The 144,179-nt window shown below is 38.2% G+C and overlaps 2 protein-coding genes and 1 long non-coding RNA gene across 4 annotated transcripts; 1 reads left to right on the forward strand and 2 right to left on the reverse strand.

Annotated features, from left to right (window-relative positions):
• Window positions 1–14,466: 14,466 nt before the first annotated feature.
• Window positions 14,467–48,359, reverse strand: WTAP (WT1 associated protein). 2 transcript variants are annotated; one of them, XM_020986724.2, is made up of 8 exons: window positions 48,278–48,359; window positions 36,834–36,871; window positions 34,683–34,738; window positions 30,673–30,731; window positions 28,846–28,973; window positions 21,980–22,158; window positions 17,030–17,184; window positions 14,467–15,728 (listed from the first exon to the last, which is right to left on the reverse strand). In XM_020986724.2, the coding sequence occupies exons 2-8, from the start codon at window positions 36,861–36,863 to the stop codon at window positions 15,148–15,150; spliced, it is 1,188 nt and encodes a 395-aa protein (XP_020842383.1). In that variant the 5' UTR covers window positions 36,864–36,871; window positions 48,278–48,359; the 3' UTR covers window positions 14,467–15,147. The 2 variants fall into 2 exon arrangements, with proteins under 2 accessions (XP_020842383.1, XP_020842382.1); XM_020986723.2 differs by lacking the exon at window positions 48,278–48,359 and adding an exon at window positions 47,895–48,081.
• Window positions 48,360–62,618: 14,259 nt separating this feature from the next.
• LOC110208605 (uncharacterized) lies at window positions 62,619–75,102 on the reverse strand. Its single transcript, XR_002324572.2, has 3 exons — window positions 74,813–75,102; window positions 73,034–73,140; window positions 62,619–62,960 (listed from the first exon to the last, which is right to left on the reverse strand). It is a non-coding gene; the product is annotated as an uncharacterized LOC110208605 (long non-coding RNA).
• Window positions 75,103–75,192: 90 nt separating this feature from the next.
• Window positions 75,193–87,199, forward strand: SOD2 (superoxide dismutase 2). Its single transcript, XM_020986725.2, has 5 exons — window positions 75,193–75,311; window positions 76,445–76,647; window positions 81,401–81,517; window positions 84,102–84,281; window positions 86,471–87,199. The coding sequence occupies exons 1-5, from the start codon at window positions 75,289–75,291 to the stop codon at window positions 86,614–86,616; spliced, it is 669 nt and encodes a 222-aa protein (XP_020842384.1). The 5' UTR covers window positions 75,193–75,288; the 3' UTR covers window positions 86,617–87,199.
• Window positions 87,200–144,179: the final 56,980 nt, after the last annotated feature.

Here is a 144,179-nt window from a genome sequence, read left to right on the forward strand (position 1 = left end):
ATACAGTGTTCCATATGTTGAGTCTGAAATGACTACAGGACTTTCAGTTTGAGATGCAAAAGGCAGTGGTTGTGTGACAGGAGCTCAGGAGAGACTGGACTGGGGCTGGATATATAAACCTGGAAATTATACACATAGAGACAATAATTGAACCCACAGAGCTAATGAGGTTGTCAAGAGAGTTGGTAGAAGGAAGGAAGAAGGAAATAAGAATTTATGAAGTGTCTAGTATGTGCCAGGCACTATGCTAAGCACTTTACAGATATTATCCTATTATTTCTTTTAATTCAACTTCTAGCCTATGTGAAGCTTTCAGAGGAATAGCTAGGATAGAAATCCCAGATAATATATACAATGATAACAATTTTGTAAAGACAAATAACAGGCTGAATACAAAACCCTGGGGTACACCCACAGTTAAGGGATGTGAACTAGACAATGAACCGGCAAAGGAGACTGAGAAGGAGCAGTTACATAGGTAGGAAGCGAGCTACGAGAAAGTAGTATCATGAAAAGCTAGAAAGGAGAGAATATCTGGGAACAGAGAATAACAGCACTTTCAAATCTTGCCAGTTAGGTCAAGAAGGATCAGAATTGAAAAGTGGCCGTCAGATTTGGCAACTTTGCTAACTTGAATGACGGCAGTTTCAGCAGAATGAAGTCAGAAGCAGTTTGTGGAGGCTTTAGAAGATAGTTAAGAGGAAAGGCAAGGTGTTGGAGTAATAGGAAGTACAGCAAGCTCCTTCCATCGACACCCCCCAAACCTCCTCCAAACAAATCTAGAAAATGTACCAGATCAAATCCTGATTGGGAAATCAAGGGAAAAAAAGATCTAGTTCTTTCCCTAGTCCAGGTCAGCACGGGGAGATAGAAAGGTCTGGGGATGTTGCAAAGTCTGGCCAAGTGTGTGCTTGGAGCATTTCAGTATGGGGAGAGGCTGTGTATTGGGACGAGAAGAGGTCCCAGATCCAGCACGGAGGGGCCTGACTGTGTGTAAAGTGCAGGAACAAGTGACAACTGAGAGTTGTGTCATTTACTGCCCTGTTTTGGGTCATAGATACAGGGCCAACTGAGGAGGGGACCTGTAGCTAGAGGTAGCATGCCAGGGTGAGGAATGGTTTCAGGCCTTAAAAGCTGTGTACTGAGTAAGGAGCAAGTTGGTGTCAGCAGCTGTGTGCCTCAGAGCTCAGGAGCAGATCAGGGTCTCAGTTCCAGCTTCTAACCCATTTGGACGCTTTCAAAGGAATAGCTAGGCTAGGAATCCCAGGTAAGTTATCCAATGATAACAATATTGTAAAGACAAAGAACTTTGAAAGACTTGGGCACTGATGACCAGCCAAGATTCCAGAGAACTAATGAAGAAATGATCCACCTGCTAATAGGGCAATAAAAGATTCAGAGTGCAGAATGAGACTTTTTAGGGGTAGAGAATGGCCAATGCGGAGATTTGTTTTGCTCCATTATAGATGTTTGTAACAGGGGCTTTGATCTTTCTTTCTTAATGGAGAGGGGGGAGGAAAGCAGAGAGGCAGAGATGTCAGATTTCTGCTGATTGAAAACAAATAACATTGAATTTAAAACACACAGTTATTTCTGTAGCCTCTGCAGTGACAAATAGTATAATTCAAAAACTGAAGACGGCCTTAGACAGTAGCTTATGCCATACTTTTTGATAGTCTACAATACTCTGTACCTGGAGAATTTTCATTGACAAATTACAGTTATCAATTTGTATTAAGAACTATGAGACTTTTTATGGTAAATGAGGGAAACCACTATCTTTTTGTTGTTCATTAGAATAAGGCACCATGTCAGGAAATTGTAATTTTTTTTGATGCTATTCAGTCATATCCAACTCTTCATGACCCAATTTGGAGTTTTCTTGGCAGAGATACTGGAGTGGCTTGCCATTTCCTTCTCCAGCTCATTTTACAGATGAGGAAACTGAGGCAAACAGGGTTAAGTGACTTGCCCAGGGTCATATAGCTAGTAAGTATCTGAGGCAAGTTTTGAAATCAGAAAGATGAATCTTCCTGACTCCAGACCTGGCACTCTATCCACAGTGCCACCTAGCTGACCCTATAATATTTTACCTAATTTAAAGTAGTATATAACATTTACCTACTTTAATAAAAATGGAAAGTAAGAGGAGAAAAAGTAAATGCACTAAATTCAGAGCAATCAAGCATTTATTAAGCTCTTATTATGTGTTTACTGTGCACTAGGTGTGAGGGATACAAATACAAAAGTGCAACAGTCCTAGCCCTCAAGGAATTTACTGATTACTGGGTGATAAAATGTGTTCATAAAAAAAGTAAAAACAGAATATATACACACACACACACACACACACACACATATACATATATATATAGTTATTGAAGGGAGGGAATCTTAATTGAGATTATTTAGGTTTGTTTTTTTTTAATTGACTTCTCGAGTGCAGAAACCAAAGGCATTATGTGAAAAAAGAGCAGCTAAAGCTAAAATTATTCAACTGAAAGGAAAAAGATCAATTTTCACTGCCTTGAGTGCTTTGCTCTGTATTGCCTTGCTAATCTTTTATCATCTGTAATCATTAGGAAAAGAAATAACTGTGATTTATATTAAGAATGTAGTCCCAAGTTAAAAAAACAAAACAAAACTTGTGTGTAACCAAACTATGATGTAGTCCCATGGAAATTTCTGTTAGTTTACTTTAGAAGTGTAACTAAATCATTAGAAAGTATCTTAAGTATGTGACCGTAATAATCATATCTATATATTAGTATTTATATTAAAATGATAAAGTAAGAAAGCCCCAGGATAATTGAGATATTGTGGAAAGAACAAAGTTAGGATGTCATCAAGTTAGGACCTGCACGGTCAGGCAATGACCTGCAAAATGTAATCTTGCATGAATCAGCTTCTAGAGGACTTTATTGTGTCATACGTGAATCAAGAGACCTATAAATAACTGAATTTTGTATCTCAGGGTCTCAAACTATACTGGAATGACTGTAGACCCCACCTTTGTTTCTTTTAATAAAGGTTGGCTTATTTGGCTAGAGAGGCTTCCTAGTTTCTATTTTACACAATCCAAGGAAAGGCAAATTAGGTCTATAAAATTCACTTCAATCAATACATGTTCTTAATTATTTCACTCAATTTATGTAACAGAGAAGGGAAAAGTCTCTACTCTGATTCCTACAGCACACAAGGAAAATTACCCAAGTTTTCTGAGATGTACAATAGGAAATACTGATCTCAACATGATATTCAAATTTCCTAAAATAATCTTACCACCTCAAATCAGTGGAAATGGAAATGGTGGTTTTGAGGTTGAAAGGTGAAGGGCACAGGGAGTTGGATCTGAAAGAATAGAACTGGTGGCTGCAGTGCATATGCATAGAGTAAACAAGCTCATTACATTTCAAGATGGAGTCACTTATGTCAAGAGAGCTCCTACAACAGAGGGCACTTATTAACTTTGTACATGTAATATCCTCTTAGCAGAAGTAAGCTTTTTGAGGGTCTGGGACTTTTATTTTTGTCATTTTATCCCCATGTCCAAACACAGTGCCTAGCATATAATAAGCACTTAATAAATTATCATTGAATTGGATTGAAATGAACTATGGACTATGGATTGTCTGTGAGTATCAAGAATGTCATTAGAGAGAGACTTCCACATCAGAGTCTTACTCTAGGGTTATATTAATAATAGAAATAAGGTATACAAAGACAATTTAATATAATATTCATAAGCTGCTAAGTGCAAGGCACTGTGCTGGGGACTAAGGATACAAAACCAAAAATCTTCCTGCCCTCAAGGAGCTTACATTCTCCTAAAGCCTAGAAGAATACAACATATACACAGGTAAGTATAACATAATTTGAGGAGGGAGAGAACTAACTAACAAATTAGGGAATCTTGAAGAAGGTAATACCCAGTGTGTCTATGAGAAAGAAGTACTTCTTAAGCACAGTAGATAACTTGAATAAATGAAGACTGTTAACAAGACATGGAATGCTGATGTTAGGAAATAAGCTAATGGTCCAGTTTGAATGGTATTTAGATTATATATAGTCAAAGAATGAAAAATTAAACTAGAAGGGTAGGTTAGGCCATGTGAAATGAAGAGGAGGGGAGAAGAAGGAACTTTATTGGAAAATGGCCTCAATTGTTTCGTTGAAGACAAGGTTCTCAGCTGAGAGTGTGAGACAAGAAGGTGTGAAGAGAAGTTTGAGGAGACTTGGAAAAGTTTGGAATAGCCCCATAGTTGAGTGGAGTAGTGACTTGATTAGGGATGTATAAATGAGGTGATACAAAAACAAAATATATTTTGTTTTGTAGAGGACTTTATTGTACAACATTGATTTTTAATGATTCCAGCAGCAAAATTTATTTTTAAAATAAGGAAAGGAAACCACTCCCACAGAGGGGAAAAAGCTCATGGAGTGGCTGGAAAGACGTGTCCCAAAGGAGGAGTAGCCTGGCCCACAAAAAGTTGGGGAAAGTGAATTACTGGGAACTCTGCCTGCCAGCTTACTATTTCAGAAGTAAGAAGCACTGTTATAGTATACTTTGAAAAGAAGGTGAACTGGTCATATATCAAGATCAAAGGATAACATGGAGACAACCAGAGTGTTGTACAGGTACTCATGAAATGGGAAAAGATGTGGAAAGGTGGCTTCCTCCATACTGAATAAATAAGGATTTATGGAAGGATATGAACAAGAATCACACAGATTGAGGCAGTATAAATAAGAGGTCACCTGAAATGGTGAAGGAGCTACCCACATCAATGATATTAACCATCTTTTATAATAATAACAACAATGGATTGCTTATCTTTAAAGGGTTATTATGTTTATAATAAGTGTTACTTCAAAAAAAATTCTCTTTGAAGTCTAAGGTTCTGACTATTTTTAAAGCCTATGCTCCTATGAATTCAAGCCAAAGTAAAGAATTCATAGACAATCAAAGGCAGCTAGGTGGTGCAGTGGATAGAGCTCCAGGCCTGGAGTCAGGAAGACCTCAGTTCAAATCCAGCCTCAGACATTGACTAGTTGGGTGTCCCTGGGCAAGTCATTTCATCCTGTGTGCCTGCTTCCTCATCTGTCAAATGAGCTGGAGAAGGAAATGGCAAACCACTCCAGTATCTTTGCCAAGAAAACCCCAAATAGAGTTACAAAGAATCAGACAGGCCTGAAACAGCTGAAGAATAATAGAAGGAAGAGAGGAGTAGAAGGGAGGTTCTTTGACATCATGGACAGGGCAAAGGAGAGCAGAGTGGATGAAGCATAGGGTAGGTATATAATGTGAGTAAGAAAGAAAGAGGAAGATAGAAGCCCAGGCTTCTCCACTCTTTTGATATTTTGAACCAAGCGTGTTTCATCTTCCTTTTTGATTCAGACTCACTCAGTTCAATGCTAAAGAAACTGCTGCAACTGACAAATGGCTCCAAGGAAGAGGGGCTTGCCACCAGCCATACCAGGGTATTCCCAGATTCTATCCAATGACCAATGAAAGCCAGGCTCATGTGGCCAGCAACTGAGCAATTCTTAGACACATAAAGACAAACATAAACTAGTTATGTAGGGCATCATTTTCAGTGGGAGTACATATCTCTTTTCCTGAAAGCAGTCCTGATTCATGTGTGGTGCTCCTTTAGTAGGGTGGCAGATCAGATTGCGGAGATGAGAGGAAATCTATAATTCTGAGAAAGTGATGCCTCAGTATTTTCTTTCTTTCTTTCCTTTTTTTTTGTGGTAGCAAATAACTGTCAACAAAGTGGTTGCCCATTGATTGGGGAGTTTTTATAAATTGTGGTAAATAAACATAATGCAAAACAGCTTTGCAAGACACGAATATGAGGGATTTAGAGAAATATGGGAAGACTTATACGGGCTGAAGTAGAATTAAGAAAGCAGAACCCCAACAATGTACAAAGTGTACAACCACATAAATTAAAAGAACCATTAAAAAAAATTTTTTTTGGTGAGGCAGTAGGGGTTAAGTGCCTTGCCCCAGAGTCACACAGCTAGTAAGTGTCAAGTGAGGCCACATTTGAACTCAGGTCCTCCTGATTCCAAGGCCAGAGCTTTATCCACTGCACCACCTAGCTGCCCCCGAGAACCATTTTTTTAAAAAGGGCATCTGAACTCCAATTAAACACAGTTAATTGGAAGATAGACATGATAAAACACTCACTTCTCCCTCTTTTAGGTGGGGATGGGAGATATTCAAATGCTAAATGTGTCATGTAGTTCCTGCATTGATTTGTTTTCCTCCACTCTTTTTAGTTCCCTCATTTTACAGATGGGGAAACTGAGATGTTAAGTGACTTGCCCTGGGTTAAACAGGTACTAAATATCTGAAGTGGGATTTAATCCAGGTCTTCCTGACTCCAAATCCAATAATCCATACGTCACAGTGCCTTTAGAAATACATTTATGTTGAAACTGAATGCTGCTATATGATAATGACCAAGCTTAGCTTCAAAGATGAGATGAGAAGGCAACTCCTCCCACTTCTTTTCAGAGGGAGGGGGACTACAGGTATGGAATACTGCATTTAATCACAAACATTTTTTGGTCTGTTGGTTAGTTTTGCTCTTAATTCTCACCCTAGCTCTTAACTCCCTTTTCTGTTTATTATGGCCAGTGGCTCTCTGGGAAGGGATACATTTGGGAAATGTATATGTAAAACCAAAAAATATCAAAATTTGGGGAAGGGATACATTTGGGAAATGTATATGTAAAACCAAAAAATATCAAAATTTTATTTTAAAAATACATTTATGATGCCAGGGACTCTTCTCTCTGTAACCCCAATTATAACCATTTCCTAGGTAGGTGTGAGTTTATTCCATTCATCCTCCCATTAACATCCTTGAAACTTGGTAAACTGAATAGGCCCTGTTCTTGCCATGGATGCTTAGCAAATTATCTCTTACTCTGACTTTGAAATTTAATATTTTATGTTGTATTCCCAAGTTCCCCAGAAAACATGTGAAATCAAAAATTTCGAATAGTAGAACTGGTACTCTGGGTCATTTTTATTTAATCTCACTTGAACCCACAGAACTTAATCCTTTTTACTAGATGCTGTTGAGGGAGCTAGATAGCAAAGTGGATAGGCCACTGGGTCTAGTCAGGGCAAGTCACTTAACTGCTGTCTGCCTCAGTTTCCTTAACTGTAAAATGGGGATCATAATAGCACCTACCTTTAAAAGGTTGTTTGTGAGAATTAAATGAAATATTTTTAAAGTGCTTAGCACAGTGCCTGCCATATAGAGTAGGTGCTTAATAAATGCTTCTTCCCTTCCCCTTGTGAAATTGTCCCTTTTTGTTGGGTCACTTCTCAGTCGAGTCTGTTTTAGGTTATAGTGGCAGCTGTAGCACTCTCAAAATCTCTAGACCCTGAAGAAATCATTGCTCCAAAATACAAAGGATGTCTGTGAGGATTAACCCATTGCTAGGCCCTGGTTAACAGAAGTGACTCCATATTTGGCCACCTATGTACCAGGAAGTTCCTATGTTCCCAATATTGGTTGAGCCAGTTACATTTAGACAAAGAATGCAAGATTCTACTGATTATAATCAGTTTAGTCAACAACCTTAATCCATGTAAGGTTAGCAAATTTACCTAATTGCAATGTCCTTATCACCCCCCACCTCCCATTATCATGGGGGATTGGGAGGTCATAGTCCAGATCACCTATGATTGACTGTCCCTCAGGGTCTCTCTCTTGTGAATCTGCTCAGTAACAACAATTGGAGTTAAGGGCAGAGATCCAGAGACCTAGGCTTGTAATTGAGGTACCTATCCCATTGTATGAGCCACCATTTTTGTGCCCATGTGACCGTAGGACTGGGACGTCCCATGCTTACATACTTGTGAGAAATAAATTGCTTGACTTGTGATCCTGTGAGCATTCTCTCTGTACCTCACCCACCATCTCCTCACAGTAGCCCGGGCCATAGGAAGGTTATCATGTCTTAGTTATATCAGTATACCTGATAAGGGCAAGGGCAGAGAAGGTGTCGGCTTTAAGTGAATGGCAACCTGGAGTGGGGGTGGAGGGTGGGAAAGGGAAGGGAAGGGAAGAGAAGTAAAGGGGAGGGAAATTATGCTTAAGGGTCATAGCCTATGATTTGTGAGCCTTTAGAGAGTGGATGAATGTACTGTTCTAGTAATGTTTTGAATTAAAATGTCTCAATTAAAAAAAAAGACACTGCTTTGAACTATAGGCTTCTTCATTATTCTCCCAATTCCTTCCTCATACCCCAGTTGCACTGGTTCCTTGGAAAGCTGTTTGTATTTATATATTTATGATGCTTTCTTAGACCTTGGAGTATAGTATTTTTTTTAAAAAATTTTTTTAGGCAGTTGGGGTTAAGTGACTTGCCCAGGGTCACACAGTTAGCACCTGAGGCTGCATTTGAACTCGAGTCCTCCTGACTCCAGGCCTGCCACTCTATTCGTCGCATCACCAGTTGGCAGATGTGGTATAACAGCAAGGAAGCCACCATCATTGGATCAGTAGGAAGGAAATCAGGTCATGAAGGACTTTGAAAGACAGAAAGGTTTTATATTTGATCCAGGAGATGATGACACACTGGAGTTTACTAAATACAAGGAAGACATGGTTGGACCTGTCTTGCAGGAAGATCAATTTTTCAATTGAGTGAAGGATGCACTGGAGTCAGGAGGAGACTTGAGGGAGACCAACCAACAGGTTATTGAAGTGGTCCAGGTATGAAGTGATTGATAATGGCCTGCACCAGGGTGGTGGTACTGTTAGAAGAGGGAGTATCTGAGAAGTGCTATGAAGAAAAAGCGGACAGGCCTTGGCAGCAGACTGAGCCTGGAAAGATGGCCTGGAGGGACTGTGAAGAGCTTTAAACGTCAAAATGAGTTTTATATTTTAACCTCAAACCAACAGGGAGTCACTCAACCTTTTTGAGCAGAAATAACAGGGTCAGACTTGCATTTTAGGAATATGAATTTGACAGCTGTGTGGAGAATGAGTTGGAGAAAGGAGGAAAAATTGGAGGCAGTGAGACCAATTAGAAAGCTATTACAGTTGTCCAAGGAAAGGCGATGAGGACCTGGATTGTGGTCATTGTTTTGTGAGTTAAGACAAAGAGATGACTAAGAGATGTTGTGTACATGGAACTGAGAAGACTTGGCCACTGACTGCACATGTGAGGTAAGACTGAAATAGAGGATAACTTTTAGGTTGAGGGACCTGGGTGACTTCAAGAATGGTGGTACCCTCATCACAAAAAGGAAAATTAGGATAAAGAGTGGATTTTCGGGGAAAGATAACGAGTTGTTTTGGACACATTATGCTTGAGAAGACTATGGGGCACCTAGGTAGGGGTGTCAAGCAGGCAGTTAGGGATGCAGAATTGACACTCAGGAGAGAAATGAAGATGGGATATGAGCTATCTGCATAAAGGATCATTTCATCCATAGGGGCTGGTGAGATCACCGAGGGAGTACATATAGAGAAGGGGCTCGGGATGGAACTTCAGGATACAGTCATAGAGAGGGAAGGGTATTTATGAATCACCTGTAAAAGAGGCAGAATATTCAGACAGGTAGAAAGAGACCCATGACAGAGCATCGTCTCAAAAAGCCATCAGGGAGAAAGTATCCAGAAAGAGTAAGTAGTTAACAACAGTAAATGCTAGAGAGGAGAGACAAAGAAATATTATTTTAGATAGTAACTACCATTGAGTGAAGTCAAATAGAAATCTATGGCATAGGATCACAGATCACAAGTTCTGAGCTGAAGGGGACCTCAGAGGTCATCTCCAACAACTGGGGTCCAAACAGGTTGACTTGCCCAAGTGTCATCACACAGGCACTAGGTGAAAGGTGGTATACGAATGCAGGTCTTTTGAATCCAGATCTAGTGTCCTTTCCACTCTGCCTTCATAGTCTCTCAAGGGGTGGAACAATAAAATGGAAGCAAGTAGAAGCAATCAGGATAGAAAGTTTTTTCTAGGAGTTTAGGCCACCAAAGGAAAGAAGATAAAGGATAGTGTGAGGGTATGGTAGGAGGCACTTTTATTTCTCCCAAATCCCTACTCTCATTCTGGATATTCTACCTCCAATTCCTTCTACACATTCATTGCACTCTGCTGCCTTACTCAATTCTCTTAGCTTTCTTTCTCCTTTCCTCTGCCCCTGTCCTGCTAACTCTCCCCCTATGTTCTATCTTCTGGAGACTTTGTTTTTGTCCTCATAGATTTTTATTTGGAAAAAAATATAATGGTGTCCACTTTCAAACAGATTTTGTTCTTTGGTCCACTATGTACTGAAAGCACAAGAAAAAGCATAAGTGACTCAGACAATCCAAGACACAGATATATTATTCCCCAACATTTACTTAGGACTAAAAATATTATGATATGGTCATGTCCACACGGGAAAAATAGCAGTACTTTTCAGTTTAGTCTTTTACACGTTTCTTGCAACAATCCCTGAAGGCAGATAATGCAAGGATTATCCCCATTTTACAGATGAGAAAATTGAGGCCGAGACATTTAAGTGGTTTACCTGGGGTTACAGTTTCATTGCACATATTCCCATTAGAAATAAGCCTACTTTCTGATTGATCTTCATTGCAGAAACTAACTCCCCGGATGCTACTTTCTTTTTTGTCACTGATTTAATGGGACTGAAAACACGCTCCCCACTTTTACTTCAGCATCAATCCCATTCTTCAGCTTCTCCGTTTGAGAATTAGCCTCTTCATCTCAACCATGCAACAAATCCTGGTTACTGCTATTTAATATTTTCTATTAACCACACCAAAAGATCAGGTACTTATCACCACTTGAATGAAACTTCCTTCAACCAACAGCACTTTTCCCTACATTCCCACTAAATATGAAATCTCTCTGAGCCTGTTTACTCGGATGTAAAATGAGAGAAACAGCACCCACTTCAGAGGGTTTAGTGAGGATTGGCAATGTATGTAAAATAATTTGTAAGCCTTAGAATGACAAATACCAATTGTTATGATGTTATTAATAATGTCAACATTTGACTTAAGCATCTTAATTCACCCTCCCAATCTTCAGCTATTTCTAAAAATCCAGTCTCTTGATGTATGGATCACCATTCTCTCATTTTCCTGCTTCTGTGTGATACATGGCACTACTAAGTGCCAAAGAAGATCTGTTCTACGACACATTTCACAATCTCTAGATGAACTCTACCGTAACAGGGCCCTGGCTCACTCTGTTGTCTGTCAAAAATCTTGACTCTACTAAGGTCATTCTAGTCCCTCACAGCTAAGAGCTTGCTTATTTTTTCTCAATTGCTGGAAAAGATTTCACCCACTTACTCCTTAATTTTTAGTCTTTCCCTTTTATCTCAGATGAAACATCCTCATTCTGTATTGTTACCCTCCCATGCCATAAAAGACCAGTTTTTCTGACTCATTCCTTCTCTTTCTAGCATCTTTAATCTTTCTTTTATCTACTGACTTATTTTTCATTGGCTTTACTCTGTCTTCTAAAAACATATATGTGTATGTATATATATATATATATACACACACACACACACACACACACACACACACATATATATAGGCTATACTGTTTTATCATCTTACTTTTGTACTTTTTATAACTAGTATTCTTTTTTTTTTTTTTGCTGAGGCAATCAGGGTTAAGTGACTTGCCCAGGTATAACTAACATTCTTAGAGAGGTGTTCTATTCCAAAGGTCTTATTTTGTGCCTCCCTCTACAACTTTTTGCAAAAGTGACTTTTCCACTACTTTACTGTTCCAAGATAAAATGTAGCCTTTCTACTCTTCTTGACCACCACACTCCCATTTTCTTCCCTCCCTTGACTTCTATGACATTCTACTTTCCTAGTAATTGTCTCTTTGGCAATTTTTCACGTTCCTGCTCATACAGTAACCATGAGTATTCTCAGGGTTCTACACCTGGCATCCTGGTCCCATTCTATCTCTTGTCAAGGAAGTTCATCAAGTCCAATGGTTTCATCTTCTACCTTCTCCATGATCCTTTAACCTACATTTCCAGCATCTACCATTCTTGTTTGTATTTGCTTGGCTTACAGGTCAGATCTTTACTTGTATTGTTGCTGCTGGAAAAACTAAAATCATGATTCTCCTCTAAACATCCTGTTCTTTTATCAGTTCAGCTTACTCTCCCCATTGAGTTTCCAAGTCCTGCCACTGGACTGAGTTTTCCTTTCTATTGTACCATCCATATCCAAGCCCCAATCAGCTCATGCACTATTGGTCTTTTAAGTCTCCTGTACTTCCAATCCTTCCAATTAAAGAATTGTTCCTAAAGTACAATAAATTGGAAAAAAATACAGATACCAGAATTATCTCTTGTAAATGAAATTTCCATGTAATTCTCCTGCAGTGCCCTGTCATATTTAAACCCAGCCTCATGAGGGCTCCCTTAAATCTCTTCTTCTCCAACTCAGGACCTCTAGTCAAGCATAAAGCATAAGAAAAATCCACTTACTCTTCAGAGATTTGCTAATTTCCATGACCAAAGCACACCATAGAGAGACAGACAAAAGAGGAATCTACCTTTGGTGACAACTATTTTACACAAAGCGTTCTTTTTTATTAACCACTTCCAAGATACCTTGCCTATTTAATCTCATACCATGTTACTCATTTTTATGCTAGTACTTATGCAATACCATTTGGTAAAGGTATCTTCTTTCCTTCCTTTATTCAAAATATTTTACAAAAGATATTTAAAGTAAAAAAATAAGCATGCTTGTCTCTGGCATATTTGTAAGGGAGACAAGAGATCATAGATTACTAAAGCAAAATAGAGTATAATGATTAGAAAGCCTACTAAGTCCTCAACTATATTACTGAAATTTTCTTGGTATTTAAACTGATCATAAATGCTCATTTGTAATTCAGTTCCCAGTACAGAATTTATATAATACATCACAAGAGGAAAATATGCTTCTAAGGCACACATAAAAGATACACATGCCCTCTAAGAAACTTTTCAGTATTTTTTTCTTTCTACTTCAATGATTTACAGTGTATATGTGTTGAATTAACCTTGCTGAGGCTTCAATAAAATTAGTGCTATCACTAATTTCCAAAGGAAATTCAACAAAATAATTCTACAGAATACTTTCATTTGTCCTCCATCATCCTCAGAGAGAAGCAAAGCATAAACTTGAAAAAAAATTAAAAGAAAGCCAAAGCATCCTTTTTGCTTATTTTTAAAAACTTACTTGAAGACTATTAATGTAAGCTTTAAAATTAAGGCTATGATTAAAAAAATATATAAATCCGGGCAATAAGGAATACTGTAGAAGCTGATGACCCTTTTTGATAATCCTGGGTTATGTGTAGGAAATTCATATGATGAAATTAATTATATTTTGATGTACTTACATGGGAAAAGTTCTACATTCAAGAATTTTAATCTACATTTGATACTACTCATTACCATAGACATACAACCCTAGTAAAAACAAATTATCAATATTTGCTATGTCCAGTATAACTAGTACATTTACTATGCTTTAACTACTGATATTAGGGGACCAGTGATTTCAAGAACAGGTAATAATTATTTTTAAAAACAGTATTCTGATGGATATTTTGAGGGAACCAATCATTACTTTTAAGTATTAAAACATGAACAAAATTACAAATCCATTTATAATAGTGCAGGATACTAATAATTCATTTTGACATCTTACATATACCAAGATTTCAAGACAGTCTAGTGGAACATTTTACACACCACTTAAGACTTAAAATTTACTCAAACACCAGTTAAAAAAAGTGGTTTTTTTTTTAAATGGGCTTACACTGTGTTATCCATGTCAGGTATTAATATTTCTATCAGGCTTAAATGTTTCCCGACAACTTCTATGCTTCTTTAGTTAGCCTTATTTAATAATAATGACTAAATCAAATATTGTTTTTGGCAATGCATTTTTTTTAACTTCTTAAAAGAGTATACATTTTAAAATACCCTAAATGAAATCATCCCAACATAACTAAATTCTTAAGAGACAATGTTTCATTCCCATTACATAAGAGAAAACTTCCAAAATCATTTGTTTACCTGTGACAAGAGATGGCTAGCCACTACATAAAAAATTATTTAGGCTTGATCTTATGATCAGAAAATGTATTTTTTCCTATCATATTACACAATTACAAATTTCTAATACACCAAAGTATTAATGATGTAGAAATATAATTGAAATAGCATTGATTCAATATTCAAAACAAGCATCAACAACATAATTTACTGGATTGAATTTAAATTACACCATAAACACTAATTACCCCTCTTTAAAAGCAGCCTAGACTTAGCATAAACTTAGGTCTCAGTCTTGCAACTGGTTGAAGTATGATGAACTGGAATGCAGATATTCATGGAAAACAGTGCTACTTAATACTAAAAAACAACTAATGAAGAAGTTACATTATTAAAAATCTTTATTTAGGTTTGGTCAGTACAGGTAAGATATAGTGGAGTCACAGAGCAATCTGCATTAACAGGATACAACAGTTCATAAAAACTGAGTAACTATGCACACAAAATTCTTAAACATTCAGTCACCTAAAGAGAAAATGCACAGATGTATGGTGGAAAAAACTGTAATTAACACTGAAACTACTACGGGACTCCATCAACAATCCAACTTTTAGTGATAAAACTACTGTACTGGGCAAACTTGGCAGTCATAAACCCACAACTACTATGACAAGTCTGAATGTTGCATAAGGATAAGAACAGTATGAGTAAGAATGCCCTTACACAGCACGGGTTCTAGATATACATGGATTTGTACAGACATCATTGTGTTATACTTTGTGGAAATTATTTTCATTTTCAACTTCACATTAACTCATATAAAAATAACTTGAGCCTACACAAATGTCCTTTTAGCAATGTTCAACGTAATTAACTGTTAACAATTTCCAAAGTGGCAGAGGTATTGAAGCAAGGAAAAAAAAACAAAAACAAACAAAAAAAACCCCCCCACACTGCACAAAAAGGCAAATTGTGACAAAAAGTATGCACTAATTAAAATTGTTTCTGGACAGTATCCTCTCCCAAATTAAATGACACTGTATAAAAATGTTGCTGGAAAAATGTTACAAAACTGAACCCTGTACATTTACACTTGAGTCCAAACCATTCTGAACATGACGGGAACCCACAGTTCGGTTACCTTTCCCAGTCACTGCTTTCTCCTCTTGAGGATCATGATTGGAGTCTGTGTCATTTGAGTGGTGTGTGAGAGAGTTTTCACTGCCCGTGGGAGAGTCTACACTTTCATACCCCGTACTGAGTTGGTTTATGTAACTACTACCTCCTCTGCCAGTTCTCTCTTCAGAGTTGTTGGAGACCTTATTACCATTCCCTGGAGATGTAGGAAAATCATCTTCTGTTGTGTTACCCTCCCTAAAAAATCCAGGCCCAGACGTCCTCTGATGGGAGGAGCTGCCGTTACTTGGTCCATTAGCCAGACGGCTGCAGTCTTTACCCACGACCTCTCCCTGGTCTAACGGCTCAGAAGATGGAGTCCTGCTGGTACCTGGGACTGAGGCCTGGGACTGCTGCTGGTACTGAGCCAACTGCTGACGGGTCTCCTTCAGTTGTTGCTGAAGAACTAGAATGGTACTCTGCATACCCTCTACTTCTTCGTCAAGCTGAATAATGAAGTCATTGAGTTCTGTACAAAGAAAAAGTCAAACCTGTTTTTATCATCACTTAAAAACAAGTTCCATATAATAGGATAGTAATACTATTACCTAGAATTCAAACAAGGGTATTCAAGTAAAATACTGACAAACGAGGTCTGAAATTTATCTGGGGTTAACTTTCAGATCAGTTTCACATATTTTATATATACTACAGATGTTCTATTTGATGTCTTCTTCCTAAACCTTCTTATAGAAAGTTGCTTAAAACAGAAGTTAAAAGAAAAAAAGTAAAACAGACCACTCTATCAAGACGTATGAATTCTGAGTACTAGGACAACTCATGAAAATTCATTTCTACTTGTAGGCACAGCTAATTAAGAAACCCACTGACTGCACTAATTTTATTTAATTGCAAAATAGTTACAAAACACATTTTCAGGATTTAGTAAAAAGGAGGAGGGAAGACTCTAAGAAGGGAAAAGGTATACTTCCCTAAAAACCTCTAAGGCACTTAAAAAAACCAGCAAATATGTGGCAACTTTTAGTAGGCTATACAGATAAATCAATTTTTGTAAAACTTACAGATTATGCTTACTAGAAGTAAAAGGACCAGATAATTTAAGATGTTATCTGAGCGATTTATTCCAATTAAGCCCATATATTACTTCAAATATGAATTCTAGTTTGCAGAATCAATTCTTAGATATTTCCCCTCCATGTATTTCTACTGTCTCCATCCATAACTGTTAAAAAAAAAAAAAAGGAGAAACAGGATGGCTGCAACTATGCAAACTGGTCAGAGTATAGATATGCTGCCTGGCCTCCATTAAACACAACATATATGCATGTATAGATATGCTGCCTGGCCTCCATTAAACATTTAACATACATGCATGTATAGATATGCTGCCTGGCCTCCATTAAACACTTAACATATATGCATGTATAGATATGCTGCCTGGCCTCCATTAAACACTTAACATATATGCATGTATAGATATGCTGCCTGGCCTCCATTAAACATTTAACATACATGCATGTATAGATATGCTGCCTGGCCTCCATTAAACACTTAACATACATGCATATTCACTTAATAGTTTGGACAACAAAAGAATGGCCTTTGTACTCATAAGATATCTACAGTTTAAATGTCCTTTTGCTTCTCCTGCCACTCTTTCCCATCCTTCAGATACCTCTTTCTCTGCACTGTGATTATGTAAAGAAGGTAATCCTATACTACAACTTGAACTACTACATTCGAGCTGGCAGATTTTTAAAGTCAGTGCAAAATTTTCAAGGAAACACTGTTCAGAAAGTAAGCCCTTACCATCCTGACTGCTCTTAAGTTCTTCACTATATTTCTTCTGTAAAGCCAACTCTGCTTCAAGTTGTGCAATACGTCCCTGGGACAGTTGCCTTCCAAGCTCTTGATTCTCCTGAATAAGCATTCGACACTTCGCCATTAACTTTTTGCCTGTTTGGCTGCAAAGGAAAGAGCCATCCATCACAAAATGAAGACAAAATCTTTTGTAATCTTCCTTGATTATAATTTTAATAGCAATAGTAAATGTTTTCCAGACATCACAGTTTACACATTATAGCTCAAAACAGCTATGTCACAACAGTAAATCTCTCTACAATTACCACTTTTTCCTCTTGTGCATGTTGATCTTCAGCATTTCAGTTACTTGATGTCAGAAGTAAAAAAGCAAAACTTAAATATAAATGGCTAAAGTGGCCAGTTCTTGCTTTTATATCAACAGCAATAAATTCAATCTGGAATCCATTCTTCCTTACCCCAATTTGCTAACAAAAATAATATGCACCTGGAAATCTAAATGCAGAGCAAACTACCAAGAAATTTATCAAATATTCTGCTTAGGAAATAATAATTAAGTAGTAAAGGATGAAAACTTTATATTCAAAATAGGCTTATGTCAGGAATGCCCTGTTTTAAAGAAAATACCACGTAAAAATCTGTCTCAGCACACACATACTGAAGTGTATGTTTGCAGGAAGGGTTATGCTAGTAGTGTTGGTAAAAAAAAAATCATTTCATATAAATAGCCACTTATTTTAGACTAATTTACACCTGACTTTTTAGGAACAAACACACCTTTGTGCATCATATCCACTTCATAAAGATGTTTATTAAACAGAACTTGATATTTAAAGAAATTCATTAGACTCTTTTCTAAAGCAAAGAATCTATTAGTAGTAGAAGTACATGGTCCTTAATTTACCAGTTTTTAAAACTTTTTTTTTGGTATATTAGTTCTTCATAAACTTGGACTCATCTATAGGTCAATTTTGGATTTGTGAAACACTTTATTTTTAGATATTTACAATTCTAGGTACAAAATGAGGCATCTGGGGATAGAATAGGACTAGGGGATATATTTTTCAAACAACAATGCAAAAATGGATATCTACCAAATTGGGCTATTTATACTTTCTGAAAACCATTATAGGGAACTATGTGCAAAATACAGCAATAAAAAATGTAAATCTAAAACCCTCTTCATTTCAGTTTGTCCACAAAACTGGGAGAAAAAAAAATCTTGTTCAGCAACAAATAATATGAAACTGTTTTTCATCATATACATTCAAAGTCTCTTAAAAAAAAAGACATAATTAAATTTTAAAAATCTTTCAGAACTTGAATTTCTGTAGAAGGATATTGCTGTCACCAAGTTTCAAACTCACAGAGATCTTAGGTGAAGGGAAAAAAAAATACTAAGTTAAACTATTATAAATAATTCAATCAAAGCTTTCCCTTACAAAATTAAATCAGATGTTTCAATTTGTGTTTTTTTTTCCTGAAAAGTAACTTAAAACAGGTTATATATTCCAAAAAAATCAGTGCCAACACTGTGTTTTCTTTAATCTTTCCTTTAGGCTTCCCATACTTTCCAGATGTGTTGCTCCCAATGGCATCTGGTCCAGTCAAATCTTGAAAACTTAACAACTAAAACATATACAACCACTTGTTCTCTGTCCTTGATGCGATGTCCAATGCCAGGTCTTATAGTTAATTCCAGTAAATATTCAGTTTCAAATGCAAAATATGAATTAACTGAATTTTCTTATGAAATAGGAACTATGGCTAAACCTAGACAACTGGGGCTTAGGCAAAACAAACACAATTACAAAGATACAAACGTTTATTTGGCCAAGCTATAAGTCAACACCTACTAGGGGAATTATTCTGTTGCATTAAAAAAAAATATATCAGATTTATATTTAGTATCCTTGCTCACTTCACTGCCACTAAGAACTCCAAATTTTGTGGAATGCTTCCCCAGCATTTTGTAATATTGTAATATTATAATCTGTAATACTATGGTTTCCAAATTTTTACTACTAATTAAGAATCAATTAGGAAACATATGTAGTAAAGATGCAGTTTGAAATGGATATTACGGCCACAAACAGAAATAAAGAATATAAAATTTTTCTTCATAAATACTTTCTGGTAACTTTCTTTCCTTGTAGTATTTGTAGAAATCAGCAAAATCAGTGTTTTTTACTACAATATGAATTATTCCTGAGATGCCAACTTATGCAAGGACATAAATGGATATTAATTATAAAATCAATCGAACTGTTTATTTCTCCTTTAGTTTTAAGCATGACATCTAGCTCCCTATATTACAAATATAATATGGAATTAATTGTTTTGTATACACAGAGATTTAGATCTTTCTATGAATGTTTTAATGCTGTTTCCTTCTATTTCCATGATGCAACTACTCTATTTATAAGATGGTTATCGTATTCTATTTCAGTTATTCATCATGGGGTAGTAACTACACCAAAACTATTAAATGACATCTCACTTAGCAAATTCAGAAGAATTACTTAAGTTACTATATGGTAAAAAAGACCCTATCTCTAGAATAATTTTAAAATTCAGAACTAACCTTTTCAACCCACAAATCAAACATAGTAATTCAACAAGTATTTTGAAAAGGGACATAATGTTGTACAATGCCGTTTCCCTGGTTTCTCTCTCTCTCTCTCTCAAAGGGAATTTGGCCACTCGAGAGATACAGCTTCTCAAATATTTAAATGCACATAGGTAATTCAAAAGCACTGGTATTTATTAGTAGTTGAGATGTTACTAAAATGTATCTTCACACGAATATGCTGCAAATATTTCTCTAAGTTCTTCTCCCCCTCAAAATTAAGAATTAAATTGCATGTATGAAAAAAAAAATTATCAATTTCTATCTGGACTATACAAGACAAAATATTATTAAACCAATGATAATATGTTTAAAAGCAATCATATAATTAAGAAAACCTGGGATAATCTCTTCTATATTCCGTACTTTTTAAAAAATGTAGACCTCAAAGTATTCTTTCTAGTTACCTGTGTAGCAAGTTTAAAAAATGTCATATATTGCCTTGAGTAAATACATATCAATAAAATTTCCTATGATATTGAAATAATTCTCTTTTACCTTCAATGGCAAAAAGTTCATACAATCTCCATGCTGTCACAATTGGCTAATTTCAAACACAGATTTCATTATTTGTTTAAAAAGTTTGGAACCATGTTTTGTTTTATGCTGAAAATTACACAAACAACCCCCCCTTCACCAGCCCTCCCACTGCCCCACATAACAGTTCCCTAAATCATACATATTCAAGATACTTACAATTGATTTGAATGATTAAGAGAGAACTTAAGTCACCTTTCATAAAAATTACATTTAAACGCTGAGACATGCTGGAACATTTATCTTCCACTCATCTTAGAATCCAACATCACCTTATGAAAACTTGGAATTGGTGATTTATAGAATGATCTGAAGAAAAAAATTCACCTCCAGGATAGTCGGATGGAGACATGAAGAAGTAATGCCTTATTTATCTAAGTGAGCAAATGGATTTGCTAGCAACAAACACTAGACCTTTGCCAATCCACAAAACATCAAAATTCTGCCAGCCCACATTTCCAAGACTGACACCCCAATCTTCAGGCAGGCATTCTGTGAAGTTGTCCCACAATATTACTGCAACGTCTTGGGACAAAATGACAAAAAGTACCAAGAATGACAAAGCTCCTTGACTGATATCAGCTGGATAAATGCAGGTCTTTAAGAAGTGAGAAATAAAGCCTTTTCCCTTCATTTTGAAGAGCACAACAATACTCTTCCAACTGCCCTTAATAGCCCCCAATGATTCAAAATACAACAGAATAAATCAATAGAATTCCTTGAGCTATTACAACTATTTCAAGGCATATTTTAAGTCAAGAAAATAATTACAAAAGGCCCCAATACAATATGAAATAAAAACACACCCCCATTAACACTGAAGAACGGTTGCCATTATAACGTGCCTAATTAATGTGGAGATGTAATAATTTTCATAATACTGCAAAAAATAATGCAGTGAGGCTCATCACAACCAATATCCTTAAACAGTTTAGTTGTGAAATGATTGCTTATATATAATTAGCTTCAGACAATTTAAATCTATAGATACTACACCTTCATTTTTGTACAGTCCCGAATCAATTATCTACATCATTTGCAACCAAAGAACAAACCATTGCTTAAAACCACAAAAGAGCCCCAAACTAGATGGGCCCAAAGGTAAGCATAAGAACTATGATTGGTAGGTGTTATTTGATCCTGTCATCACTATTGAAGCAAATAAACCCTTTATATATATAGATATATATAGATATAGCAAAATTCACCTCATTTGAGTTTTGACCAAGAAGTTCAAAGAATAAGCAGGAAGTCCACAGTCTTATTGGCAAAACTGACTTCTAGTGTCTCTAAGTCACTAGGCTCAACGTTAAGAGCGAAGCATATTCCATTTTTACATTTTACTGGAATTTTACATGTTCAATTCATGATTTAAAAATCTCTAGGTTTTCTTTCCTCCAAACTGTCTGTAGACACAGTGTGCCACAGACTTAAGACTTCTGTTTCTCCCTCTATTTTCTTCAAACAGAAACACTTGTCAAGTGTCTACATGTTCTAGAAAGGGAATTTTTTCGAAGCTGGCCACTTCTTCGGAATAGTCCGACGCTGTCAGGCCTCTGAAGCAAGGGGGGGGAGGAGAGAAAAAGCTGAAACACAAGGTTCATCTGGTAAGTTTTACATTAAGCATTACAAGCTGGACAGTATAAGAATGTGGCTTTTTGGCTCAAAACGTCTGAGTCTTGGTGTGGAAACGAGTACTTGGCTGTCCCACCATAGCATTCTCGTAGTGGGACTGTCAGGGAAGTCTTGACTGGGGAGTATGTTTTGTTTACCTATCAGGCGTAAATTTCCAGGCACTCAGTTCATTTTGGGCTTGTTCCAGTTTGTCTTTAGTCTGTTCCAGTTCACCTTTCATTTTTAGGAAAAACAAGTTGATTGCTGGGTCCACCATCGTTGATCTCAGTTGGGCAACACTAGGCTGCTGAACTTGTTTGAGGTACTGGATTTGAGTCTGTGCAAAATAAAAAATAAATTATTACTACCACATCGAAGAAGGAGCTCATGTTAGTTTCAGAGAATACAGTTCAAATTACGTACAAATAACAATGGGGGAAAAAAAAGTAGCCCCAAATAGAGAAAATATTTGGTTAAACTGATTAAATAAAACCTGTTAAAAGCCTTTTCAAGTGCTTTCAAATCAACAAAAAATAGCTATAATCTTTGTTAGGCTGCTTGACTTTACCATTTAAATTGTAAGTCTGAATTCGAAGACCCTGTCTTTGTGACTCCAAAAGCACCTATACCAGTGCCACTTGGGAATGGAACTAAAATTTCAACTATTTTATATGCCTACAGGGCAGAAATCATATAGTTCCAGAAGGAGTAAGCAATTTTTGTTTTCAAAACATTATTACCATGGAAAGAAAAATGGATTTGACTTAGAAAAAATAATGTAAAGAATGAATTCATAGGTCTGAAAAAACAAAAAAGCATCTTTCATTCATGTGTGTGTGTGTGTGTGTGTGTGTGTGTACATATATATATAAAAATGTATACATATATAATATATATGCATACCTGTGCAAACTACTAAATATAAAATGCACCACAAAAATATAACTAAAAACAAGATTAATATTAAACTAAAACTTTTGAGGCAGGATCTAGATACCAATGTGATTTTACTCGTAAACATAACTCCTATTGAGGAAATTCTTCCCTACTAATCCTGTCTAGCAACTTATAACACTGAGTCACCTGGGCCACCGAGAAGTTAAGTAATTTGCCCTGAGTCACATCACCAGCATATGACAGAAGCAGGACTTGAATTCAGCTTGTCCTGACCCCCAGGTTGGCCTTCTACCCACCATGTTATACTGTCTCTCACAAACATAAATGCAGAAAAACAGATTAAAAAGTGAAAAGTTTTGGTCTTAGTTTGGTATTGTAATTTGATTTTTAACAAAAATGTGTATGACAAATTTAAAAAACAAAACTGTAATATAAGTAGCAACTTAAAATATACAGTCAACACATGTGCTGTCCCCAGTAGAGTACACCCTGTTCACAACCCCCACCCCAGCATACTTGTACACAAAGTTCCAAAATCATCCATTTCATTATTATTTATTGGCATAATAAAACTCCCATCATGCAGGGTGTCCCTAAAGTCCTAATGAAGTATAAATGCTACGAACTACCGAAAGCATCACCTGAAAGTTTAATTATTTAAATTTCACTTATACTTAGTTTTATGAATTTAAAGTAAATTTTAAATAAGATGTGGAATCATGTCATTTACACATTATGTGTGCATGCAACAATTTGTCAATGATACTTTCTTAGACTGGGGGATCAGGGGAAGGTCCTCTTGCTTGGCCACCCCAGTCATTTGAGCTATCTCCATTAGATTTTTTTTCTTGTGGGGTGATGTCAAAACTGTCAAATATAAATCAAAACTTTATTCTCTGGATGGTCTTAGGGCTAAGATTACAAATGCAGTCCTTTCATTCACTAACCAGCAGCTGATGAAAGGTTTTACAAAGCTTGAAAATTAATAGAGTTGTATGGCACAAGATGGTGGCTGTGTTGAATTTTATTAAGAAACATCAACATTTAAAAATTTTAAATACTTTCAATTCTTTTTGGTAAGTTTGTAGTATTCATACCTCTGAAATTACTAAAGCTTAAAACTGCACTAAGACTCATAGGGCACATTGTATAAATTTATATTTAGCAATTTATAAAATACAACTGTACTAACATTAATCCTCTTACCCCAAAGTGGATTTAGTTCAGGTGACCTGTCCCAAAGCTAAAAAAAGATTATAGCTGATGATTTAAAAAATACCTTTACTATCTTCTTTAAGTGGCACACTGGAGGGATCATTTAACTTTACTTCATTGCACATTTATTTTGAGGATATCTATAAAAGCCTGTGTGCACTACCTAAAACCAAGACTTTAAAAATGCTTACAGGGAATTTGTTTATCCCATTGGCCACACATTTAAGACTGTATAACACATAGAGACAGGATAGGACAGGGTGGACTTGTGATTTCATTGGTGTAGGGAGCTCCAGAAGAGGAACTTTTGTCTATCAATGCAGGTTGGCAACTTCTCTTACACTTATGACCTTAGTGTTGCTTAGACCACATAAAGGTTAAATGAGTTCCTCAGGGTCACATGTCCAGGATGTGTCTGAGGTGGGACTTGAACAGAGTTTTCCTCGCTCAGAGGCTAACTCTCCATCCCCTGCCATGATGCTTCCAAACATATGACCACTTAAAATATCAATGGCAATTCACATACAACCATGTCACAATAACTACAATTCATAAAAGGTTCCAAGAGTGTTGATGTAAATTTAGTTGCTTATGTGAATGTTTACATTTTAAAAGGCAAGTCTCATTTCAAAGACATTTTAAAAAATCAGTTTAGGCAAAAACAGTGAGGAAGATACAATGAACTCTTGCCTTATTTGGAAATATAAAGATAAAATTAGGGCAAAAATACCTGAATATATTGGGCCAATGCCTCTAAAATACTGAAATCAATCAAGAAATTATTCAAAACATAAAATCATTCAATTCATCCGTAACTTTTTCGACATTTTAACGGTATCAACAATTACCATCCCTCCTTACTAACACTGAAGGTAATTTATAACATATCCTAGTCAAATCTATCTTTACAAGAACCTAGAAGCTAAACACCTCGTCCACTTCATTTAATGACAGTATCAACCACTGAATGACTATAGTGAAGCAGGGGAAAGTCTCTGAAAGTAATACACTTAATTAATAATTCTCTTGGTAGCACAAAGGGAAGTTTTTGACAGTGTCCTGTCATAAGTTCTTCCCCTCACTTCCCAGGTGACTTGGCCTGGAATGGGATGTTATCTATCTTCGACTAATATGATATTGGAAACAAGGAAGATTTAGAACAGTTCCTTTTGAGGTCAGGTTTTCAATACTCTTATTCAATAAACACAAAAAATATATCCCACCAAATATACATTTTTGGATTACTGTCAATGCATATCATTAGCATAGCATCATTGAGAGTTGAAAGTAGCTCTCTGAAGACTTCTGTATTAAAAAAAACTCATTTATTACTCAATTTCCCATAAAAAAAGCTAAATAAATATCTTACAGATGAAGAAAATCAGATGCATTAAATGCTTTGCTTAGAATGACAGGAAACATAAGAGATAGGTGTATTGCTCCTATTTCTTAGCCCACAATTATATCTATAGCTAGAAATTTAGGCTTCTCATCAAACCAACAGAGAACAGGGATGGGCTAAGATGGGGAACTAGAAATCCTCTTATACACAAAACCTCTGAGTCTAACAAAAATACTTTTAATGTTTTCCAAGGTCTCAATCAGAATTGAGAAAATACTAAGTATTTATGGAATTCTGACAAAAGTTCAACTTCAAGACATGCATTATACTGTAGGTTAATTTGGATTATTTGGTAGGGTCTCATTTCTATATTCAGAAAATTTCAGTCAATGAAAAGATACTGATAATCCAATCCATCTTCCACAGATCTGCCAAAAATGTTGATCTGACCACAGGACTAACTCTGCTGAAAACCTGGAGTGGTTCACTATTATCTTTAGGATAAAACACAAATTCCTAAGGGCACTTTAAAGCCCTTTACAGATTGGCTCTGGATTTTTTTCCCACATTATTCCCTTTACACACTACCTATTCAACAAAAGTAGCCTATTTGCTGTTAGACAGATGGGGTATTCTATCGCTTTCCTCCTCTATGCCTTTCTTTGCACTGACTGTTTTCATTATGCCTAGAATGTACTCTCCCCTCACTTCTACCATTTAACATCATTTGCTCAGGGCCATCTCATATTGGAAACATTTCTTTCTTTCTTTCTTTTTTTTTTTTGGCAAGGCAACTGGGGTTAAGTGACTTGCCCAGAGTCACTCAGCTAGTAAGTGTTATGTGTCTAAGGCCACATTTGAATCCAAGTCCTCCTGACTCCAGGGCCGGTGCTCTATCCACTGCACCACCTAGCTGCCCCCCACTGGAAACTTTTCTAAGCCTGTCAGTGTTCTCTACCTCTTTAGAGTTATCATATATGGCTTTCCCATCCACCATGCAAATGCAGATAAATTCCTATATATGTTGTCTTCCCAATTTATCGTGTAAGCTCCTTAAAAGCAGGGACTCTTGCTTTCTCTACTTATATCCCCAATAAATGACCTTTCATTCATTCAAGTGCAGTGCTAATCTCAGAAGGACTGACAGTTGTTGGTATATATTAGGAGATGGTTTAAGTTAATTTTGTTAAGCATTACATTGAGTAACAAAGAACTAGTACTCAGCATTCAAGTCCTCAGACACCTACAATATGCTAGGTACTATAGAGTATAAACCAAATTTTATCCCTGAACTCCAGGAGTTTATAATCTTGTTAAATAGGCCAACTGTATTTTATCATAAATTTAAAAAACTGACTCTATTTGGAGGGTGGGCAGAGATTATATATTCTGTCCAGACATTACCATCAATTTTCCACATATAAAACCCACTTAAGAAGAGGTAGGTTTTGAATTAACAACAATAATTTGGCTGACAGGTCCTATGCTATTAAGAAAAATATGGTTTTTAAAAAGGCATAAAGACCTAGTGGGAAATTATACTGCCTGAAATGAAATGAGGCTTTTGGGCAGGATTATACAATGAAAACCAGCAAACCTCATTCCCAAAGCCATTCTGAACTAGTTTTAAAAAATGCTATGGTGATGGAGTATCATTGAAGGTAAGGAGAATAAGGATTAAATAACTTTATGGAGAAAGCTGCAGCAAGATTTAAGAAAACAAGAACAGGAACTGGAGAAAAAAAAAACTCATGGTGTTTTCCTTGAAAGCAAAATGTATTCTTAAATAAAGTGACTAATGACTGATATGGTAACATAATAACAAGGAAGAATCATGTGGGGACACGTAGGTATAGCCCAGAGTGTACAGGAAAGCTCCAAGGAGCAAAATAACTTTCCTAGGTTTTGTTTAAAGGAGTACAACAATAAGGCTGTTAATAGCTCACAGGTATGGATAGAAGGGAAGAGGGCCAGAGTCTAGGACTACACACTGAAGAATAAATCTGAGGATCCTAGAAATTTAAAGAGTTGGAAGGGATTCCAGAAATCATCTAATGTAACTCCTACCCAAAGCACAGATAATCTACAACTTCCTAGAGTGCCAATGCAGCCTCTAATTTAAGAACTTGCAGATCTCCAAAGACAAGGGGCTAACTATTCGACAAAGTAGCTCTAGAATTAAAATTTAATGAACTTTTATTAAGTATCTTTTGTACATAAAGGTCACAAGGATAAAAAGTGAAAAAACAAAACTGTTTCCCTTATGAATCTCACATTGTGGGGTGTGTGGATCAGGAATCAGGAGACATAAATAAATTAAATCATATGATACAATTAACTACATCATACATGAGAAAAATTAGAACATTCTAAAAAATTTAATGATCTGGGGGTGAGGGTGGGGGGAGGGAGAAGAGAACGACACTCAGGCTGGAGAACTTTTGTAGAACAGGAGACAATGCTCAATTTGGGTCTTGAAGGCAAGGAAGTGATCCATATACTTAGGGGGGGAAGTAGGGGTGGGGGACTGAAAGTCTAGGGCTGGGAAAGAACATGATTGGGATATAGTAACTAGTCCATTTAGCCTAGACACAGGAAGTACAGAAATAGACAAAAGCCTATAAACAAATATATGATTATCACAGTTGAAAGTCACAGAAAATTTAAGGAGAATTAGAAAGAGGACACTAGATTTGATACTGCTAATGACTAGTTACGGAAATGCTAGAATTTAAAGCATCAATGGGTATACAGATAGCAAACTCCATAAACCTGGATCATAAGAAAAGAGAAACAAAGAGGTAAGTCAATGGAGAGGCTAGGTATCATCAACATTGTCTATGGCTGACAGAACTCTCACTTGTATTTATAATAAGTAGCTCTAGTCACTCCATGTTATTTTGAGAATCAATGAGTTCTTTGACTTCTGGCTCCTTATCGCCACTGATAAGTTAGTAAAGAAATGAAGAAGTATAGCATACAGAACGACACTTCTCACCTAGTTTAGAGTAAGGCAAAGTTAAAATACACATAATTTGTTGGAACGCTAAGTGAAGTGTGAAAAAAGATTTTATTTAAGTTGGTTTAAATTCAGATAAAGGAAACTGAATAAAGAAAAAGAAATGTTTCTTAAAAAAAGATTAAAAGGACCATGAGGATACAGATGAGAAATTAGTGATATGGTTGGCTCAGAGAATGAAAGAAAAAGAGGAAATTTAATTTAATACCTTCTCCTGAGATAAGGTTGTTGACAGAAAGAAACAAAACAAGGTAGGAACTCTTTAAGGTTGGGAATTCAGGGATCCCTACTTAAAAAAAAATATAATCCCCAACCAACAACCCCAAAATTAACCAAAAAACCAATCACAAAGTGTTAAAAGGTTAATCTTAGACTGGAGGAAATCTAAATTTAGCCTAACATTTTAAGGTCAAAGTTTATCTATTCCAATGCTGAAACATGCTCAATATTAATATGCTGTATTAAGAACACAGCATAAAACAGATAATACACTTACATAAAAATTTTTTGCAAACGATTTTTAAAAGACATGTGAAGCTTTAAATACTTACAGTACACTCTTGCATCTCTTGTTCCTTGGTTGCCAGTCTCATCACAAGAATATTTTCTCTTCTTGCAGACTCTTGCTGTTGCTGCTTTAGCTTTTCTTCAGACTCTCTCAAGCCAGTTACATCATTAGCTAATGTTTTTGATAAAAAACGGAGAGGGAAAATGAAAACCATATTGAGATTACTTGAAGCATTATTTGAATACTACATAGAAATATCTGCTTCAAATCCACTGAATACCAGAGCTAAAAATCCCAAATCATAGTTCAGGATGCTAGTGTCATTTACAAAAAGGATATGTGTGCTCTAAATCACAAAGTCTACTTCAGAAAGATATAATATAGTTTTATAAAGTAAACAAAAAAAGGCGCCTGCTAATAATTAGTTTAAAAGAACAAAATTCCACAATCTAATCCCAGCTCCACCCCATCTTCTCTAAAAAAACTTTTGCAAGAACCTTCATCCTACATAATAAATGTTCATATTTATTGTTTATTATTATTTATAAAGTAACCTTATTACAAGAACTGTATGAGGTTGGTAGTTATTAAATATTATCCTCATTTTAGATACGAGGAATCAAGGATCGGGGGGAGAGGGGACTCACAGAAGCTAAGTGAAGTTGGAAAAAAAATTTATTTAGGTTGGTTTAAATTCAGATAAGGAAGGTGAGAAAATGAAATGATAAAAAAAGTTTTGCTTTTTTAAGACTAAAAGGATCATGAGTCACAGAGATTTAAAACAACAGATCCTTCCAACTCCAATTCTAATGCTCTTTTCACATCAGTTGCCTTTTCCTAAGAAGTATCAAAATCTGTAAATTTGTCGTTTCTAAAAATTTTAGCAATAAATCATTATAATTTTTTATTAGCATGAAAAGCTTAAAAGACTATTACTGTGTAGGCATTAAAAATGATGTTTTTTTTAAACTAAGGTATAAAAAAGTTTTTTTGATTTTTTTTTGACTTTTTTAAAGTCCAGAAAAAATACAATATGTATGTACGTACGTGTGTACACACACACACACACACACACACACACCCCTCGATATTCTATATTATATACTGGAACTCTACAACTTATAAATGTCAGGATATAACTTCATGAGCTAGGGACAAATACTATCTATACAATAAACTATAAAGACTATTACTCTGACTTGTTTAAAGTGACCAATTAATTAAGTTAAAGGACCTCTTCTCAGAATAAGGTTTTCAAGTAACTGAAGAAAATGCTAGATTTCAGTTAGAAGTTAGTGAAAATAAAGACATAATGTTTTTCTGATGCAAGTTCAGTGATCCCCTGAAATCCATTCAACGACCTGTTGGAGGTCTGTGAACTCCTAGAAAGAACTATTCTATACTTAAGTTGAATTCTGATATCTAATACTGGCATGGGAATGATTCCATTTTTGAAGGCTATGCCAATGATGAAAAAGCTTTGGCAGCTCTCACTAAGTTGCAAAGACTTTTCAAGCTTCGACTTGGAGACAGAATTGTATTATGTTATATGATGACCAGTCCAGGTAGGTCTGCACAGAATGAAGATCACCAGTGTTGGCCACTAGGGGATGAATGATTCAGGGCATAGTAACTCATGAAAACATACAAGGGGAGGAAGGTCTGTTAGTAGAGAAAATACATATACTGATGACATCACAGATCTTGTGAAATACTAAAACTTGTTTAAATATATAATATTACAATTAAAGTCACTTTGGAAACGTTGCCTTTGCATACTCACACTGATATCTGTACTGCCATTTGCAAAATTTTATTTTTCAAGTTATAGCAATCTATTCTCAGAGAGGTTGAAACTCAGGTTACTTACAGTTTAAGTCTGTGTACTTGCCCTCCAAAGCTTGTACATATGCTTCATACTGCTTCCATCTATTACAAAAACAAATACTTCAGTTTATTAAACACGTTGAAGAAGCTTATATAACAGCAGCTTACATTTACATGACACTTGAAAGTTTACAAGATACTTTCCTCAAAACAATCCTAAAACAAAACTAGCACAAATAGTATTCTCATATTAAAGTTTAAGTTCAATTCCAAGAACCTAGTAGGCAATTAATAAATGTTTGCTGGATCAACTATTCAATACCTATTAGACTCAAGGCAAATGAGGAAACTGAAGTTCAGGGAGGTTAAATAAATGGTCTAAAGTCACAATAAGTGTCAGAGTTGGGACTTAAATCCTTTATACTAGACAGGTACCATTAAATATACTAGAGAAGATGAAGTTATTTCATAAATCCAAAAAATTTACTGTTCAATTAAATTCATCTAAAATGAGAGCTACTTCACTATCACAATGGTAATTCACAGGAGCCTTGGTTTGGAAGAACTAAAGATGTAGTAAGGAATTTATGCTAAGTATATACTATATATTTATGAATAGATAGGTGGTGCAGTGGATAAAGCGCTGGGCCTGGAGTCAGGAAGACTTCTTCCCGAGTTCAAATCTGGCCGTAAACACTTATTAAGTATGTGACCCTGGGCAAGTCATTTATCATTTTTAGCCTCAATTCCTCAACTGTTAAATAAGCTAAAGAAAGAAATGACAAACCACTCTATTATTTTTGACAAGAAAATCCCACTGAGGTCACAAAGCATCAGACAATAAACAACTGAACAAGAACAAAAATATACCTATCAATAAATGACAATCCCTTCAGTAACAAAATAGGCCAGACCAGCAAGACAAACTGAGGGAAGCTTGTATATTACTCTTTAAAAAGTACTCAGGCAATGTGTACTGTAAGTAGTACTAATAAATGTTACTTATTCTTGGATTGTCTCAAACAACATCTTATTTAGTTAAAAAAAAAAAGAGAGCATGGAGGTGGAATGATGCACTGGAAAGAATACTGGATTTAGAGCTGGAAAGAATACTGGATTTGAAATCGGGGAACCTGGGGTTCCAATCCCAATCCTGATCCTTATATTTGTGTGATGATGGATAATTCACCAATTCCCCTTTCTGGGCTTCAGTCTTTGTAAATGAAAGGATTGGATCACCTGTAAGGCACACCTCCCACCCCCAATGATCCTGTGGGTCCAGCAAGCTATAAATTATAGAGCTAATGATTCTTATTCTTGGCTCACAATTCTAGAAGTTTTTGGCAACTCATTTGAACATAAGATACTATTTACTTGTATGTGAATAACATAATTCAATAGTATACAAGTTGGTATTTAGTAACTCACTGTACATGTTAGCTCAATAGCAATGTTACCATTGTCCTGATGTTGCTACAGATGTTGAACAGCTACAGCAGATGGGCAGGAGAGATCTCTTTGTTGCTAAGATGTTGAACAGCTACAGCAGATGGGCAGGAGAGATCTCTTTGTTGCTAATAGTGAAAACTCCACCTCTTGCCCCTTGATACTAAACAACCAGCAGCTGCTTTAGTAGCAGACTACCAAGAAAACTGCATTTCCAAAGTTACTGTTAGTGAGAAACTGCATCACAGACACATAAATTAAGCCCAATTTTGGGGGGAAAAAATGTTCTTCCCCTCTCCCCCAAATTTTTTTTAAAAATGTTAAGATGTTAATAGTGAGACATCTTAATTAAGAATTTTAGAGCTGGAAAAGCTCTAAGGAGTCATTCTATCCAATTCTCTAATTTTACAGATACAGAAACTGGTCTTTAGAAAGGTTAAATGGCCTGTCCAAAGACACAGGAGGAAGAAAAACAACATATCTCACACAGAGAGATTGCACATAGACATACATCTCATTATCATTCTTCATTAAAACATGATATTAATGAATTCTTTACAGACACTAGGGTGCAAAAACCTGGTTGACCTCAGCTTTGGCTTTAACACTGTTTACAATGCATGGTCTTAAACAGTCTTAAACAATCTGTCTTTACAAGCACTTTCATAAAACTCATCTAGACCCTTTAGGAAAACGGAAGGCCACCACCTAGAGAAGGGCACAAATAGCTGTCTTTGCGGGAAGCAAAATTAAGGCTTTGTCTAGATCACTGGAGGAAAAGGAAATACAGGATCTCAACCAAACTACACATCAAATGGGTTCAAATTTCAACTAAAGAAGATCTTAAATACATGACTCTTAATTTAAAAGTGTCTTTAAGGGGTATAAGTGGTACAAGAATCATGAGCCATAAGGTGTGCTTTCTTGTAAATCAGTCTTTAATTCTCCATACCTCCTGGGACAAACTCAAGAGAAGGCCAGGACAGAAGCAAGGATGTACCTAAAAAGAGCTATAGCAAAGGGTATTTCCTTGCATAAGGACAAGTGGACCTACTGAATGGTGGTGTTCTAGGATGCTGCTAATCACAAATTACAGTCAAGAAGGTAAATATGCAAAATAAGGCAAATTGTCATAGGCATGTAAAAGGGATGGAAGAAGGGTGGCTAAGGGAGATGATTAGACATAAAAATGGGACATGTTTCTAAGTACCCTTCCAGTTTACAAACCTTCTCATGCTCTCTCTCTCTCTCTCTCTCGCTCTCTCTCTCTCTCTCTCCCCCTCTCTCCCTCCCCCACTTTTAACATTCAGCCTTTTTAACTTGCTTAGTTCTTCACAATTGAGAGATTCCTTGTAATCTCTAGAGATGAGAAAACAGGGACGTTAAAATACTTTCCTCCTAAGTTATTGAGAAAAACTCTATTTATTAATACCAAGTCACCATGAAAGCCCATCAAAAATAATTAAATCTAGAAAGAGTTCAACTGATTTCTTAGATACATAGGTATACAGCAGTTTCAATACAGTTCCAAACTTTAAATTAAAGCAAGCCACCATCCAATTTTTGGCTTAACTGTGGTGAAATTTAAAATTTTAGAGTTGAACGAGACCTAGAACATCACCTAATCCAACTAGTTCATTTTTTAAAAAAAGGAAACTGACAGAGAAGTTAAATGACTTGCCCAAGGTTACATGCCAGTTAGAGGCAAAGCTATATCTAAAATCTAGGTTTCCATTTGATTAACTTTTCATTAATGAATAATGCATAATTTATTTGTTACAAATATAAGTACTCTTTAAGGTTTTCAAGTGTTAAGAACAAAAAAATGGGGGAAAGGCCCAAATAATATCATAGTATACAGGTAGTCTAGCCCATCCATCATTAGTTGTAGGGTTTGGTTTTATCTTCCCCTTTGGAGTAAAGAGGAGAGGCAGAGAAAAAAATAAAGGCAAATAAACCCAGTGCATTACTAAGGAATTACTATCTTGGAGGGCACTGAAATAGCCTTAGATTACCCATAATAGTTTTATTCATCTCTGAGTAAGTTTAAAAGTCTTTACTTTTAAAAAAATTATTTTTATATCCAGCATATCTATTAATCTAAAATAAAACAAAGGCTTCATGGTACAGTTGATAGAGTTGGGAAAACTTGGGTTCAGGCTCTGCCTCTGTCACATACTAGATATGTGATTACAGGCACTTCACTTGTCCTAGGCCAATTTTCTAAAACTAAGTTATAGACACTCTGAATTGCTAATCTGCATTAATGGACTCACAGATTTGTATTCTTCCCCACTAAATACTGTTAAAAACAAAGCCCAGTTTTTGTGGCAAAGATACTGTATGACTTTAGGCAAGTCTCTGAGCCTCAGTTTCCTCATTTATATAATGGGGCTATCCATTATATAATACCCAATAATGTATTCACAAGGTGTCATGAGGAAAGCATTTTGTGAATTATTATACAATTGCACATAAACTCAAGCTATTACCAGTCCTGGTTGTAGTCATAGTACAAAATAAAAATATTAGAGAACAGTTTAGAGGGAGGTACTATTCTACAGGAAGAGTTGCACATTTTTAGTTAAACAGTATCAATTACTTTACCTTAGGATTAATTCATCTCTTGCCATAACTTTGAAGTCTGTTTCACTGAGTCGAACCTTTAAACAAAAGTCAAGTTAAAAAACGTGAACTGGATGCACGTTAATTTTTTTTAAATCTAACAACACTGTGTTAGCTACATTTAGGCATTTATTTTTGATAATGTAGAAGATGAGGCTAGCCAATCTTACAAAAAGGGCAAACTACCCATTTATTCTTCAGATCTTTAATTACTGGATCCAAAACTCATTCAGGCAGTCAATAAGCATTAAGCCCTTACTATGTGCCAAGCACTGTGCTAAGTACTAGGGATACAAAGAATGGCAAAAACAGTCCCTGTTCTCAAGGATCTTACATTTTAATAGAAGTGATATACTGTTATCCCTTCCACATCGAACAGGTTAGGGGCAAGGTGCCCTTTCAATTTGGAAAATGTTTTGGGCCTCCCTTTCTACCAGAGAAGAAGTCAGAATTTTTTCTTTTTCTTTTATGGGGTATTTATGGTATGTTATTCTAAAATTTGCATTGATATTATATAATACTATACACATATTTTATGCATTTCTGAGTTTCTAAACCTTTTCTGTGTTGTCTGCTGGCCTTCATGTGTCCTCTGCGGCTTCCACAAAGCTCCCCCCAAATTCCCATTTAATATCTTTTGCCAACCTGTGATATATCACAACTGAGATGGAGAAAATCGTGATGTGTAAGGGATAACTGTAAAAATAACCAGGTATATATAAGATATATACAGAATACATAGAAAGTAATCTCAAGAGGGAAAGGTCCTAGCAGCTGGGGGAACTAGGAAAGTGAGATTTAACCCCTATCTGCCAAAGACAAGTCAAATATCCCTCTGAAGGCCATAGCACTTGAGATATGTGAAGCATAAATTAGTTGAATTACTTAATGCTGCTTATTACAAATTATTTCTTTATTCACATTTAATCTTCTATTTTGCTGAAGAGGTTTTGAAAAAGCTGAAAAGTCTGGTGTCTCCTGGCATCTGTATGATGTCCTAGGGTCACTAAAATTTCTCTCAGCAAAATTATAGGGCAAAGTATTTTGAGATATCCTCTGAGGATAAAAAATGAAAAGATGGTTTCTACAACTCTCTTCCCTTGATGGAAATACAATAGTTAATCTGTCTCAAGAGATCGACTTTCTTGAATCTTCCCATAATACAATCATTTCAAGTGAACATGAATCTAAGGGAGTAAGAAGGAACAAAAAGATTACAAGGAAATGCTAAAATGTTAAGAAATTTAAAATGACACAGATTTATACCAAACATGTATGTAAGTCCCAGGGCTAGTTTATGGCTCAAAAAACTTATAACACAGAAGACATCTTGTTTATATTACTTAATTTGGAACAGGAAAAAATGCCTTGTATCATTAGCCTTTTGTGGAATATATGTTTTATTTCTTTACTTCTACTTTAAGCTCCTTGAAAGCGGATATAATTCATATGCTACTGTAGCTAAAGCTGAGCAACTATGCTATCTAAAATACTTGCTTAAATGAACTAAGTTTGGAGAGAGTTTAATGGAGGAATGGAGCCTCTGAGGGAGGTGAGGAAAAACCCCAGACACAGGAAGAAGTTCTATTTCATTGCAACTGGGATTTAAATAAGAAAAACAAAAAACTTCCTTACCCAAGGGCATAGGTAAGCTATTAGAGTTTTATTTCCCATCTTGTCAATATTTAAAATATAGCTGCAAAGTACCAATGCTCAAGTTTGAGAACAATAATATTTCCTGCTAATTTCACTATATGTATAATTTTATGGGGTTGGAAATTCTCAAACTCTATAAACTTTAAAGCATTATTTGCAGGTGAGTTTTATTGTTCCTCTAGAGAGAAGTATGTGAACCAACTAATTCCTCTCCCCTTCTCCTTAACAGGAGTTCTTAAACTGAGGAAGGGTCCATGATTTAAAAAAAAAAAGTTTAATTACTGCATTTCAATATAGTTAGTGTCCTTTGTAATTCTAGATTTTTGTGCAGTTAGAACCATTATGTTGAGAAGAGATCAACAGACTTTATCAGACTGCCAAAGGGTTCTACGGCAGAAAAAAAAATGAAGAAGACTTTCCTCTATAGCATCACAAAACAAACAGCACTGTTGTAGCCTAAAATTATTTCAAACTTACCTTTTTGGGGAGAGGTTCTTCGTTCGTCATTTTGTTTCCTAGGAAAGAAAAAAAAGGGTATATGAGAAAAGAAACATACCATTTTAATTGTTAAAACTAGATTTATAGTCATTTTTCATTATTGTGTATTTTATCATTCTTAAACTCCAGGAATCATCATCCCATTCATTTTACTTCAAACCCCTCGAACAAAGACCAGCTGCTTTATCTTTCAAGATCTCACTCACCTTGGCACGTTCCTCCCTAACATTGTTTATTAACTTATCCATTCTCAACACTTCAGTCTTCTAGCAATGGGAAAAAGATGATTTCCCAGTATATTCCTATAAGCCCCTTAGGAATAGTTCCATTAGGCTTATTGAAAGCCATAAGCAGCATAGGAGCTAGGAAACAGGTGTGTAATTATCTAGGTTTCTTACTAGCAGAAGAGAGATAATGGGAGCAGTAACAATCCCAACACCCTTTCCTGTCATGTATTATACATTTTTTGGTTGATAGCAAAACACAGTTTTCCATAGCAGTATTACAACTTTCTTCTATGACATACATTAAGTAACTTTTAATAAATTCTACAGACTGGTAGCTCTCTCAAACACTATATCCCAATCACACAAATTCAACCAACATATGCTACAAAAGATAGTTTAACGTATGGAATTAGAAAGAAACTTTTATAGCAGCTCTAGGTAATTTATGAACTTGTATACATAGTCTTTTTCTGCTTTCGGTTACCTCCAAACATGGTAACATAAAGCCAATAAAGTAATGGAACTATGTTAACAGGTTCTATTTTCCAAAACCGACTACACTGTTTTACATATAAGTTAATAAACTTTGTATTATGACACTACAGGTCAAAAAGAATATTTCCACCAACTACTTTGAGTTACATGAGACACGAAAAACCTGAACCTGCAGTTCTTAAATAGAAGTCATAAATGAGGAAATATAGGAGAACATATAACTCCACTGGTGGGCCAAGATAAACTTTTAAAAAGGTCACAAAAAGTGAGGTATACCAAGTATCTTAGAGAGTATTGTTACTTTTTTAAATGCACCTAATTTTGTTTTGGAATCATGAAGTCCATTTATACATACTTGGAAGTTATTTCTAAACCTTAGATTTTTCAGGTAATTACTGACACCTACATTTAATGCTACACTGGAACAAAAGAAATAATGACTAAACCAAAGTAACCTTTCCAGAGCATAATTCTTTTTCAAATACACAACTCTGGGCATTCTCTTGAGAGCTGCATGCTTACTGTTATTTTTCTAGCTTTACTTTTTTACGACCCTAATTTCAGATCATTAGAAATGTGATTTTAAGAACTCAGGCTTTTTTGGCTAGGCAATGGAGTTAAGTCACTTGCCCAGGGTCACACAGCTAGTACCAAGTGTCTGAGGTCGCATTTGAACTCAGGTCCTCCTGACTCCAGGGCTGGAACTCTATCCATTGCGCCACCTAGCTGCCCTGCTTTTAAGAATTGGGAGCAGTTAACTATGACTTCCAAAAGGAATTTTTCCTCCTTATATATTAAACAATCCTTGTGGTTCTTTTCATAGAAAATCCATCTTCACTTTTGCCAGCATACCATCACACATCACAGTACAGATAAATATAATCCCAGTGCCACTTTAGTCAGAAATTAGTTGAAAATTGTCTTTAAATCTGAAGACTTTGCTAGCATGCTGACTCACCTAGACTTAGATTTTAACATTTTCCAACAGGATTATTGGTGGACAAAATAATTTATAAATAGGCCATTTGATGAAATTTCCAGCTTAACTCTTAGTTAACAATTTAGACACTGGGTATACCAAGCAAATTGTTCTATCTCAGTTATTTGTTACTTGATTAAGCTGAGCTTCTGTATGAGTAGTATTCAAGACTACATTTCTGTAATATCCACAGATCAGGGGAAGCTAGGTGGCGCCAGGGATAGAGCTCTGGCCCCGGAGTACGGAGGACCTGAATTCAAATCTGTCCTCAGACACTTGACACTTAGTAGCTCTAGCTGTGTGACCCTGGGCAAGTCACTTAAACCCAACAGCCTCACCAAAAAACAAAACAAAACCAAAAGCTATACATCAGCATGCTTATCAATTTTTTCTTTTGAATTGTTTCTTGGCTATTAACATTCTGAAAGCTAAATGGCCTTCTGCTAAACTAGAAGCTGTTAACAAAACCTATTTAGAACTGAGAAAAAAGCAGATTTGAACTTGATGTACAGAAACTACCATACAAATTACAGTGTTCAAACAGGCCAAATTCCATTGTAAGTTGGCCTGCCAAAATGCTTTAAGAGAATTCATCAACAGAAGGCAAAGAAAGAAAACTGGGGCGGGGGGAACTCAAATGGAAAAAAATCTTATTATCAGCCTGGAAACTTATTACCACTATGACTGTCCTTTGCCCCATCACCCTCTACTGTGCTTTATATTTCTGTATATGATGTATCCCTCCTAGTAGAATGCTGGGCCTGGAATCAGGAAGACTCAGCCTCCCAAGTTCAAATCTGGCCTTAGACACTAGTTGGGTGACCCTGGGCAAGTCACTTAACACTGTTTGCCTCAGTTTCCTCATCTGTCAAAAAAGCTGGAGAAGGAAATAGCAAACCACTCTAGTATCTTTGCCAAGAAAACTCCCAATGGGACAAAGAATTGGACACAACTGAAATGAATGAACAATAAATGCTTGCTGAATTTAATTTTGGTCAAGTAAACTATAAAAATTTAGTCCTACCCCTTTATTAACCACAATAAACCAAAAGGAAGTCATTTTTGTTTCAAAATGACTTCCTTCTTATTTATTTTTAGGTTGCATAGGTGAAAGTACAAATATCACAGGCAATGAAAACAAAGCTTTCTTTTAGTTAATCATAATAAATTGGGTCAAAATGAGACTGTTGCCAACAGACATACCACATGGTGTGGGAGATAGACTGGAGTCAGGAAGACCCAGATTAAATCCTCCCTTAGATACTTATTAGCTATGCAATCTTGGGAGAGTCACTTAACCCCTAGTTGCCTCAGTTTCTGTAAAATTAAGGAAGGGGCTTAACCCAATATAATCCTATGTAAACATATAAGAAATGTACAAGAAATACAACATGTGAAGAAATTTCCTCAAAATTATGGTGAAAATTTTCTACCATTGCCTCATTGATGCTGAGTGCTTAAAGATGTAAAATGTTGATTCATAAGGTAAAGGTAACAATTCCAATCTTCTTCCATCCCATTCCCAGTCCAGGTACTTCCAGGTATCTAGTATTTTCAATACTTTCATTGTTAATATTGCTATTTTAGCTAAACTTTCCCCTTTCCCTTTATATTACTTAGCTTGTTTCAGTAAAGCTATTTTTTTTATGTTGAATTTTCAACCTTTTCCCATGAGAAACTTATTTAAATTTATATATACTGGGGGAAAAGGGAATTTGGTTGGAGTGTAACGTGCTGGACAGGGACTAATATGAGATAAGGTGGCACAGCACCATATTGTGGAGAGAAGGCATCTCAATGCCAGGCAAGAGTGCAGGAACTTTACTGAGTACCTATGTGGACACTCAAGATTTTTGAGCAATAGAGTGACACAAACAAATCCATGTGCTTAAAAAAAAAGATTATTCTGGCAGTATAAAGAATGAGGACAGGAAGAGAGAAAAAGACTTTTATGAGATCAATTGTGACAAACTGTACACAGGGATCTTTGTGGACTCTATAATGCATTACAGAAAGGCTACTTTATTAGATCATAAATTTCTTGGGAGGAGGGACTGTCTTCTGCCTTTTTTGTATTCTCAGCACTTAGCCTAATACCTAGAATACAGCAGGTGCTCAATAAAAGATTACTGATCAATTGACCCTGCTTAGAAAACTACATATTAACATTATTTATTTCTATTGCATTTTAAATTACTTTGTTAAGTATTCCCCAGTTGTATTTTAATCTGGTTTAGGCCAGAGTAGAGCACTAAATTGGGAATACTGAAGGCTTTGTGTTTGACACCTCAGGTTTAGATGCTTATAAAGTAGGCTTGTACTAGGGTGTTGCCAGGGGAAAGAGAGAAGGGACAAATAGTTGCTAGAGATACTGGCCAGGTAGAAACAACCGGATGAAAAGACAAGTAAAAAGAAGAAATGGAGATAATACCAAGATTTTGACTGTGGAAAACTTTGTGAATGTTAGTACTGTTGACAGAAATAGTTAAGTCTGAAGGATGAGCAATTTTTGGGGGAAATGTGATGAGCTCAGTTTTGTATATGTTGAGTTTGAGGTCCTGGTAGGACATCCAGGTGATACAAGATGCCCTATAGGCAGCTTGAGATCTAGGTCTAGAGACAGAAATCACGATTGGTAATCACCTGACTTGAATTCACAGTAGAAGCTATGGAAGTGAATGAGATTCCCAAAGTAAAGAGTACAGAATGAAAAAAGGTCAAGAATAACCTTAAATAACACTCGATCTAAGGGGACAAGAAGGAAGCAATGGAAACATAAGGGAGTGTCAATAAAAGAGTTATGTCATATCTTGGCCAAAAAGTTGAGTATCCAGAAAAGAGAATGGTCAAGTATCAAATAGTGCAAAGAGGATGGGGGAGGGTAAAACCATTGGATGTAGTGATGAAGAAGTAACTTATAACCTGAGAGAGCACCTTTAGGACAGTTGCACAAAAGCCTAACTACAAGGGACTAAAGATATAGTAAGGCATGGTAAGGATGCAGAGGCATTAGGTACAGATTACCCTTTCAAGAAGTTTAGGGAAAATAGAAATGGTAGAGTAGCTGGATGAGATAGAATCAATGAATTAACAAATGTTCATTAAACATCTACTACTAACCAGGTACCATACTAACTAGGTACTGGAGGTAAGAAGAGCATGTATATAAAGTACATTCACACAAAACTGGCAGATGAGAAGGAGCCTATGAACAAAAAAGATGAAGCAGCTAAAAAAAAATCAGTCAATTTTCCTAGTTGCTAGCCTTCTGATAATGCCTTAGGGTAGGTTTGCCTATCAGTTAAAAGGGATCTTTTTGAATTATCAGTGAATTTCAATCATTTAATCCTACCTAAGTTTCTTCTTCATATGGATAATTAAGGGCTGGCTTGGGCTAACAAGAAAAATGGCTCCTTAGCCTTGGTTTTGAGAATAGGATCACAGTTTTATAACTCAAGGGACCTTTAGAGAGAGATGCAATAAGTTCAGGTTTGGCCAGCATGGAGTCAAACATCCTTTATCCCAAAGTTTACTCTATATTATAAAGTCATGGTCTCTATATTTTTCTGCTTCTCAGTCCCCTCTTCTGGCTCATCCATCCACATATTACTGCCACTCCTTCCTAACCCTTAATGTAGGTATACCTCCAAAAGAGGCTCTCTCTTGGCCCTCTTCTGTTCTCTAACTTCATGGCTTCATGGACTCCCATTAGTTTTGCTATCATCTCTAGGCAGAGGACTTCCCAGATCTATATATCTAGTCCTATAGCAACTGCTTACAGGACATTTCAAATTGGATGCCCAGTAAGCAACTCAAATACATGTCAAAAACAGAACTCAATGTGTTTTCCCCTAAAGAATTTGTGAACTTTCCTAAATCTGTCAAGTGCACCACCACCTTTCTTTTAATTTCAAAGGTTCACAACTTTAGCACTATCCCAGAGTCAGACTCTTCACTATTCCTCACCCCACAGAGCCAATCAATGATCAAACCTTGCCATTTCTACCTCCACAGCATCTTTCACAGCTGTCACTTTTCTCCACTCAGAGTCATCACTTTAGATATTCTTTAACTCTCACTTGGACAGCCATAGTGACCTCCTAATTGGTCTTCCTGCCTTGTCACTCCTACTCCAATATATCTTCTACGAAGCTTCCAATGATTTGCTAAAGTACAAATCTGACCTTGTCACTTCCTTACTTTTAATAAACTCCAGTGGCTTCCTATTGCCTCTAGGATCAAATATAAGCTCTTCTGTTTGGCATTTAAAAGCCTTTTACAAGTTAGCTACAAACTTTCCAGCCTCCATACAATATTCCTTCTCACTCTTAGTTCAATTGGCTTTGCTGTTTCTCATACACAGCACAAAAGTTCTTCCATTTCAAGACTTAGCTCAAATGCCACTTTCTACATGAAGCTCTTCCTGACTCTCCCCCTCACCAAATTCCTAATGCCCTTCCTCCTCTCTAAATTACTTTGTATATATACTTATATGTTTCATTTGAAGGAAGGTCTTTTTAATTTTTGTCTCAGTATTCCTATCACCTAGTATAGTACCTCACAGAGTAGGTGCTTAATAAATGTTTGTTGATTATATAGAATCTCAGATTTTGAGAGCTGGAAGGTACTTTGGTGGTTCTCACCAAGTCCAATTTATAATAGCAATTCCCACTATAACATAGCTGACAAGCAGCTGTTCAACTCAATTGAATCTGAGCAAGAAGGGAGGCAAAGACCCAAGGCAAATGAATTAATAAAGGATGCATGATTGAGGCCGATCCTGTATCTGAAGAACCTTAGAAAGTAATCCACTGTAATTTCCATTTTTCAAAAAAAAAAATCACTAATAAAAGGTAATTAAAATATACTACAGATATATTTATATCACCATTAGAGTAAATTTCATACAAGTAGACTTAAGGGCAAATAAGTAACTTTTAGAACCTTTTTCAATTCTGAAAAATGTTATTACTACTTTTAATAACAAATAAATAGTGTTGGAAGTACTTTACAACAGAGCACTACAGGTCAAGTGAGGGACCTGCCTAGAATGCAAAGTTGAAGGGCGAAAAAATACAAAATATGCACCTGTTATCACAACCATGACTTTAAGACAAGCAAAACTTATATTCGTCCTCTGGGTGCAAAATTAGATAATTATAGCGCTGATTCACGTTGAAAACTTACTTTAACATAGACAAAAAGAGTTAGATAAACTTAAATTTAGTTAGAAAGTTATTCTTTAAGGCCCATTATTAAAACTGAGATTGCATTTCAGAGAAATTGTTGAAAATAGTACCTCCTATTTTCTTAAGGCTTTTTTGTAGACTACTCTAAAGTGAAATCTAAGAGGAAAGGAAATCTGAATATTTAGCTTATTTTAAGACAGTTTCAGTTGGACGAAGGCGAGGTGACAGAGTGGATGGAGGTCAGATCTAAAGTTGGGAAGAATCCAGCCCCAGATTTTTCCTAGCTATGTGATCCCAGTTAATTCACCCAACCTTTGTCTCAGTTTTCTCAATTGTAAAATGGGGAGAATAAATGTGACATTCAAGTGAAATAATATTTGTAAAGCTCTTAGCATAATGCCTGGGACATAGGAGGTGCTTAACTGGAAATATTATTGCTTTAATACAGTACTGGGTTTTTCTAAGCAAGAACCACAAAAATCCCATTTGGTACACCAAAAATCATAGGCAAAATGAGGAAGTGGAAAGATGGAATGGAAAGAACACTGACCACTGCATTCATTTAGAGTCAGAGGACCTAAAACCTCATTCTGTTACTACCATGCCCAAGTGGTCTTAGGCAAGTCACAATCCATATGGGCCTCCATTTCCTGATCTGTAAAATGAGGGGGTTGGGAATACATTACCTCAAAGACTCCTTTTAGCTCAATCTATGAATCTATAGACCTTTTCTCATTCAACTTGTAAATAAAAGGTTTTTGTTAAATATAAATACTAAGACTGACTAAGGAACCCTAATATTGGCCAAATAACATTAATGTGATTTTATACCACATATTCAATTCAACAGCATTTAAGCACTACACATACAAAAGGCACTCCAGAATACAAAGACAAAAGTAAAAGTGGTTCTCTGCACAAGAATTAGTACAGTGTAGTACACAGAAGTGCCAGACTTGATGCCAGGAAGACCTGGGTTCAAAACCTACTTCTGATAGTTATTAACTGTGACCTTTACATTTGATTCATTCCTCAGTTTCCGTATGTGTAAAACGGGGATACACTTGTATCTACTTTATAGGGCTTTGGTAAGGATCAAATTAGATAAACGTTCATAAAGGTCTTTCCAAATTTTAAAGATGCTATGTAAATCTTGTTATTAAGGACCTTACTATTTTCCAGAAGGACACATGTACCCAAATACAACATAAGTCAAGGAAGGAGAGAATAAAAACAATTAGGGGGTTATCAGAAAAGGTTTTCTATAAGAGGTAGCACTTGAGGTTTGCCTAGAAGGAAGTTAAGGATTCTCAGAGAAGTAAGGAGGGAATGCATTCCAGGAACATGGGACAGTTTGTGCAAAGGCCCGGAGGCAGGGAATGGAATGCTACGTTCAGGGAACAGCGAAGGCCAGTCTGGCTGGAACAAACAGCCTACGAAAGGGAGTCATGTGAATTCCGCAAAGGTAAGCTAGAGCCAGACTGCAAAGTGTTTTAAATGCCAAGCTGTGAAGAACGAATTTTAGGCAAAAGGGATTCTTAAGCAGGTTACTGACAAGCTCAATTCTTTGCTTTAGGAAGACTATTTTGGTAGCTGTGTAAGGCAGATTGGAAAAGGAACTGCCTGGTTGCAGGGATTCTTATTGAGAGGCTACCAGCAATATCTAGTAGAAAAGTGATGGAGGTCTGAACTAGGATGATCTTTTAATCCCAAAGCTGGTAGACACAAGTGTATCAACAAATGGCTGCAAAGATAATGGGAGTAGGCATGGTTTAAATATTAGATAGATGTGAAAATCCTATGGATTTCAATCCAAGAGCTATGGCTTGCCTATGATATGGCTGTGAATCTATGATGACTAGCTGGCACAGTGGCCACAGCACTAGAGTTGGGCAGACCTGAGTTCAAAACTCAGACACTAAATGTATGACCTGTTTATCTCAGTTTTTTTTCAACTTTAAAATGGGGATAATAATAGCATCTACTTCACAAGGTTGTTGTGAGGATCAGATATTTGCCAAGTGCTCAGCACTGTGCCTGGTATGCAGTAGGTGCTTTTAAAAAACTTGTCCCCCAGACTTCCCCAGTTTCTCCATCAGTGAATTGGGTGAGCACTGCTTATTCAGTTACCTACTTCATACTAATAAAACATAGAATGATGAAAGTAATCTGTAAACATACACTTATTCTAAAATAAGTAATATACCCTCATAAATCCTTAAACTTTAACCTTTATGTTATAGCAACAACAGAAGGCCTGGGTTCTGAACTGAAGTTACTAATTTGCTTTTTTAATCTTGGCCTCAGTTTTCCAAATGAAGTTTGATTAATCTTTCACATAGCTCTCAACTGTAAAAAAAAAACCCCAAAAAAACAACTTAGTAACTTCATCTGTGGAATGGACCCAATGTTGGAAGTATGCTGGAACAATGGAAAAAATACTGAACTAGGGAGTCAGAACACACAGATTATAGTTCTGGCTCCACTATTATCACAATTATGCAACCCTGGATAAAATCAGTAGCCAAACCCTCTTGTAAGCTTTAGTTTCTTCATTTGGGGAAAATGGGGATAAATTATTTGCTCTGCCTAGGGATCAATGGGTTGGGTATAAAACTAAAATTATGAAAATGCTCTGCAAAAAGTACATGAAACTAGTTTCTTCCTCTCTCCTCAGTCAAAATATGACATATAATACTCGATAAATATCGTTTCAAAAAAGTGAAAGGAGATGGAACAGGTCTCTCCTATTACTTAAAATGGGACCATACCTGCACTACTCGGAACTAAAAGAAAAATTAGAGAACTAGCATGATACTCTTTCAAGAAACTAAAAGCCCAGAGAAATTAAGTGGCTTGCTCAATGACAAGTATCCAAGTCATGGTTCAAACTCAGGTCTTTCAAAACCAAATTCAAATATTATTTCCTATAACAGTCACTTAAAGGCATAGTAACTACAGAAAACACAATCAAAAGAACATTTTTCTAAAAACTGTTCATATGTTGCCAATAAAAACTTTACCACTCAGAAAATGCTTAATTTATCACTAAGAAAAAAATTAAGTGGCTGGAAGTTTAAGACAGGAGAAAAGAGGCTGGTGGGTGGAGGTGGGGTTCCTATGATTTTCATTTATCCTCTACAGTAGCTAGGTAATTTAAACAACACTCAATCAGTTTAAGAGCAAGATGTAATACACAGGACTCTAAGAACTCAAACCACAATGCACTATTTAAAATATTTGCTACCCGAGGAGAAAAGCCATATTAACCCCCTACAACTAATATTACCTGCAAGTTTAATAGATTTTTATAAGACCAAGTATCAAATTAAAGAGTGTCAAAAATTCAAGACACTCTGACACCTACTTTTTCCTTCCCCCAAACTATTTATACAAAACGATCCTCATCTAAAAATGAGCGGGGTGAGGGAGGAGGCATGGGATCCCGAAGAAGTTTCAAGATGTAAACAAATTAATACTTCTTCAAAGCTACTTTGTTTTCCGTGCCCATGGATTAAAGCTCATTCTAGCTCTTAAGTATGTGAAAACTCCTGGGGGGTGGGGGTGGGCAAAGAGAAGTCCATTAGCGTTCCCAAAGGCTATTTTTTTGTTAGGATAAATTTGAATTCAGTCTCCCCAGGAAAAACAAACAAAGCCAAACGTTTACTTTTTTTGCGTAGTTACATTTTTTTAAACCCCAGACGGCCCAGAATTCGGCCCAACGTGGCGGGAGCGGAGAGGACAGAAGCTGGGATTTTCGAGCACCGGCCAGTGGGGCAGCGGGAGCTCCGTGCGACCGGCCGCGGCTGCAGCGACCCAGCTCCCGCACCCACGGGCCGGCCATCGGTCCGCCCGCCCGCCTTCCACCGCAGACACCGAGCGGGGAGGGAGGACAGGCTAAAATGGCCTCGGGCAGCAGCGTCCGCGTCCCCGCATCAAAGGAGGCGAAGCAGTTAACGGAGTCGGCGGCCCCGCAGGCCCCGGCTCCTCCAAGCCCTCCCGGGGCTGGCCCCCACGCCGGAGGGAGCGGCCTGACCGGCCGGGCGAGGCCCGGGTGGGGCGGAAGGGGGGGCGTCGAGAGGGACGCGGTCGCTCCGGGCCCGAGGTGGGCGAGGTCTGTTCCGGCGACCGCCCCGCGTCCCGCACTTACCTCTCCACGCCGTAGCCGCCGCGGCCGCCGCCGGCTTGTCACATAGACCGGCCCGGGCGCCGACCCCCTCGCGTACGGACAGACGGACGGAGCGGCGGGCGGCCGGGCTCGGGCGACCGCACCACCCCAAGCCGCCTGGGTGCCCTCGGCCCCAGCGACGGCTCCCCCTCCCCCTCCCGCCGCAGAGACAGGCTCTCCCCTTTATTTGCGGGTCTCGCTGCTACAAAATGGCGCTGGAGGAGGAAATGAGGCTCCGTCACCCCCCCCCACCCCCTTCCCTTCCTCGTCTTCCCGCTCCTCCCGCCGGGCGGCTCCGCCCCCAGCCCCTCGGCCCCGCCCCCTCCCTCCTCTAGTCTCCTCTGGTCCGGGCCGGGCTAACTCACCGGGAGGTCGAGGCTGCCGACGAGTCGCCTTCGCTTCCAGCCGCAGTTCGCGGCGGCTACAAGCGGGTGGGCCGCCCGCCCTCGCCACGCCGCTCCCGGGGGCGGGGGAAGGAGGCGGCAAGCGGCGGCAGCAGCCTCAACGGGAGCTAGTTCGGGCGGCGGTGGAGGCTTCGCTCCCGCCCCCCGCCACGGAGCCCAAGCTGAGGAGCCTGGAGCGGCCACCCAGCCGGCCCAGTGACGGGTGGGGGGGGATGTCGCGGACGTGGAGGGATGGGGTCAAGGAGGGAGGCGGGCGGAGAGTGAGGGAGGAGAGAAGGTTGGAGTTCAGCCGCAAAGCATCCTGGGAGAAGCGGCGGGGGGGTGGGGTGGGTTTCGCCTACCCCGTGGGGCGGGCCGGCGCGGGGAAGGAACGTTCCCCGGGGTCGCCACCTGCGGCTGCTGGAGGGCGCCCGACCGCGGAGGAATCCTCAGAAACTCGGTGATTGGCTGTCTTTTCGAAAGCTCGCGAGGAACCATTAGTCCGTGGTGTTCGTTCGCGCGCTTGTGTTCTGGCCGCAGGCAAGCTTGCTCACTGGTCGGAGCAGCCCTTGTGGGGCTGCTGCCGTGGCTTGTGATGTTTTGAGGAACTTTGAGACTTGTATCACTCCTATATGACATTGTCGTGAGAGTGGAACTGCTCCTCGGGCTGCCCCCGACCGCCTGCCTCGACCGCCTGCCTCGGGAGCCGGGGAAGGCGGACGGGCCATTGTTCTCACACAGACTTGGTTGCAGAAGCGGGTTATCGAGCTCACACCCACCGTCGAGGAAATAAATGCTAACAAGGGGCTATGACTGACCGCCCGTCCCCCAGGAACTACAGGCTTTGGGTGTAATTGTATTCTATCGTTCCAAATTTACTGAAATAAAGTTCACTACGAAGAAGCCAACCAAGTTAGACTCAGCGAAATCCCTTTGTTTTATTTTTATTCTTTTTCTTTCCAGAATAGAACCTAGAAAGGGCTTTAAATAAATATGTACCTTAATCTGTACTAAGTACTTATCAAATCATTCCTCTAGTAGATGTCTCTGCACAAAAACTCAGTGAGCTGACAAAAAAGCTGGTCTGAGTTGATTCATTAGGATAAAATTAAAGGTCAGATATGCTTTGTCGAAGGAAATGGAGGAAGTTCCTATTAACAGCACAAAGGAGTGATAAAATTAACAGTCGTTGCTGAAAAGTAATGATCATACTGAAAAACATTTATTTAGCTTTCATATACGGTTTTCCCCAACTTAATACGAAAATGAAATTGCTTTTCTAATAATCCTGGGAAACCTTTTAGGGTACTATCTTTTTAGCAACCTCGAATTAGTGGAATCATGAAGTTTTAAAGCTGTGAAGGGAACTTCAGTATTGTATAGCCCTTTGCAACTTGGCTCCAGTCTATCTTTCTAGGCTCTTTGGACATAACTAACCCACCTTACGCTGTGTGATCAAACTAAACTGGCCCCCTCTCTGTTCCTCACACATCTCTGCTTTTGTGCTGGCTGTTCCCCATGAACGGAATTCACACCATTCTCAGCTCCACTTTATGGAATTCCTTTCTTCCAGATGCAGTTCAAATACATAAAGCATTTACTAATCCCCCAACTGCTAGTGCCCTCTCAAACTATCTTGTATTTATTTGCATTTTCTTTATACTTATTCAGTATGTATTTGTTGTCTCCCCGTTAGAATGTAAATCTCTTTTGAGCATCGTTAGTTTCATTGTATTTGTATCCCCACGGATACTCTGCCCAGGAGTATATTCGGTATTCTGGGAGGACTAGCACCTCAGGTGTGAGGGCTTTCAGAGCTCTTTTCAGGCTGCTCATTCACCTTTGCTGTCCCACTCTCACTTGTGGCTCCAAGAAGCTGTAGCAAGGACAGCTGCCATACCCTGGTTAAAAAAAAAAAAAGGTCTTGGCAGACTGGCTAAACCAAGTTGAGAGTAACTGACAGGGTTAGTGGGTTAGGGGGATGATGGTCTACCCCAAGCATGTGAAAATTCCCCCGTGAAATGAGCAGATGAGAACACTTTGTTCCAAAGGCTATGAAGGTGCTGTGGAGTGCTTAGACCTTGATGAGACATCGAAAATGCCAAAATCATCCACTGTATCCAGGGTCATGGCAAGATTCATCCTGACTGGTTTTGTCACTGGGCTTTGATTACTGTGGGAGAGTCTGACAACTTTGTGCAACCTTGCCTCACTGAAATCCAATTCACAGGTTAGTCAAGACATCATGTGATGTCACTGATCTCCTTCAAAAAAAAGAAAGATGAACCATAGCAATATCTGTGAGGGCAGCTAGATAGTGAAGCAGAGAGGAAGATCTGAGTTCAAATCCAGCCTCAAACACTAGTAGTGTGATGCTGGGCAAGTCACTTAACCCTGTTTGCCTCAGTTCCTCATCCGTAAAATGAGCTAGAGAAAGAAATGGCAAACCATTCCAGTATCTGCCAAAAACTAAAACCAAATGGGGTCACAATACAACTGAAACAACTGAACAACAAAATCCCCAAGGCCTACTTCAGTGCCCCCCAACATAGGAAGCAGTAAATACATGTTTGCTCTGTATGTTTGATTTTTTTCAGTCATGTCCAGTTCTTCATGACCCTATTTTGGGACTTTCTTGGCAAAGATACTGTAGTGGTTGCCACTTCCTTCTCCCACTCATTTTACAGATGAGGAAACTGAGGCAAATAGGGTTAAATAACCTATCCAGGGTCACACAATAACTGTCATCCAGATTTGAACTCTGGAAGGAGTCTTTCTGATTCCAGGCCTGGTGCTCTATTCTCCACCTAGCTGCCCTTAAATACTTTAAAGTGTTTTTTAAAAAAGACCCTTTAAAATGTTTTATATTAATCTAGTTAGAATTTTTTCATCAAAATTCCTTCTGCTCCCACACTTAACTATTGCTTAACATGTACTTTTTAAAATTTCACTTTGTAAAGGTTTGATTTGGAGTCCTCTTATCACCTTGGTGAGATTATAGGGAGGTTAGCCCATCAAACAAATCATATCTTCTCATTGAAGGTGAACAAAAGGATTCACTGGCACCTCCTGAAGGGCAGGTCTTATTGACAAGGACTGTTTCTATATGTACTTGTTGGCTTGGACTCCTGTTCCCTGAGCTTAGGGGGAAGAGCTCTGTGTGGACAGGAAATGAGTTGAAGCCCACTGCCATGGAGCAGGTTGTTCAGAATAACCAGCTTTTGAAAGCGAGTTTTCATCAAGGACTTGACCAGAGCTTTCCCTTTTCTCCCTTCTGGAGAAACCCTAAGAGTATAGCAGAACTAAGAGTGCTTAAGATGTTAGTGGATGCTTTGGGAAAGAGGCATTAGGCACATTATGAAATGCATGCGCTCAGGCACACAGGCATGAGAAGAAAAATCCTGGACACCAGAGACTTGATTTACCTCAGCCCCAGAGATATAAGCCTTTATGAAAAGAAACTGAGTAGCAGTTGGAATTTGGGCAGTGTGTCATGGTATCAGAGCATCATAGCTCTAAAGTTAAAAGGGACTTTAGAGAGTATGGAGTCAATCCACCTTCACTTTATAGATGAAGAAACTGAGCCCAGAGAGGTTTAGCTACTTGCCACAACTGCACAGCTGGTGTTCAGAATTCAAACTCAGGTCCTGTGATTTCAAGTTCAGTGCTCTTTCCACTGTACCATGCAGCCTTAAGAATTGCTGGAGAGACATATAACAAAGGTAGACCGTGTGCTTTCCCTTGTGGGCCAAGAGAAAAGTTCTTTGGCAGTATTCAGTTGTTGGCCCCACCCTTAAAGAGGCAAAAGCCTTTCAACCACTGGGCAGCCATGCTGGGGCAATTACTAAGCTAAGTGGTGAGAGTCCTTGAGGAATGCCTCCCAAGTAGTAATGTAACAGGAAAGGGATTCCTTGGGCAGAAACCCCCCTCAGGGGTTGCCTTACAGATAACCCCAGGTTCAAGAGTTTGGGGATCTATCTAGCCTTCTATTGAGAGAAGGGAAATTTCCTAAGAAGCATGCTTCAGAGAAAGATTCCAGTATCTGTGGCCCCAGTCCTGGGACAAACAGTATAAGGGACTAGAATTATAATGTGGAAGTTTCAGGTGATATGATTAAGGGCAAGGTGTTTACTCCTTTCCGGGCCTGTGCTGTGTATGAGTGAACACAAGCACTCTTTTCTGCCTTGGAACTCTGAGGAAGACTGTGTCTGAAAAAAGAATTCGGATTTCTGGGTTTTGGCTTATAATATAAGAATGATATGTTCCTGACCAGGGATGTAGTTTTACAAACCTAATCAAAAGGTCTTTACCCCTATAAAAAAGTGGAGAGGAAAAAATGGCTTGTGTTATCTATCCAGATACTAGTAGATACAATGTAAGAAACAGAATAGCAATAGATATGCCCAGATATTCACAGGAGAAAAATTCAAGAAAGGAGGTAGCAGTTAAACCTATAGCCTCAGATATCTGTTCTCAAATGCACAAAGCATGAGTAATAGGCAAAGTGAACTAGAGATAATGACTTAGGGATGTAAACGACCCCATTGATATGGTGGGATGAGATTCATGACTAGAATATGACTGTGAAAAGGTAAACCTCATTCAAAAGGACCAGAACAGGTAAAGGAAAGGATAATGGAATTTTATTATATATTATCCATTATTTTCCAATAAAATCAGAGGCGAAACAAGAATGTCCACTGTCACCACTCTTGATGTAATACTAGAAATGCTAGCTATAGCAACAAGATAAGAAAAAGAAATTGAGAGAATAATCACAAGTAAAGAAGGAATAAAATGATGTTGTAAGGAAGAATTAGAACCAATAGAAGGAACCACAAGAAAGACAAAACAAAACAAAATGAAGAAAAAAGCGGCAAATAGTATGCTTCGATCTGCATTCAAACTCCATAGTTCTCTCTTATTTGTGAAAGATCATATCATAAACAAATTAGAGAAACATGGTAGAAAATTCTTTATAAGATCTATGGATAGAAGAAAGGTTCAAAGAGGATCATAGAAGATAAAAATGAATAATTTTGATGACATAAAATCAAAATGCTTTTGTACAAACAAATCCAATAAAGCTAAGATGAAAAGGGAAAGAAGTAAGAGGAAATCATTGCAGCAAGTTTCTCTGATAAGATTGTCATTTCTAAGATATATAAGGAATTTATTTAAATTTATCAGAATAAGAGCTGTTCCTCAATTGATAAATGTTTTATGGATATAAACAGGTTAGTTTCAAGAGAAGAAACCCAGGCCATCTATAGCCATTAGGGAAAAAATGCTCCAAATCATTACTGATTAGAGAAATACTAAAGCAATTTTGAGTTTATACTTCATACCTATCAGAGTGGCAAAGATGACAAAAAAGGAAAATGATAAATGTTGGAGGGATTATGGGAAAACAGCCACATTGATGTACTGTTGGTAGAGCTATACATGAGTACAACTAGTCTGGAAAGCAATTTGGAATTATACATAAAAAGTAACCAAGCAGTGCATGCCCTTTGATCCAGTTATATCACTACTAGGCCTATATCCAAAAAAGATCAAAGAAAGAGGAAAAGTTCCTATGATGTACAAAAATATTTATAGCAGCTCTTTTTGTGGTGTCAAAAAAAATGGAAATGAGAAGGATACCAACTAACTGAGGCATAGCTGAGTAAATCATGGTATATTAATGTGATAAATACCACTGTGCTGTAAGAAATGAGATGATTTCAAACACTGTAAAGACAAATAATTTTGAAAGCTGTAAGAATTATGATCAATACAATGACCAACCCTGATTTCAGAGGACTGATGATGGAACATGTTACTTACTTCCTGATAGATAACAGATTTAGAGTACAGAATGAAACATATTGACTATATATATTTGTTACAAGGAAAGTGGTTTTTTTTCCCCCTCTTTTTGGAGCGCTTTGAAATAGGGAATTTGGGGGATGATACAGATATGGAATACTGCATACACATTCAGATAAGGTCATTGTATTGTTAGTTTTGCTTAAATATGTGACCTGTTACAGGAAAACTCACAGAATAGGGGTGATCTGGAAATGTTTGTAATATAAAAATAAAATGAGTCAACGAACCTTAAAAAATAAGATATGCTCATTCAAAGAAATCCAGGGAGCATTGAAAAAGTATGTTGGAGATCATCTAGGTGGAGAACAAGAGAGAGAAATAAAAGCAATATTATAATCAGACCAATTGAATATAAATAGGAAAGAGATGAGAAGTTCCAGGAACAGATCATTTAGTCCAATGCCATGAAATTACAGATGAGAAAATTAAAGCCCAGAGAGGTTAAGTTACTTGGTCAGACAGGTAATAAGAGCTGAGATCTGAACTTGGGTCTTCTAAGTCCAGATTTATCATTCTTCCCACTGTGCCACACTGCCTCAAGCCTATGGCCTAAAATTCTATAGAAGAATTCAGCTAAGGAGGTATGGGAAGCTCCAAAGAATAAAAATCTGAAGGTACAAAAGGAAATAATTCCAATGAGGAGAAAAAGAGATGATTATCTAGAAAGACTGATACAGATTCATGGGGACCTAGCTCATCAACTCTGATTTTAAAAAGACATGCAGAAGATGGAAGCAAAGAATTTTTAAAGCTATTTGGAAGAAAAGAGGAGGATCAAAGAAGAGAAAGAATGAAATAAATGGGATCATGATGATGGATGATAGAAGCCAGTGGAAATGGATTTTGTTTCTGCTTTCCTTGCCAAGAAGAAGCACAGAACAAAAGTAGTTAATAAGGAGTTAATGCCCAAGTTAGGTAGGGAGATAGAAAAAGAGAATTTAGCTGCCCATTTGATATAATTAAATCATGGGTTTAGGCCCAAAGGAGCTATATCATAAGGAAATGAAAGTCCTGGTGGATGTGGTTTCTGAGCCACTGTTAATGATCTTTGGAACTATCATAGAGAATGGAAGAACCTCACAGGATTTGGAGATGGGCAAACGTTTTAGTGTTCAAAAAAGTGGAGAGAATGAAATCTACAAACTATAGGCAAGTGAGATAAATTTAGTATGCTGCCAAAATTCTAGAAAGGGATATTAAAGGGATAGCTAGTGAATGCCCAGGAGAGGAAGCAGTAATGACAAGGTATCATTGTGGTTTCAACAAGAACAGGTTGTGCTGGACTAATCTCATTCCTTTTTTTTTGGTTAGGGTTACTCGGAGGATAAATCAGGGGACTGTATAGACAGAGATTTTATCGAAGCTTTTGGCATAATCTCTCGTGGACAAATGTGGACTAGATGACAGTATAGTTAAGTAGCTTCAGACCTGGTTGAATGGCAGCCCTGAAGAAAATAGCAACATACAGGAAAGTCTCTAGTGAAGTGTCCCAAACATCTGTACTTGGCTCTGAACTATTAATAAAAGGTTCATAGATTTGGAGCTGCAAGAGACCTTAGAAGCCATATAGTCCAAACCCCTAATTTTTTTTCGTGGATGAAGAAACTACAGTCTAGAGAGGTTAAGTGACTGTCTCAAAGAGGATCAGACCATACAATCCAACTTAATCATTTTACAGATGAGGAAACTGAGACCCAGGGAGGTAAAGTAGTTTACTCAAGTCCATCCAGATTGTGACAGAACAGGGATATGAACCAAGGATTTCTCACTCTATAGACAATGCTCTTCCATTACACTGCCCTGGTTCCCAACATTTTCGTAAATGACTTAAATAATGTTATGCTTATCAAATTTGCGGATTGTGCAAAAGTAGGAAGAATAACTAACATATTGGATGACAGAATGGAGATTTTAAAAGTCTTTCTTGACCAAAATTTAATAAGATGAAATGTAAAAGGATAAATGTAAAGTTTTGTGCTTCAACCTCACAAATACAAGTCTGGGCAGGCATGGTTAGACAATTGTTGTTCAGTTATTTCACACTCTCCATGATCCCATTTGGGGTTTTCTTGTCAAAGATATTAGAGTGGTTTGCCATTTTCTTCTCCAGCTCATTTTACAGCTAAGGAAACTAAGGTAAACAGGGTTAAGTGACTTGCTTAAGTGTCTGGGGTCAGATTTGAACTCAGGAAGATAAGTCTTCCTGATTTCAGGCCTGGTACTCTCTCTACATTGCTGCCCATCTGCCCCTAGATAGACACAACAGTTTAGTGGTTTTAGTGGATTACAGGTTCAATATGAGTTAAAAGTGTGATGCAGTAGCCCCCAAAATCCAATGCAACTCTAGGCTAGTATAAGACAGGAGATACTAGAGAGTTGATATTCCTGCTGTTTGTGCCCTAGTCAGACTGTATCTGTAACAGTGGAGTTAGACATCATTTAATCTCTATTTTAAGATCTATCTTGAGATAACAATTTTCAAAAGATTTTATAAAATGAAAAAAAAATTCATTAAAATATATGTGTAGGGACATGGCCAACAGAGCACCATCCTCAGAGAATACGAGATGTTCCTCCTACTGCCCTCTCTAGCATAAGGGCTGGGCCACTAGCTTCTGAGAAGGCATAATGACATACGTGGAAGGGCCTAGCTTCTGGATTCACCACAAATACAGGTATTCTGACTGTTTCTGGTCTACTTACCACAGGAAAAAGATGAACCTTTTTTATTAGCTGCTGAGCTATAACTAAAAATGCATTCAAAGAACACTAATCACCTAGGGCATTTACTCTTTCCGGCCTGTATTTGATTGGGGAATAAAGTACTGTTTTAAGTCTAAGGTGTGGATGGAAGCCTCAGGCCTTTATCACCTTGTACCTCTGTCATTACTTCTGTCTCTGCTGTATCTTAGGGGAAGCATTAGAGATATCAATGACTTCGTGAACTTTTAAAGGCTGCAATAGTGAGCATTAGAAGTCCAGTTGCAGGAGTCCCTGCTGGGATTTTCTGAAGGCTAAGCAAGGGTGAGACTACAGCAGAGGCCCTGAAGAACAAACTGCTTGACCCAGCCCAGCAATTAACTGAGATGCTGTTATGCTAAATCAGCAATCTTTTGAGGGCAAATGCTTTGTGGAAACTACTTTAACTTTGAGCCCACTCTCCCTAGGGACCAAGGTAGCATAAGGGAACATGTTCCCTAGGCATTAAGAAGAAATGTTTGTACTTCTGTTCTCATTAACTATCCCATTGTAAAAGCAAATTGATGTTAATTAGTTAAATGATATGGGGGTACTGACAGTGTTGATTGCAATGTTAATGACACTGGCAGCTAACGTTAGAGAGAATACGCCAGATTTGATGGAGGGGGAGGAGAGTTGAAGTGACAGCACTAGTGAAAGACCCCACTCCCCCAAACTCTGTAGGAGAATCTCTCTAGGATTCTGAAGGAGAGATGTTAGCTAGCCTTACTCTGGAGGACCTGATTCATCATTGTGAGTCTGAGTTGGGAGGAGGATCCCTACAATTCTATAAAAGCTACATATATATTTTAATGTATGTATGCACACATATATAGATGCACAACCAATGCTATACATACATACATACATACATACATACATCTAATATATGTATATTCCACAGTTGGAAAAGTTATAACCCCCTCCAAGAAATGGAAAGAGACACATGGAATTCTGGGAGTTAATTGATTAGATCTGAAATGGGACATTCAGGAGTTAAATCATCTGATACTCCTTCTTTTAAAGTCTGGATGAGTAGGGAAACCAATGGGATGGTGGTTTTGAAGTGGTAATTTTAGTAATTTTTAAAACATCAAAAATTGTTTCTCTGTTCCCTAGAACAGCTAAGTACAACAATTAATCAAACATGATGGCCATTGTTATGAACAGGACTGATAAGGCAAGGCCTTTGTAAGTTAACTACCTGTATAAAGTATTTAACATCTTGTTGAAGTACTTAACTAAACTCATCATTTAATGAGACTCAAACTGGGCACTAGTGCTGAATTGGCTTAGGATAGGTTAAAACAGTAGTGTCAAACTCAAATAGAAATGAGGGCTACCACAAATATAAAGATCCCTGTGGGCCACATACCAACTTAGAAAAAAAACACATATTAATATTATCTATGACTTATTGTATTTTTAAAAATTTTGTTAAATATTTCCCAATTACATTTTCATCTGTTTGGAGGGGTCGGTGACACTTTGGAGTGTTATACAGTCTCTGGCTTTGTGTTTGATGCCTCTGGGCTAGAGGATGATACTTTTTATGGAGTGTGGACACAGTTCACTGGAAAGTTATTTAACCTCTGAGTCTCTTCCTTCATCTGCAAAATGGGACTACTAATACCTACTATATCTACCTCACAGGGTTGTTGTGAAAGTCAAATGAGAATCTGTAAAGCACTTTGCAAACCCCTGGAGTGATACACACCCACACCCACACACCCATACACCCACCCATGCACAGTTATTATTATCTTTTCAATGCATTTGGGCTACTGAATGTAGTCTCTATTCAGGCATATGCCCAGAAATATTATAAATGAAATGTCCTAAGAAATTGTTTTCCTTACCTCTTCTGATTTTCTAACATAAAACAAATGTTTTGTCCATTAATAGGAGGAGGTATGGAATGCTGGAATCAAAATTCTGTTATAGTTAAGGGCTGCCAGTTTCAATTGTCACTTAAGTGGATTTCTCTAATATATCATTTTTTTTTCTCCTCAAAATGTCAGTTGCTGATCAAATCCTAGAAAAGCTACTGATTTAAATTTTAGTAGCAACAAAGTAGAACAGTATCCAAGTTTTATATGAGGGGAATTTACTTGCTATTCTGTTAGGACTTTATACAAAAAAGATGGCTTATCACCTCATCAAGGCTTTAATATGATTTAATTTATATTTACTTCAAGTAATGGAAAAAAATTAATTGTAAAAGTCTTCTAGCTTTGGTGGTCTCTGTCTCTTAAGTTCCTCCTTCACACCAAGCTTCTGCTTCCTTAAATACATTATTTTGCTTCTCTGGTCAAGAACTTGCAGCGACTATAGCTCTTTGTGGCCTATACCATTAATCTAAGAGCTTTTGCCTAGCTTTGGAGGCCTTCTACTGATAAAATGGAGACCAAGTCAGTTTAAGTGACTTGTGTAAAGTCACACAGCTATTATTTCAGAACCTGTGTGAAACACTAGAATTTTGTTTCTAGTGAGAACAATGCAATCAATCTTCCTGTAACAAAAAGGAACATTTCCTTCTCAACGGGACTATTTAGCTGCTTGTTACTCTATGTCCTGCTTTATTTAAATAATATTAGTAAGCATTAATAATAACACTATAGCAAGCTTTAGACATTTAACTCTCCCCTGCTAGTGCCATTAATAATGTCTCTTAACACAAAAGTAGATACAAATTGCTTTAGCAAAAATGTTCTTTGAAACTGACTTCTAAGAGATTGTATCCTTGTCCTGGAACATTTAAACAGCAAATTTAAGGTTTTTCCAGAGACAACATGGAAATAGTGCTGCCTTGACCACCAAAAGATAGTATGACCGGGGATGAGCTGAATCTACAAAATAGGACTGGGAAATTTTTTGATGCCAAGATGTCTCCAGAGCAGAGTTGTCAAACACACCAAAGATTCCACTTGCAGCCCATGGTACTCCAGAGTGTGGCCCAAACCAGATTAAAATGTAATTGGGAAATATTTAACAAATTAAACAAAAAGACAATAAAACAAAGATAATATCAATATGTGGTTTCTAAGTCAGTATGTGCCACAGGGATGCTTATGTGCAGTTTAGTGGTAGCAGTTTCTATCTCTTTGATGCCACTGCTGGAGAGGAAGCAGGCCCCTGACATTCCTTCCCTAAATTGAAAACCTGCAAAAAATGTGGGTTACTTGGTAACCTATTGGGCGGACACCCATTTGCTTTTCTGGTAGTCCAATCTTAGTTGTAACAATAGCCAACTTTTACATAATAATAATGTCACATTCGTAAAGTATTTTTCTAGCTTCTAAAGTATTTTCCTCAAAATAAACATGATTTAGTGCATCTATGATTATTCCTATTTTGTAAATAAGGAAACTGGGACTAAGAGATATTAAAAGACTTCCCTGGAAGTGGCAAAGACTTGAGTTTACTTCTGATTGAGGATGGCAATTCTTTCTCATGTCCACATTTGGACACACATTCTCTGCCTGTGTCTGCCTACTGCCCTTTTGAAATCTAGCAACTGCTGGATGATGGGCATCTAGATGGCTCCAGCTGTGTGACCCTGAGCAAGTCACTTAATCCTGTTTATCTCCATTTCCTCATCTGTAAAATGAGCTAGAGAAGGAAATTGCATACTACTCCAGTATCTTTGCCAAGAAAACCCCAAATAGGGGTCACAAAGAGTCAGACATGATTGAAAAATGACACAACAATAATAACTGCTGAATGATTCTCTGCTTCATTCAAGTGAAAGGAGGAAGGTAGAAAGCCACTTTTTCCCCTATTATTGGACTTTCTTGATTTTGTAGAGGGAAAACTGAGCTGTGTTTGGTTTGTTTCTCTTGACAAAATCAAGATAAAAGGTAGACCTGCATGGGCAGCAGCAGGAGAACGAGTCTGATAGAGAATACTATTTCCTGTGGCTTATTGGACAATCATGAAAATTATGTGAATTACATCTACCAAATGATTTATTTTCATTGATTCCTGCTATGGTGTGTAAATCTTTTCATAAAAAGATTAAGGTACCATAGTTAAAGGTATTCCTCTCTAGGATACTGACTAACTATATTTGTCATTTTAAGCCTGTTCAGGTTTACTTAAAGGTCCCATTCATCTGTTTATTACATATTGACTTATTGAGAACTTATTATGGGTGAGACACCATATACTAGAGTGTCAAAGATGAATGGTCATGGTGGTTACCTTAAAGAAACTTATAACTTAGTAGAGAAGATAATAAATACACAAATATTTATGATACAAAATATTGTATAAGTGCCACAAGAGTAAATCAAAGTACAGGAGATGACCAGAGGAAGGAGAACTATGGCCAAGATGATCACAGAAGAATTTATGAATAAGGCAATATTTGAATTGGGACTTGAAGGATGGATAAGATTTTGGCAGGTGGGATGGGGAAGGCATAGTGGGTAGAAAAAAATGGCATGAACTGAGGCACAGAAGTAGGAAAGAATTTTATATGTGTGATTCATGGCCCATTGACAGAACTCTGGACTCACAGAGATTGGGTTTGTTTTGTGGAGCTTTGCATATAATTAATTCACTTTGGTTCATGCTCCCACAGAACACTCCTTCTGGAGGTTAGAATTTGACTGGCAGGGTATTTGTCTTACCTGCTAGCAGTCGATCTACAATATGAGCATAAACATATTTATTACAAAAACTTTAGGACAAAAATAAGTCTAAACCAGGGTGATACATTTTAAAAACTGGTTTTCTGGGGGGGAAATGTAAGCAGGACACACTTTTAAATTTAAACTGCATTATTAACATTCTCTCCATCACTTTTAGAAGTCTAGAGTGATAATCAACAAAACAATAAATCAAGCTCTGATTTGTAGTATTTGCCAATTTCCAAGGTTTTAAATACTCATACTGAAATTTTAACAACTGATTCCCAAATTCAAGCTGGTTCCAGCACAGGACACCCCTGGACTCAACCCGCAGTTCAAAGCAAGGAACAAACTTACAACAACAGCAAAATCCCATCAATGTGAGTGACATTGGAGTTTTTTCCTTATGTCCAGTCAGCATTGGTCACCATACTACTCATTGGCACATCCTAGCCAGGTCACCACAGCTCCTACAGATCCTGCCTGATCTCAGAAAGCCTCTGTCACTTCTGTCTACTGCCATTGCTACAGCTGTCATCATAGCCCAGGCTCTGCATACCCTGATTTAGTGTAGGAACTCTTTGTCCTGGAGACAGACAGCCACTACCTACACCTGCCAATCTTCCAGAGATTTCATTCCCCCTTCCTTGTTTTTTTTTTCTTTCTTCTTTTCCTTGACACTCCTGTTTGATGCATTTGTCTATATGTCTTTGGTCCACAGCACTTGAGAAAGTGTAGGCTTTGCTATTGTCATCACAGCCATTACGTATTTGGAAAATGGCTAGTTATAATATGATAAAACTTGAAAAGTATTTTGCATTGTGGAGGGATTTGACTACATGGCTAAAAGTTTGACCTTTATTTGATAGGCAATGGCATATTATTGTAGGTTTCTCAGTAAGGGAGAAAAAGGATCAATGGGGGATTTAAGGAAGAATAATGTGGCAGTCACTTGCACAATGAATTGGAAGAGAGACTCAGCATTTATTGCATCCCCCTCCTCCCTAATTCCTGGCAGTGTGACTTTTGGTGCCACCATTCCACTGAAATTGCTTTTTCTGAGGATATCAACAATCTTTAACCTGCTAAGGCAATCAATAAATAAACATTTATTAAAGACCAGCCTTGTGCCAAATACTCTGGAGGTGCCAGAGATACAAAGACAGAAATGAAACAGAGCCAACTCTTGAGGCCTTTACATTCTACTATGGAATACAATTTATACAAAAATAAGTAAATACAAACTATATAAAAAATAAAACATTGTAAAAGTTTTTGGAGGGTGGGGGAATTCACCAGCTACTAGCTGAAGGAATCAGTAGATGGGGGAGATTTCAGATGACGTAGGAATAGTTGTGGAACCAATCTGCTGAAGAAGATGGGAAAGGATGGGATCGAGTCCATGCAGAAAAGTTGACCTTGGTGAGAAAAGGAGAGTGGAGATAAAAATGCAATAATGCCATTAATACTAATAACACATAATAAATTATGCTATTATTTACTATCAGAGATTGGAGTAAAGGAAAAAAGAATGAGGGATAATATTAGGGGTTTTTGACATGTAGGGAAAAGGGATCTTAGAGTGAATGCTCTCTATTTTCTCACTAAAATATGAGGAGAGGCCTTCAACTGGCTTGACGAATGAAAAGAAAACTTATATTTGAAGGTGCTTTCTGTGCTCATTCTCCTTGTTCCATCAGTTGCTTCTGATGCTGTTAACCACTCTTGTTTCCAATATAGTGTCTCCTGTCTTTGCTCAGACTGGTTATGTTAAAGCTTTGTCCAAACTCTGTAATAAGGCTTCATGAAGTAACCCCTCTCATTTGTTAGCTCTTCTAGTTACCTTACTTAGTTATCTTACTACTAAGTTATCTTATTTTCTCCATCTCCTTTGTTAGATGAAGGCCAACTGCCTACTAGACACATATACGTACCTTAGACTCAGCATGTCCAAAGCAGAACATCTTAGATTCAACATGTCTAAAACAGAATTCATTGTGTACTTCTCTAGACCTGCCATATCTCCATATTTCCATATATCTTATGAAGGCACCACTATTCTTTCAGTTGCCAGGTTCATAATCTGGTTATTGTTCTTGACAATTTTTTCCCTCATTCTTCATACTCAATAAGTTTCTGAGTCTTGTCAATTCTACTGCCACAAAATCTCTTGAATCTGTCCCCTTTTCTCCACTTAGATGGCCACCATTCTGTTTCATATCTTGATCACTTTTTTTGTATTAGACTTTTGTAATCACTTATAACATTACTATAGCTCTTGAAACTCATGAAATGCAAAGACATTTGCTCAAACAGTATAGCAAGAACAGTAGTTAAAAACCATTCCTCCCAAGAACCTGGGTATTACTTTTCCACAGACACTCATGGTATAGTGGGTTGGGGAAGGAAAGTGGGAAGGAATTTAAAGTACAAGAGTGAGACACAAGTATGAAGAGTACATGTGGCCAAGGCAACTCTCAGCCTTGGGACTGCAGGGTCTCCATGCCTTCTCTCTGAAGAGTCCTCACAAAGTTCACTTCAGGGTAGGGCACTGATGCTGGATAGGTTGTTCTCATGCTAGGCTGGGCTGGCTCCTCCCAGGAAAGGATTGGTCTATCCACTAGGCTCCCTGGGCTTGCTCTTGCTTCTCTCAATCTGCTGAATACATACTCAACTTCTAAAGGCCAACTTAAATTCCATACCCTCTATAAAGCCTTTTATCTCACATAGCACTTTGTTTGCAGTTTTCTTAGGTATTTACCATAGTCTGTTTGCAGTAGAGTTATTTGTGTATGTGCTATATTTTTTATTAGACCTCAAATTTCATGAGTTCAGAGACCATGTCTTATTTAAACTTTGACTCTCCTCCAGCACCTAATACAGTGTTCCACAGAAATGAGAAGATTAATAAATATTAATTGGGTTTGAGTTCAAATTTGTATCATACTAGTCTTCCAGTGATTACTAAGTAATGGTATTTTCTTGAGTTAAGTATTAAAACAATATAATGTAAATATATCAAAACTCTTAAGCCTCCCATAGTCCTTAGTATGAATTTCTTTCTATACAGCCACAGAATTAGAGTTCAGAGTTGGGCTGGACCTCTGAGGCCATTCCACCCATCCTATGGCTGAATAAGAACTTCTTCTACAATATTCCTGACAGGTGTTTGTCAAGTCTTTGCTGGAAGATCTCCAATAAGGGGAAACTTAGTTCTTGCCAAAACAATTCATTTCATTTTGGAATAACCCTAATCTTTAAGAAAATTTTCTTTATTTTTGTAACTTCCATTCCTTGTTCCTACTTCTGTCTTCTGGGTCCAGCAGAACAAACCTAATCCATTTTCCTTAATCCTAATTCATTTCCTTCAAATAGTTGAAGACAGCAGTGATACACCCTATAAGTCTTTTCTCCAGGTTAAAAATCTGCATTTCCTTTAACTATTTCTAATATTATGGGACCTTAAGTCCCTTCACCATCCTAGTCACCCTCATCTAGCTTGTCAATATTATTTCTAAAAAGTGGCACCAGAATTAATTGAACACTAAACTCCAGGTAGTCTAACCAGGATAAAGTACACCAATACCACTGACAAGATTCAAAATTGAATAAGGCATTATCTTCTTATTCCTTAGCTTTTGATCTTAGAAGTAAAATAATCAGGGAAATGGCTAGGAGGTACATAATGGGAGGAGGCTAGAATAATCCACAAACTGGATAATCTATCCTGAATAATTAAACAGTTGTTTTAAATATTTTTAAAAGGTATTATATGAAAATATATTGGGAAACAGCACCATCTGTTGATGAAACAAGAACCAAAAAAAATCAAAAATGTGAAGAAAAATGGGGAGAAAAAGAGGGTACTGAAATCCTCAGGTACTTTTTTCTGAAAATGCTAACAATAACCAAGTCAATTTATATTCTGAGCATAGTAGTCATTCAGTCAATAACCATTTATTAAGTATACTTAGTAAAACAATGCAACTCGAGTGAGATTTGTTGGTAAAGGCCCAAATTCCAACCTGTGACTGTAAGGCTGTAAGAGTTGGTCAGTCACAGAAACGAATGATATGACACATGCTAGAGCAATCCAATTCAATCCAATAAACATTAGGAAAAAATTAAAAGCACCTACTAACATGCCAGGCACTGTGCTAAGCACTGGGGATACAAAGAAACAGTTCTTGTCATCAAGGAGCTCACAGTCTAAGTGGGGAAGGGAGGAAAGGGCTGAAGGCAGGGGAGATCAGGGGATATCCAGTGCTGGGGTGAGGGGGCATCTTGTTCAGTAGGGTGAAACCAGGAAGATGCAGAATGGAAGAGAGAATAGATTGAATCTTTCTTGGACAATGAATTGAGGCTGTTCTTTAGGGAAAGGCAAATTAGGCTGAGACATATAATGCTAAGCAAAGGTAAGGAAGTAAACATTTAGAAAATTAGTGCAACAAAAGGTGGAAAATGGTTTTAATGAGTGCTTTGCTGAGAATGGCATAGTTGTTAGTATATTGTATTTCATCAGAATAAAAGTGATGTAACTTCTAACAATGAAAGTGAAATAATCTGGATAAAAGGTTAAATCTACCCAGAAGATAAAGAAATGGAAGTTTAAGCAAGGGAGTGGCATGCCCCTTATCCACAACTCTTTCTCACTAAGGGCATAGGGAGATGAAGAGTGACTTGGAGCCATGAAACTGAACAATGAATATGCTAAGTGTGTCAATTCAGCTCTAAACAGTAAATGAGCCGAGTTGAACCTGGCGAAGTAAAAGCCTTTATCTAGACTATATAACGCAGCTAAGTGGCACAGTGGATAGAATGCCAGGCCTGAAGTTAGGAAGACTTCTCTTCCTGAGATCAAATCTGCTCTCAGACACTTACTGGCTGTGTGAAAATGACTGAACAAATTGTACGATGGAGCTTAACGAAGCATCTGTATCTGGTGGACTGAAATGCTGCCCCGGAACCATTGAAAGAAATGGTCTGCCTAGAAAATAAAGGTTCTGCTCCAGGTCAGGTAGCCTGAATTACCCTTTTTTGGCTTTCCACCAAATAAGGGTTCAAAAAACTGTTAACATTTTCAAAATTCTGATATATGTTTAAGTTTAGAGGTGCTAGTATTTAGTTGGTTCAATTCTGAATTCTTATTTTGTTTATAGACTTTTCTAACATTAAAACAAATTATTAACAGATCCAGAAAAACAGGAAACAGCTGAGGCTATGCACTACAGAGGAGGTGAATTTCAGAGGTGCCACCAGAATTTAGTTTAAGAAAAAAGCAAGTTTTTAAGATAGCTTCACACGTCTTCAGTGCTAATATACTATTGTATGACCAACCCATCTTTTGAGTTTCACAATCAATATATGAAAGAGTTTATGAGAAGTTTATAGAGGCTTGACAGCAGTACTCTAGGTTTCCTTTTGTCTACTCCAGTATTGATATGTGTATATGGCTCTGAATGCTCATACCTCTGGGGAAATCAGTTAGGATGTTATGTGACCTTTGGGGATGTGTGATGGAGGGGTCCTTCCTCTTCTTTCCTCTTACTCCCAACTTCAGAGAAGGTGCAGACGTCCTCCAACTACTTTCTTTTGTTCATGATGACTCTTTTGATGGCTATTGAGCCAATTAAATTAGTATATCTATGGATATATTAAAGGGTTGATCCCTGACCCTCAAACCTCTTCTTCCTGCTGACCTTGAAATATTAGGATGACCCTTTGAACTCTGAAAGGTCAGTACAGGGAGGGATTCCTTTGCTATCATTAGGCCCAAGCCATGAGCTCATGGCCTCTTAGGGAAGCCTGTGTCTGGTTTGGGACTGTCTCCTGTTTGTGTCTCCTTTCCTTTGCTATATGATCTTGTGAGATCTCAGAAGAAAACTGGCATCTTCCCCCTTCTTGGACACCCAAGTAGTAGGGGTATCAGATACCAGAGCAGTGGCAGCTGAAACAGCACCAGAGGTAGATCATCCAAGAGGGAAAGAGTCACTCAGAGAGAGAAAATGAGATAGAGATGGCATTGATCAGGCTGTCTAAAATAGCTGATGAGCAGCCTTGTTGGAAATACCCCAATGAGGCTTGTAGTTTCTCAATAGATTGTCCTCATTCTCTGATTTTTTAATAGCTTAGCATTTCCCTTTTCTACGTGAGAATAAAACTATTCCACACTTAATTTGTGTTTGTTTTCTAGATACCTTCTTACTTCTAATATTAAGGAAGACTTCTTAGACTAGAGCCAAAAATAAAATTGTTCTAGAGTAATCTGAGGTAGGGGTGGAATTGCAACACAGGGAGCCTGTTGAGGAGATGGGAAACTTCAGAGTTATAAACCCAGGGAAAACCATGAAGGCAATTAAAGGTCAGAAGCCAGCTCCTGTCACATCAGCATAGGGGTACCTGGCTAGCTGCAGTGTTAGATATGGTTTTCTTGCTTCTGCTTCCTTTATTTTGCATTAGCCTTTATTTTGCATAAGTCTTTCCATGAGTCTCTCTATTCATCTCACCCATCATTTTTTACAGTTCACTAATATTCACTCTACCTCAGCCACACATAGAGATGATAGAGAAGACACTGGATCTCACCACAATTTTTTTCAATTAACAAGCATCCTTTCTACCTCCTCCAGACCAGTTGAAGAATAAAAAAAAATAAGCAAAGTCCCTGCAACAAGAATGCATCAAAGCAAAAATACTTTCCCACATTGGCCATAGACAAGAACATGTTTTTCCCTCTGCATATGTAATATGTAATCTATGTCTCTGTCAGGAGACGTCACATACTAAAATTTATCAGTCCTCTGGAATCATGGTTGACCACTCCATTGGGTAGAGTTTTTAAGTCTTTCAAACTTGCTTGTTTTGACAATGAATTTGTTGTAGTATAAATTGTTCTCTTGGTACTGCTCACTTCACTGTATAAATTCAAAGTGAGGTTCAAGTGACTCCTACTCCCTCAACTGCTTACTCCTTTGTATAGACTTTTACTCGTGCCTTTTGATTATGTGAGATATTAAGTCCTCACCATTCTTTTTCTTCCTTGGCATATCCTTTTCCTCTTCCTTTTCCTTTCTCCTTTTAAGATAATCAAAACATGACAACAATCACTCTCAAGTTCTAAGTCTGACTTGATGCTATGTCCCTTGCTGACATCATGGTTCTTAGGAGATATTTGTATCTTGTCCTTATAGAACCTTTTCTGATTTCCTCACTTCATGCTAGATGGCAATAATTTGCAGTGAACCTACTCGTTAGGGATTCATGATTTTCTGCAGGAATGTTTGGTATCTTAGCAGTAGAAAAAACTGATAGTTGAGGTTATTCCGGGTTGAGATTTGCAAAGTAGATGGCAGAAGATCAAGATGGGGCACAGAGTCCTAGATTGTTAAGGACATTATTGGATCATGGAATCTAGGCTTGATAGGGAGACAAGTGGTAGTGGAAGGGAGGGAAATAGGAATTAGGAGGAGCTGGGGGACTGGATGTCATGGTGAAATGTGGGTTCTGGAGGAGTAAAGGAGTGGGATAAGTGGAAGATAAGGAGATTTTAGGCAGAGAAGGGAGTTTGAGAACTCTTGCAGGTATAAGAATGGTAACAAGGTCCCAGGTGTAGCTGAAGTGAAGTGGATATGTAATTATATTGTGTATCAATTTTATGATAGCTAATAAAGACATGCCATGAATGATCCCTGAGCGATAATAATTCTTTGTGACAATTGTTAGCAGGGAAGGGGAAAGAGGAGCAGAGGGAAGAGAATAGCACCTACTGTGTGCCAAGCACTTTTTGACGAAAATTATTACCTTATTTGACCCTTACAACAACCTCGCACGGTAGGTGCTATTACTATTCCAGTTTTATACATGAAGAAATTGAGGTTCTGTAACTTGCCCAGGGTCACACAGCTAGTAAGTTTCTGAGGTTGGATTTAAATTCACATCCCCCTTGACCCCAGGCCAGTGCTTTATACACTGTACCACCAGCTGTCTCTGACCTCTGACATGTACTCGCTATGTGAATTTGAGCAAATGACTTAAACTCTTAGTGGCCTAGGCAACTTTCTAAGACTATAAGTTTTATAACATTCTCAGATCTGTGTTGGTAGAGATTTTTGTCAAACAGGAATTCCCATTATCAATAAAATCACAGGTAGAGATAAAGAAAAACAAAAGAAGTCTTTGCATTCCTATTTGTCTTAAGGCCCAATATTCTATTTATGAAATGATTAAATAAAAATTAAGAAATTATAAATGACAGAAGAAAAATTTTAATTGTAACTTTCCAATGACTTCCTAGACAGCTATTTCAATATTAAATTATATCTTACAGGTTCCTTCATAACTCAGAAGAACATAACATAATTAGCAATGCAAATTAATATATTTAATAAGGTCCTCAGGCTCACCCAGGGTTTAAAAAAATTAGGCTGGGAGTAAAAGATGGTGAGGATGATGGAAAGCTAGAATTAGAACAAAAAGAAGATGGAGCCCAAAGGACAGGTACTCTCTTCTTCAGGTCTTTGTTTTTAGGATCCTCAGATATATTGTCTCTATGGCCTAGAATTTGTGAGAATGGCTGATAAAAAGCTTTTGTAAGTGGATAATCCTTTGCAGAGTTGCTGTCTTTAGTTACTAGGCCACCTTGACTTTTGTCTTGCCACCGGACTCAGATGACTCTGGAGGAGAGAGTGAAGCTGATGACTTTGCTCAGCTCTGCCTTACTTCAATCCGATTCACCCACAAGTCAAGACATCACCCTCATGATGTCATTGGTTCTCTACAATAGTCAAGGTTGAACAACAACAATAACTACCATCTTTAATCACTATAGCTAAGTTCCTCTTCTGGTCCCTCTTAGTTAATTTTTGTGTCCGGCCTTTGGAACTTACTTACTTTCCCAATAATTAACAATAAGCTACTTGAGGGCACATAAAAAGTCATATGCAACTTTGTACACAGTGCCTAGCACAGTGCCTTACATGCAATGGGAGCTCAGTAAATCCTTATTGTTGTTTAGTCATATTACGGTCCTGTCTGACTCTTCATGACCCCTTTTTGAGGTCTTCTTGGCAAAGTTACTGGAGTGGTTTGCCATTTCCTTCTCCAGTTCATTTTACAGATGAACAAACTGAGGCAAACAGAGTTAAGTGACTTGCCCAGGGGCACACAGCTAGTAAGTACCTGAGGCTAGATTTGAACTCAGGTATTCTTGACTCCAGGTCAGGAGTTCTATTCATTGCGCCCAAATCCTTAATAGATAATTTTTTCTATCACCATGTAACTGGTACATTCATTAAACCTGACTAATGCAAGGGGGAAAGGAATGGAAAGGTATGGGAGACTTGCGGAGGGAAGAGAAGGTATGGCATAGTTTCCATGGGACGTGAGATAGGGAATCAAAGAGGGAGGAATAAAAGGATTTCTTACTGCAATGAGGGCCCAGGTGAAGTTGGATAACATAAATTTATAATGTATCCATTAAACACAGTTGTGTGATTTATTCCAGCTCTATTTAGCATCAAGTGAGTAGGAGGGGGAAGGCAAGTGGTGGGAGAAATCTAGGTCCGAGGTTTGGTAAAATATTGAGCAGTGATAGGATACAAGCTTGTGGGATTTGAGAGTAGGGTACAGAATAGAATTTAAATGGCTTGTGATTAGAAAGGGAGCAGAGATAGTGACCTGAGAAAGTATGGAAGAGTAGAAGAACTAGAGATCACGATGAGGGTAAAGGATAGTTTTAGGAGGGCTGAGGCATAGGCAGAGATGGATTTACAGTAGGTTATGGTCAGATAGAAGAATATCAGAGTTTCTAATTAAGGCAGGGAATCCTTGTGGGCAATGGTGAGATCCAGTGTCTTCTCTATCATCTCTATGTGTGGCTGAGGTAGAGTGAAGCATTAGGTCATGGTTTTTAAGGAAGCTGAAGAGTTTGAAGGAATATCAGTGGGAATATTAAAGTCTTCTAGTATAAGGGCAAGAGGTGAGGAGGAAAGGAAGATGGTGTTAAACTTCTTGGGAAAGGAGGGAGAATGACTTGGGAAATGGTATAAAACAGCCATCATGATTTGGATTAAGTGGAAAATCTCAATTAAGTGAAGTTCAAAGGGAAGAGCTTAGGGAGTGAAGGGGTGAAGGGAGAGTTTGGACATGGCAGTGGGGAGTAAGGAATAGCATGACTCTTCATACGAGATTAGGGTGTCAGGCATGGTGAAAGAAGGTACAGCTAAGCCTAGAGAGGATAGCCAGGGAAGCAGTGTCATCAATCTTTTTATATTCTTTCCATTTATATTGTCAGTTCATATATCTATATCTATATATACACATACATATATATCGCCATATATATTATACACATATACACATACGTGTGTAAGTATGTGTACATATGTATGTGTACACATATCTATCTCTCTCACCTTTAAAGCACTAATCAATCAACACACATTTTCTGGTGTCTACGTTACAAATAATAGCAGCTGACACATAGCACCTACTATGTACCAAATTGTACTAAGTGCTTCACATTTATTATCTCACTTGACCTTCACAGCAGCCCTAAGAGGCAGGCACTACTATTATCCTCATTTTACAGATGAGGAAACTGAGGCAAATGGAAGTTGAGTGGCTTGCCCACGGTCACATAGCTAGCACATATCTGAAGCTGAATTTGGACTTAGGTTTTCCTGACTCCAGCACCCAGAGCTCTGTCCAGTGCACCACCTATGCCATATATAATATAGATGGTCTAAAACCTGTGAAATTCTTAGCATCTTTGCTTCTTTTTCCATCATTCTGCTACCATCACTGCAGAAGAGAAATAAGACTACACACAACTGAAAACCGTTTTGGTTTTCTTTGTTTCACGGATTGCCATGGTCAAGGACTTTCTAGCTACTGGCCAACCTGGCGGTGAGGAGCTTCTACATCTTCAGCAAGGTTAGTCATTTCATTAGCACATACAACATCACTGAGACCACATTGTCAGCATTTACAATCTAGAAAAACCTATCGGAGTCAGCCTAATGTTTCAGAAAGCTCCCAATGACCCATTGGAATGGGACCTCAGGTTTAATCTTCTTATTCAATCTCACCTGGACATCACTGCCAGACAAATAGCACATCATATGACTCCCCTATACAAAACCTGTTAGTGACTCCTCATTGTCTACATAAAATTTTAACTCTTCTGCCACACCTAAAGAAGTGAAATAATTTGACTTTAACCTTCCCAGGGTTTTCTACTAATCTCTGTCACTCACTCTCCCTTCTAGGTTCACTGTCCTGCAAACAAGCCACACTAAATGTTACTTCAGCGTTTTATAGGACTAAAGGTTTAGAACTGGAAGGGACCTCAGAAGTCTAGACTAACCCTTTTATTTTACAGATATGAGGGGAATGAGTCATGGAGAGGCTGATTTAACCAAGGTAGTAGTAACAGAGCTATGATTTGAACTCAGCTCCTCTAAGTCCAGGCTTCTTTCTTCAGGATACTTACTCTTGTCCTTTCTTTTCCTGGAGTCATTCAGCTTTTTTCTTATTCAAAGTTTATTCATCTTCTAATTTATGTTAATTTCTCTTTACTACCAGTGGTATGCAGGCTGTCTGAAAAAAAGTGTATGCAGAACACACTTTTAAATTTAATCTGAATTATTAATATTTTCTCCTTCACTTTCTTAATTCTACACTATCAACAAAACAGTGAATCAAGCCCTGGTTGGTAGTGCTTGCTAATTTGCAAATTGTAAATGCTCACACTGAAAATTAAACAAAGATGGCTCTCACAGTGGCTTAAGCCACTTCCAGCATACTTTTGCCCATATCCTGTTAAGAGGCATCTTGATGTAGTGGTTGGTGTAGAGAGCTGGGGTCAAGCCCCACCTGTGACACATACTAGCCCTTAGACCTCAGGCAAGTCACTGGAACAGAATTGTTACAGTTGCAGAGAAGGTCCTGACCTTATTGGTAGAGGTAGTTTCCTCAGCTGAAAATTCACTGTAAGAATGAAATCACAGAGCCAATCCCTATCCCTACACTCTATGCCTCCTTCACCTAGTTCTTCTTTCTCAGAACCTTTCTTAGTAGTAGTGTCTATCACTGAATTTAGCACTCAATTGAATTCCATCTTTCATTGTTCACTAATTGTTTAGTGAACCATCTATCATATAGACTGTAAGCCTACCTGAAGGCAGGGACTTTATTTATACAAAAAGGCAGCTAGATAGCACTCTGGATGGAGTTTTGGACTCGAGTCAGGAAAATCACTTAGACCTGAGTTCAAATCCAACTTCAGACACTAGCTGCATGACTTTAGGCAAGTCACTTAACCTCTCTCAGCCTCAATGTCCTCATCTGCAAAATGATAATAGAACCTACCTCAAAGGGTTTTTATGAGGATCATTAAACCAGAGGCTAGGTTTTGAGAAGGGGGAGCTAGTTGGGCAATCGATGGGACTGTGGGGGTAAGACTTGTGATTTTATTCTTAGAAGTCATCATCGAGCTCGGTATTGAAGAGGGTAGCAAGTGGTCAGTAAAGTGAATATTTTATTGACCGACCTGGCTTTCTGGGGATGAAGTTTTACTCTTCCAGATTTCCATGGGTGGTTTTGGATTAGAAATCATCCCGCTTTGTATGAGCCTTTCCTGATCCCCCTTAAGGCCAATGCCTTTCTCCTGTTGATTATCTCCAATTTATCCTGAATATATCTTGTTTGTCCCCTGCTGTTTGCATATTAGCACAGGGGCCTGCACACAGTGGGTGCTTAGTAAGTATTTACTTATTGATAGTTGATTTCTTCTCCATTAGACCATGAGCTCCGAGAGAGCAGGTACATCCTTTCGCTTTTTTTTTTCTGTCTCCATCACTCAGCACAAGAGCTGGTACAGAGTAGGGGATCAATGAATGCTTATTAACTTACTGATCAGAAAATTAAAAAAAAGATAATAGCATTACTGTACATTTGCATAGCGATTTGGTTTTCAAATTTTTTTTTTTATGTATACACATATGTATTCAGCTAAGTAGCGATGGATAGAGTGCTGGGCCTGCAGTGAGGAAGGCCTTAGTTTTAAAATGTAATTTGGCCCACGTTTTATTGCACCGTAATTTGTTTGGTTAAACACTTCAGGCGCAGGCCCCACTTAACACCTCCGAGGGGTAAGGGCTCTCCCACGCTCAAGGTCACGCTGATCACGTGCCTGCAGACATCCGCGCGAGAAGCGGACGGGGAGTGTTAACGGCGGGAGGGGGACGCGGATTATTAACTCCTTTCTTACCAGGGACCGCTGTCCAAACCCCAAGAGAGAGGTCACAGAGCGTGTGACCAGCGTGGAGGACTCCTATCTGGCGTAATTCAGAGAGGGCTGTACCAGCTCACGTGGACAGGGGAGACCAGCTTCTTTCTTCAGCACTCTACAGGAGCCACGACCACGACACGAGGCCGTTTACTTCAACTCATTCAGACGTTCCTTTATTTTTTTGTTCCCTAACATGACGGGACGGATACGTGCCCCGAACCTCAGACTACAGAAGTGCTATGCGTCGGTTCCCCCGTGCTATGCGGGGTTGGTAGCGGCGGGCAGCGGGAGGGGAGGGGCAAAGGGAGGGAAGGGGGCGGAACCGGAAGGGGCGGAAGCCGCCGACCTTGATGTTGTGATCACCGAATCTCCGGGCCGCTTTGCGCGTGGTTGCTGTTCGGTGCTCTGGGAAGCGGCGGCGGGCGCTGCCTTGGCTGCTGCTGGCGGTGGCGACCATGTTGTGCAGGGTGATGTGCAGGTGAGGGGGGATCCAGGGTCCGGGGTCGGCTCCTGCCGGCGCCCCTCTCACCGCGCCGGACTGCCAGGGACGGGGTCACCAATGGCCCAAGGGCACCCTCGGGCCCGGGGCCCAGGCAGGCAGGGAGCCCGACCCGAAAGTGGAGTCGGGTCCTGCAGTGGGTGTGGTGCTTTCCTTGCTGCCATCGCTGCCAGAGTGGGTAGCGGCCCTTTAACCCGCTTTCTGTGTTGTCTGCCATCGTTAGAATGTGAGCTTTTTGAGGGTAGGGACCGTCTGTTTATATTTGTGTCCTCGGGGTTTAGTACATTGCCTGACAATGAATGCTGCTGATTTAACGAAACATTGTGGCAAATATCTTACCTCCTCTCTTCCTCCCTTTTTCCTCCTCCTTTCTTCCTCCCCCCCTCCCTTCTTCCCTCCCCCTGACCTCCAGTCTGGAGGCCATCCGTTTTGCTGAATTAGAGTGGTGTTTGAAGATAACCTTCGCCTTTTGCTATTAGAGCTGTGTTGCTTGGCAGTAACCTTTTCCTTGTTCTAGATTTGCAGCCAGAAGAGAAGAAGAGATAAAAAAAGGACTTGTTACTGGTCCGACCGAACTTACTGGAAAATTTCCTCGTGCATTTTAAAAATAATAAATTTATGACTTTAAGACATGGTAAGTGAGACATGCTCCAGGGGCGGGGAACCTTCGGCCTTGAGGCCTTTTTATTAAGGGGATTTGTTCTGTGAAGTTTGGAGTCAGTCAAAGGGCCTCACTTGAGGAGCTAGAGGGCCACATGTAGTCTTGAGGCCGAAGGTTCCCCCTTCCTGCTAGAAGAATTCAATCGGTCAGCATTCATTTAGCACTTACTATGTGCCGGGCACTGTACTAAAATGAGAATACAAAAAAAAAGGCAAAAAAACCAGATTCCACTGTAAGAATAGCCAAGTTTGATCTTACTGCTTCTGAAACCAGTGTGAACAAGGAATAAACAATTAAATGTATAAAATTACTTGTCTTTCTCTAAGCTTAAGGGAAATTAGATATGTTGGTTATTTTCCAACCTCCTTTATAGCTGTGTGGACAAACACCACAGTTTAATGGAAAATTTTGCTTATGTAATGTAACTTTTTTAAAAAAAATATCTTTGCAGGAGACCCAGTAAGTTAGTACCAGCTTTGGGATGCTTGGGCTCCAGGCAAAAGCACGGTCTTCCTGACTTGCCTTATGATTATGGTGCATTGGAGCCTCACATCAGTGCACAGATCATGCAGTTGCATCACAGCAAACATCATGCCACTTATGTGAATAACTTGAATGCTGCAGAAGAGAAATACAAAGAGGCCTTGGAAAAGGGTATGTGAAGCCATAATTAATATTACATTAAGAAACTGACTAAATGGTAAATGTTAAAGTGAAAACATTTATTGACATATTAAAAATGCTCATATGTTCAGATAAATCACTATGATATTTTTTCCTTCAAGTGATTATACAATTGTGAAAACCTTTTTTCTAATGATATGGTCAATTCCAGAATAGGACTTTAGCTTGATATAAACCACTAAGCTGTTTTCTCAGTCCAGAAAAATTTAAGCTTGAGTTTCTGAAATCTATTCATATTAAGAATTGACTTAGGACCTGAGTTAAGCGTGGTTATTCTTTTTTTTTTTTTTGGGCAATGAGGGTTAAGTGACTTGCCTAGGGTCACACAGCTAGGAAGTGTCAAGTGTTTGGTGTGAGGCCAGATTTGAACTCAGGTCCCCCTGACTTCAGGGCTGGTGTGCTCTCCACTGCACCACCTCACTGCCTCCAAGCATGGTTATTCTTATGACATTTTGGCTAGATATTGCTGGTGTGTTTAACAATCATCTCATAATTTTTTGAAGTCTAATAAAGAACCACTTTGGTCTTTATTTATGTTGGTATTTAAGAATCACATCATCCTGTTGGAACTATTCCAGACAGCTCCAATCATGTGTAGAATGTTGAGGTGCTATTTTGTTTATCTAGCTAAGGTAGAGACAGATGTGTCCCTGTTCCTTGTACACAGTTTTACCTTGCTCATGTGGATTCCTCTCCAAAACAATCCTATTTCTGTTCTCTAAAGAGGCCTTTTTTCTGTTGAGTTTAGGTTTCTTAATCAGAAATCCATTTTTGAGCATACTAGACAGGATTCTTGTACTCCAGGGGAGTTTGTCTATAAGTACTGATTGCCCCAGTCATCTGAGAAGGTGGTTTTGGCAATTTCTAGTTCCTACCAAATACATTTGTAGGGAAGTTTTAAATGTGAGCATCAGCCTCCAGTGTTGGGAGAAGAGACCTTTTTAGTTCCTCTTTTTTGTGGGGAGAAGTGATGGCTAGCTGTCTTAAAGCATGTGATCATTACAGCCAGGATTAATTTGATACCTTCAGATTTTGTATTGCTGGGCTAACTTTACTAAAATAGAGATTAAAATTCATGTTGAAGATGTGTATTTTGTTGTATGTTGAAGTGAGCAAGCAAATTTATTTGACGTTAGTCACTAAAAAACTCTGGTCTTTAACTTAGACAAAAATTTATAATTTTTGAAAAATTATTCTTACTAGTTATTCTAACTTATGCTTTAGTAGTTTTCTGTTCGAAGTAGTAAAAAGTTCTTTTACCTCTGTGTTTATCAATGATTTGCATGTTATATTTAATGTCGGATTTTACTTAGATTGATAAGATACGTGGTTTAAAAATTAAGATATCCCATTTACGTAAGAATTTCATATTTGCCAATTTGTCTAGTTCTCATTTTTCTGAATTTGAATCCTGAACTTTTTTCCAGAGCTGAATTTTTATCTTATTAGCTGGTGGCACCTGCTGGCAAAATGTGGTATTGAAAACTAACTTTAATAGTGTAGATTCTCATTGGATTGATTACTTTTAAGAAATTGTGGAGAGGATTCTCAGTTGTGGGAGGAACTGATTTAGGGAAGAGCTGATGAAATGGTATAAGTGGAAGGGGATTCCACAATTGCAAATGTGCTGCAAAATTACTTCTCGTACTAGTGTATCTGGCTTTCATCTTAACCCTTTGCAGAGTTTTAAAAGTTCACCTGTTGAGATGTTCTCTGCGGGGAGAAAAAGTTTCAGTTTTTGAATTTAGTAAAGGAAATCACCGGGAAAATGAGCTGTGCTTTATAACCACGATTACTGGAATATAATTTTTTTAGTGTCAAAAATAACAGTCACTTAGTTTCTGGGCCTTAGTTTTCTCTGCTATAAAATGAGAAGGTTTGACTAGGTGATCTTTGAAGATCTTTCCAATTATAGATCTAGAATCTTTAAGTCACAGCCTCCCATGACCCATTGCTTTCTTCATCTGTGAGATGGGGGTTGGACTGGATAGCCTCTGAGATTTCTTCTAGCTCTCCATTTGTGATCCTATCCTCTCATGATCTTACATATTTTAGATAGAGGCATAATAATAGAAATTATGGTAGCATTGTTAAACACCTCTTATACTCATAAAACCCATCCCTATATAATAAAAATATGTAAGAAGCAGGATAGCTTCTTATATATTTTCGCGTTAATTGATGCCTTTTGTTTTTACATGTAACTGTTCCTTTAACAAAGATTTAAAAAAGAGGGGGAAATAGTTCAACAAAACTGTCACTGACCATGTCCCGTACAATATGCATTATTGTATTAATTCAGTATTCAGTATCTTAATCCTCCTCTGCAATCATGAGGGGGAGGTGCATTTTCTCTACTGTTTTCTAGGGCCAAGCTTAGTCATTATAATTATGCAACATTTAGTTGTTGTTTTTCTTTATGTTGTAGTCTTTTGAATGTTTTTTCTCTGGTTTTGCTTACTTTGCTTTGCATCAATTCACGTAAATCTTTTCATGTTTCTCTGAATTCTTCATATTCATTGTTTCTTACTTAACAGAGCTATAATGTGTCATTACAATTATGTACTACAATTTGTTTAGTCATTCTCTAGTGAATATCTACTTTATTTCCAGTTCTTTGCTGCCATGAATATTTTAGTGTATATAGGACCTTTCTATCTTTCATAGACTGCCTTTATTTATTTATTTATTTATTTTAGTGGCCGCTAGACTATTACTTTTATTCTACACATTGGCCCAGCTTAAAAAAATTTTCAAAATAATGAGCTATTTAGATACCACAGTGTAATTCCAACCTTAATCACAGAATGTTGACTGATGAAAAAAACAAATAAACAAAGACCATGATGCTCACTTTTATTTTGGCATAAGGTCTTTCATGTTTTTCTTAAACAATAAACTTGTTTGTCCCAGAATCATCAAGGAAATAAGGTGTTACACATAAAATAATTTTTAAGTACCAAAACTAGTTTTATTTTGATGGAAATTACATACTGCCCTATCCTTTTAAAGCAGAGTGAAACAACATAATTTGACCTATTTGAATTATAACTATCAATTGTTTTACTGTGCTGCATGTAATATAGTAATTCCTTCAGAGGCTATGGAGGGAGTTGTCCCTCCTTTATGGTGCATAGACACCTTTTAAAATGGCCTGTGATATCACTTTCAAGGGCTGTGATTTCATTGGTGTGTGAAACTCTTGGTGAGGAAGGTCCTTTGACAAATGCAGATCAACATCCTTGCAACTTAGCACTTTAGAATAAATGTTGCCTGGAGAAATGAGAGGTTTAAGTGACTGTACAACATCATATAGCCAATATATGTAACAGGTGGGACACGTATGATTTATATTTTTCAAAATTGAACTTAATGATTGAGAATATTGCATATGCTTTGGGAGAATTGGAATTTTTAAAAAAATTACAAAATAGAGACCAAAAGAAGGAAAAACATTGGCTCAAATCTTTTTTTGTTGTTCAGGTGTGTGTATGTGTGCGCACGCGCAATCACATGCATATGTATACATTTCAGTTTTGTGTTAAAATTAAATGTTTTATTAAAAACTTAACATTAAGCATAAATATAACCAAATTTGTTTAGTAACTATTTACATTTGTTAGTTTCAGCCCATACACTGTAAGTTTTTTTGTTCTTTCCCCGTATTACCATTAAAATTTCTTGTCTATTCATTCTCATTCACTTTTCCTCTTATGTGATTATAATTGTGTATCCTTCATTCTTCCAGTTCTGATTATTTTCCACTTCGCATTGTTTCCAACAGGTCTTTCCAGATTTCTTTGTATTTTCCATACTTGTTAGTCTTATTTGCATTATGGTATTCTAATAATTCTTTTTTTGGGTCCAGACTTATTATTTAATTGATCTAGGGAATTTCTGTTTGGGAAACTCCTTCCACTGATGCAGATCAGCAATCTCTTTCTACCTTTGTCTTGGCAAGTTGAGGGTGTGCTGAGAGAGATTGTATGCTTTGACTAAGGCGTTAACAGTGTTGAACCCAGGTCTTTTTGACTCCAGGGCTGGCCCTTTGTCCATGATGTTACACTGCCTTTACAGTTCCACTGTGTTAATGTATTATTATTTAACTACCCCTCTTTTGTTTTATTTTTCTATTGATTCTAAGTTTTTTGCAGTTATTTAAAATGTTGCCATGAAAATCTTTAATCCTATTGCTTTTTTATTTGTTTTTGCTAACGCTTTCTGGGTATAAACCCACCAATGAAATTTTTGGTTTAAGGGTATGACAGTTTTTGTAATTTTTACTGTCTAGTCTAGATTGAATTTCAGAGATTTTTGACATGGGAGCGTTTTGCAATGAATAGTATTTGTAGCCTTTTAACCCCTAAAATTGTTTGTTGGAAATTTCCTTAAAATTTGTATTATACCATTTGTCTTTTGTTTGATTTTGTGTGTCAAGCTTGATCTCTGTAGCAGAAGTGTAAATTTTTTGAGGATAAGGATGGTGAGACAGTGTGTCTCCTTCATAGTGCCCAGCAGAGTGTTTCTATTGAATTCAAAGTCTGTGTTATGAGGAAACTTTTTTTCTTCACATCCCTATAATCTTTACATGTAATATGGAATCATAGGCATTTTTAGAATCGTAAAACTAATAATTCAGTCCTTTCATTTTCTAGATAGAAGATTCTGAGATATAGAATTAGAGTTTTGAGAAATTGATTTTTGTTTGCACTTCACTTTTCAGGTGATGTTACTGCCCAGGTGTCTCTCCAGCCTGCACTGCGGTTCAATGGTGGTGGTCATATCAATCACACTATTTTCTGGACAAACCTGAGCCCAAATGGTGGGGGAGAACCCAAAGGTCTGTGGTGGTATGATATTAACCACATTTTAGTCAAGAGAGTAGTAATGTTTTTATTAGTGAGAAGTTACATTAGATTTTTCACTAATCGTTCATGGTCACTCTCTTGCATGTGGTTACTTGGTACTAGAAACACAAAACTGCTTTTTGAAAAAAAATTTTCACAATAACAAAGACATGAAGGGAAGTCTTTCTAGGTAGTTAAATATTTGGTGAATTTAGGTAATAATGTAGACCAGTTTATCTTTGAATGAGGAAAAGCATTTTATTATTTCCCAATATAAGGCAATCAAACTGTTCCTAGTTTACTTTTTTTGTTTTTTTGCTAGGTAATAGGGTTAAGTGACTTGCCCAGGGTCACACAGTGAGTAAGTGTCAAGTGTCTGAGGCAGGATTTGAACTCAGGCCTTCCTGACTCCAAGGCCAGTGCTCTATCCACTGTGCCACCTACCTGCCCCTTAAACATACTTTTGCTTATGGAAAGGGAACATGTAGAAGTTTATTACCTGGGAAAAATGTGTCTTGAGTGATTAAAAGTTTAATTATGTTAGCAAGTCTTGCCTTTAAACTGGGTTTGAAAATGCTTTATTTATTTATTTATAAGGTGATTGTCTAATATTTGAAATTCTAAACTGAAGTAACCATCAATAAAAGCAGTCCAACGTTAGGTATTGTTAACAAAATAATAAATTCCAAATATTTGTTAAAAGATATATATTAACTTGAATAAAATAACAAACATCCTATTTACTTGTAAACTACGTTTTTGTCTTCTATGTAATTTTTCAGCTTTTGTTGCTGCTTTATCATCATTTCAATGTTTTGCACTCACTGAGACTGATAATAGGTTGTTGTTGATATAATTAACTTTCTTTTTTACTCTTATTCTTCATGAGCCTGTGGACCACTAGGAGATTCTTTAAGCAAAAATAATTAATTATCTCCTTCAATTGAAGAAAGATGTTCAACGCAAATGTAGTCTTTGTTGAGGTGTAGATGCTAGGGGTGCTGGGACCCTGAAATCATGACACGTGGGTCTTGCCTGGATGAATTCCACCCAAGTCTTCTTTCAGCCAAAGACAAGGTTTATTAGAGATGAACCATACAGGTCAGATTGTTAAGGAATCTGAACATTTGTGACACTTGTCCTTACAAGTGGGCCTGAGAAAGTCTCAGCCTTTTAACTGGAGGTCAGGATGGATCTTATATACAGCCAAGTAATTTGGGAGTGGGGGGAGGATCTTGAAGCCGGTGTGGGGGAAGAGTCCCAGGAGAATCTGTTGAGAGTGTCTGGCAGGTTGAATGGGGTCTTCTGGGAATAGACAGTGGAGGGCTAGGCTTTATTAGGGTAAGCAAGGAACTGGAACATAGGGCTTAGAAGATAAAGAAGATGTTGAATGGGGTCTGGATAAGATCAGGGATGGGAAATATAATTAGGGTATCAGAGAACCAGAGATAGGGCCCAGGGATAAGGAAGAGCCTCCTTTGATTCTTCAAATACTTTTCCTTTGTTTTTACATTGAAGTTCTTAATTTTTTTAGAGGAACATTTTATTCTTGAAAATTAGACAGTGGAGTGGCATTCTTTGAGCGTCTGTTCCTTCTCTTCTATGTTGAAGAATAGCTTGAACTTTGAGCATAATTAATAGTTCCTTGGCTTTTGTAGGACAACTGCAAAATTGTCCCCATTTCCCATGAGTTGAGAATCTCATTGCCTTTATTTTACTGGCTAATCCTCATTATTTTGTTTAGTCTTGTGAATGGCCAGAACAGTGAGCACATCCACATGCAAACTTAGGTCCAGAAATGCATAAGACATTCTGAAGCCAAATAAAAATGGATTGGGTGTATCACCTGTGTGGTGGATGAAAGAGAAAATGATGGAGGAAACAAAGGTTTCAGCTTCCAAGCATATCGATTTATTAGGCAAGGCATGCCAGTTGTCCAACAGGTCGACTAGTCGCCTTCCTCCGCTTTGGCACTGGACCTTGAATACAGGAAGAAACAGACTTTTATGCATTAAAAACAGTCAAATGAGGCCAATTAAAAGAAAACAATCAGGATACAAAATTAGGTAGTCTGATTTCTAACTAGAGGAAAGATTAGGGACTTTCCAAATTTAGATGGGGAGAATGAATAGGTGCAGTTACCTGAATTCAGAAAAAGAGGTATCCCACTCCCCCACAATGTCAGTGTACAATCAAAGAAGCAGGGAAACGATAACTGATTATTCAGTACAGGACCACTTTTTGGATAAGACACATAGATTGCTTGAGATGTACAATTGCTAGAAAACTCCTTGCGTCAGTCTAAACATTTGACTGGCTTTCTGGTTAGCATAAAACCAAGGTCCTTAGTTAATATAGGCCCAGCATTCTATATACTTTGCCACCTAGCTGCTACTATATTACTTCACTTTTAAATACTGTTGACTACATAGTACTTCAAATGGTAATATAGGCTAACCATGTGTATTGTATGTAATGGGTGTGGATCAGGGGATATTTCGTAACAGTATAATAAAAGATACTGTACTTAATCAGAATGGCAGTGCTTATTGTGGTTCCATTTTTTTTTTCTAATAGGGGAATTGCTGGAAGCCATCAAACGTGATTTTGGTTCTTTTGAAAAATTTAAGGAGAAGTTGACTGCTGTGTCAGTTGGTGTTCAAGGTTCAGGTTGGGGTTGGCTTGGCTTCAGTAAGGAGCAAGGACGATTGCAGATCGCTGCTTGTTCTAATCAGGATCCTTTGCAAGGAACAACAGGTTAGAGATCTGGATGAAAAGGGATTAAACATAACAGTCAGAAGAGGTGGTGATTGTCAAGAAATTAATAGAGAAATATCAGCAGTGTGTTATGTAGCCTTACATATGAAAATGTCACCTAGAGTGATTAATATGGAAAGTATTTCTGAGAGCAGCCTTTTTGAAATTTTTTTTTTAATTTGAAAACTCTTAAGGCTATAATTTTAAAAAGTACAATTTTATAGATAGAGCAAACCTGGCAATAGAACGAACATCTTAGATTTTAGTATATAAAAAGATGTTTGCATTTCATTTAACAAAGCCCTTTATTTCATAATAAGATGATATCTGTGAAGTGCTTTGCAAACTATTAATACTACTAGGTAGATGGACCCTGGTCTGAGTATATAATTTCATGTCTTAAAAGCCATTACTGAAGCTCTAGGATAATTTCAGATCATTGAGAATGAAATGCAATATTTGGCTTTTGGCTAGGACACATCTATAATCAAATCAGTGATATTGACATTACAAGAGGCATTGACATTGAGGATAAAGCTTGGAAGTCAGGAAGACCTGGGTTCAGATTTTGCTTCTGCACTTAGCAGTGTGACTCTGGACAAGTCACATAACCTTCATGTACTTTAGGTGCCAATCTTCATGCTGACAATCACAGATCCTTTTCATCATAGAGCCTAGTAGCAGTCTTCCAGGTGCTAGTACTGGAGGAAATGGACCATTGGTCTAACCTAGTGATATGTATGTTCTTATAGAAAACATATGTAATTTATACATATCATGAATCTCCTTCTTAACATACTTAAGCTATATTTTTATGAAATGTTTGCTTTTTTCCCCTTGGGCCCATTTCATTTCCTTTGTTAAGATATAGTTTCCACTAATGTCTGAGACATATGTGATTTGTTTGCTGTGAAATTAGCCCTGGGGATCAGATAAAGGTTCCTATGCAGCTGTTGAGTCTTCATTATCTGCTTTACAGATGTGTGGGCTCTGTTAAAGCAAACCCATAAACAGAAGTGTGTGTGTATAGTGTTAATAATAGATTACATTCATATAAAGCTTTATGGTTAAACAATGTTTTATACATTTCCTTTGATTTTCATAATGTCAGATGAAGTGGCACAAGTATTATGATCCCCATTTTACAGATGGAGTAATTGAGGCTCAGAAAGGTTACTTGCTGGTGTGTCTTAATAATAAATGATGTTTATTCTTAGTCTTTTGATTCCAAGTTCAGGGCTCACTTTGCCTTATCACACTGTTTCCATATGTGTTGAACAACTTTAAAGATGCTTACATTAAAACTGAGGAAGTCAGAATTAGCCCCTGGAGGATTTTCTCTATTTGCCTACAAAGAAAGATGTCTTATCCATGCTTCCAATGTCCTTTTTTTTTTTTAAATTTAAAAAAATTTTTAATTTATTTATATTTTTGGTTAGGCTATTGGGGTTAAGTGACTTGCCCAGGGTCACACAGCTAGTAAGTGTCAAGTGTTTGGTCTGAGGTCGGATTTGAACTTAGGTCCGCCTGATTTCAGGGCCAGTGCTCTATCCACTGTGCCAACCTAGCTGCCCCTACAGTGTGCTTTTGAAAATGGTTAAAACAAGCTCTACTTAATGATTTCCTCTCAGTGAACACTTCCTGATTATTCATCACAGTTTTCACAGTCCTTAGTGTAGTCCATCTGCAAGGATTAATAAGTGCTTTACTATGAGCCAGGTATGGTGCTGAGTGCTGAAAATACAAATGCAAATAAAAAGAGAGTCTCTGCCCTCCAGGAACTTCTCCAGGGGAGAAGGGAACAAAAAAACGCCTGCAGGGCTTGGTAGAGGAAGTCTGGAGTACAGCCTAGAGAGGGTGAGACTAACCCTTCCTGGGTGCTCTCCTTAACTCCAGGTTCTGGGACAAACCATCCAGTGAGAGGGAAAGGCTGCAGGCTGAATTCTTCCTATGTGGGAATCCCTAGATTGAAGTGAGGCTTCAGGATAAAGGTTTAAATGAACATTTGCAATTACAGGATTTGTTTTTAAGAAGGTCTTTCATTTGCATATTTAACAGAAATATTAGCAAAAAATAGTTTGAAGTGTAATTTGTATGAAGCAGGGAAGGTGGGAAGTCAAAAGGGAAAAATCTGGAAATAGAGACTTTCTGCATTTATCAATGTTTACTTTTTTCTTTTCTTTCTATAGGTCTTATTCCTCTACTGGGAATTGATGTGTGGGAACATGCTTATTACCTTCAGTATAAAAATGTTAGACCTGATTATCTAAAAGCAATATGGAATGTAATTAATTGGGAGAATGTAACTGAAAGATACTTGGCCTGTAAAAAGTAAAGTGTTGGTACACTCATTGTTTAAATGTTTGCTCTTGTTGAAGCTATTTTTGTAGCGTGTGGCACCATAATTTGTTACTGAGTTCTACGGAACTCTCATATCACCTATTAAAATATGGGCACTTCAGGAAATTGTTTAATGCCGTGAAAGATTTCTTATTTTTAAATTTTTTTTGTTTCGTGCAATGTGCATAATAACTTTAGGGATTGAGTGCGGGTCTTATGAATGTTCCAGGTAGCCTAGGTGTTTAATGAGCTTGACTGTTGTCATGATTAAAAAAACAACAGCAACACAAATAAGCACAGTCCAGCTATTTCATTTCCTTTCTTATGATAATTGCTTCTAGGGAGGTCTTTAATCCTGTGGTATAGTAACTATAATACAATCAATTATTTGCCTTGATTATCTAACAGTGAAATTCATTTAAGAAAGTGACCTAGAGTGAAGGAAGGGCAGGAGGGAGAGAGAAATTGAAACTCAGAATTTTAAAAAATGCGTATTAAAAATTTTACGGTAATTTGGAAATGTTTAATGAATAAATGAAATGTATTTAAAAAATAAAAAAAGTTCTACCAAAAACTGATTCCTTTTTGTATATGATTTTTAAAAGCAACTTTTTTTTTTAACATAGCAGAAACTATCCAGACTTCTGTTGTAGGAAAAGCCTTCTTGAAGTACAGGTTTGAATACTATTCTCTCAGACAGGTTATGTCACAGTCATCCTCACTTCCCCCTAGATTGACATTTCCGTTGTAACAAGATAAGGTGTTAGACACAGAGACTTTGATAAAGTATACAAAATTCTGTCTCCTGCCTCTGCCATGAGGGAAGGAGTTAGGATGCATTCTGCTCTGAGGTTGCCATTGGTTTTTCTATTCCTCAGAGTTCAGCTTCCTGTTAGTGATCTGTTCATTTTTTTCTGTTGGCAAAGATGACATGATTTTAATGTCATAATGTTAGGAGAATCCTTTTTCTACAAACACCTTAGCAATACATGGTCTATATCACCATTGCTTCTGACTGAGTTAATGGCAGGGCCTGTATTCAAGGTCTGTGAGTGATCCTGTACCTTTTTTTTCTTTTTCTACACTAATGAGAATCAGATAGCTCTCCTTTTGTCTTCTGTTACTTTAGAGTCAATGGGGAGAATAAAGTAACAGATTTAATTATTAATTACTGAAATGTTTTTCAGTGCAACTATTTTCCTTTTTAAAAAAATCAATTTAAAGTAATAGGTTTAAATCTCTGGTCATGTTACAGAAGTGTTGGAAGATTTTACAAGAATATTGATGCCTGGGGTTGTGTGTGAATTTTAAAACATTGCTTTCTTTTAATGACTAGGCCTCTGGAAATCACAGATACTTTGAAATAGACACTGCAGTAAACTTCTGGCTTCCAGGGAGCTCTGACATAAGTCACATGAATACAGCTTGCCTTTATTTACACCATGCTGAGTGAGACCAAATTAAGAAAGTCATGGAAGAGTGGTCCTTTTTGACAAATGGTCACTTGAATACAGGTGGCATCTAAAGAAGAGATAGTCTTTATTTATGGTGAGGCAGTTGGGGTTCAGTGACTTGTCCAGGGTCACACAGCTAGTAAGTGTCAAGTGTCTGGTCTGAGATAGGATTTGAACTCAGGTCCATCCTGACTCTAGGGCGTGTGGTCTGTCCACTGCACCACCTAATGGCTCCCTAGAGATAGTCTTGAGATAGTATCCAATTGGCTTAAAATAAGATTTGAATGGTTAGTACCTTAGTATACTTACAATCTCACAATTTAGAATAGGACTGGTTAGTAGTGAGTTGATAACTTAGATTTTAAATGGAATGTGAATCCCAAGATTTGGTTATCCTGTTGTTGCACATTTCAGTAGATTTAACTTCTTGGTGGGAGGTTATTTCAAGGTATTGGTTTGGCACTTCATAAGTTAACCTTTTCTGGTTGCTGACAAAGCCTTAGTAACCCTGAGCACAGTTAATATCCATCTCTTCCTGTTGCTGCCAGGGTGATAACTTTGTTCCTCATTTTGAGGTGTGATTGGTTCTAGTGTATGCTCTATAGCATCTTGAAATCAGTTTTTTGAAAACTGTCTGTTGGATGAGTATTTTTTTGTCATAGGTGTGATATTTTTTGACAATAGAAGAATCTATCAACCACAAAATCTTTTTCTTTTAAAAACTTTAAAAACAAATGGTCTTGTTTTTGTGTTTTTAACAGTTTTACTGAATATTGAGAAAGTAAATGCAAGTGGTGGGAAGGTTGAAATTTTAGTTTATAGTAACTTATCCAACCTGAGCAAACCATGTTTCCATGCTCAGGTTTGTAGCAAAATCAGTTTCAAATAATTAAAAATTTTTGCATATTTCATAGTAATTATAGAAATATGCAAATTACAGAAAAGTATAGAGAAATTATATAATTTAAATACTTTAATTTTGATAAGTGTTTATGAAGCTTATTTTATTAGACTGATTTTAAAATGCTAGGATTTGATCATCCTAGTAAAGGTATGGGTTGTCTCTCCCTCTCCACTCCCTCACCCATGCAAAATATACGTGGCATTCATTTTTGTAAACCAAATTGTTTTGTACCACTTTGTCATTTTCAGGAGATGTGATTTTAATTCTGGCTCTGCCACTCAGAGACAGTGGACAAAAAACAACCTCTTTAGGCTTATGTTTTCTCATGTCTTAAGATGGGGGGGGTAGGGTTGGACTAGATCTCTGTTCTGGTTATAACATTCTGGTTCTATGATTATTTCATCAATTAATTGGCTGGGATTCTTGTGAATTGACATTGATAATGATAATTTTTAAGGGCCCCAAGTCACTTTTATTACTATTTTTTTGGCAAGGCAATTGGGATTAAGTGACTTGCTCAGGATCACACAGCTTGTGAGTGTCATATATCTGAGGCTGGATTTGAACTCCCAAGTCATTTTTAAAGACTTTTAAAAACTGACACTTTTAAATTTAGGGATCCTTAGCCGATGGATATCGGATTGTCAGTAGATCTTAAAAGTAAAGCCATATTCCTCTTTCTGAGGCTCATGGTCATTTCAAGAAGTTTCTGTGGCATAAATCCCTTTTAGCAACTTGTCCCTTTGTCAGTGATCTTGAAAGTTCTGGGGAATCAGCTGCTCGTCAGAAGTTCTTCCTGCTTTGGCCATTGATTTCCACAAACGTACGTTAAATGTGTGTGCAGAGTTTTATGCTAGATGGAGACTTTTATTATTATTATTTTTAAAGATACTGTGTTTTTGGCCTCATTACACTCACAATCTGGAATAGATTATGACCCACAAATCCCTATGTGAAGGGCAAACAGAAAACCAAGTGTTTTGTTGTGTCTGAAGAAGGCTAGAAGGATTGTAATTAGCAGGCCTAAAAGTCTGCCAATATTCATCTTTTTTATTTACTCATCCAAATGAGAATAATCCCATGGCTTGAGAATAGAAGTGTCAAAGGTTAAATTTAAAACACTTGCTTTCTGGAAGTTTGCATTTTCTTGGCCCTACAGTCTCAAGTTCATCGATAAAAAAGGGTGTGTGGTTGATGGGCAGCTTTGTTCTTCATTTCAACTTTCAGATTCTTATCATCATGTACTTAATTTAAGGAGGAACATTCCTGGGCAGGGTTCAGGGGGAAAGATTCACTTAGTTCTTCTTAGGTTGAAATATTTAAAGAAAATGTGGTCTGGCAGAAAAAGTGATTGACAAAAAGCTGTATCTAGGCATAGGCTTTGGTCATCTAGTGATTGGGCCAGTAGCTAGAGCCTCGTCTCTAGTTCAGAAAGGCTCACCTTCTGAGTTCCAGTTTGGTCTCAGACACTTACTAGCTGTGTGACCCTGGGCAAGTCAGTTAACTCTGTTTGCCTTAGTTTCCTCATCTGTAAAATGAGCTGGAGAAGGAAATGGCAAACCAAATCCTTTATTGTAGCCAAGAAAACTGTAAATGGGGCCATGAAAACTCGAACATGACTGAAGAGCAAGAAGCATAGGTTCTAGTGGTGGTCATCAGAGTTGAGGACCTAGCAGTAGTTAAGATTCTGACCTTTTCATCTTCAGAATGAGAGGAAAGAAATGGTTAGCACCACAGGTGATGCTTCCCCTTTAACATCTTAATTTTACATGTTGAATTTAATCTCTGTGATGCCTTTGTTCTTTGAGGCTTTTACTAAAGGTACATGTAATAATTTATGTACTTCAGTTTATATAACAAAACACTTTGGCCTCTGAAATGTGAATAGAACTGGAGCGTTACCTGGATCTCTGGACCTGGACTGGACTCTGAGATCCATGCCTGGTTTTCTTTACTAAGAGCTGTGTAAGGTAGAGCATTGGAGTGGGGATAGGAAATCAAGAAAGAGCTTGACTCGACATCCCTGATGGGACGACTAATCTTGAAAGCTGGGGATTGGCAGGGAGTGGGCAAAAAAAGGGAGTTAATATTTTTTTCTTAAAAAAAATTGACGCTTTTTGTTTTTGTATCATTCATTATCTAGTATATTTTCCCCCTACCCCTGCAGTGAACCTTCCCTTTTTTTTTTTGGTTTTGTTTTTTGCCTAGGCATTGGGGTTAAGTGACTTGCCCAGGGTCACACAGCTAGTAAGTGTTATGTGTCTGAGGCCACATTTGAACTCAGGTCCTCCTGACTCCAGGGCCGGTGCTCTATCCACTGCGCCACCCACCTGCCCCTGAACCTTCCCTTTTTAACAAAGAGTAAAAAAGTTTAAAAAGAAGTTAATCAAGACCAATCATCACATTGTTTGCACCTAATAATATATGCAGTATTCCACACCCCCAGCCCCCTACTTCTGCAACAGAGAGAAGGTAAATTTTCTTGTTTCTTTTCGGGGACCAACTCAGTCATTATAATTCAGTTTTGGCAAAAACATTCTAAAAAAATAAGTTTGTTTCACTGTTCGGTATAGGTGTTAAATGAATCTGTAATTTATGAATGTCTATTCATTTAGAATATATATATATATATATATATATTTTTTTTTTTTAATTTTTTTTGCTGAGGCAGTTGGGGTTGAGGGCCTTGGCCAGAGTCACACAGCTAGTGAGTGTTATGAGTCTGAGGCCAAATTTGAACTCAGATCCTCCTGACTCTGCCAGGGCCAGTGCTCTGTCCATTGAGACCCCTAGCTGTCCCCTAGAGTATGTATTTAAAGACTTGTTACCCATTTTAGTGATAAAAAAACTGATGAATAACTCTATGATTGTTGCCTAAGGAATATGAAATGTCACTGGGTTTTAGATTTTTATTCTGTTTAAAACGTGTTGCTTTTCTAATCAAGGCAAACATTTCTAGAATTTCAGGACAGAGTCTAATCTAATTCTAAGCATCTCTTACATTCACTCAACAGACTTTTGTTGAGTCTCTCCATGCAAGGCCACCATACTGAGTGCTGAAGGCATGAGCACAAAGATGAGTTACGATATATAGACTCTGCCTAAAAGAAAAGTTATGACATACACAAATATACTATAAATTAAACTGCACACCAAGCTCTGTGAGAGTTCATTACTTCTGTTTGGTGGTAATCACAGAAGGTTTCACAGATGGAGGTTGGGGTTTGAGCTAGATATAGAGTAAGGAAGATTTTGATTGGCGGAAAGATTGGGAAGGCATAAGAAACCTTGGGAGTGCACCTGGGGGCACAGTTGAATACAGCACTAGGGTCTGGGGTCAGGAAGACCTGAGTTCAAAGCCAGCCTTATATACTTCCTAGCTGTGTGACCCTCAACAGCCCTTTGCCTCAGTTTCCTCATCTGTAAAAGGGAGATAATAACAACACCTACTTTCCCAGGATTGTTGTTGGCATGCTGTAAGTGCTATATAAATGCTAGCTATTATTGTTGTTATCATTATAAGGAGAAGAAGAGACAGTAGAACTCTCCACCTGTGGCAACAATTATGCAAAAGAAAAGGAAGCATTTATACAATGCTTTAAGGTTTGCCTTACGTGTGTTTTCTTATTTGATCCTCACCACAGACCTTATGAGGTAGGGCCTATTATCCTCATTTTACAGATGAGGAAACTGAGGCTGAGAGGTTAAGTGACTTGCCCGGTGTGCGAAATTGGATCCCTGAACATTTGTTCAGTTGTCTTCACCACTGAAAGCAAATCGGGGCTCTGTGATGCAAATCCTGACCTCCAAGATAAGATTTTCCTACAAACTTTCAATTTGTGAAGCTATTTTTTAAAGCTTTTTTGAATGTATCCTGAAAGGAGAAAATAATCCCCTAACCCAATAATTCAATCAGATGTTCATTAAACACCTTCCCTTGCAATTGTCATACTGATTTAAACACATGGCCTTGTCATAGTCTAAGGCAAAGAAAAGGATTTGAGGAATCATCCGTCAGATTCCTTTTTTCTCTGACTTTCTGGGTTTTCTAGATGAACTATTAGGAGTCGACTGAGAGAAGTACATTTCTGGGTTGTTATTTTTTAAAAATTCACTGAACAAAGGAATATATTTTTTTAATCATTGGGAGGTATGTGTTAAGGAAAGTGGATTCTCCTACCCCTCTAGATATCTAGACTACAAACCAGTAGGTGGTAGTATTTGTATTTTAAAATTTCACTCCATGAGATCTACACCAGAAATAAAATATAGCGATTCTTGCCCAGCTCAGTCTCGATATTCTGTGTCATAGAATGGGAAGATCCAGACAAAAATGTCACAGTGATGAAAAGGTGAGGATGGGTTGCAGTCTGCCCTAATGGAGGAAGTGCCCACATCAATTAGATGGCAATGCAAAGGTTCCCTTTGCCTGTTAACCATTTTATTTAGGAGAGAACATTTGAAGTCTTTTGGGCAGAAGATAATAGTTTGTAGTTAGAAAAACTGTGCCTCTGCATGCAGCAAATGTGTTTTATTCATTAAACCCAAATTCACAGCTCTGCGTTTTCTGAACCAAAAAGTAGACACAATATTAGGAGAGCCTCAGTGATTGTCACATTGGGTTTGTAAGAATATAATTAATACAGAATTTACTTCCACTTTCATATTTCCCTACATAACTGATGTTCAGCAGCTGACTGTTTTAAATGACTGATGTGTTAAAAGTATTAGATGTAGTTTCTGCCTTCAAGGAATTCATAGTCCGTTATTGATTGGCAAGAGTTTTTGAAGTATAGAGAACAGTTTGAGAAAATGAGATATATCTTTAATATGTTTGATATGGTACCTAGCAAGCTATGGGCTGTTCAGCAAACATTTTTAAGCACCTGTAACACTTCTCTAGTGGGGGTGGGAGAGATGATGGAAGGTCTCTTCCCACCTCTTCCAACCCCCTACTCCTCCTTTGGGTGGCATATATCTTCTGACTGCTGATCTCTGACAGCCAGGATGACTCTTTGAAGTCTCTTCAAAGCCTCTGAAGACGGCCTCTTCTTCACGTTGGCCTCAAAGTGTAAGGATGACTGAACCCTGGAGGTTTGGTGGGGGATATCCTCTTCCTCTCACCTGTCCACAAGCTGAGATCATGGCATCCTAGGCAAGTCTGTGCCTGACGATGGGGCTTCTTCCTGTTTGTGTCTTTCTTTTATATGGGGTTTTGTGAGATCTCAAAAGGCAGGTGGTGTCTTCCCCTTTCCAGGACTTAAACATCAGGTGCCCAGACTGGAGCAGTTTCAGCAGATGTAGTATAGTCAGAATTTTTCCCCCCACAACTGAAGCCCCCAAAGCACTACTTCATCATCTCTAATAACGTGGAGAATAGACCAGCTTTACTTGAGACCCTTTCCCTTCTCCTTTAGGATACAGATCAACCTACATTTTGAGTACATAGTCATTTGGGATGGCAGAAATACAAATGTCAACCACTCGGCAACGATCCCTGAAAAATTCACCTTCCCTTTCCTAATGACTAGAAATGTGTCTCTTTCTTACTAGTGGCTTCCCTGGAGGACTGCTGTCACTAACTGCTTTTAGGTGATTTCAATTCTAGAGTTGTCATTTTTCTTTTTACTTCTTTAGAACTGCCCAATTTCCTTTATTTTTTCTCACTAGACTCTTACCTTTTCCAACTAATTTTTTATACTTAAATTATCTTACCTTGTTTAACCAATTACCTTTTTTTTTTTAAATCCTTCATCCTTCAGCTCAAGTTATCTTCCTCATTGGGTTCTTTACCTTCTGTTCTTCATTTTCCATCTCAGGTCCTTTTTCTTGAGTCCTTTTTTCCTCTCATGTCCTTCATCTTGATTCCTTCTTCAGATTGTTTTTCCCCTACTATAGCTCTATCTCTTTTCTTCTTTCTACACTTCATCTCTCCTCCTTTAGTTTAATCTCTTCTTCAATTTCTCAAAGTCTTCCCAAATTTTCCCCTTTTAGTTCATTTTTAGACCTTTACAAACACACCCCTCATGTCAGCATGATTTGATAATACTGAAATCATGTTGCAATGATCGAGAAACTTCAGGCAGATGAGGAGGAAGATGAATCTGTAGATTCCTGTTGCTGGAAGGTACTTTGAAAGTTTATCTAATGGTGGTGGGGCCAATGGAGGTAGACCATCCAGTTTCCACCTATCTTATTCCAACAAAACCCTGAAATTTGACCCTGATGGAATGCTTATCAAGAAATCCAATGAGAAACTATAGTAAGTGATTTCTACCCCAAAACTGCACAAAAATTCATCCAGAAGCCCATGATCAGTAGGAAATAGGGCTGTCCTTTCCCACCACCCATATTGTAGCAAATCCGGCATCAGTACAGGCAAGCCAGCAAGCAGCCTTCCAGTGTGACCATTGATGGGTCAGAGACACAAGTACTTGGAAAGCTCTTTATACAAGCAGCAAAGGCAGAAAGCTTTCCCCAGAAAGCTCTCAGGTAGTCAGAAAGACCTCAGGGTGGGGACCTTGGAAGCCATCAGAAGTCATAGCAACTAATAGGTGGCACTAGCTTTCACAAAGACAGTCTAGGTGCTCAGGGCTCTTGGGTCCCTAGTGCTTTGAATATCTTGTACTCCGAACCTCCAAAGATCCACCATGTCTTGTCATTTCTACATTCACAACATCTCATATATGTCTCATCAGCTTACATGGCCACCACTCTGGTGCAGGTCTTTATCACCTTGTACCTGGACTATTGCAATAGCTTTCTGGTTGGTTTCCTTGTTACCAAGTCTCTCCTCAGTCCAGACCACCCTCCATTTAGCTGCCAAAGTGATGTTCCTCAGTCCACCCATCTATCCATCCATCTGTCCATCTACCTATCTCTTCATTTATTTGACATCCTGAAATAAAGTGAAACAGGAAAGAATGTGAGTCATAAGCTTAATAAATAATTAAAGGAAGAGATGAGGGAAATTGGAACTCTTGAAGAATTAGAACAACCATTCATGAAGACAGTGTGCAAAGTACCAAGGAACTTTAGTTAAGATCACATGAGATCTGGCAGCTTCTACTGAAAACCAGAGATCTTAGGGTACAATATATCAAAAGTAAATGATATAGGCTTACAATGAAGCATAACTTATTCTGGAAAGCTGAGTATAATTGTACTGGAAAAAAAGAAATGAATTTTTAATGTCCTAGAAGACATTCAAGCATTTCTGATGAAGAGACTAGAGTTGAGTAGAAACTTTGAAATAAAAACTTGAATGCAAACACGGAAGAGTTATCATCAACATCAAGAGAGGGAATTAATAAATTGATGAAATCATGGCTCATAGGATTTTTAGAATTAGAAGAGATCTTAGGCATCTTTTTGAAATGCTGGAATAAGTAATTATTGTGTATTTTAAATAATAACAATAGCATTAACCTTACATTTACCTAGTGTGTAGCTTACTATTTTATTGAGACTTTATTCCTTACTTTGTTTATCTGATTATTGGTATTTGCTGAGTTTGCTTTAAGATTATAACAATAAACTATTTAAAAACAAATGTACTTGGAGCTCTTCCAAGAGGGCTTGACCACAGAACAAAGAAGACAGAGATGTGGCTGCCTACAGGTGGGCAAGACCTTTTCCAGATCTCTTTAAGTTCCTTGGGGCTTCAGACTGTTTGTTGTTCAGTCATTTTTCAGTTGTGTCCAACTCTTGGTGACCCCATTTGGGGTTTTCTTGGCAAAGATGCTGGAGTGGTGTGCCATTTGCTTCTCCAGCTCATTTTTACAGATGAGGAAGCTGAGGCAAACAGGGTTGAGTAATTTGCCCAGGGTCACACAGATAGTAGGTGTCTGAGGTGTCACATTTGAACTCAGGCCTTCCTGACTGTAGGCCTGGTACTGTGTCTGCTGTGCCACCTATCTTCCCACTTCAGACTTTACCTGAGGGCAAAGTGCTTTTTGTCTTTGGGACTGAAAGGTAGGAGAAACCAAACAAGGGAAGATACAAGGAGAAGGAGGCATGATGGAACAAAGACTACAGGAAGGATGGAGAATGGTGGGGATGGGAGACAGAGCTATGCCCCAACTGGAGTCTAAATACTGAACCATGCCAATGTGGGTGAGCTGAGCACTATTGGACATTAAATACTGCCCAGTGACAGAGGCATGCCGTTGAGGAGCCAGGGACAAAATGCAAGAGCTGGACAGTGACCACATGAAATGTAGGAATGGGGACTGTGCTAAGATTGCTCTGGGGACTCTTTTCCTTACCCCCTTCTTCCTGGGGGTTGGAGATTTTCTCAGCTATTATCTACCTTGGGTACTCTCTTGCTTTACCTGTTCCCTAATGGAGAACTGAATGGAGGAAAAGCCAGCTGCACTGGCTCCAGAATCACCTCCCTTAACTTGTAGCAGACTTTAAAAAAACCCCCCAAAAACTACTATTTCTAGAAACTGCATTATTTAAAGTATACAATTATCCCTTCCACATTGTGGGGGAAAGGGATCTAGTGCCCCCAAGATCTGGAAATTCCATATACAATTTTTTTGGCCCTCTTTTCACCAGAGAAGAAGTCTGAATTTTTTTTTCTTTTGTGGGATGTTTATAGTACCTTATTATAAAATTTGGGTTGATATTATACAGTACTATACATATAGTTTACACATTTTTGTGTTTCTAAACTTTTTCTGTGTCATCTCAAATGCTTACCTTCGAAGTGTGTCATCTGAGGCTTCTGCAAAACTCCCCCCAAAATTCTCATCTAATTTCTTATGCTGACCTGCAATATATTGCAACTGTGATGGGGAAAGTCACAGTGTGGAAGGGGTAACTGTATTCTCAGTTACGTTTGTGACATTGTATTAAAAATTGTATTTCATCAGTGCATACTGGCTATGGGCTTGAACTGCCATATTTAATTGCAAATATGGTACATTTAAGGGGAGAAAGAGAATATTTTTGGCCAGATTCCTCTGAAAACATGAACTGCTGTGGAGCCTGTGTGAGTAGACCTAATAGTGCCCAGATCAACTTATGATAACAAAGTTCAGCATTTAGACTCCATTTGGGACATTACTCTTGCTCCAACTTCTGCCTTGTCCCAGTCTTTGGGCTTTCATGCTCACTTTTCTGCATTTCTTTGCTTGGCTTCTTCTACTCTAACCCTTTCAAGGTTAGGATCAAGAGGGGTCCTAGAAGTTTGCCTTTAGGCAAGATCTGAAGCCTCTGGGAGCTTAAAAAGCCAGCCCTATTTACAGATAGCCACCCCCCCTCCCCCCCATATTTCCTTGCTTCATGTCCTAATTCTTTGGGAGTAGCTCCAAAAAAGGACCTTAAACACACATATCTACATGTATACACACACACACACACAAACAACTTACCAGCTATTTTCTCCCTATGCATACACTTCCATTGTCTTTTTTTAGAACCCATTTTCCATTAGAAATGATATTATAACTGATGGTTATGTTACTGGGCCAACCCACAAAAATCCCGTTTAACCCATACACTTGAACTATGGTATTAGATGTTCTATTTCAATTATACCTACCCACTATTTATAACATTAAAATACATTTATGTAATAATATGTATTATATAGTATATTATTATGTATAAGATGTCATATTTTTATATAAAATATAAATAAGCATATGTTTATTATGAATAAATATGTATTTTCTAATTCCAACTCAGGATGTCAGGAATACATCCCTTCCTTTGGGTGTAGTGGTAATCCAAATAATGACAGTGAGTCTAAGTGAAGAAGGGAGACTTTCCCCACTGACTCTGTGGCTTTTTACCTGTGTGACCTTGGGTAAATCACTTAATGGATTTCATCTGTAAAAAAGAGTTTGGATGAGATGGCCTTTAAGAACCCTTCTGGCTTTATCTGTGATTCTGTGACATTCATGAATGTTCCTGGGTTACTTGCTAACTCTATGTCTTGATACAAGAAAGTTCTCTTAGATCGGAATGCCCTCCTCAGGTAGTCTAAATTATGAAACAAAGGGGGAGTTCTCCAGTTTGAAGTGAGGAGAGAAATGACTGCCCTGCCATTGTTCTTATGTCAGATCTTTGTAAGATGGGAGGCTGTCTGTAATTCCTGCTTTGTTATTAACTTGTTTGATTACCCCTGGTTACCTCACTTTAAAGTCAGCCACCCATATTTCCTTATCTGCAAAAGGATGACAAGGGTGGGGTGAAATATTGCAGCTTTTGGCTGAAAACCTAGTTAAATGTTTAGTGAATATAAGACTTGGGAAACAAAATACTTAATTCATCTCTCTTTCAATTCCTAACCTGAAAGGCTGTAATGATTTCTGTGGAAAACAGCAATACTTCAGGCCTCATCTTGTCACTGCAGGAGGGATGGAATCTTCACAAGATCTCTATCCATTTTTTTGTTTGTTTGTTTGTTTTTCGGTAAGGTGAAAGGAGAGGAATTTCTTAGAAGCTCTGGCAAATTTCCTCCTTGAATAATACCTGCCAAACTGGTTAATGGATCCTCTGAATTTTCCTTGCTCTTTTCTCCCTTCCAGACCTGTGGAATTGTTTCTCTTAGCCAAATGGGGCCATGAGTCTTCTGCCCCTAGTGGATCTGGCTCTTAGATACATTCTCTTAAGTCCTAGGGAGGCAGGAGTCCTGGACTGCTCAAGAGCCAGCGGCAGCAGGGTCCACCTCTAGCCGTGTTGGAGAAGACCTATGCCTCCCACCTCTTGTTGCTTTAGAAAAGTGAAGAGATCTGGCTCTGTGGGAGTCTAGCAATTATCAAGGCATTTGAGAAACTGGGTAACTTAGAGAGAAGAGAACACCTCCCTCCCCCCCCCCCAATAGTAAGGAGAAAACAGCCAAGTTTCATTTGGGTTTAAAGCTATCCATACCTTCCAGTTCCAGAGAACAGCTTTCACAGTTTTTAGAAATTTGTGAAAAGATTCCAAAGAGTTGGAGTGGAATAGGCATTGGTGGGAGGGAGAGGTGGGAAATAAGACCTAAACACATAAAGCTGAATCTGAAGGAGGGGAAGACAAAAATCTAGGGAAAAAACCATCTGATTATGTACATACGTACATGCATACATACATACATACATACATATACACACGCATATATGTACATACACATACATATAGGCAAACAAGAGAACATGAATAAATCAAGACCTGCAGCATGTCAAGTGGACCTCTTGTGGCAAACTTATGGAAAGACATGGTGAGAGAAATAATTATTATTAATGAATTAATATCAGGGGATCCAGGGGGGGGGGGTTTCCTTTTCTTTCCCTATTCTCTACTAGGTCAAAGCAGCCTCTGAAAGACAGGGTTGATAATAAGATTGGGTTAATATTCTCCTCAATCTTGGGCAGGATCCCATCCAACTGGATCTGATTAAAGGGTAAAGACCATCTTATCTAGATGAATTCTGGCCCATTGTTCAACTCCTTAAGTGGTTTGGGTGGAGGATAGATCCTTTTTTCTATAGATGGTTGGAGGCAGAATGATCTGGGTGGGGAGGAATCTCTGTGACTCTGGGTGGAGATGAGTGACATAATCAGAGTAGCAATCTTTCTCTCTATCCCACCCCAGCTCTAGTCCCTCATTAGAATACGACTAGCTCCTATTATAATAGTCATTCTCTCATTAATTGTTAACCAGAGTTTATTCCACCTGTCAGGAATACCCACTCTTCCAAGGGTATTTAAACTTAAGAGTGGAAGTGGGTGGGAGCCAAGGCTCATCTTTGGCTTCCAAGAGAACCACTGACCTCATTTTATTAACTATTTGCTAGTCACAATTAATAAATTAATTATTAATTATCCAGAGACTATGTCTTTTGGGCTTTTCATTAGTCACAACCGAAAAGAGTCAGACAGGATGGGTGGGGCACATAGGCTTGAGATCTGCATTGCTGAAGGGAATTTCCAAATCAACAAGATCACAGATCCATCTGAATATTTTGTATTTGAGTACACAGAATAAACATAAATTTGTTCATCAAATCATTCAATGCTAAACACACAGCTCACCTTTTGAAGGCAGCTTAGGGACAAATAAAAGAAAGCACAACATCACTTTGTATTTGTAGCATCTGGAAGTAAACATCTGGATATGAATTAATCTGGATTGTCTTAAGAGAGCCTCCTATCTTTTATCAATGTGGACAATTCCTCTACCAGTGATAACCACACCCATATTAATCATAATCACCCATATTATCAATCATTAATGATTCAATAGATTTATTGAGCACCTATCTCAAGCAACAAGTGTTGGTGTTTCTGTTTCCTTCAAAAGATCATCCTCTGTATCCCATTTTGTATATATCATCAATAAATGTAATAAATTTCTCCTGGGTCCCCTCTTATGTCTCTACACTCAGTGATCTCTCATCAGTTCCTAGGATTCAGCTATCATCTCCATGCAGATGATTCCCAAATCCTAGTATCCACTTCTCATCTCAATGGCTTTTCCTTCTAATTTTGTTAATCTGCTCTTTGATTTTCAGGATTTCTATTTTGGTGTTTAATTAGGGCTTCAAAAAATTTGTTGCATATATATATTTAGTATTGAAATAAATTGTCTATGCCACCTTTCAGCAAAATGTAGTTTCCCTCTTTATCTCTTTTAATTAAGTCTATTTTTTGTTGTTGCCTTATCCAAAATCACAATTGCTACCCCTACTTCTTTGTGTTCAGCTGAAGTATAATAGATTTTACTCTTACCTCTTATTTTAACTCCTTGTGAGCCTTTATGTTTCAAAGGTGTTTCTTGTAAACAATATGTTGTTGAATTTTGCTTCCTAATTCATTATGCTAACCTCTTCTATTTTATGGGTGAGTTCATTTCATTCAAATTCATAGTTAATTGTTTATTTCCCTCTTTCCTATTTTCCTATGCTTCTCTATATTCCTTGTTCCTTGTTTATTTCAAGTTTCACCTTTTTTTCCCCTCCTTTAAACATCTACTCACTATCCCCTCTCCAAACTTAGGGTTTGTTTTGCTTATGACTAACCTCTCCCTGTATCTAGCTTCTATTTTATACTTGTCTTTCCTCTCTTCTTGTTCCTATCTGTATCACTGTTGAGTCAAATGTATTTTTACACCAAATTCTTTGTGTACCTTCTGCCCTCTTTTTAGCAGTTTAGATCAAAGGGAAGTTCAAGTGATGCCTGCTCCACCCACTCCTTCCGTGTTTGTACATAGTTCTACTTATGTACCCCAATTATGTGTGTTAAGAAGTTCCCTTATCTTTCCTTCTATTTTTACCTAATGGAAACGTCCCCCCTCCCTTTACTTTTTTTTTTTACTTTTTGTTTTTTTTTTTTGTTTTTTTAGGCAATTGGGGTTAAGTGACTTGCCCAGGGTCACACAGCTAGTAAGTGTCAAGTGTTTGGTCTGAAGCCAGATTTGAACTCAGGTCCTCCTGACTTCAGGGCCGGTGCTCTATCCATTGTGCCACCTAGCTGCCCCTACTTTTTTTTTTTTTAACCATTTCTTCAAAACATAGCAAAGATATTTATAGATCTTTTTTTCCCAGTTTACTATCTCTATGACACCTTGTGATTCTAAAATAACCCTTTTAAAAATCTTCCCTCTATTAAAATATAAATAAACTTTAAAAAGGCCTTTCTGATAATTCACTTGTATTTACCTTTTATTTTTCTCTTGACTACCATATTTGTGTTTTTAAAATTCTTTTTCAGCTGTTCTTTTTTCAGAGTTTGTTTGAAGTGTTTGAAAGTCTTCTATTTCATTGAATGGCCATTTGTTTCCTTAAAGGACTATCCTCAGTTCTGGTTGTAGATATTTATCTTTTGCCTTTTGGAATGTTTCACTCCATGTTTTGTGCTCTTTTATATTGATAGCTGCTAAATCTTGTGCAATCTATATTGTGGGTCCTTGATCTTCTAATTCCTTCTTTCTGGTCGCTTACAGTATTTTTTCTTTTATTTGGAAGCTCTGGATCTTATCAATGACATTGCTAGGAATTTACATTTTGGGGTTTCTTTTAGGAGATGATGGGCAGATTCTTTCTATTTTCACATTGTCCTCTTTTTCTAAAATGTTTAGGCAATTTTCCTTAATGACTTGTTAAAATATGATTTCCAAGGGTGTTTTTTGGATTTCAAGGAATACTATGATTCTTAAGTTATCTCTCCTTGATCTGGTTTTCAGATAAATTGTTCTGATATGATCTTATATTTTCCTCTATTTAGGAGCTCTCAATATAATGGTGCAAATAACTTTATACAAATAAGATATACAGGATAATAGGAAATAATCAGTAAAGGGAAGCCACCAGCATTTAGAGGGCTACTGTAGAAGGTGGGATTTGAGCTGGAACTTGAAGGAAGCCAGAGATGTCAGAAGTTAGAGATGAGGAAGGAGAACATTCCAGGCTTGGAGGGTAGCCATGGAAATGTCTGGAGTGAGGTGATGGAGTGCCCTGTGGGAGCAAGAGCAAGGAGGTTGGATCAGAGTTCATGGACTATATGGAGCATATAAAGAAGACTGGAAAGGTGGGGGCAGGGAGGTGGCATGTTATGAAAGACTGAACAGAGGATTTTGTATTTGATTCTGGAGGGATAGGGAGACTATAGACTTTATTGAGTAGGGAGGTGACATGACCATACCTGAGATTTAGGAAGATCGCTTTGGCAGCTGAAAACCATGATTGTAGTGATCATAGTGATGAGAACCCCTCTTTTTACCAGGAGCTGGTACCAGTTCATCAATCTCTTTCACACAGACTGGTCTCTATTATTTGTCAGCCACTCTGGAAATTGGGCATTTTGGGGATTATGGCTCATTTATTCACTAGTTCTTCTAGGATATTTTTAGACATGTCTATAAATAAGCCTTTGACCAAATGATCAAGAGGTATAAAAGAGACTGAGTATCAGGACTTACCCTTCACTGTATGGTTTATTGGACTATTTTGAAATTCAATAGAACTATCTAACGATCCATTACCAAAATGATACTTGTGATGGTCCAAAAAATCTGCCTGGTTTGGAAGCCTCTATGAGATATGTAAGGCTTACTTGTGGCAAGCCACCTCTTGCCCTTTTCTGGAAATCTCCAAATTCCCTGCTGGAAATTTCCAAGCCTCAGGGCTTTTCAGTTGGCATTTCATTGGTCAACACCAGAATTTTCCTGCATGTGATAGCAGAAGTGCAAAACCGATTGCATGCCCCTGAGCAAGAACCCATTCCTCTTCCCTATAAACTCCATGCACCTTTTCGTAAAAGGTTGAGCTACCTTGATATGGAGTTAGTGAAGTGTTTAGGCATCTCACCTATCAGGTAGAGGGAATGATGAAAGCTGGTTGGAACCTGAGTGTGCTAAGTATGAAGGCAGATTTTTGCATAGTCATTGATAATTCCTCCTGCTCCTCAAGCTATTCCATACACAGCCTTCTTTATTCTGTTTCATTTGAGGCCCAGTAGAACTCTTTGTCTCCTATCTATGCCCCTTCCCCAAGATTGTGTCCTTTCCCTCAGTCAGTACTCTAGTAGGGAGTGTTCTGAAGAATGTCAACTTTGATTGGAGTTACAGAAGTGAGCAGGTGACAAAATAAAATGAAGACCAGTTACAAAATGGAGTTGGTTTGTTGAGAATCTAGAAAACCAATCAGATTCTATCTCACAAACAGTGACTCCAACTTGTGTTGCCACATGTACCTTCCATCTTGTTTTTCTGCAAATCATCCATAGGAAACTAGATGGTATAAGCCATCTATTGTTTCATAAGTGCAGATGTATGCAATTAATCCCCGTTTCTCAAGTCTGAGAAAAGAAAGACCCCAAAACCATCTTGCCTCCCTCCCAACTTGACCCAAACTCTGTCTTCCCGCTTCCCAACTTGGAAAGCCCCTAATCTTTTCTCCAATTAGAAATCAGATTACCTAATTTTGTATCCTGGCTTTTATCCTGTTGTTTTAATTAATTGGTCTTATTTGACTAATTGTTTTTAATACATAAAAATCTGTCTCACTTTATTCAGGGTCTTTAGACTGACTGTGGAGTCCGTTACGGTTGTTTTGCTAATAAATCAAATAGTTCAGATTGTTTCCTCACTTATTATAAATTATCTGCCGAGCAGGTTGGAGAGTCAAGTTGTAGGCCATGATTGGAGCAGGGAGGGGGACAGAAGAACCATGTGGAGCAGAATTACTATCATGTCCCTAAATCTAGCTAACTAGGCAGAATGCTGACAACCCAAAAAGCCAAGGCAAGAAGCTTTAAAGATCTTAAGACTGCTGCTCTACTATTCCCAAAGTACTCCACAAGGCAGATATCACTGAATCCTAAGGTTTTTTGTATTTCCTGTATTGATTATTTCCCTCTTCTACTGTTTGAGTGGGGGAGGGGAATTATATCATTTCCCTTGGAGCCCAGAGGTATAAATTGTGCATCCTTCTATGTATGTGGCCAGAGGATGATTCTTCCATCAATTCCCTATTTTTTATTACATTGATTTTATGTCTTAATTAAATGCCTTTTGCACTTGTATTGGTAACTCTTGAATGAAGACGGTAGTAGAGAATGTTACATTGGTCCAGTCAGTATTCTGAATATAATTACTCCAAATGGCCACAGTGAACCTGGGCAAAGTAATTGGGAAGCCTTCCAAGAGCCAGAATTCTCAGTTTTTAGGAAGCTGTATGTTGGAATGTCAATACCTTACATTTATATATCACTTAGAAAGCATTTCCACATATATTTTCTGATCTGAGCCTCATGACACATAAAGTGGGTAAAACCATCTCTGTTTTACAGATATAGAAACCAAGGCTGGAAGAGAGATCAAGATGCTTGCTTATAGTCACATAGCCAGTCAGCAACAGATCCAGGACTTGATCCGAAGGTGGTCTGACACCAAGCACCCGGCTTTTGTTTCTCACTTCCCCCCAGGGCATAATTCGGGGCGTTCCTCCTGGAGCAGGCTTCTGAACTGGGTAAATAACAAGTTAAGATTTAGGTCATCTGCATCAAATAGTGGCTTTCTCTAGTGCTGGTTGGGGAGAGAGGGAGAGAGACAGCTTGGAACTTAAAATGTAACAAAATGAAAATTAAATTAAAAAAACCTGCCAGCCTGGGGGGAAAAAGATTTAGATTATGTTCCCTTATTTTGACTCTGTTTTTAGGTCTTAATGTTCTCTATTTTCACTGCTGCCATCTGTTTTTTAAGATATCATCAAGATGCATAGCAGGAAAGGTACTATGATATAGTAAATGGATGAATAAAAATAACTAACATTTATATAACATTTTAAAATTTGCAAAGTGATTTACATCTATTATCTGTTGGCTAACTTTTCTGAGACCTGGAAAGGAAAACACCGTACAGTCAGTTCTGCTATAATGCATGTTTGAAAAGAAATTGATTATATTAGAGCATAATGCAAATGTCCAGTTTGCTTCGGTGCAGAAACAGCCAGAATACAGAAAACTGCAGGACTTTTCAATAATTAAAAAGTTTCAACCCTTCCGGCACCCACTTCTGTATGAAAACTTCAGTACTTCTTCAAGGTACAATAAGAATTGTAAGCTAAGAAAGGCTGGTCAGCAGCACCCTTACCCCTGACCCCCTTCTTTCCACAACGTCAGGCCCTGGTCCCTTCCTGCCCTGCCTCACACTCCCAGCCTGGGGCTGTTGTTTTGTCAAGGACAGGGAACCTGCTATTTATTATGATATTTATGTATTTACCATTTAACTTGTATGAAACTGTGCATCTGTTTTAATTAGGGCCCTACCTTTTATTTTTTTAAACATGTCACTGACAAAGTTTTTGAATGTTATGCCCCAGCCCCATTTCCTCTCAGAATCCCTGTGGTTTTTAATTCCATTATTTTGCACATTGAGGTGTTTTTTGGGAACACTCTAACCCCATGAGGACAAATATGGAGGGGGTAGGGGAAGGGAAATGAGATGAAACCAAAACTCAAACAAAATCCCACCTACCCCTAAATCTTGCCTTTTTGAGCAAAACAAAATTGTTTGTGCCTTGAATATAGAGTGTCCTTAAATATGGGCTATACCTCTGTGTGAGGTAAATGCATACTCTGAAATAACACCAATGATAGGCATTACTTAGGTTATATAAGCCAAACTTAGGGAAAAAGAGGATCCTAATTAGACCAATTATTTTTGGACTATATCTGTGATTTCATCAATGTGAGAACACCAGGGGAAGTACTTCCTCTACCAAGGCAGATTGGCACCTCAGAATTTATAGTTTTAGAGAGTTGCTTGGGGCAATTTGACATTAAGTGACTTGCTCAGGGTCATATATCCTGTATGTGTCTGAGGTTAGACTTGAACCCAGGTCTTCTTGATTCCGAGGCCAATGCTCTAGCTGCTATGATATATTGGCCATTAGACCAAGATAATATTCAACTCACTTTTTAGAAAAGGTGGAATTTTTTGGGCTTTCCAAGGATTTTGAGGATCCTTTTAAAAATAGTGTATTGATTCCCTGCCTGAAACGTGGGGAGAAGTGATATGCCCAAAATTACTCAGAATCAGTGGAAAGATTAGAACTAGTCCTATAGAGGGAGAAGTTGCATGCAATTGTGGAAAAGCACTGAACTTGCCATCAGAAGACCTGAGCTTGTTCCCTAGCTCTCATATTTCCTGATTTTGTTACTGTGGGCAAGTCAACTTCTTTAAGCTGTGCTTTTCCTATCTGTAAAATGGGCTTAATAATATTTATAGGGTTAGTGTGAGGAAATCACTCTGTAAAATTTAATGCATTATATTAATGTGAGCCATTTAAAAATGAGATGCTCAATTCCCTTTTGTAAAAATGTACTACTTCAAACAGCCACATTGTGAGATGACTAATATTGATAGACTTGGCCCTTCTCAGCAATGCAAGGATCTAAGACATCTCCAAAAGTCTCATGATGGAAAATGCTATCCATATCCAAAGAAAGAACTATGGAGTTTGAATGCAGATTAAAGCATACTATTTGCTATTTTTTTCTTCTGTTTTGTTTTCTCTTTCTTGTGGTTCTTCCTATTGGTTCTAATTCTTTCTTACAACATCACTAATGTGAAAATACATTTAATAGGAACGTACATGTATAGCCTGTATCAGATCGTGCACCATCTTGGGGAGGGAGGGGGAGAAAAATTTAAAACTCAAAAGCTTATGGAAGTGATTGTTGACAAATTAAGATAAATTAATAAAAAAATATGCTACTTCAAGGCAGCTAGGCGGTACAGAGGAAAGAGTACCGGCCCTGGAGTCAGAAGGACTTGAGTTCAAATCTGGTCTCAGACACTTGACGCTTACTAGCTGGGTGACCCTGGGCAAGTCACTTAACCCCATTGCCTAGCCCCCCCCATATACATACATACATATACATATACGTTATATATATATATATATATATATATATATACATTATATATACATATACATTATATATGTGTGTGTGTGTGTGTGTGTGTGCGTGTGTGTGTGTGTGTGTGTGTGTGTATATTACTCTGGTGGGATAAAGTAAAACAAGTAGACAATTGTCAAATAGTATCATCGATTGTTAGATCTTAGTCTCAACAATGTACGATTTCCTATACTAGGTCTCAAAGAACTGAATAAATCATTCATTCATTTATTCATTGGTACATGTATTCATTCAAAGCAGCAATATGTTTCTAGTGTTTGGTTTGGTTTTTTTTTGCCTTTTTAGGCAATTGGGGTTGAGTGACTTGCCCAGGGTCACACAGCTAGTAAGTGTCAAGTGTTTGGTCTGAGGTCGGATTTGAACTCAGGTCTTCCTGACTTCAGGGCCAGTACTCTATCCACTGCGCCACCTAGCTGCCCCTGTTTCTAGTGGTTTTGATCTAGATTTCCAAATCTAAATGTGAAAAAGCTGCATTCTTATTAGGTTCAATTTTAAACTTTCTCTGTTTAGGGCAACTAGGTGGCACAGTGGATAGAGCTTGGGCCTTGGAGTCAGGAGGACCTGAGTTCAAATGTGGCCTCCAGCACTTGACACCTTCTAGCTGTGTGACCCTGGGCAAGTCACTTAACCCATCGCAGCACCAAAAATAAATAAATAAACTTTCTCTGTTTAGAAACAGTTCTCAATTTTCCCCTTTAACTTTTCTGAGTGTACCCACCTTGACTTTTGGACTCTACATTCATCAAAATGTCACTGCTTCAATGTTTGAGATCTGGGACAAGTCTGACTTTGGAAGTGATAAGCCTCCAAGTTGTTTTCCCTCTTTTAGCCTCTTCTTGGAGCCTTTATATGTTTTACTAATTAAAAGAAAACAAAACCTCTCCATTTTCTTTTCTTTTCTTTTTTTGAAAGTCCTCAGAAAAGTATTTCCTTGTTGTCTTTGTCAACCAGCCAAACTCTGATGCCTTCTGGTCACTGTGTCCTGTTCCACTGAGGTTTAGGCTATAGTCACAGGCCAGTTTTCTTAAAGAAAATGGGGGAGAGAGTGTTTTTATTATAAACTTAGTGGTTATACAAAATATGGAATAACATAATATGTATAACTTTAATGATATTCCATACATTTAAACAAAGTAGACTCAGACAAGCAAATGAACAAAGATATATTGCTTTGTGTCTCCTTCAGTTATATCTGAAATTCCATTATTTTTCCCTTTGTTTTCCAATTTTTCTCTCTCTCCCTCTCCATCTCCCTCTCCCTCAAGAGGAGCAGGGCATCCTGATGGAGAAATAGGAGAGTATGTGCCAGGCAGTTCAAACCACCCATCACTACCACTACCTCTCCTCAAACCCATGGAAACAGCTCACGACCCTGCACCTAAAAGCTCTGGGAATGTCAGCACTTCCCATATCAATAATTCTGATTCCAGTCTGCCCCCCTCAGCAATCATTAAAAGGTCAGCCCCTATGAAGAAGGGGCTAGCATATCTGCCACCGTCAATACCAGTGCCAACTTCTGACCAACTGTCGTTGTTGTTGTTGTTATTTGTCCTTTGTTCTGGAAGAGGACCATGACATCAGGACGATGATGTCATGACTTGCAAGTTAATTGGATTTAAGTGAGGGACGACTGTGCAAAGTCACCAGCTTCACTCTCTCCTCCAGAGACATCTGGGTCCGATGGCAAGATATAGCTCAGGGCGACTGGAGATGGCCCCGGATGCAGTGGGAGATCTTAGCCTTAAAAAAAAAAGTTCTGACCAGCTATGACTACCACCAAAGGGAAAGTAGGCCCAAGGGCTCCTGGAAAAGCAGAATTCCACCAGTCTAGTTCCTTCAGCCATCAAAAGTCTTTGGCATTGTAAAATGACGAAATATCAGTAGAAATGATACTGAAGAATACAATTATCTTATCATTTGCTTTGTCCTTTCCTTCCTTCCTTCCTTCCTTCCTTCCTTCCTTCCTTCCTTCCTTCCTTCCTTCCTTCTTCCATCACTTTAGATATGTCTTCCCATATTTTATTGTATTCTTCATACATATGTATCTGTGTAGAACCTAGGGGTACCTGCTAGAGTAGGTGAGTCCCCCAGAGAAGTCTACTCTAGTTTCAAGGCACCATAGGTCCACCTCTATTAAAATCATAGTTCTTGTGCCCCCATCTGCGTGTTTATCTTTAATGGCCAACCAGAGGATACAATTAATTCAAGCAAAGCCATTTAATGAAGGGGTGCAGTAAGAAAAGTTTCAATAAAACATTTTCCCCGTTAACCTGGGGTAAGTTTTCCCACAAATACGTTACCAGTTGGAAGAACAGACGTGTGTGAAGGGCACACAGGAAGGGAACATGGAGCTAGCACTCCTGCCTCTGCTGTCATCATGTCAAATCTGTGCCCTGCACCTGTCTCCTGGACACATAATCTCCGGTAGGCACCTAATGTGCAACTATGAAGTTTCTCACCTTTTTTGGCTTATGGTTCAACTGAAGTTCTACAGTGTTTTCTCTTCCCATGAGAAAAATGGGCTCTGCTGTGTTCAAAATCTAGTCCTTTTGGATAGAAAAAAGATAAAGCATGTATTAAGTGCTTATGTACCAGTAACTATGCTAATTGCTTGGAATACAGAGAGAAGTAACAAAACAGAAAAAAATGAAAAACATAGTCCCTGCACTCAAGTAACTTATACTCTAATGGGGGAAGATAATACACAAAGGGAACTATAAATGGGAGGTGCAGAGGCAATGCCTGAGTGAAGGTCAGGTGTAGAAATCTAGAGAATCCTAAGTTAGGAGAGTGGGTGGCCTTAGCACTTTTTCAAATGGATGTCCTTGGCTGCAACTCACAAGTCATCAGAGAGGGCTTCAGGGATAGAGGCACCTCCGATGTGAGAAAGCAGCTGGGACAGCGATAAAAGTCTGGAGAGCTCTAAGGGAAGTGGAATCAGAAACAACGCTTTCAGAAAAGCAGCTGCCCTTGCCTTAGCGGCAGGGCAAACACCAGCCTCAGGGAAAAATGAAAAGCAAACCAAAAAAACCTTCCTTTATGAAGTGTCCAGTCTCTTCCTTTCCAAAGTATCGGCTGCTTGGTCTTTCGTTTCCAGCGGGAGATTATTGACACCAGGCACCAAACTCATTATTACACAGGGCAAGGAGCCTGCTAAGGTCCTGAAGTGTAATCTTTTCTTTTGACTCCACTTCATGGTGGCTGGGTTTTGGTCTCGGTGGACAACCTCTCCCTAGTTTATGAGCATTCTGTCTACCTTTCAATTTTAGTCCGTGTTCTCCATGCTTGGTATGCACGTTCTCCTCATCTTTGCCTCTTAGAACTCTGAGATTTCTTCCAGGCTCCATTCAGCCAACCTGATATCCTTCCTATCACTGATAAATATTTGACAGCAAGAAAAAGGAGGGGGAGAGTTAACCGTTTTGCCACAAGCTGGCCCTGGCCTTGTGTACCTTTCCCAGACTCTGATACACAGTAATTAAGGACAGAGCCTTGCCTGACCAAATACTTACAGTGAAAACTTTCCTCTTTGTCTACCTATTTATCATTTAAACCTCACTTCTTCAGTCTAATCACTTTACCATGTTGTCTTTCCTAATTAACCCTTATGTGGTACATACATTTGTTAAAACTATTTGAAATTCATATAAACTCCTTTGTGTTCACTCCCTGTATATCCTCCCAGTTAAGCATAATGGCCATAGCAAAGTGCCAGAAAGCATATTTTTTTTTTTCACATTCATTTTCTCCTGTACCTTCAAAAAATTTCTTAGTCATTTTATCTTAGGAAATCTAGTCATGCCAGTTATATTTCATTAATACCTTTTACTCTCTCCTTGGCACAACATTTTGTCAGAGGGCCACTGAAGGTGCCTATAGGATACAAAAAAGTTCCAGGAAACAATGTGGACATGATGGGGCTGGGCACAGCATAAGCAGATGGTTCAATATCAGAACCCCAAATAGTAATTAAATTTCTTTTTCAATAGAAGGAAAAAATTACTTCTGCAGCAATTCAGAGCATAATACCTGGCAAGATCAGTGAAGTAGTCTGTGTTCATTGCCTGAATTAAATTTTAGAAGCCATTTGGGACCCAGTGAAGACTTGTAAATTCATATTATAAAAAAGTGCCTAGTGTTTATGTTTTATACTATAGAACTAATGTAATACATATGGTTATGGGGCTGAACTATTATATGACATGTCGGAGTAGAACTTGATGATCTCCAAGGTTCTTTCCAGCTTTTACATTCCATAAGTCTCTTTAATATGTTCTTTTTCTTTATTTTTTAAATTTTTCTTTATTTTTTGGTGAGGGCAGTTGGGGTTCAATGACTTACCCAGAGTCACACAGCTAGTGAGTGCTGTGTGTCTGAGACCACATTTGAACTCGGGTCCTCCTGACTCCAGGGCCGGTGCTCTATCTACTGCGCCACCTAGCTGCTCCCTTTTTCTTTATTTTTAAATTAATTTATTTTGATTTATCAACAATCACTTCCATATGCTTTTGAGTTTAAAATTTTTCTCCCCCTTCCTCCCTACCACCCTCCCCAAGATGGCGCACAATCTGATATAGGCTATACATTTACATTCCTATTAAAAATATTTTCAGATTAGTGATGTTGTAAGTAAAAATTAGAACCAATAGGAGGAACCATCAGAAAGAGGAAACAAAACTCAACAGAAGAGAAAAAAAATAGCAAATAGTATGCTTCGATCTGCATTCAAATTCCATAGTTCTTTCTCTGGATATGGATAGCATTTTCCAACATGAGGTCTCTGCAGATGTCTTAGATCCTTGTATTGCTGGGAAGAGTTGAGTTTATCAATATTAGTCATCGCACAACATGGCTGTTATTGTGTACAAAGTCCTCTTGGTTCTGCTCACTTCACTCAGCATCAGACCATATAAGTCTTTCCAGGTTTTTCTGAAGTCAGCCTGTTCATCATTTCTTATAGCACAATAGTATTCCATTACATTCATACACCACAACTTGCTCTGCCAATTCCCCCTCCTTTTTCTTGCTGTCAATTTCCAATTCTTTGCCACCACAAAAAGAGCTGCTATGAATATTTTTGTACATGTGGGTCTTTTTCCCATTTGTATGATCTCTTTGGGATATAGCTCTAGAAGTGCTATTGCTAGGTCAAAGGATATGCACATTTTTATAGCCCTTTGGACATAGTTCCAAATTGCTCTCCAAAATGGTTGGATCATTTCACAACTCCGCCAACAATGCATTAGTGTTCCAATTTTTCCCCACATCTTCTCCAACATTTATCATTTCCCTGCCTTTTTCTTTATTTTTAAAAAGTTTTATTGATGCCTGTTATTTCTTTCCAGAAGCAATTGAGGTTAAGTGACTTACCCAGGTTCACACAGATAGTAAATGTCTGAGGTTGGATTTGAACCCAGGTCCTCCTGACTCCAGGGCTAGTGCTCTATCAACTGTGCCAACTACTTGCCCCTTGTTTTCTGTTATTTCTGACTCTATCTCCCTGTCCTACCTCAGCACCGAACTGCCTCTTAAGACAAATAGAACACAGTTAAGCTGAAGCAGCTGATAACAACAGCAGTAGCTTCTGAGAGTTGATATAACCAACCTTTACTACTACAGTTCCTTATCTCTCTGCTGAGAAAAGGGAGAGTTCTTTCATGATCTATTCTCTGGGACCATGACTGGTTTTAACATTCACTTAGAGTTCAGTTTCCTCTCAGTGTTCTTTTTGTTTACATTATTCTAGTCATTGTATGTATTTTTCTGGTTTTGCTTATTTCACAGGTCATAGGAACATAGATTTTGAGGTGGAAGGGACTTAGAAGTCATCTGATCCAATCTCCCCATTTTACAGATGAGGAAACTGAAGGCCAAAGTGAAATGACTTGCCTAAGATGATAGTAAATGGGAGAGCTAGGATTCAAACCCAGGCCTTCTGACTAGATCCATGCTCTTTTCACTGTGTCAGTCAGCTTTACTTCATCTGACAGAAATTCATGCAAGTCTTTCCATGTTTCTCTTAATTCCTCATATCAATCATTCCTTACTGCCCAATAATATTCTATTATATGCATTGTTCAGCGATTCCCTACTTTATTGGCACCTGCTTTGTTTCTATTTTTTTTAATCACAGAAAGTGTTGGCTACTAATATTTTAGTATATATGGGGGTTTTCCCACCCTTCTCCATCTTTGACCTCCTTGGAAGTATATGCACAGTAGTGGAATATTTGAGCGAAATAAGATCAACAGCCTTGTAAAATTTCTTGCAAAATTCTAAATTCTTTTCCTGAATGATTGGACCAATGCACAGTTCTACCCAGAGTGACTTAATAGGTCTATTTATCAACTCCTTCCAACATTGACTGCTTCCATTTTTGTCATCTTTAATTAATCTGTGAACAATTTGCTAGGTCTGAGGTAAAGCCTCAGAGTTGTCAGTTAGAAATTCTTTTATTGATTTTTTGGAGCATTTTACCCTATGGTCATTGATAGTTTTCAAATCTTCCTTTGAAAACTTTGAAAATTGTTTGTTCTTATTCATTCACCAATTTACCTATTAGTTAAGATGGTTCTTGGTCTTATATATTTGTATCAATTCTCTATTGTCTGAAATATCAGACTTTTATTAATGATATTTGATGCAAAGATTTTTTTCCTCTCTCAATGATTTCCTACTCTAGCCTCATTGATTTTTTTTTTGTGTGAAAAAGTTTTAGAATTTTATGTTACTAAAATTATCTATTTAATCTTTTGTGATCTCCTCTATTCCTTGTTTGGTTAAGGATTCTGCCTTTAACCATTGTTGTGAAAGGAAGCTCATTATCTTCTCTAATTTTTTATGATGTGACCTTTTATATATAGGTCAGGTATCCATTGTAACCTGTTGTGGCATGTGCTATAAGATACTGTTTGCTTCTGACTCGTACTAGCTGTGTGACCCTGGGTAAGTCACTTTGACTCTCTCAGCTCTCTAAAATGATAAATTGCAGAGAAGGTGCAGCGTAGATAGAGACTTTAAACACTCAGGAGCTCTGGCTAACAATGGGAATCACAGACCTAGTTCTTATCCCTATCCCAGTCCCTGACACCCAATTATGGCTAAATTGCTTCCCCATTTTCCTTGAAATTCTTCCTCGAAGTAATTTGTATTCTTAGGTTTATTGAACGTTGGTTCACTTGCTTCTGCATCTTTTTAATGATTTATTATTTTTTGAACTAATATTAAATAGTATTAAATGTAATTTGAGGTCTGGTAATGTCATATCTGTTTCATTCTACTTCTGTTCATTACTGCCCTTATGATTCCAGTCCTTTTGTTCCTCCAAATTACTTTGTCTAGTTTTACAAATTATCTCCATGGTAATTTGATTTGATGGCTCTAAATCTATTACTTTGAATGGTATTGGCATGGTTAAACTGTGTACTTTGATTCTCTCCCTTTATTGAAAGCACCTCCTTCTCAGGGTGCTTGTGAAGATCAAATGATATATTTGTAGGGGCTGTATAAATGCTATCTACTATTATTATCGTTATTATTATTTCTGTAATTAATTCTGTATTGGACAGAAGAGGAAACAGGCCCATGGAGATTAAATGAGCATCTTAAAGAGCATCTTATAATAAGTTCTTCATGGAAGTCTGAAGTTATTCATTATGGATCCATTTTAGTCTTAAACACGCTTTCTTCTTGCAAGCACATGCTGCCTTAAGTTAAATTGACTTAGGTGTGATGCTTGTGAAATCAACTGTATATAATGATGTCATCATAATAAATATAATAGCTAATATTTATATAGTGGTTTAAGGTTTGCAAAGCACTTTATAAAGATTATTCCATTTGACGTTCACAACTACTCTGGGAGGTAATAATTCCCATTTTACAGTTGAGGCAAACAGAGGTGAAGTGATTTGTTTAGGGTCACACAGCTAGTAAATGTCTAAGGCTGGATTTGAACTCAGGTCTTTCTGATTCCAGGTCCTGCACTCCATCCACTTTGCCAAATTAATTGCCTATTAAAGTCTTAGCAAGAATGACACTAGTAAAAAGGTAGTAGATGTATGAACTTCTACAATTTTAGTTTTCTGACTTTCACATAGAAACACTGATGTAATAATATGAAACTGTAATACAGATAAGGACTGAACTTGTGACTTTTTTGGTTTAGAGAGCTCCTCTATCATGTGGGTTGGTACTTCTCTGCAACTTGTAGTCTTCAATATTGGCCTAGAACATGAAGGATTAAGTGACTTGACCATGATTGCAGTGGAGGACTTGAACCCAGGACTTTCTGACTTGGGCTGGCTCTCTGTTCATTACTATACAATCTTGACAAAAATCATTTAACCTCCATGGGCCTGTTTCCCCTTCTGTCCAATACAGAGATTAGACTAGCTAGCTCTAAATTCTCTGATCATATTCCTGGCTGATTAGGCAATAAAGGCCTGGAGAAGTTAAAATACTTGCTCAAGGTCTCACAATTTAGCAGTTTTTGAGTCCTCTGATTCTGGGTCCAGTGGCCTTTCCATCGTACTTGGTTTGGAGCTCTAGGTGAATATGTTAGATGTTAAATGTGTTAGAGCTCTTGGTGAATGTAAAGACCTGGGTCCATTTTCCATTACTTAAAGGAAGGGTAGGCTTATATGAGGAAGTAAAAAGCTGTTTATAGTGGGTGGGGAGAAGGCCAGGTCTTGGGTGACTAGTAGCAGTCTACGCCCTTCTCCTTTCTGGCTGAGAAAGACAATTAACAGAAATGGCTTCCATCAGAAACTGAACAATAGTTTTAGAAACAGATGTTGGACTAGTCAACAAGACAAGAAGTCACTATACAATTGTGGGAATTTAACTCTTATAATCCATTTATAAGCATTAAAAACTTATCCATCCAATGTGTATGACACACATTGTAGACGTTAATAACTGAATTTGAGTAGATATACTGAGACTAGTTTATGAAACTTAAAAAAGTGCTAATAAGGGATATAGCAGAATGGTATTTATATGTGGATTTCTCTTCCTCTTGTATTTCTCTCCTACCCATTTTTTGAGAAGAAAATAAAAATAATTTGACTCATACAATCCCATCACTCTGCTTTTATAGTTTGAAATGTCAACCACCACTATTAGCAGAGGTTTCTGTCAATGGAGTGAGTTGTTCTTGCCAGAACAAATAAAGGGGAGGAGAGCTGGCTACTTGCTCCTAGCTGCAATGAAAGGGAGAGGAGAGCTAGTTAGTACTTATTTCTCTAATCCATCTAGCTGATCCTCACCCTTCACTCTGTTCTATTAAAGAGCTTTCACACTTAATCCAACTTGACCATCAGACACTTATACGTACACATATATCTCACAGCATACACTCAGATTTAAAAGCATATGTGCATGTACTTATGTGTATTTGTATGTATATCTATATATGTATGTATATATTTATGTACATATATGTCTACATATATCCATATAGATAGATACCTGTGTATCTATGCATCTATCTAGCTATTTCTATGGTGCAGGTAGGCTTTTGGTGGATTTCTCACTCTCTTGGCTTTTATATCTCTGACCTGGGAAAACTGAAAAAATGAATACATAGTACCTGCCATACTGAAACCCAATTTTCTACTTGCAAGCAGACAGTTCATGAAGTTAAAGAAGGAAAGTTTTATTGAAAATTTGAAGTAAACAAAATGAAACTCCCAAGGTTACTCATGGGGAAAAAAAAGAGATAGCCTTTATTTTGTTTCTTTTCTTTTCTTTTCTTATTTTTGCTAGGCAATGGAGTTAAGTGACTTGCCCAGAGTCACACAGCTAGTAAGTGTTATGTGTCTGAGGCTGGATTTGAGAGCCGGTGCTCTATTCACTGTGCCACCTAGCTGCCCCTAAAAAAAAAAAAAAGATAGCCTTTATTTTGGAGAGCAGCCTTCTCCCTAAAATGTGCATAGATTCTTAGTGTGGTGGTGGGGGGCAATATCTTAACCAAGGGGAGGATAGCCTGAGGCCTCCAGGCCACATGTGGCCCTCTAGGTCCTCAAGTTCGGCCCTTTGACTGAACCCAAAGGTTCCCCACCCCTATCTTAACCCCTTCCCCCATATGAATTTGGTTTGCTTTTTCTTAAAAGGTATTGAAAACATCCTCAAGACTTTATTGGCTTAGGAGACTAAAAGCTTAGGCTGTTGATATCACTTCCTGATAGCCTGAGTATAAAAGTATTTATGAGGAGCTCCAAGCACTGATGCTTGGTTGGTAGAAAATAATGGGCAACTCAAGCCAGCTTTGCTCAACTGAATCAACTCAAGGTATCTTCAGTGCTTATCCTGGTTGGATATCCATCTTCTACTATGGCTAAATAAGTCTCCTTTTGTTAACTGTTGAATGAATTGTTTCCATATCTAAACTAAACTACAAGAGGAATAGATTGTGTCAGATCCAACCCAGAACACCTCAGTGTGTTTACATTTTACAATAAAAAATAAATTTCATTTACAATAAAAAAGAAGTAGGTTTCTTGCCTGCTGATCCCACTTCCTCAGTGGCCCTGGGTAGTTTTAGGTGTTGCCCTCCATCATCGTCTCTCCTGTAAGTTCTGTGTATTTCTCATCAGGTGACCTCAGGTGTAGATCTTCAACACAATTCATTCTATGGGGTTCTGCAGCTCTCAGTTGGTGTTGTCAGTATTGCTCTCAGGTATAGCTAACCCCTCTGCCAGAATAAGTTTCTCTGTCATTGGGAGAAATCTTAGCTGATACGGAAAGGAAAGAACTCTAGAGTTTTCCTTGTCTGGCAAGAGATATAGATTTCCTTGCATTATAGCTCTAATAGAGCAGTGCAAGATGAAGGGCCACCTTTCATGAGGTTATTTTATCCTTTCCACTGTATTTGTTGACCTCTGGCCTCACAAAATCTTTACCAGGGAATGGAAAAGACCGCATTATCGCCATCTTCAAGGAATCATAGAATTACAGAATCTAAGAATTACAAGCATCTTAGAAAACATTTAGTACAAACAAGATCAGATCATGACCAAGAATTCTCTCTACAAACTAGTTAACAATCAGTCATTCAGTCTGTTCTTCAGGTCTTTCAGTAAGGGAGAATGGATGACCTCCAGAGGCATTCCATTCTACTTTTGAATAGCTCTTGACTCAAAGCCCAGAGAGGTTTAATTCTAGACACGTAGACAACAATACATCCAGATATCTGAAACAAAGCATTGAGTGATGCCATGAAATGGTTGCATTTAACAATCTTTTTCCCTTTTAACTTAACTTTGTCACATTAATTTGCATGGGAGACCAAACAGAATCTCAGAATTGAGAAAACTGGGCATGGTGGTGAGTCATATCCAGATAAACTCTTGGTATTTTGTTAGAAACTCCTAAGATGTTTCTGAAGGGAATGCAATTTGACAATCAGGCTTTTAGTGGAAATTACTAGGACTTTCTAACCCTAAGTCAAATAGAGGCTTGGGACAGAGACACTGGCTTTGGTGATCAGGAAGTTACAGTTAATACTTAGATAATGCCTACGGACCCTAATTAGTGGACTGGCTGTTCTATGTTCCAAAAACATCCTTTTTTCCTGGAGGTAAGATTCTCTTTTATGAGGAAGAAAGTAGTTAAAGGTTTTTCTTTAACTTGATACTGGTTGTATGAGGGCTTTATCTTTATAAAATAGGTGAAGACCAAGCTTCTGGACTCTACAATAAATGAGATTTAAAAGTCTAGCACTTCACTTGGGAACTATTCTGTAATAATCATGGTCTGCTCCCTCCTTTTTTTCCTTTGCCCTGCTTTGCTCTTTATTAAAAAAAAAAGTCTTACAGATCACCCACTGATTGCCTTTAACAAAGCCTGTTTTGGCAAGCTGCTGTAGATGTGGAATATATACAGGAATGTAAGATTATATAGCAGTCCCAAGCAGACTGGAGACTTTTAGGCTTGGCAAAATGCTTTTATTATTTTTCAAATTGTGAAACACATTTTGATGCAAACATATTATTTTCCCTTTTTCAAATAAGTGAAAATTTAAAGGGCTTAATTTGTGGTTTCTTATAAGAACATTACTTTTGAATAGAATGGCTATTTGTTATCCTAGAATCCTTTATTAAACCTTTTTAAATACTTTTGTAAGTATGAGGGTTCTATCTCCACCCCAGTTAAAGTAATCACAGAAGACTCAGATACCTTGACTAAATCAATTAAAAATGTACAGAAAATGTGAATATAAGAGGATTGTTGGGTTTTAATCATTGCATAAAAGACACACAAGAAATCTCTTGTGATTGGTTGAGAAGATCAAGACATATCTCTTGGTCTACCTATAAAAATAACAAGACAGTTCAGAGTTTGAGGGTCAAACAGTAGTGGTGGAAGAGTTCCAGTTTGGAGGATTCCTTTTGAAAGCTATAATTAAGGCCCTGTAAGGACTTATGGTGGGGAGTAGAGTTTCTTTCTATCCTCCCACTCTCTCACCATTGATTATATCTTTGGAGAGACTTGTCTAATATAAAAGTGTATCCATCTGGGATTTGAGAGAATGGACCAGTAGGAGATAATATATATACCCAGAAAGTTAAAATCATTCAATGAAAGGCAGCTTCAGGGAATATCACCATTCATGCTAGAAAGAAGTACCAGTTATGGACTCTACAAAGATATCAACTCTAGGAGTCTACATCTAAGGGGAACTTCATAAATACTATAAAAAGAGAGGGGAGGACTTCTAGTAACCAAGAGTTATGAGTTACTCATTGCAATGCCTTCTCTACATATGTGTTTCATTACCTCTGTACTTTAAATGTGTACCCACTTTCCCACCAGACCCTTGTGGGACAGTATGTCCCAGACTATTATTTTTTTGGAGGGGAAAAAGAGATATTTCTGTAATTACAGTTATTCACTAATTTCTTAGTAAAAATTTTGGCCAAAAAGCCAATTAAGACTGACTAGTTATTAGTAGGAGACACACTGGTGGGGGCTTGTGAATGACTAGAATCCCAGCTCTTCAGGGTTAACCCTAGAACCATGAGAGTAGAAATGAGTTGCCCTCTGAGGTCCCAGATCACCAATATGAATGGGCTTTGAAGTAATAACCCAAACCAAAGTGGGGTTTTATGCTTTGTGGAGAGGTCCTTTAGTTAAAATAAAAGGGAGTAGTGAGAAGTATGTTAGGACTGGAGAATCCTGAGCAGGGATTAAAGACATAAAAGAAAGTCTGTATCAGTCTTGAGTATCTATCTTTGGTGTATATTTATCAATGCTGGCATTGTGGATTAGGTAGTCATGAAACCTAACTTTCCCAGTCCTAGAGAGAATTCATTTCATCAAGCATCTGAGTGCCCACTATGTGCAAAGCACTGGTCTATGCATTGTAGACACAAAGACTAAAATGAAAGCCTTTGCCCTCAACAAGCTTACATTCTTCTGGGGGAAATTAGCAAAACTGAGCAAAGACAGTGTAGGAGTGGTTAGAGAAGTAGGGGTAGAAATAGAAGGGATTCTTTGTTTCTTTCTTTCTTTCTTTCTTTCTTTCTTTCTTTCTTTCTTTCTTTCTTTCTTTCTTTCTTTCTTTCTTTCATTCTTTCTTTCCCTTCCTTCCTTCCTTCCTTCCTTCCTTCCTTCCTTCCTTCCTTCCTTCCTTCCTTCCTTCCTTCCTTCCTTCCTTCCTTTCTTTCTTTCTTTCTTTCTTTCTTTCTTTCTTTTTACTTTTACTTGTGCTTAGGATAAAGTAGATAATAAACACAATGAGTAAGGTGACTAGGTGGTATAGTGGATAGAATGCTAGGACTGGATTCAGGAAGATCTGAGTTCAAAGTCAGCCTCAGATACTGTGTGACCCTTGGCAAATCACTCGAACTCTGTCTGCCTCAGTTACCTCAGCTATAAAATGGGTATAATAATGGCACCTACCTGTCAGGGTTGTTGTGAGGATGAAATTGGATAATATTTGTAAACTGCCTGGCACATAGGGACAATTAATAAGTGCTTATTTCCTTCCATGTTGATTAATTGATAGAATGTAGATTTTCCAAAGCTACCATAGGAGAGAGTGTTCAATTCTGTAAAGCCACAGATGGGTCAAGGGGGCTGGGAACTGATTTAAAAGACATTGGATTTGTTGATAAGGAACTCATTTATGATCTTTAAGAAAGCATTTTATGTACACCTTTAAGTATGGAAGCCAGATTCCAAGAAATTAAGGATGAGTTCTCCTGGGACCTGGCAGCCAAGAAAATTAATGTAAATTAAAAATGGGAAGGGAGTGGATTTTTTTTTTGTTCAGTTGTGTCTGACTCTTTGTCACCCTATTTGGGGTTTTCTTGGCAAAGATACTGGAGTGATTTGCCATTTCCTTCTCCAGCTCATTTTACAGATGAGGAAACTCAGGTAACCAGAATTTAATGACTTATCCAGAATCACGCAGCTAGTAAATGTCTGAAACCAGATTTGAACTCAGGTCTTTCTGACTTCAGGCCTGGCACTCTATCCATTGGGTCACCTACTGCCTTTAAAATGGGAAAGCATCCTGGAATTAGATGATAATCCCACTGTACTGTCCTGATTAAATCATCTGTGACCTGTTGTGCTTGGTTCTGGGTGCTCTGTTTTATGAAGGATGTTGATAAACCAGGGCATGTTCAAAAGATGCTCCTCACCCCAGCCTTTGTCCTCTCCCAAGCTCTGATGTTCCTAGTGCAAGTCCTTCTTCTGACTTGTTCTTTAATTCTAAGAAACTGAGCTGGAATCAAGGGTACGTTGTTCTCTGAGTGAAGCTGACTGGGATTTAGAAGCCACAGGTGGAAGTGATAAAGAGGCAGATTTAGGTTTGATGTCGGGGGAAAGCTTCCTAATGATTAGAACTGACCCTCAAAGTGGATAGGACTGCCTCTGGAAGGAATGGAGTCCCCCTCACCAGACCTTTTCAAGCAGAGGCCAGATAGATGACCACTTGTCAGGTACGTTATCGAGGTGGTTCTTGTTCAGGGATGGGTTGAGTTCCCTTCTAACTATGAAATTCTATGAGAGAAAAAGGTCCATTTTCTACTGTTCTCAATGTACCAACCTTCTCCCCAACCCCACTTCACCACCTTTCTTCCTTCTCAGCTGCTCCTCCTTGGAAGTGCCCTGCACTTCCCAGCCTCACCAACCTCACCATACCCTGGTTACCTGATAGTGAGATTGTACCCACTGAGCCCTTCATCCACTTTCTTACTAGTATTTTCAGCACTGCTTTGCTTTTTTCCAGTGTGGTTGCCACCACTAAAGGGGAGGAGAAAATTAGAAAGCACACAGAAAAACAAGGCTAGAGGGGCCAAAGAAAAACTTCACTTACTTCTCGATTTTGTATAGGGCTGCCTTGTTTGCCTCAAGCTGTTCAGGGACAAATTGAAGCTATGGGGAGAGGTATTTTTGCCCTGCATGACTGCATATGCATCCAGTGAGCAGGAATGCTGGGAAAAGGAATGTTAAATTCATTACTTTTTTTTTCCTTTCCAGAGATGGAAAGAATGTAATTTAGTGAAATGGTGATGAACAAAGGAAAAATTCAGTTTTTGCATTCTGATGTGTTTTTAGGTATTTAACCAGCTTCTTTAGTCCAGAACTTTGTCATTTCTTTGTAGTTGCAGTTGGACTCATGACACTCGGGATTTCTAGCTATTTTCAGGGGTGTGTTGGAGTCAGCTTTAACCAGCTGGTAGAACCTGATTGTTAAATTTTCAGTGTGAGCATTGATTTACATATTAGAAATCAGCAAAGGCTATAAATCAGGGCTTGTTTGCTTGTTTCGTTGATTGTTTAGACCAAGAAAGTGTTAATAATGAGATAAAACTTTAAAGTGTGTTCATACATTCTCCTCCTCATTAAACATTTACCAATCCATACCTGTATTGCTCTATAAACATTACTTGAATTCAGCAGGAATGCAATAGAAGATTGGGGAATGAAGTCCTCACTATACTGGAGACCTGCTGACAATAAATGATGAAGATAATGATGATGATGATGATGATGATGATGATGATGATGATTACTGGCATTTGGATAGAGCAGGGGTGGCTTTAATGCCACGTATGGCTTTCTAAATCTTCAAGTGCAGCCTTTTGACTGAATCAAAAAAATTGTAAAATTTTACATTTTAAAATTAACAACCCCCCCCCCCCAACTTAAGGATTTACCCCCTGATGTTGAGTTTTCAGATTTGAAAAGTTAATGTGCATTAGCTCATTAAGCCTCACAACACCTTTGTCTCTAACTAAGTATAGTAAAGGTAGGTGTTAAACACTCTCTCCTCCTGGAGTTCTTTCCCCCTCCTTATGGATTTTTTTTTCTCATTGCCTGAGAAAGAAACTGAGATACTAAAAGGTAGAGTCAATGTATTCGAGTACAAGGTTGCAAACTCTTGCTTCCACCATTATAGTACTGAGTTCTCTTCCAGATGTGCCACCAGGTGATCTATCAGAAAATGTGGAGGACAGGGGAGGTTTATGACCTCAGCCTGGAGAGGCTCCCCTAGTTGTGAGATAAGGAAGTTGAATTTCGCTCCTTAGTGCAATTCCCAGGTGCTCAGGAGAAAAAGTAGGGTCCAGTTCAATTCCACAAATATTTATTCGGCGACGGTTACATATAAAATAAGACTCAGCTTGATGTAGAGAACCACCTCTGAGTCAGAAGACTAGGTTCAAGTCCCACACTACTGGCTGTTTGACCTTGGGCAAGTTATTTAAACTTCTAAACTATGTGTTAGAGGACAGATACTGATCTGTATTGGTAGAGAGAGTTTCTTCACTGGTGTCCCTGCTCCAGTGAAATAATAGTTCTGGATTTAAAAAAATGTGCAAGTGTAATGTAGGGGTCAATTTGACCAATTAATCAATCTGCATCCCACTTGAAGTGATTATTTGAATTAGGTGAAGATGCCTTTATTGAGATAATTAATCAAAGGTGTCAAACTAGGTACAAAAAGTCCTCATTCATTTTGGAGGGAGTGGAAGCCATTGGATGAAATGAAATGATGCCTCCTAGGAAGTGCATGGGAACTGTCCTCAGTCATGGGGAATAAAATGGCTTGCCAGTTCAAAACCAAAATGTGTCAGTGGTGGGGCCAGCCTGCAGGAAACAGCAAGACAGCTAAGCCTGTAAGAGGAATATTTTGGTGGAAAAGAGAAGAGCCTCTGCCACCATCTTTGGCCAGGGTGACCTTGTGAACTCTGAAAAATTTTGAAAACTTGGACTTCCCACCAGCTTTCTAATAGTGTTCCTTAAACAGCATTGTCTGATAGCAGCGTCTTCATAGGGAGCTGAGGACAAACTGGACCTTGAGGAAAGACTCTATAAGGAGCCCAGGAGAAGCTATACTTAGGAGCTGGATGGCACAGTGGATAGAACACTGGGCCTGGAGTCAGGAAGAGCTGAGTTCTGGTTATGAGTTTTGAGACCAAATCTGGTCGAAGAAACTGGCTTACTTGTGTGATCCTGGGCAAGTCACTGATTCAGTTTCCTCAACCAACAATCGGCATCACAATAGCAGCTCTCTCGGGGTTGTTTCGAGAATCAAATGAGATATTAGTAAAGTGTTTATCTGACTGCCTGGAACACAGAAGACCCTTGATAAATGCTAATTTTCTTCCTCTTTCCCAAGAACGTTGGGACTTTGTGATTTGCTTGGACAGAGTAGATCTGAGGCAAAATATTTGTTCAGCAATCCCCCAAGTCTCCTGGGAGCATTTACCTACTAATATTACCCTATTGGTATTAAATCCTCCTTGGAGAATATAATAGATGTTAGGCTACTATAACGTGTTTTAGCATTTGTTAATATATGCTTATGAATGAATCTTTTGTGTGTTAAAGTATTTCTTTAGTAGTGGAGGAAATAAATAGCTGTTTTAAACTTGGCATATATTTTCTATATTAAGTTCCTTTTTTAGAAGGACTCTGTTAATCCCTTAGGTGGTACAATAACTCTGTTTTGGAGATTTTCCCAGAATTCTGGGGGTGGGGGCAATGAACCAGAAGGTTAAAGAAAAACCTAATTCCCTTTTTTGGTGCAGGCTTCCCCAGCATGGGGAATGAGTCCAGAATAGGAACCCTTTTTTGTGGGGAGAAGAACCCTCTGGGCCATGGGTAACATAAAGAACATGGCATAATTCTTGTACTTTCTGTCTCAGGAGAGTTGTGGGCAATGAGTTTTGTAAATCTTAGAGTGCTAAATCTGAGTTACTATTTTTATTTGTTAAGTGTGTTTGGATATGTTCAAAAGAAAACTAGAAGATAGCAGGGAATAAATTGGGGGATGGAGAATTAGACTCAACCTATGATTTCATTGGTGAAAAGAACTCTTGATGAGGAAATGCCTTTTACCAATGCAAATTGACATCTCCCCTCCAATTTAGAGTCTGAGAGTCACTTGGGGCACTGAGTGGTTAAATGATTTGCCCAGAGTCACACTGTTAGTATGTGTCAGAGAAGGGGCTATACTTACATCTTCCTGACTCTGAAGCCAGCTCCCTCTGGGGAAAAAAAAAATGAGGCACTTGTGATATTTCTTTTTTAGAGGAAGAAAAATAAGGAAGGACTTTTTTTTTTTAATGAGGCGGCACCAGACATATTCTAAGAGGAGTTTAATCTTACTATTCTCAGCTTGCAGAAGATGATATTAAACACTCCCCATTTTAGCAGATTAGCACTTGGCCTTTTAGGATAAAAACACTCCAGTGTCCCTGCTTGTCAGTGAGGTTTACAGCACAACATACACCTTCAGACCAGGGGATGCCTGCTCACCTTCATCATCTCTCTCTGTGGGACTGGAGGCTTGGGGAAACACTCTACTTCTCAGTATTTTCCTCAGACCACTTTTACTCCCTCTGGAGCTGGGGGGAGCTTATTCAAATTACTGGGGCTGTTTTCTGAAATTTAGGGAAGCCATAGAGGGGGTAAATACTCCTCTTGACACTGTGGCAAACAAGGATGGAAAAAACGTTTTGCCTCTACTATGTATTGGTGAAATCTACTTTCCCTTAATTTTGTGAAAGACCTGTCCATCATAGTATTATAGAATTCCAGATTTGGGAAGCACCTTGGAGGTGTTATTATTCCCCTTCATATGCTGTATATTCTAGTCAAACTAGATGTAATGCTTCCTTCCTCAATTAGGCATTACCGTGTATCTTTTGCCTCTTTCCCTGAGCCTTTGCAGCTTCCACCCCGTGCCTGGCATGCATCCCCTCCTCCAACTCTGCTTTGTAGAATTCTGAGCTTCTTTTAGGGCTCAGCTCTAATGCCACTTCATTAGTGATGCCTTCCTTGATTATCCTATTTGTTATACTTGTTCCCTTCTCCAATTACCTTATATTTACTCATCTATGCACATCTTTACAGGCATATAATTGATTGAGACAGAAACTATACAATTCTTATTTATTTGTTGATTACAAAATTTAAAAAAAGCATTTGACTTAGAAGATACAGGTACAGATTGTAAAATGCCTCTGTTGTTTGTTCATTATAAAAATAGCATTTGACTCAGCCTTTAAGGTTCTTTTCCAAACAATGTCTCTAAAACATATGTTAAGATCACGTAAGATTCCTTGGCAAATGTAAACTTTTATTATTCCTTTACTTACTACATAACCAGGTACATGCTAAACAAAGGCATTCACCACTGTTATAAGGGTTGTCTTGTTGTTTCTACCTTTAAAATCATCTCATATGCATCTCCTTCTCTTCACTCAGGAAGATCTGAGTTCAAATCTATTCTCAGATGCTAGCTGTATGACTCTGTGCAAGTATTTAACCTCTTATTGCCTCAATTTCCTCACTTGTAAAGTGAACATCATAATAGCACCTACCCCCCCAGGGTTGTTGTGAAGATCAGATGAGGTGATATTTGTAAACGTTTATCGCAGTGCTTGGCACACAGTAGGAACATAATAAATGCTTCTTCTCTTCCTCCTCTCCTTCCACTGACCTAGCCATCATCTTGGTGCAGGCCCTTATCACCTCACACTTGGACTCTTGGTTGGTTTTTCTGCCTCAGGTTTCTCAGCTCTACCAAGTCATCCTTAACTTGGCTTCCAAACTGATTTTTCCTCGAGACCAGATCTGATCATGTCATCTCTGTACTCAATAAAATTCAGTGGCTCCCTATTATCTCCAAGGTAAAATATATAATCCCATGTTCAGCTTCTAAAGTCCTTCATATTCTGGCCCCTTTCTACCTTTCCAGTCTTCTTACTCTGTTCTCTCCTCTATGTATTCTGTGAACCAGTAATACTTGCCGTCTTGCTTTTCCTCACCCTTGATACTCTATCTATGCTAGTTATACAAGCAGCTAAATGGGGCAATGGATAGAGATCCAGATCTAGCGGCAGGAAGACCTGAGTTCAAATCTGGCTTCAGACACTAGCAAGTCCCTTAACCTCTATCTGCCCCAGTTTCCTCAATTGTAAAATGGGGATAATAATAGCACTTTCCTACCAGGTTTGTAAAGTGATTAGCACTATGCCCAGCACCTAGTAGGTGCTTAATAAATGCTTATTCTCTTTCCTCTCATATCTTCATTCATTTCATGACTTTTCAGTAGTTGTCCCCACCCGGATGCCTGAAAAGCTCTCTCCCTGCCTCCTTTCTTCCAGGGCTTACCTCAAAATTCAGCTCAGATTCTACTTTCTGTAGCAGACATTTCCTGACCTCCTTTGCCTAACCCCCAGGGCCTTTCCTCTCAGATGACTCTATTTGTGTATATTTCACAGTAGATTCCCCCATTGGAATGTGAGTTCCTTGAGGGCAGGGATTTTGTTTGTATCTCCAGCGCTAAGCACTTACTACCAGCCTGGCACACTGCAAGTACTTAATAAATGCTTGTAGAATAATTGCCATGCATGAGGTCCAGATAAAAGAGGTACTCCATACGCTATTGTTTGTGAATGATATTTTTCTGATTGTATCAAGTCCCAGAACATTAAGGGGCCTCCCCCACCACAATTATTCATTAGAGACTGGCCTGATAACCCACCCATAAAGGAAAAACTCAATGACTGCAGGTACTGCAGGTGGACCTAGAGAAGAGTTTGAGTTGAGTTGCATGTGGGAAATTATATTGAGCATTTAATGATCCCAAATTGTTTACAGTACAAAGACCTGATTTTTTTCCCCCCTACACAAATGGCCTCTCTATGGATATAAAATATTGGATCATCATACGATCTGAGGAATTAAAATTATGGGTAAGACAATGAGCAAGGGAGGGATATGTGATGGGTGTGAGTAAGTTGCAACATGTTTCCAGTTATGATTTAGCTCAGTAAGTGGCATAAAGATAGGATATGACTGATGATTGGAAAAGGTGAAGAAGTGGATGATTTCAAAAGATGGTCATTTGGTGAAACGAAAAACAGTCCGAGTCTTCCATTTGTACCCTGGAAGTATATAAGCAGGGGTGGGGAACCTTCGGCCTCAACTCTACACATTCTGTGAAATTTGGATTCAGTCGAAGGGCCACACTTGAGGACTTAGAGGTCCACATGTGGCCTTGAGGCCGAAGGTTCCCAACCCCTGGTAAAGTGTATGAAGATCTCAGAGAAGAGCTCAAACTTTTAGGGTCGATCTGCCATGGAGGAACTATGGAAGAACCCGATCAAGAATGGTGACATCATCAGAGGATACAAGACAGGCTCGAGAAAGGCAGAGTATGAGATGACAAGCTTTGCTGGAGGAAAGACACCCACTTAGGAGTTCATAGGTCTGTTTCAGTGTGTGCATACTGTAGCTTTCTAGGAGAATGTAAGTTCCTTGAGGGTAGAGACTGTTGATTGTTTTTGTCTGTTTCCTGGCACCTAGCACAGTGCTTTATTAATCGGAGGAACATAATCAATTTTGTCATTTGGTCCAATCCCTTACCTGAAGGATGGGTTTTCTCTAGTAATCATCTATTACCTATATAGCAGAGGGTTGACTGGAGGCAAAATTATGAAGGAGGTGAAACCCATACCTTAAAATGAACTTTTAGTACTGTCTCCTTTGTTTCTACTTTTCTTCTTCAACCCTGTCATAGGTAATTTCAAGCTAACTTAGCTGCTAGTTGTGGTATTCTACTCTAGTCTATTTATTCTAGCAAAAGGTAATAGATTTAGAACTTAGGTGGATGACCTTAGAAGTTCCATATCCCATCTCCTTAAAACTTAGACCTCTTTGAATTATTTAGCTAATAGTTACCCAAAAATACTAGGATGCTAATGAATGATAGGGATGATGTTAATGAATGATAGTGGTTTAATGTTCTAGGAACTCCCTTTCCCCTCACATTTGCATTTTAATTGGGGCCTCTTGAATATACAACTAGCCCGAACCTCTAAAATAATGAATCGCTAATTGTAGAAATTGTGGGCACTACAGTAGGTCAGAAGTATAGTTATTTCTTGGTTGGGATAGGGGAATGGGCTTTCTGACACCATTAAAATTATGTTATCTATTCATTGTTGTTCAGTCATGTCTGACTCTTTGTATCCTTATAGATTAAAATATGCCAATACTGTCTGTGTGGTTTTCTTGGTGAAGATATTGAAATGATTTGCCATTTCCCTCTCCAGTGAATTAAGGCAAACAGAAGTTTAGTTACTTGTCCAGGGTCACAAACTAAATACCTGAGGCAAAATTTGAACTCAGGTTTTCCTGACTCCAGCCCCAGCGCTCTATCCATCGAGCCACCTACCTACTCATACTCCTCATAAAACCAGCCATACCATTCACTTACCATCCTCATAGAGAAGTTTCAGTGAGGTATTTAATGTTTAAAAAGCTTTTTCAGCAACTTGGATAAAATGAGATTTAATTTAATTCAACAAACATTTATTAATTGTCTGTTATTTATTAAGGATCTACTATGTAGCTGCAAAGTAGTATGCTAGGCATTGCAGATACAAAAATGAAGCAGCTCCTGCCTGTTCTCAAGGAGGTTAAGTTTTACTAAGGAAATTCATCATGTATACAAATGAGTAGAATGTAAGGATACTTCAGGAAGGAGCTTGAACTAACAGTTGGAGGAATCAGGGAAAGTTTCTTGAACAAGGTGGCATCTAAGCTGAGATTTGAAGGAAAAAAAGAATTTTGAGATGTGGAGAGGAGGAGGGAGTTCATTCCATGAGTAAGAAATGATATGTGGAGGAAAGAGTTGGAGTATCAACTTGGGGTAGCCTGTGATTCATGTGAATCAATAAGAATTCATCTTAGGCCAGTCAAAAGAAAAAGCTGATTCTATACTGAAATGTAGTTATAAAAATATTTTAAAAAAACCAAGCTCATGGATCCCAGCTTAAGAACTCCTCCTCTAGGAGTCAGGGGACATCCTCTGGAATGTGTTAGAAACTTCATGTAATATAATTGTGTGTTTATAAAGATGCTGTAATTATAGTTATGTTATATATAGTGCTCTTCCTTACCCACAAAAGAATCTTTGCTGAACTTAGGTGTTAAAAGCAGAAGGTCACTAAGACAAAATACAAAGTAAAATCAAAGTGTAATCTTTCCTTTCACTGTATTTTTACTTTTTATGAGGGAGGGAGGGAGAGGGGGGGAGAGAGAGAGAGAGAGAGAGAGAGAGAGAGAGAGAGAGAGAGAGAGAGAGGCAGGGAGAGAGAGAGACAGAGAGAGACAGAGAGAGACAGAAAGAGAGAGAGAGATTGATTGATTTTAAAGGTGATAGGTAGGCAGGCACCTGTGAGACCTATAGTATAGCAAGAGGAGACCTCTTGAGTCCCATGCTTTATTTTTAGTGTTCAGGAGACAGTTCTGTTCCACTGGTTTATCCTGCAGGGCATTTAATAAATACTTTCCTTTTTTTGTGAAGCAGCTCTGGATTGAGCCAAATGGTTGCAGCAAAGCCAACTGCATTAATGTAGCCTGACTGTTGAAGGGACCATTTGGAAGGCTGGTTTGTGTCATATGGTAAAAGCTGAGGGGATGGTCACCAGTCCAACCCTTTGCTCCTGCCAAGCTGGGTCTCCAACAACTTCTAATCCATTCCAGCCCAATTGAAAACATGTGCTAAGTACATATTAAAAAATATAGCCTCTAAAGGTTCAAAATTTCTTGTGATGCATTTTCCATACCATTTTGATTTAGACAGAAAGAATGATGATGTTGTGGCCAACAAGCCTGTTTATGTGTTTGTGTATGTGTGTGTGTTCACTTATAAAACTTTCCAAGGATAAGAATTCTGAAGCAAGCTTGAATTATATTGCTGAGAACAGAGGCAGGTGAGGAACCACAGGAAAAAAAAAGACTCAAAGCAATATATTGTGAGTGCAAAATCATGGGCTATGCTTTTACCATTTATTATTAATCTCAAATGTTCCAAGTTCCCAGTCTTGTTAGAAATGGTCGCTTCGTCTACATTTGTTGTGTCTGTTGGAGTGGATCAAAGTAGTCCACGCTGAACCTACATTTCTCTGAGGCCTCACTCCTGAGTGGGTTAGCCCTTGCTTTCAGCCCACGATCTGCCTTGACCATCAATTTCTTTGATTGCTGCCTTCTGACTTTTGGTGGAAAAGACAGCTGTAACTCTGCAAGGGGCATTGTAGTGAAAAAAGCATCAGACTTGGTGTTCAGCAGAGACATGGGCACAAATTCCACCTCTAACACCTATTAGCTGTGTATGATCATGGCCAAATCACTTAACCACTCTGAGCCTCAGTTTCCTGTTGTATAAAATGGAGATAAGAATGCCTTTAGTATTTACTTACAAGATTGTCCTAAGTCTCAAATAAAACATTGTTTAAAGCACTTTGTAGGTCTTAAAGCACTACATATGTGTCAGCTGTGGTTTTTTTTCCCCCTTCAGTTATGGGTCAGGTACTTATTTCCTACATACAAAAGAAATGTTACACACAGAACACTCACACATGTGTATTTGACCAGAATAAACTTAAACACACAGTAGTACTATTGTTATTCTCTTCTGTGAGATTGATGCTTAAAAATCATCTAAACAGTTATCCACTGTTAGGATTATTCTCTTAGATAGAGCTACTTCAGATACTGTTCCCCTGATAATTCTTTGAGGGCTGGGACGGTTTTATTTCTGGCTTTGTATCCCTAGTGGCTGGCACACTGCCTGGCACATTGCAGTGACTTATTCAATGCTTGTTGATTGATTTCTTTCTCTCTTTAGTCCCACCTGGGATTAGGGTCAAGGGGAACACTGAATTAATTGAACAGTGATGCTGACTTTGTAGACTGGTCAGTGTGAGGGTGTTTCAAAGAGTTCTGGTGGTGAGGGGCTAGAAACAGAGGGATGAATTAGGTCAAAGAGTTTAGTGTCACCAGACAGTAGGTAGAAGGGGCTAGAACTGTAAGAGCTGGATTGGCTATGACAGGGGTGGAGAACCTGTGGCCTCAAGGCCACTTGTGGCCCTCTAGGTCCTCAAGTGAGACCCTTTAGCTAAATCCAAACTTCACAGAACAAATCCCTTAATAAAAGGATTTGTTCTATAAAACTTGGACTCAATCAAAAGGTAGCACCCAGGGACCTAGAGGGCCACATGTGACCTCAAGGCCACAGGTTCCCTTCCCCTGTGCTATGTGGTATCATCAGGATCCAAAGGACAAAATGGGCAAAGGTGTCCTGGAGTCAGAGTAAAGGATTCTGTCATCCTATATCTATCTCTTCTTCCTTTTCTGGTTAGATTCTTTGAGTAGGCTATCTACAGTTAATGTCTCCACTTCCTTTTCTTTCACTCTCTTCTAAACTTTCTACAGTCTGGCTTCTGACCTCATCATTCTATTGAAATGCCTCTCTCCCTAGTTACCAGTGATCTCTTAATTGTCAAATCTAGTGCCATTTTCTCAATCCTCATCTTTCTTGACCACCTGCCCTCTTGTTGATACTCTGTTTTCTTTAGATTTTCATGACACTGCTGTCTCCTGCTTCTCCTCCCACCTTTCTGACTTCTGCTTCTCAGTCTCTTTTGCTGAATCTCCATCCAGATCATGTCTGCTAACCATGGGTATCCCCTAAGGTTCTCCCTCTATACTAGATTATTTGGTGATCTCATTAGCCCCCATGGATTCAACTATCATTTCTATGCATATTATTCTCAGATATATTTGTCCAGGCCTATCCTGTCTGACCTCTAGTCTCACTTACCTATTGGACATCTTGAATTGAATGTTTCCTAGACATCTTAAACTCAACATTTCCAAAACTGAACTCATCTTTCCCTCCCAACTCTCCCCTTTTCCTAACTTCTCTATTATCGTCAGTGGTACCAATAACCTCCCAGTCATCCAGACTTGCAACCTAGGTGTTATCATTGACTCTTCACTCTCTCTTGCCTGCCATCTTCAATTTGTTGTCACGTGCTGTCATTTTTACCTTCATAACATCTCTACCATATACCTCTTCCTCTTTCTCTGACATCACTACTACACTGGTATAGGCTCTGGACTATTACTGCAAAAGCCTGCTGGTTGGTCTCTCTGCTTCTATTCTTTCCCTACCCTGCCCCATCATCCACTCAACTGTCAACATGATCATCCTAAAACCAGTCTGACTGTGTCACTCTCCAACATTCCTTCCCATGCCCTCATTCAGTCAACTCCATTGACTTCCTATTGTACCTAGTATCAAATATAAAATCTTCTGTTTGGCTTTTAAATCCCTCTGCAAACTGGCTCCTTCCTACCTTTACCGTCTTCTTGCACCTTATCTTTGTCCTCCCCCACCATCTACTGTTCTACTCAGTGACACCAGTCTCTTTGCTGTTCCTTTCACATTTTACTCTTATTTCCTGACTGGGCATTTTCATTGGCTATTCCCCATGCCTAGAACACTCTCTCTCCTTATCTCTGCCTTCTAACTTTCCAAGTTTCAGCTAACATTCTACCTTCTACAAGAAGCTTTCCCCAGTCCTCTTTTTTTTTTTTAAATTTTTATTTTGGAGGCAATGGGGGTTGCCTGAGTGTGTCTGAGGTGGGATTTGAACTCAGGTCCTCCTGACTCCAGGGCTGGTGCTCTATCCACTGTACTATCTAGCTCCTCCCTGCCCCCAATCCTCGTAATCTTAGTCCCTTTCCTCTGTGATTATCTCCAATTTATTCTGTGGTGTAATTAACTCTAGTGGCCTAGAGTCAGAAAGACCTGAGTTCACATTCAGTCTCAGTCACACAGCTAGATGTATAACCTTGTGACTTGTCATTAAACGTCTGATTGCCTCAGTTTCCTCATCTGTAAAATGAGAATAATAATAGTACCTACCTCCCAGAGTTATTGTGAGAATCAGTTGAGATGATATTTATAAAGCATTTAGCACAGTACCTGGCACATAGTAGGCACTATAAAAATGTTAGCTGTTCTTATTATTACATAGTTATTTGCATGTTATTTCCCCTATTGGACTGAGCAACTTGATAGCAAAGCTTTCCCCGCCCCCCCCTTCTCTTTTTATCCCCAGTGCTTAGTACAGTGTTGGGCACACAGTAGGTGCTTATCAAATGCTTGTTGACTGACTGACTAACCTAACTTTCCTTGACTTTCTGCCAAAGTCTAAGCTATGGTCAGGTCTCTACCACTGCTGGCATCAACCACCCTCGAAACAGTGATGCTTGTGTGGTAGCATATACCTTAGAGGGCTGTTACAAGGATCAAAGGAGGTAATGCATATGGAAGTGCTTTAAAGACTCTAAAATGTATGCAAATGTAAAATATGAAGTATTATGATGTGGTCTATTTTCTTAGAGGAAGCTTCATTGGCAGCCTTTAGCACAGCATTTTAAAAACAATTTAAAAAATCTTGGAGCCCATAATATTTTCACTAGCTTAACATTTTTTGATCATGTGCCTTCCTCCTCTCCATCCCTGTGGTCTCATTTCCCAATGTCACAGGGCAAATACCTGCTCCAGGTATTTATTGAAGAAGCAATCTCCATGATGCACATATTCTCTCCACTGGCACAGTTCACAAGTCATCATCTGTACCTTCTCACTTTATGGGATTTATGTCTGTGTTCTCCCATCAAATGCTCTGCAGGGGATCCATCCAATGTGCTGGAGGCCTTCCTCCAGATCTTCTAACATTTATACCAGTGAAGCACTCACATTGTCCCTCTGTTATTCTTGACATGTGACTGACCAGAACTGGATCAGCTCTTTTTCTTCATTTTCTTGACAATATCTTCAGGGATAATAAGTACAGTCATATGATTCAGATTCAGGGCTGGAAAGGTCTTTAGTGATGGTGAAGTCCAACCCTCTCATTTATGAGGTGAGTAAACTGAGGATTAGAGAAGCTAATTGACTTATCACACAGTCAAATGTGATATGCTTATTACATTTGTTACATAGGCAGGAACTGTCAGAACTAACCATATTATTACTTTGAGCCAAAGCAATTAATAATAATAATAATGATAGCACTTATATAGCACTTTAAGATTTGCAAACCTTAAATATTTCATTTCATCCTTACAAGGCTGGGAGGTGCTATTATCATTTCCATTTTACAGATGAGAAAACTAAGATTAAATGATTTACCCAGAGTTGTTTAGTAAATATGTGAGGCAGGATTTAAATTCAGGTCTTTCTGATTCAAAGTCCAGCATGTGAATACCTGTACTACCTAGCTAGTTCTTTGACTCTAAATCCAGTTCTGTTTCCACTAAGCTAATCTCTCTGCACCATCCCCCCCAACAAAAAAATCAAAACCAAAAAACCCCAAAATATATTCTTGAAAGTTATTCAACCCCCTCCCCCATTCTCTTCTTCCATAATTATGACCCCTTTCCTCCACTCTCTGCTGCCTCAATTCAAAATAAAAAATATGGCACCAGTGATTTGGGTAAATTTTTTGATGTAAATAAGAGTTTTATTTGTTTGTTGTAGCATCTCATTTAGATAGCTGGGTCTGTGGGCTGGTGCTAGTATTCATAACTGCCTTAATAGGTTAGAGGAAAAAGAAAAGAATTTAAAATTCTGGGTAAGCCTTGTATCCATATCACATCATATCAACAGGTTGGCAGGAGATCATAGCCCTTTTGGTATTTGATCTATGGTATTTAGCCAGAAGTGGAGAAAAACAACCTCTGAATATTATGGTGGCAAAACACCATTTTGTTTTATTTCTTGATATAATGTTAAGGCAATTTGGCTGTGTGGGTTGCTGGCCACAGCAACTCTTTGCTAAGTGTCTAAATTAGCCAAGAAAACTGAATCCAGTTGCTCTTCATCATAGAGTAGGCCACCTCCGTTTTTCATTTGACTCTTCCACTAAGAAACCTCTAAGACAAATAGTGAACACAAATCATGAAGAAGGTGGAGGTTGGGGCAGAATGGTGGCTTGAACACAGGCAAACAGCCAAAAGCAAGTATGGTAGAGTTGGAAGTGTATGTCTTCGTGGAGTTAGAAGACCTGAGTGTGAGTCTTGGGTCCATCACTTACTAGAGATGTGATGATGTTGGCCAAATATTTAGCATCTCTAAGCCTCCATTTTCTTACCTGTAAAATGGTCTATCTACTTCATAGAATTAGGCAGCAGGGGTGGTACAGTAGATAGAATGCTGGGCCTGGAGTTGGGAAGACTCATCTTCCGTAGTTCAAAATCTGGCCTCAGACACTAGCTATGTGACCCTGGATAAGTCACTTAATCCTGTTTACCTCAGTTTCCTCATCTATAAAATGAGGTGGAGAAGGAAATGGCAAACCACTCCAGTATCCTTGCCAAGAAAACCCCAGATGGGGTCACAAAGAGTTGGACATGGCTGAAAATGACCAAATAACAACAACTTTGTAAGATTGTTGTATGGATCAAATGAGATGTATATATTCACATAAGGATAAATTCACTTTGTAATCATAAGTAGTATATACATGTAAGCACTATATAGATATAAATGTAAGGTTAAATATATGTAATGCAGAAATTGGTGGTAGCAGCCTACTGCCAGGAGATTGATGCCAGGTAATCGGGGAGAACAGCAGAAATTGTTGTGCCCATGAAAAGGCTTTCAAACTGTAGCAAATCCTGCCTCTGACAGGAAGCCTTTTAGGCTCTTTTTGCCCAAACTGGAACAAACAACTGACCTTTGGGGCATAAAGAGCCAGGGAGTGTGGAAATACCTGTGACTGTAGGACCGCAACTTGCCCTATTTGGTACCAATGATTTCATACCTGGCAGATGTGACTTTCTCCCTGACCCCCGGCAAGACCACGGTTTGGTAACAATCACATCAGAACAATATATTGTAGTAAATGAATTCTTCAATACTATGGAGCCAGGACTACAGAGGATGCTTCTCAAATGATGATACCCCTAGTGCCTGCACTCATGGAGTCCTGGAGTGAGTATAGGGATTGGGTTTGGGGTGGGGTGCAAGAGCTGAAGGGAAGAATTTAGCAGTTGTTAGGGCATTTTCCACGAGCAGTTTCATAGCTAGAAACAGATGCTCTGGGCTGTCTGCTAGCCAATAGTATAATGTAAAAAACATTTAAAAAATATCCTTCAAAGCATTTTTTGCTTTACTCCTCATTTCTCAGTAGTGTCTCTCTCATGCTTGAAAAATGGAGGAGAAATCCGTTTCCTTCCATCCCACCTTTGGGAGTTTTAGAGCAACTTTTGGTAAAGTCATCTTAGTATATGTTCTGGTTGGCCCATGGTGGATACTTTTTGCTTGTTTCATCTCTGTCTTCTGTTGCAAAACTGATTCTTATAACTGTGCAAAGGAGCTCAGAGGGCCTTGGCAGTTCCCTCTTGGTGACATACTGTAGAACTTGTCCACAGGAGCTAAAAGGATTGAATTATTTCCCAGTTGCCTTGTGAGTGGTGGCTTAAAAAGAAGTATGTAGGGTACATGGGGAATTGGCATCTTTCATCTTCAGCCCAGGCAATAGTGATTGGTTACTCTTTCAGGGCCAGGATGTGTGGTCTTGTAGGATCCAGAATTGGTATAGGAAGAAGAGAAATGGAGAACTATTGGCATCAGTGTCTTTTTTTTTCTTTTCTAATTATTAAAGCTTTCCATATTTGACTATTTAGAATCATGAGATTTTAGAAATAGACAGGGCTGGAGATCATCTAATTCATGAAAGGGCAGGTATGGAATAGAGATAAATAAAGAGGCACAGAGGGGTAAAGTACTCATGGTCATCCAGCTAAGAACTAGACATTGGCCTTCTGCTTCTTTGTCCAGTATCCTTTCCACTGCTTCACTCTACTCTCCTAACCCATCCTTCTGGATCAGTGAAAAGAATGGGTTCAGTTGCCCTTTGCAGATCTTCTTTTCAATTACCTTGATAGGTTCAGTGTGCCTGGCTACTCCCACTTTAAATTCCACTTTCTGTAACTTGGTATATACACACTTCACTTCAAACAAGTGTAGAAAGGATTTTGGAATTCAACAGAATATGGTCTTAGAGATTACTGATTCTGGAAAAGCTCAAGCTGAAAAATGGGAATGATTTAGAGGAAATCAGATATAAACACAAAGACCCTTACTCTGCGAGATAGTAAAAACAAACCCATTTATCCTGTTATTTTAGCTGGAATATGTTGTTTTGCGCATGCTGTCTGTGACTACCACATATCTTTTCCTATCTTCCCTTCTCTCATTCCTTACTCCCATAAATAAAACTAATATTTTCACAAATTGGCAGTGTTTTTCTTTCGGATTTAGAGGCAACATGGTTTACTGCAAAGAATTCTGGACTTGGGATCAGATGACCTGAATCTGAGTCCTGGTGCTATTTCTTTTTTAGGCAAGGCAATTGGCGTTAAGTGACTTACCCAGGCTCACACAGCTAGTAAGTGCTGTGTTTGAGGCTGGATTTGAACTCAGGTCCTCCTGACTCTAGGGCCAGTACTCTATCTATTGGGCCACCTAGCTGCCCCCTAGTGTTACTTCTTATTAGCTGTGTGACCTCAGGCAAATTGCTTAACCTCTCTCTGTGGAGGCTTATTGATCTGTACAAGTTGATTAAACCCCACTGAGGTAGATTAGCACTAACATGAAGGAGCTGGACTAGATAATTTTTAATGTTGCTTCCGTCTTTAACATTCTATGATCCTTTATAGGAAAGGTGGGCTTGCTAGCATTTATATAGCGTTTTAAGATTTTTAAAGCTCTTTATCAGTATTATCTCATTTGGTCCTCACAACAACCTAGGAGGTAGCTTCAATTATTATTCCCATTTTACAGAAGAGGAAACTGAGGCAGAGGTCAGGGTGGTCACACAACTAGTAAGTGCCTGAGGCCACATTTGAACTCAAGTCTTCCTGACTCTAGGAATAGTGCTCTACCCACTGCACCACCTAGCTGCCCAAGAGAGGCATATTTTGCCTCATTATCATGCCACTTCAATCCATTCTTCCATTGGGATGGAAACTACTGCTTCCACTCCTCATCTTTGCCACTTAGCTGGGAGCACCTTAGTATCTCCTGGGAAAGACAGTTTGAGTCTTTCCACCAGGTTTGCGGCTTAGCTGTTGAGATTAAAGTCCTTATAGTTTCCATTGGTCTGTCCTTTTTTTTTAATGATTGATATCTTTTATTTTTACATTACCTTAATATCCAACTATATCCCTCTCTACTTTTCTGAGAGAGACATCACTTGTAACAAAGACTGAAAGGGAAAGCAGAAAAAAAGAAAAAAAGCAAAACTAACCAATACATAATCTGAGTCTGACAGTCCCCTGCCTTGGCAAAGAAGGGAGGGGAGGTGCATTTTCTCATCTTTTACTTGTAGATAAGGTTGGACATTATTATTATACAGCATTCAGTGCTGTTTTTTCTATTTACATCATTGTAGACACTTTACATGTTGTTTCCCTGGTTCTGCTTACTTTACTTTGCATCAGTTCACATACGTGTTCCCTTGTTTCTTTCTATTCATAATTTCTTATGGCAAAGTAACATTCCATTAATTTGTATACCACAGTTTGTTTCATTGTCTCTCATTTGATGGCATCTGTATTATTTCAGTTTCTTTGCCACCACAAATAGGGCTGCCATCAATATTTTGGTGCGTATTGGACCTTTCTTTCCATCTCTGATCTCCTTTGAATATATACCCAGCAGGGAGTCCCTGAGTCAAAGGGTGTGGACATTTTAGTTATTATCTTAGCATAATTCTGAATCATTTGCCAGAGTGGTTAAACAGCACAATTCTATCTCCCAACCATAGCCCCTCCAAAACTCTCCCCAGCAATGGTCATCCTTTGTAATTGGCTAGGTGGGAGGCAAAACCTGAGTTCTTTTAATATGCATTTTCCTTGTTATTAGAGATTTGGAGCAATGTTTCACATCATTGTTAGTAATTTGTAACTCTTCTTTTGAGAACTGTCCAGATTCTGGGACCACTTCTCCATTTGTGAATGGCACTGACCCAACTATTTTACCACTGATCATCCTCATCAGCTTTGTCTGCTGTGTTCAGCCTTTTCTATGGTGGCATTTTCCCTTGTTAAATAAGGTGGTGTTTTTTAATGCATTCTCTGGTCATTGCTTTTGGTTTACTTTTGATCCAAGAACAATGGTCTGAAGTTGTGGAGAAAATGATACACCAGACAATATTTGATTATTCCTGATTTATAGCCAAATTTAGGGGTTTAAAAATTTTTGATTAACGAAACCAGAAATAGAAGACTCTGACAACTGAAATCAAACCTTTGTCAGATACATAAAATAACCCAAGTCATCTGCTCAGGATTTTCTACTGTGCTTTTCCTAAGTTAAAAGCTAAAATTTTACCTCCAGATTTAATTTTTCTTCTCCTCTTTTTGCTAATTTAAAGAAATATCTAGGAGGCAGCTAGGTGGCGCAGTGGATAGAGCACCAGCCCTGAAGTCAGGGGTACCTGAGTTCAAATCTGGCCTGAGACCAAACACTTGACACTTACTAGCTATGTGACCCTGGGCAAGTCACTTAACCCCAATTGCCTAAAATATACAAAAAACCAAAAAACCAAAACAAACAAAAAAAGAAATAGGTACATCTAGAGGTTCACATTCTATGTTTTGGATAATTTATTCAACTTTTGTCACACAAGAGTGTTATAGACCTTCCTAGTCTGTTTTATAAATAGAACCCATACTTTTCCAAATGGCTTTGGGATATAGTTAGACCACATCAATAGAAGCCTTGTTCTGATTGCCTCTGGAGTGGTGAGGATTAGGGGAAACTGGTTTCTACTTGTTTTGGAAAAGTGTTAGTGAGCACATGACTTTTTATAATTTTGATTGATTCATGGACAGATTTTTTTGGGGGATAAATGATCTATACTGGTGCGTTTTGCTTTTACATTATGGTCATTTCCAGCTGGGGCAGATAGGTGGAACAACATATAGAGTGCCGGGCCTGAAGTCAGGAAGACCTGAGTTCAAATGTGGCCTCAGACCAAACACTTGACACTTGCTAGCTATGTGACCCTGGGCAAGTCACTTCATCCTATTTTCCTCAATTTCCTTATCTGTAAAATAAGCTGGAGAAGGAAATGGCAAACCACTCTTCTTGGCGAAGAAAACCTCAAATGGGGTCATGAAGTGTTGCATGCAACTGAAACAACTGAACAAGTAACAAATACATTAGCAGGGATACTATTTTTTACATATTAGTTTGGAAACTAAGGATCAAAGAAGAGTAGGCAGGAACTGACTGGAATATGGAGTAATGAAGGAAGAGAGTAGGCCTACATAAGATTTTAAAGTAGGGGCATGTGGTGAGCAAAACAGGAGTGTGAAGCTGCTAAGAAACTGGGTGATCTCTGAAAGGGGCAGTTTTGGGTCATTATGAAAAAATTGCTGATTTCATAATTTTGTCTGGGGCTGCTGAACTTTTGCTTTAAAACGATTTATTGAGATTTCCTGTCTCTGTACTTTTGTTCACACTATTCCCCCAGCTTGAAATAAATTCCTTCTTCTTTACTGATCCAAATCTTATTTATCCTTCAAGACTCAATTCAAATTCCATCTCTTCTGCGAAGTTTTTTCCAAACCACTTCAGCCCATAGTGACTTTTCCTTCCTCTGAATGGATAGCACTTATCTCTTATTTGTCAACTAATCATGTACTGCCTTGTGAAATTACTTCTGTTTTTGACATTTTTTTTTCCTTTTTGGGTTCTATTATTATTTAGGGCAGCTAGGTGGTGCAGTGGGTAGAGTTCCAGGCCTGAAATCAGGAAGTCTCCTCTTTCTGAATTCAAATCTGGCCTCAGACCCTTATTACTAGCTATGTGACTGTGGGAAAGTCACTTAACCCTGTTTGCCTCAGTTTCCTCATCTGTAAAATGATCTGGGGAAGGAAATGGCAAACCACTTCGGTATTGTTGCGAAGAAAATGCCAAATGAGGTCATGAAGAGTCAGACACAACTGAAAAATGACTCAACAACAATTATTATTTAACTTTTTATATGTATATCATCTTTTCTCTAGACTATAAATTTCTTGGAGGCGGGACTCATTTATTTTTATTCCTTAAAGCATCTGATAATGCTTTGCCTATAATAAATGAATGCTCAATAAGTATTTGTCAATAGATTAGTTGATATGTGGTAACAAAATGATAATCTCTACATCCTATTTCTGCAAACAAGAAGGAAATTTTTATTTTCCTTCTGAGTAGGAAAAGAGGGAGCTAAGTCAAATTGTTGATTATTTGGATGACAAGAAGGAGAACAGAAGAAGTTTGCCTTTTCCAATGCATGTTGAAGTAGGCATAGCCATAACTGATTAGGAGCTATATTTCCTGTGAGGGTTGAAACTTCAAATTCATACTGAGTGCTCTACAGGCAATGAGAAAAATTGT

The sequence above is a fragment of the Phascolarctos cinereus genome, unplaced genomic scaffold (assembly GCF_003287225.1).
Source record: "Phascolarctos cinereus isolate Bilbo 61053 unplaced genomic scaffold, phaCin_HiC Scaffold_5;HRSCAF=322, whole genome shotgun sequence".
In the NCBI taxonomy this organism is placed as follows: Eukaryota; Metazoa; Chordata; class Mammalia; order Diprotodontia; family Phascolarctidae; genus Phascolarctos; species Phascolarctos cinereus.

Bases quoted from the DNA above. Each gene is read 5' to 3' on its own strand.
- WTAP (XM_020986724.2), bottom strand. From the start codon at position 36,863: ATGACGAACGAAGAACCTCTCCCCAAAAAG. The intron at 34,739-36,833 runs GTAAGTTTGAAA...TTTTGTTTAAAG, and splicing joins AAGAACCTCTCCCCAAAAAG to GTTCGACTCAGTGAAACAGA. The intron at 22,159-28,845 runs GTAAGTATTTAA...TATTTTGCACAG, and splicing joins AAGAGATGCAAGAGTGTACT to ACTCAAATCCAGTACCTCAA.
- SOD2 (XM_020986725.2), top strand. From the start codon at position 75,289: ATGTTGTGCAGGGTGATGTGCAG. The intron at 76,648-81,400 runs GTATGTGAAGCC...TTCACTTTTCAG, and splicing joins CAAAGAGGCCTTGGAAAAGG to GTGATGTTACTGCCCAGGTG. The intron at 81,518-84,101 runs GTCTGTGGTGGT...TTTTTCTAATAG, and splicing joins TGGTGGGGGAGAACCCAAAG to GGGAATTGCTGGAAGCCATC.